This window comes from Epinephelus lanceolatus, chromosome 14, assembly GCF_041903045.1.
Source record: "Epinephelus lanceolatus isolate andai-2023 chromosome 14, ASM4190304v1, whole genome shotgun sequence".
Taxonomy (NCBI): domain Eukaryota; kingdom Metazoa; phylum Chordata; class Actinopteri; order Perciformes; family Serranidae; genus Epinephelus; species Epinephelus lanceolatus.
Genome location: NC_135747.1, coordinates 38,906,956 through 39,014,769, shown reverse-complemented (window position 1 = coordinate 39,014,769; position 107,814 = coordinate 38,906,956). Strand labels below are relative to the sequence as shown.

General features: G+C 40.1%; 11 protein-coding genes across 12 annotated transcripts; 7 read left to right on the top strand and 4 right to left on the bottom strand.

Moving 5' to 3' along the window:
* Positions 1-1,176: 1,176 nt before the first annotated feature.
* Positions 1,177-9,546, bottom strand: LOC117251112 (transmembrane protein 237A). Its single transcript, XM_033617100.2, has 11 exons — positions 9,244-9,546; positions 6,867-6,948; positions 6,657-6,782; positions 5,558-5,663; positions 5,244-5,398; positions 4,983-5,106; positions 4,671-4,862; positions 3,168-3,241; positions 2,997-3,084; positions 2,772-2,893; positions 1,177-1,387 (listed from the first exon to the last, which is right to left on the bottom strand). The coding sequence occupies exons 2-11, from the start codon at positions 6,934-6,936 to the stop codon at positions 1,320-1,322; spliced, it is 1,125 nt and encodes a 374-aa protein (XP_033472991.1). The 5' UTR covers positions 6,937-6,948; positions 9,244-9,546; the 3' UTR covers positions 1,177-1,319.
* Positions 9,547-14,134: 4,588 nt separating this feature from the next.
* On the bottom strand, positions 14,135-36,558 carry mpp4a (MAGUK p55 scaffold protein 4a). Of its 2 annotated transcripts, XM_033614677.2 has the most exons (21): positions 36,233-36,558; positions 31,852-31,916; positions 30,224-30,345; positions 30,056-30,133; positions 29,844-29,927; positions 29,631-29,762; positions 25,484-25,565; positions 25,295-25,380; positions 23,957-24,028; positions 23,066-23,262; positions 22,867-22,925; positions 22,368-22,385; positions 21,565-21,606; positions 21,462-21,482; positions 21,338-21,376; positions 20,240-20,407; positions 20,047-20,127; positions 19,609-19,702; positions 19,398-19,506; positions 16,939-17,073; positions 14,135-16,811 (listed from the first exon to the last, which is right to left on the bottom strand). In XM_033614677.2, exons 2-21 carry the CDS (start codon positions 31,871-31,873, stop codon positions 16,626-16,628), a joined length of 1,827 nt encoding a protein of 608 aa, XP_033470568.1. In that variant the 5' UTR covers positions 31,874-31,916; positions 36,233-36,558; the 3' UTR covers positions 14,135-16,625. The 2 variants fall into 2 exon arrangements, 1 of the variants encoding a protein (XP_033470568.1); XR_004500970.2 differs by lacking the exons at positions 14,135-16,811; positions 16,939-17,073; positions 19,398-19,506; ... (9 more) ...; positions 23,957-24,028; positions 25,295-25,380 and adding exons at positions 26,175-27,463; positions 28,514-28,820 and having other exon boundaries at positions 25,486-25,565.
* A 9,864-nt stretch (positions 36,559-46,422) lies between these two features.
* LOC117250083 (olfactory receptor 6N2-like) lies at positions 46,423-47,358 on the top strand. The gene has a single exon (XM_033616078.2). It carries the CDS (start codon positions 46,432-46,434, stop codon positions 47,356-47,358), a length of 927 nt encoding a protein of 308 aa, XP_033471969.2. The 5' UTR covers positions 46,423-46,431.
* A 4,322-nt stretch (positions 47,359-51,680) lies between these two features.
* Positions 51,681-52,610, top strand: LOC117250076 (olfactory receptor 6N2-like). The gene has a single exon (XM_033616065.2). It carries the CDS (start codon positions 51,684-51,686, stop codon positions 52,608-52,610), a length of 927 nt encoding a protein of 308 aa, XP_033471956.2. The 5' UTR covers positions 51,681-51,683.
* Positions 52,611-54,327: 1,717 nt separating this feature from the next.
* On the top strand, positions 54,328-60,805 carry LOC144466759 (olfactory receptor 2AG2-like). The gene is made up of 3 exons (XM_078174176.1): positions 54,328-54,385; positions 58,302-58,489; positions 59,966-60,805. The coding sequence occupies exons 1-3, from the start codon at positions 54,328-54,330 to the stop codon at positions 60,803-60,805; spliced, it is 1,086 nt and encodes a 361-aa protein (XP_078030302.1).
* A 2,331-nt stretch (positions 60,806-63,136) lies between these two features.
* Positions 63,137-64,066, top strand: LOC144466818 (olfactory receptor 2AG2-like). The gene has a single exon (XM_078174224.1). It carries the CDS (start codon positions 63,140-63,142, stop codon positions 64,064-64,066), a length of 927 nt encoding a protein of 308 aa, XP_078030350.1. The 5' UTR covers positions 63,137-63,139.
* Positions 64,067-68,707: 4,641 nt separating this feature from the next.
* LOC144466817 (olfactory receptor 6N2-like) lies at positions 68,708-69,637 on the top strand. Its single transcript, XM_078174223.1, has one exon. The coding sequence runs from the start codon at positions 68,711-68,713 to the stop codon at positions 69,635-69,637; it is 927 nt and encodes a 308-aa protein (XP_078030349.1). The 5' UTR covers positions 68,708-68,710.
* Positions 69,638-74,801: 5,164 nt separating this feature from the next.
* On the top strand, positions 74,802-75,731 carry LOC144466816 (olfactory receptor 6N2-like). The gene has a single exon (XM_078174222.1). It carries the CDS (start codon positions 74,805-74,807, stop codon positions 75,729-75,731), a length of 927 nt encoding a protein of 308 aa, XP_078030348.1. The 5' UTR covers positions 74,802-74,804.
* A 6,180-nt stretch (positions 75,732-81,911) lies between these two features.
* LOC117250070 (olfactory receptor 6N2-like) lies at positions 81,912-82,838 on the bottom strand. Its single transcript, XM_033616051.2, has one exon. It carries the CDS (start codon positions 82,836-82,838, stop codon positions 81,912-81,914), a length of 927 nt encoding a protein of 308 aa, XP_033471942.2.
* A 4,571-nt stretch (positions 82,839-87,409) lies between these two features.
* Positions 87,410-91,198, top strand: LOC117250328 (olfactory receptor 1500-like). The gene is made up of 3 exons (XM_078174175.1): positions 87,410-88,329; positions 90,623-90,780; positions 90,864-91,198. The coding sequence occupies exons 1-3, from the start codon at positions 87,410-87,412 to the stop codon at positions 91,196-91,198; spliced, it is 1,413 nt and encodes a 470-aa protein (XP_078030301.1).
* Positions 91,199-98,810: 7,612 nt separating this feature from the next.
* On the bottom strand, positions 98,811-99,737 carry LOC117250023 (olfactory receptor-like protein OLF4). Its single transcript, XM_033615974.2, has one exon. The coding sequence runs from the start codon at positions 99,735-99,737 to the stop codon at positions 98,811-98,813; it is 927 nt and encodes a 308-aa protein (XP_033471865.2).
* Between the last annotated feature and the right edge of the window lie 8,077 nt (positions 99,738-107,814).

Genomic DNA, 107,814 nt, shown 5'->3' with positions numbered 1-107,814 from the left:
ATAAAAGTATATAAAGGCTTACAAAAATATTTTGCATTAAAGTTTAAAAATAAATGTAGTGCAGTAAAAAGTACAATATTCCCCAGGTACTTCAAAACTGTAATTAAGTACAGCTTAAGTAAATGTACCCCACCACTGACAGTATTCATTATTTTAGTTTTTTTATTTACTGAAAAATAAAATAAACAAAATTGTCTAAATGAATTTTATCATTTTAATAAAAAACATATGTATTATTATTATTATTATTATTATTATATTACTATTACCATAGTTAGATAAAATAAAATAAACTACATTTTCAAATTTCATTTTATTTCATTTTATTGAAATAAAAATTAAATTATCAAAAGTGGCAAAATTAGTTTTTTTAATGCAAAAAAATAACCAAATTGGGACTTTTTTTAATTTTGTATTTCAATGAGAAATAAAATGAACAAAATTGTAAAAAAAAAAAAAAAGGGTTCTTTTTAATTTAAATGAAAAAAAAAATTTAAATGAAAAATATATTTTTTTTATTTAAATGCATTCATTGAATTTATTTTATTGTTTTTATTTAAATAAAAAATAATATTACCAAAATTGTCGCAATTTATTTTATATTTAGATTAAAAAAATCACATCAACTAAATCGCCAATTTATTTGATTTTTATTTTAAAAAAATGTTTTTAAATATTTGTTTAAATAAAAAAGGAAAATAAACAGAATTGGTTGATGTGATATTTTTCATTAGATAAAATTTAAAATAAACAAAAGTGTCAAAATTTGTTTATTTTAAAGTACTGTATAAATCATCTGCTGTAATATGCAGACTCACTAAAAGGTGTTTGAGATAAATCCTCCTCTTGAAACTCTTCCAACACCTGAATTTATCTCAAACAGGTGTCCTGCAGCAGGTCTGTCTCCCTGCAGAGTCACGAGTCCTCTGAGCCAAACTGAACATATGTTACATGACTGCAGGGTTTCTGGGTTTAACAGATTCCTGCCGACAACACGCCTCCACTCCTCATTTTATATTTCATTAAATATGGGAAATAAATTCTGCCTCTTTCTCCAGTCTAACTTCAAACCGTGGGAGCTCATGATGCTGCATAAGTTCTGTATCCATGTGATGTGTTTGTTGGAGCAGCAGCGCCACCCTGTGGTGAGAAACACCACACAACACACAGCTGATACTGTACATAATATTGTTTATCTTTATTTACAAAATCACACTTAGGAATACAAAGTGCTAAATAACATGTACAAAATATACATTGAAGGGGCAGGATAGCTGGTTTGAGTCAGATAAACAGACAGACAGACAGGAAGTGGTTTTTCAGGCAGGTATGTCCAGATTCTCGTCTCCTCTCGGGAATCCCTCCACCTCCATTGTCATCAAAAACTCTGCAGAGACAAAACCAACACATTTCACTAAAAGCACAAAACCTTCAGTGTCTTCTCAGTTTCACAAAACACCCTCAGACCATAAGTAACTTTGATTCCTCCTTTTTATGAATATTATTATATAATTATTTTTGATTTTGTTTGTGAAAGTTATTTACCCACTTTTGTTTGTAGTTTTATTTCTCTGTAAATCCATTTTGTCGACCTGTTTAAAATCAGCTCTGTACATTTGACTTGACTTGAGAGATGTTATACTCACATCATCATCAGAAGTATTCCAGAGCGCCGTTTACTCTGCTGATATTACTTTATATATTTACAGCACCTCGTGTTTAAGCTCCTATCCAAATCTTAAATTTGCTTTGAGTGAGTTAAACACGTCCTGGGTAGTTTCACCAGCCACCTCCCATCAGTAACCAGAGATTTAATACAATTAGCATAATGAAGAAGAAACACATACGGAAATGTTTAAAAGAAAACAACTCAGAAATAAATACATTTAGGGGAATAAATAGAGGAGGAAAAACAAAGGGGATATAATCACTGAATGATGATGTAAATACACTTAAAAATGTATCAATACATTTCAAGATAAATTTAAAATAAATAAGTAAATGCAAAAATAATAAATACATTTAAAAACATTTAAATTAAATTAAAAAAATTAATTTAAATATAAAAAATAGAATTACAATTAAATTTAAATTACAAAATAGAATTGAAATTAAAGTTAAATAAATAAACTTTAGAAATTTAAATTAAATTAAAAAAAATTCAAGAAAATTAAAAATAAAATTAGAATAAAAAATACATTTAAATCTAAAAAATGTATACATAAAAATAGAATTACAATTAAATTTATATAAAAAAAATAAAAATACAAATAATAAAAAGGGAAAATGAATTGGGCAAGTAAAAAAATAGAATTAAAATTAGATTTACATAAAAAAATAAAAAAAATAAAAGGGAAAATTAATTAGGCATGTAAATAAATAGGGGAATTAACATAAACACACATAATAGGAATAAACTGATACCAACAAATCAATTTATATCACATTACAGGGGACATGTGCCCCTCAATATTTAGAACAAATGCATCCCCCTCAAGTACGTACAATAAAGGACAGAGGACTTTCATTTCAACAAAATTAAAGCTATCTCCACTGTAAACTGATACAGAAAAGGCAAAACTGATGTAAAATGAATCACAAGAATACAAAAACTTAAGTGTTTGACCATCAAAATTTAATGTTGAGGACCCCAAACCCCAGTTACATATGTGTTCCTCCTCATCAAACCTACGCCCTTGATTTTTAACATTTAATGGTATTAATTAATTTTAGAGTCATTTCTTCCTTTAGTTTTGATTTTCTCCACCCACCTTCTGTGTAGTCGATGTCGGGTCGGGTGGAGACAACGGCCCAGGCCAGGCCCACCAGCAGCGCCACCACCAGGTTCACTACGATCCACGGCCGCAGGATCTGCTGCTCCGACCCTGGAGGCCTGAAGGAGGTGAAGGTGAGTACGACACAGTAGAACACAGTCAAACACAGTTGAACACAGTCGAACACAGTCGAACACAGTAGAATAAAACCTCAGCTCTCACCACAGCGTCTCATTGGCTGTTGGGTAGAGGTGGATACGATCGCTGGTCATTTGCTGACTGAGGGACAGGATCAGGGCTATGAAGTATACTGAAGACAGAGAGACCACAACCATAATCATCATCGTCATTATCATCATCATCATCATCATCATCATCTTTGTCCTGACTCACAGAAAGAAGCGAGAGCAGCAGGATCCAGAGTGAGGAATCCTCTCAGAGCCATGGAGGCTTTGGCCAGGTTCACCCTGCAGGGGGCACCAAACACAAGACTGTCAATAAACAGGCCCGTTTCCACCGCAGGAACCACCCCTGAAGGACAGAGTTCCGGAACTTTTACGGGGGCTAAACAAGTCCCTGCTTCGGGGTAGGTACTCAGAACGGCCCCGAGAAACTCCTGGCTGGGGCTTGGGGATTACTTGGTGCTGATTGGATATACTCAAGGCGGGATGTGACGTTTTGTAAATAACAACATGGTTATCGTAGATTAGCTGGGCTAACTGTTAGTTGTTAGTGGTGTCTGTAATAACTCCGGTCATGGTCCGTGAAAAAAATATCTTTTCCAGCGGATATCTTAGTTACAACATGATTGAGCTAGCAAAGCAGTTTTGTGTTGCTATGTGTGGTATTTATTCAGTTTTGGGAAATCACGATGTCTAGAAAGCATCAGCTGACAGGGACAGCTAACAGCAGCAGCAAAGCTAACATCAGGACGTCATCTGTTAAAAGCCTCCCGTTGTCGGAAACGACATGAAACTACTCCAGTTAGCTCAATCATGTTGTAACTAAGACATCCACTGGAAAAAATATTTTTTTCACGGGCCACTTTGTGAGTTATTACAGACACCGCTATCAGCTAACGGCGTCCCTACGTCACCCTGGTCAAAATGGTCACGCAACGATTATGTCACACCCAGAGGCAGCCCATAACTTTACAGGAACCTTCCTCGTACTCCGCTCTCAGTGGAGACACGGTGGTTGAGAGGGCCGAACGAGGGGATGTTCCTGTAGTAGTTCCTGCCCCCCAAATAGTACCAGGAACTTCTTCAGTGGAAACGGGCCTACTGATGAATGAATGAATGAATAATTTGTTAATTTTAAGAAAAAAAAAAAACATGAAATTTAAGAGGCCTTTACATTGAGTCCAGCCCTCCACTGACTCAGTGAGCTTTAATGTTGTAGTTCAAAGCTCTGTCCATTTAGAGGTGGTGAAATTTTAATGTTTTGCCTTTTATTTTATTTCCTGTTGGCTTTGCAGACAGACAGCAGGGTAGCTGCTTTAGCATCTGGAAACACAGCGCCCACTGTCCAAACTCTGTCTCCACTAGTTCCTTTGCTGCGGAACTGAGTCCTCTTTCATATGAACTGACAGAAGAACACAAAAAGAACTGAGTCCCTTTTCTGTCGGTCCACTTTTTGGTGCACTTTGAGAGTTTGGTTTGTTTAAAAATAACTATATGTGAAAACACCAGGCCCAAAACTGAGGCACTTACTCAAGGGGGTGAGCTGGGGATAGACTGGAGGGTGGACACAATGTCTCCACAGCAACACTATTGGGTTGGGACGGCATTAGTAACGTTTTTTGCCAAATGAGCAAACTTCTTGCACGTGATTGTTGTTACAGAGTTATATTTGTTGTGATTTATGAGCCTTGGTTTCATGTTTTTATCCACAGACCTGTCGAACGCAGACACGGTGCTGATGGCCAGCAGCAGGTAGAGCAGAGACTGAGCTGGGTAGGCCAGAGGGTGGTACTGCTGCAGCAGGTTGGGCAGCGTGGTCATCTGCTCACCCGCCAGTATGTACACAACAATGATGTTCCACACGGCGTAACCAGCCAGGAACCCGTGAGAGAAGAGACCGATCACCCTGCACACACCACAGGACAACATGGAGGGGAGGAGTTATCGTATGAGAGGGGTCCTCACAACGTGGTACAGGGTCATGGTCCTCATATATGCAGTAAAACATGTATGTGTTTGTGCAGACCTGAAGCCACTGTGAACCTTCATAGCCACGTCTCTGGTGGTCCAGAGCTGTCGGGGGTCCATGTAGTCCTCCATCAGCTCTGAGTGTCGGAGCTGCTCAACTCGCTCTGCCTGGTGGAAACGCCCTGCACGCACACACACACACACACACACACACACACACACACACACACACACGCACACATACACAGAAGAAAGGCAAATGTACTTGTGTGTGTGTTTTGTGTGTGTTTTCAGTGTCAGCCTCGTCTTTCACACTCACTGTTCCTCTCCACGAAGACTTTGCCAACTGGCTGGCTGTGTCCGTGTGGAGCAGAGAACAGGGAATGCTGGGGGATTGGCGATGGAGCGTCGGTGATGATATCATCGTCTTCAGCTCCGAGATCATTGCTGTGGTGTTCTGCCGTCCTCGCCTTCCTGACGTGATATAAGAGAGACGGTTCTCACTGTGTAGGTGAAGACTGAAACATCTCAATAACTGTTGGAGTGTGATTAACTGTGGTTCATCGTTCATGTTCAGGTCGACATTTTAATGTGTCTGTACTTTGGTTTTTAAAATCTTTACTTTGTTCTCACCTCTTCCTTTTTGTCTTTCTGGTTACAGCAACATTCGTTTCCTCTCCGCCTGCATCCGGCTCGGCCATGTTACCGTTTGGCACATCTGCGTGCTCTGTTTCCTGATCTGAACGAAACAAACCATTGGGTTATTATAAATATACAACGCAGTGTCAACACTTTGATAAAACACTGTCTCTTGGACATTGGTGATTAAAAGCTGCTGGAGAAACTTTTTTTTTTTTTACATTTTTATTGTAATTATTGTTTTTATTTAAAACAAATTGTAAGTATTTTTATTTTATTTTATTCTATTTATTTGTCTTGTGTATGCATTTTGGAAAAACTTTTTTAAATTGTTTTTAAATATTTTTATTTATACATATATGTTTATTCATTTATTCTTTTTGCATTTTAAATATATTTTTTTTTACTTTACTTTTAATTTGTCTTGTTAATGTGTGGGAGAAACATTTTTATTTTTTTATACAGTTATATTATACATTTATTTATCTATTCATTCTCTCTTTAATGTATATTCGTTTTATAGTTTATTTGTCTTGTCTTATATGTGTGTATTGATGTAATTATTTATTGTTTATTTTTCTTGAAAATCTAATAAATAAAGTGTAAAAAATAAAAAATAAAACACTAATGGACAGTCAGTGCTACACATAAGAAAGTGTAAAAAAAACTATCTCTTGGACATTGGTGATTACTATCTGAAGGAGATGTTTTTATTATTTTTACATATTTTATTTGTTTATATATTCATCAAAATTTTTATTTAAGTTTTATTAAAACATTTTTAATGTATTTTGACCTTATTTTTTATTTGTCTTGTGCCTTTCTGGGAATTTAATTTTGAATAAAGTGTCAAAAAATACCACCACTCTCACCCAATGTCTCTTGGACGTTTGTGAATATTATTTTTATTACATACATACATTTATTATTATTTATTTACATAATTATTTGTATGTATTTTAGATCATTTTATTATTTGTCTTGTCTAATGTTTGTGTTTTGATATTGTTTCTTGAAAATCTGATAAATTAAGTCTAAAAAATAAAAATAAACACTGCCTCTAGTGGACAGTTGGTGCTACACATGTTGTTACCAATTGTAGGCGTCCTCTTCTTTTTCTTCTTCTTGAGTGGTGCTGGATCCTGCGGCTCTGGAGTCAGAGGCTCTTTACTGTCAGAGTGGCTCCTGTTGGCCACTTCCTCCATCTCCACCTCCACCCCTGCAGAGGAGCATCACAGAAACAGAATAATAGAAGAGAGCAGAGATGTGTGGAGCTGCAGGAGTAGACTCTGCCTCCTCTCACCTTCTCCCTGCTCCTCTCCATCAGTCACCTCCTTCTTCGGTTTCTTCTTCTTGCTCTTGACGGTTGGCATGGTGTCGTTTCTCTGTGAATGAATCAATTAAGAGGATCTTTCAGGATTTTTTTTTTTTTTAAATGTAGGTCAGTTAATTAACGTTTAACGAGGATCGTCAGTGGCCGGATGGTGAAGTCTGTTAGAGATAATTGGATTATCCTGAGCTCTGAGGACAGCAGGTGGGACAAAGCTTCAGGAAACACACCACAAAGAACAGACCAAAGACTTTTTTAAAGGTTATTTAAACAGAGTTCTGCAGCATGTCAGCGTGCAGCAGTTTGAAATGATGATTTCCGTGTTCCTGTTTTGATGTGTGATACAGACGGTTGGTGTGTCAAGCTGAATTTTAGTTTTCTTCGGTCTTGTGCGCAATCATCTGAAATGTTCATATGACACTTCAGACACTTTTATCCAAAGCTTACTTATATTGGAGTAATTTGGGGTTCAGGGTCTCACTCATGGACATTTTAACACTTGCAGAAGTGAAGCTGAGGAGTACATTCACATGGCCACAAGACATGTCACTAACAAGGTCTCTGTCAGTCCATGTGATGTTTGTTTACAGGCCACAGCTGGTTGATCATGAGGTGGTGGTGGACCTTTACCTTCCTCCCCACATAAAGTCAGAGATAAGCAGTCAACATTACATCAGTGGACACCAGACCAGAAAAAAAGAGGTGGTTACAAGTACATTCTGTAGACATTCATCCTTTTACAAAACAGATAAGCAACCTGAGATGTCTTCTTAAGAGAAATAAGTGCAGCTTCAACAATATGTCTCAGTTTTTCCACATTCAGTCAGTCGACTTCTCACTGTCATTATATGTGCTATTATCCAAACATTTCCTGATACAGATTCTTTTGAACTGAAGCTGCTGACTGACAATATTTTGCACAATGTTCAGTATCTTTAAACATGGTCACAGTAAGTATTCATTGTTATATCAGAGAACTGTATTCTGGTCAGGGTGGAAAAGCCTCTGAGGCAGAATTTTACATGAAGTAGGCATTTTTCAACTTGCTCCTTTAATTGTGATCCAATTAAAATACGTCTGTAGACTCTCACAATGTATTCAGACACAAAGTTGTTTAAAATTTAAGACACTGTTGGAACGCTTCGAAAAATGGTTTCTAGTCGCCTCACAGATGTTAGTCAACGGAACCTTTAACTTCATTTTCGAGACCCTAAAAAAGAGGCTGGATCATGGGGAGTACCACCAGTTGGTCCAGGAGCTTCTCCTCCATCGTGGATGTTTCCAGACATATTTTAGGATGACTCAGGGGCAGTGTGGCGCACAGCAACACAAAAACAGTGAAAAAAAAAGCTTCATTCTCATTAAAAACAACTAGAAAAAGCCGCCTCCAGCTGCTGAAACACACAGTTTCACATTAATCGTACAGAAGGCAAAATTACCGTACAAATATGATAATCATCACACACGTGGCCCCACTGAAATCACTCCTCTGAACAGTCATCACCTCAAACACGCCTCTCAATAGATAAACGGTTGTGATCGGTCTGTTAAACCTCAAGTAACTGGACATCTGTCCAAAGCAGAGGGGTAAATGGATGGACCTGCACTTGTATAGCGCCTTTCAAATCACTTTCCACCCATTCACACACACATTCATATACTGCTGGCCGAGGTTACCATACAAGGTGCCACCTGCTACTTAGTTTTCAACACACTCACACACTGATGGAAGCAGAGTCCATCAGGAGCAATATGCAGTTCAGTATCTTGCTCAAGGAGCCAGGGATTGAGCCACTGATCGTCCAATTGGTGAATGACCCCGTCTACCTCTAGGCCGCAGCCGCCCCAGATGTGTTTGAGGGACCAGACACATCTGAGGCAGAGCGAATACAACATGAGCTGAAGATTTGTCAGGTTCCCAGGCAACATTTTACCTGGATTATTTTTGCATTTAGGCACGTATTTAATGACAGGATGTTCCTTTTGTAAATGATCACAACGACTGAAACGTGAGTTAAAGCTATCTAGTACAGCAAGTGTTCATATTCATGGTACTTTTAGTGCTGGCAGTGCATGACAGCTCTACATAATGCCAGCAGCATCCAAAACCAAAACACAGAACATGAATGAGACAAAGCCGCACCATGAAAAACTGAATATTTATAATAAAATATAAATCAGGATAAGGATTGCTTAAACTGGCTAAATTCTAACTTCCCTTTGGCTCGGTGCTTTTTAAAGGATAACCTGAGGTCTTATTACTCGTGCACCTTGTTTCTACACTGAGCACATTTAAACCAAAAGCATATTTCCAGCAGGTGTGTGTGAGTGAATAAGAGTCGGTGCTCACCTGCGCAGCAGCCGAGTCGCTCTGTGAAGAAACACTCCAGACGATCACAGCCTCCTCCGTCTGTCTCTGATCTGATCCAGCTGAGGGAGAGTGTCTTAGGGTGAACCTCAGAATAAAACCTCACCCTCCTTTACTTTATTTTTCTCTCTTCTTCCTCCTGTTTAATCTCAAAACCTGGATTCAGAACGATTCTTTCCCTTTAAATGATTTGAAACCTGAAGCCTGAGTCCAGAGTGAGGAGATGAAGTGAGATAAAGCAGAAACAGATGGATGGCTGAGGAGGCTCATGTGCAGGTTTGAGATTCATCCCGGGGCTTTGGAGTGACAGGTGGATCATGTGCTGAGCCCTGACGGCCTCTGGGAGCTTTGTGGTTGGTTGATCAGCTGTGAGGTCACCTGATGGTAGTGTGGCTAAGTAGCCATGGATGCTAATAATCCTTCACCTGCTCCGCTGCCAATATACAGCTCATCCAAACACTGTTGACTGTTTACTCACACACACACACACACACTGATGATTTTGGTTCAGCTGCAACACCAGGAACAAACCCTGAAGACTGCACATGTTCATATTTGCTGAATAGGTTTTGGTTTTGGCATAGAAATGTAATCAGTGGTTCAAGAAGTGCTCAGATCCTTTAACCCTTTAAGTCCTACCGTAGCGCCGGCGCTATGTTTTCTATGTCCGGAGTATTATTACCGTAACTCCGTCAAACTTTGTCCGATCAGAAAAATTCCAACGGTGCTGGAAAGCAGAGAATTGTGGGCATGCGCACATATAAGGTTCATTACGGTAGTCCCAACCATACGACGTAGGCATTTATAACAAAACACCGGAAGTACCGGAAGACCGCTACACGGCTTCTCAGTACCATAACTCTGCGAAAGTTTGCTCAATCTGAAAAATTCCAACGCTGACAGAGACCTGAGAATCTGTGCTTTCTGTCAATATATGATGTGTGGTATATGTTATGGTAATATGGAACGGTACCGCCAAAACTGCAATTTTGACAGAAGACGAGGGAAAAAACAGAGCGAGCGAAAGAGTGGTGTTTTTCAAAAAATAGCGTTATATGGTATTATTTGTTTGTGTCTGCGTGTGTCTGTGTTTTATTACACACATTTCCAATGTCGGGAAGACCATCAAGAACGGTAAAACGGCCGCTACGGTTCATAGAGGAGGACAGCGATTTGGAGGATGCTTCTTCTGAACTGAGGTAAGTTATGTGAATAGCATGTGTTGTTTTTAGCATACCTTGTTTGCAATACTTGCAACAAGTTTCCTGTGTTTAGCTCAACTTTATTATAATTATTTGTCAGAGAGTGTGTGTGTGTGTCATAATGTCAGACACACATATTATTTGTACATATTACGATGATGAAAATCATTTGCTGCTATGATAAAAGGGAGAGATTTTCATTTGTTATCATCCATTTTACTTTGCTTACTCCTCTGATGAAGAGTCCTCCAGTGACAGGTATTGACATTGTGCCGTCTGTAAAATTATTTATTTTGTATTATGTGGATTTTTCTGTGGAAAATTGAAAGCACTTGTAATTGAAAAACCTTTATTTGTTGGTTAGGGGAAATTCAAGTTACACTGCACATATGCACCTGGATGATTTTGGATTAGGTGTGTTTGAGTGTGGGACTTGACAATTTTTCCCATTTTTTCCATCACTATCAGTGTTCTCTCTAGTGATGAGCAGCCATCCTGCAGTGGTCCCTGCCATGGTGACATCCCACCACGAGGGAGAGGGAGATGCAGAGGCAGAGGCCCTCAAGGCTCTGCTCACCACTCACCACCACACCAGCGTTGGAAAACAATGGACGACTCTGATGAGGCGGCTCCTACTCCCCCTAGATTTTTCCCCAAACGCCCCCCTGGTGTTCAACTCCCTTTCAACCTGGGTAACCCCAGCCCAGGTGAGATCTTTTGCAGGTTTGTCGATGTAGAGGTTCTCCAACACCTGGTTGAATGCACCAACAAAAAAGCAGCGACTAACCAGGAGAAGGGGAAAACATTTGTCTGGACACCGGTTTCAACTGATGAGCTGAAGAAGTTCATTGGGCTGCTGCTCTATATGTCTGTAGTCCAGATGCCACAGTTGAGTGACTATTGGCGCCAAGGTACAATTTTTCACCAGCCTTACCCTGCAACTGTCATGTCCCGTGACCGTTTCTGGCTCATTCTGAGTAACCTTCACATGAGTGACCCAAAGGCAGATGCAGAGAATGATGCGATGAAAGGTACGGAAAATTAGGCCCCCTTCCATCGGGTCAGATCGCTCCTAAACATGGTCCGCATGCGTTGCCTGTCCTTCTACCATCCCAAACAACACCTGGCAGTGGATGAGAGGATGGTTGCCACCAAGGCCAGACTTGGCATAAAACAGTACATGAAGGCAAAGCCAACGAAATGGGGGCTGAAGCTGTTTGTGTTGGCCGACGTGAATGGATACACGGTGAACTACATCCTGTACACGGGAAAGGGCACCACACCTGTGTCAGGGAATGGGCTTTCCTTTGATGTAGTTGTAGAGCTGGTGAAGAAGGAGCATTTGGGGACTGGCTACATCATATACACAGACAACTTTTACACCAGCCCCCTGCTCTTCCGTCACATCATCCAGGAGGGATTTGGTGTTTGTGGCACATACCGAGAGGGGAGAATCGGCGTGCCAAAAACAAAAGAGAATGCGCTGGACAAAAGGGCATCAAGGGGCAGCATCCGATGGATCAGAGATGGTGACCTTCTGTTCATCAAGTGGAAGGACACCCGCGAGGTCTCCCTCTGCTCCAGTGTCCACCCGGTCTACAGCGGAGACATGGTGGAGCGCTGGCAAAAGACGGGTGAGCAACACCGGAGAGTCTCCATCCCCAGACCCACAGCGGTGACAGAATATAATAAGTATATGGGAGGAGTTGACACCTCTGATCAAATGCTTGGAACCAGATCCGTCCACCGCAAAACTAAGAGGTGGACCACCACAGTGTTCCAGCATCCTGTGGACATCTGTGTGACCAACAGCTTCATAATCCACAAGGAGGTGTGTGCCAACCAGCAGCAGGCACACATGACCCGGCAGCAATTCCAAGAAGAGCTGACTGCACACCTACTTGGAACACCACTGAAAGTCTGTCCTCCTCCTCCACCAGCTACCCACCACTACCCTGACCCCACAAGCAGTGGGAATCCAGCTTTCCAGCGGTCGACCAAAGGGCGGCGAATTTGCAAACTTTGCAAAAGGTGCACAAGCTGGATGTGCAAACTTTGCAATGCACCACTATGTCTGCAACCAGACAGGAACTGCTTCAAGCAGTTCCATACTGAGCAATAAGCTAATGTGGAGATATTGTTATGTTTTATTGTGATAGTATAAAGTTATATTGTTAAGATTATAGTATTGTTGTTATGTTGTTATAGTTTTTATATTTGACTTGAGAATGTTGAGAATGCACTTTTTCTGAGTATGTATATAGTTATCTTTTGCACTGTTTTTTGCACACACATGTTTAGGTTCACATTTCAAGTGTTCAATCAAAAGTTCATGTGCAATAACAATATGTGACTTGAGAATGCTGAGAATGCATTTTTTCCACATTTACACTGTTTTTTGCACTAATTTTCGCCTATGTATATTGTTATTTTTTGCACTGTTTTTTGCACATCCAGAGTCCCAGACTCAAAAAATGACTGGTGATTATTCTGAACATGTGTAGGTTCCCATTTCAAATGGCAAAACAAAACTTCATGAGCAATAACAAAATTTGTTCTCATAAAAGCCATGAAAAAACAAATCCGTTTTTGTATTTTTCTTCTTTGAAACTGCTGACAACTCCATATAATGTGCAATAATCATTAACCAGATGTTGAAAAGTCAAGTTCAAGTACCCCTGGAAAAAGGGACCAAAGCTCTAAGACTTAGGGCATTTCCTAACCATTTTACAGGCATAATAACAAAATATATCCAAATCGCCATTTTTAGCCTCAGTAGATAAATAAACCAACTGCAGGTCTTCTGCAGACCTTGGTTGTAACCAGTGGTTATTTGAGTTACTGTTGCCTTTCTATCATCTTGAACCCGTCTGGCCATTCTCTTCTGACCTCTGGCATCAGCAAGGCATTTTGGCTCACTGGGACAATCCTCTGTAAACCCTAGAGATGGTTGTGTGTGAAAATCCCAGTAGATCAGCAGTTTCTGAAATACTCAGACCAGCACGCACTTTGTTCAACTAGTGGTGTTCCTCAGGGCTCTGTCATAGGTCCCTTTAATTTATTATCTACTTTCTACTTCTTGTCATATCTTCAGAAAATCTGACAATCAATTCCACTGCTACGCTGATGACACCCAGCTCTTTCTATCCACCAAGCCTACATCCACTCTTCCACCCAGTTCCCTTTCTGACTGATTATTGGATATTAAATCTTGGCTCTTGTACAACTTCCTCTAACTTAACAATGATAAAACTGAGGTTCTCCTGAGAGTCATCCTGGACAGTGCATTGTCCTTTGAAGCCCACATCACTAGTGTTACTCAGTCTGCATACTTTCACCTATGTAATATTAATCGTCTTTGCCCATCACTGATACCTTACAGCGCCACTATCCCTGTTCTCTCTTTGGTTACAGTCTTTGGTCTCCCTCTTGTCTTCAAATACATTGCTTTTACTATTATAATATACCAACAGTCTGATCTGATCCGCTCCCTGTGTCATGTTATCTGTTGTGTTACACTGACCCCCACACACTGCTGTTTGTATAGATGACAGTAAAGCTGAATGATGCAGTGAGAAGACACTAATCTGGCTGTTAAATCGGCTGAGTCGCAGCTGTCCTGCAGAGGATTAACCTGACAGACAGAGAGAGGGAGGACACACACAGCCACATGATTTAATCTTGATCTTTAATTAGCACAGATACTGCATGTATATGTTCACCCTCATTCAATATGTTGTGCTTTTATTAAAGCTGCAGTACGTGAGGATCAGTGGAGAGAGTCTTCAGACTTTAGCTGAGTTCAGCTGAACTGCGTCAGCAGTCAGGTGTCGTCATGCAGCTTGTCTGAGCTTTGAGGAGCTTTATATTGAGTTTCAGCATATTGTTTATCTGTCAGGCCACAACTTCACTGCTCTGGTTCACTCTCACTGCTCTAATAGGGTCATTTTCAGAGACAAAGCTGTGAAACAGTGAAGCATTTAGCAGCTACAGAGACAGATATTTGCCTCAGGAGTTGGTGGAGACCAAAAACACAGCAAACAGAGAGAATATTGGACTGATGTTCATCAGGTGACACAAACACAAAGACCCTTAATGAATCATGTTGATCTCTAACTGGATGTGGAAACTGCTCACATGTTCAACACATTGAGCCCCAGAGAGGTCAAATGATCCAATATTTACAAAAACAGCACAGATTAGAGAAAAGTCAAAAAACTAAACACAGTTTTTCTAAACTAATTAATGATCTCACAAACCTGCCTGTAACAAGGAACCAGCCACCAGCTTTGAATGTTTGCAGTCAGTCTTATTGGAGTTACCAGTGGTTATCAGCCTCATAGATACATTGGTTATAAGGGCCTGCTACTGGGTTCAGAGGGCCATTATCAGCCCACTTACTGGTCAATATTGGTTGGCAGGCAGCGATCTATAGTGGCCATGGTAATCATGATGGGTATAAAGGAGGAAGTCAGGTAACGTAGTATAAAGAGCAACAAAGTCAACGTATGGAGGAGGTCTGGGTGGACAGGACTTTCACCCTGACAGCTGTTCATGTCCTGTGTGACACCAAAAGTCAACACTGACCTTAATGTACGACATGTTACGCTGCATAACAGAAGTACTTATTTTAAACCAAACCACAATCATCTTCTCAGCATGTCATTACAAATGAAGCATTGTGGTGCTACAGGCCCACAATCCTGTTCCAGACATAAGGGAACATGCATCATCATCATCTCTATGTTTATGTCAGTGAAAATAAAATGCAAAAATTACCACACAGCACAACTCATATCACTCTACCACTAACCTATGTGTATGAGGCTGATGACCACTGATACCTCATCGTGCACCAGTCCAGATCCTCTGAACAGATCTCTCTACAGAGAGGTCATTAAAGAACATAATACACTGAAAAGCTATTCCTGTGAAACAGTGATCATGAATAATGTAAAAAACAAAGTGCATCTTTTAATAGAAGACATGAGGTAACGTGAGACAACAGAGCACCTTTATGGTGCTAAATCTTTTTGCTTTTCAGTGGTGGAAAGTAACTATCTAAGTCTTGTGTGTGATTTATCCTGGCTATTCATGAGCAGAGGAAATCTCTGCTAGCCGCTAAGCTAATTTATACAGTGTAAAATGCCCTAGGCTTGTGCTAATAACATTAGCATGTTGTATTTGTGGGGAAAATGTGTCCAGATAAAGACAAGTGTTTGTCTGTGAATGCTGCGAGTTATAGTGAAGCTGATTTGTGTACTTGTGTTTGAAATGGTCTCTATTAATTTGAATCAACTAAACTTTACAGCACTAAACAGAAACTCCATCACCGACTAGTGTTTTGGAGGTGTAACTGCAGAGTGACACAGACACACCACCGCACAAGTATAAATGCTCACAACGGCGTGCGTAGGCTCTGCATAGAGCTGACGCACAAGTATCAATCTATCTTGAGCATTTGTGTAAAAACGGCTGCTGTTGGCTCTTTCAGCACTGTTGCCATTGTTAGCGCTGCACTAATAGCCCCCAGCATTTCAGCTCTGTGTTTGCTTGTAACGTCCGAAATAAGAGCCCAGTCCAGACTCTGAATGTCAAAGGTCAAAAATAATTTGTGCGGTTGCTTCAAGATTAGGATCTGCTTCAAAATCAGATGGGTTCTTCCTCAGCCCATATTCCACCCCTCTGCTGAGTGGAATGAAAATCAGGCTGCACAAACTGACCAAATACATGACCTCCTTGGTGGAGGTAATAAATACAGAGAGAATATCTCTGACTCCTCTTTGGAGTTAAACTCAACCAGCGAGGTGAAATTCTTCCTCCACACTTGTCTCGCCTCTGAGGTTTTATCTGTTCAAACTAAAAGTCATTTTATTTGACAGTTTTGGTGACAATTTTAAAAGACGACAGGTAATATTTTCTTTGAATAACCCCCTCAGTCTCTCACTTTTCCATCTCCATCATGTCGTAACATCTTCTCCTCTGTCTCCAGTTATTTTCTATGACTCCCAAATTCTTTTTCCATCTCCCCCCTCGTCTTTATATCTCACTCAGTATTGTTTTCTTTTATCCAACACGTCTCCGTCTTTTCTCTCTTTGTATTCTCTCTCGTAGTTTTTCTTGTCTGTCCTAATCATCCTCTCCTCCTCCTCCTCCCCCTCCTCACTCCTCTTTCCGGGTCCAGCTGATGGGTATCCACTGTGGTTCATCCTGCGCCTCCTGGATGATGGAGAAGAGCTGTATGCAGGAGTCCTGCAGGTCCTCGTTCACCAGCACGCTGTCGAAAAACTGTTTGTACTTTGCCTCCATCAGCCGGGACACCTCCTCCAGCTCCACAAAGTCTTCCTCCTGCAGGAGGAGGAACATGACGACTCAGTTTCCTGCACTTCAAACTCTCTTTCTAGTTATTTCATGTGATAACAGTGTTGTCATGCTTTGAGAAATCGGAGCTGTAATATGTATGTGGAGCTCTTACTGTGAACACTCTGCTGACAGAGCAGTTGGTGATGATTCGGGCGTCTCTCCGGGTTTCTCTCAGTCTGTCTGGACTCGGAGCTTTGATGAAGATCACGTACGGCTTCAGTTTCCTCGTCCTCAGTGGCAAGATGCTCTGACAACAAAACCAACATCACGGTGTTAATCCACCACTGAAAACAGCCCCCAACTAATGAACTATTTCCTCTGAAGGAAACAAGTCAATTCAATCAATCAATCAATCAATTTTATTTATAAAGCCCAATATCACAAATCACAATTTGCCTCACAGGGCTTTACAGCATACGACATCCCTCTGTCCTTAAGACCCTCACAGCGGATAAGGAAAAACTCCCCCAAAAAAACCCCTTTAACGGGGGAAAAAAAAAAACGGTAGAAACCTCAGGAAGAGCAACTGAGGAGGGATCCCTCTTCCAGGACGGACAGACGTGCAATAGATGTCGTACAGAACAGATCAGCATAATAAATTAACAGTAATCCATATGACACAATGAGACAGAGAGAGAGAGAGAGAGAGAGAGAGAGAGAGAGATGCAGGTAATGACAGTAGCTTACAACAACATTAATGAAAGTAATAATATTATAGTTATAGTTCTGGCTACTGTGGTACAATATGTTGAAAGTATGTATTAATATCAGACAGCATACTTGTGTGACAATAGTCATATGTGTATAATAACAGTAGAAGTATGACTAATGACTAATGATGGCAGCAGCAGCAGGAGGCATCTGGCAGGACCACGGCAGCAGCACAACCACACACGTCACACTGTCCAGGCACCGCTGCGGTATGAGTTATTCTGAGAGACAGTGGAGCACAAAGGCTCCGGAGAAGAAGCCGAGTTAGTGACATCCAGAATGGCCGAGTTAGCAAGATGCAGTAATAGAATACGAGAGAGAGAGAGAGAGAGAGAGAGAGAGGGAGAGAGAGGGAGAGAGAGGGAGCCCGGTGTATTATAGGGGGTCCTCCGGCAGACTAGGCCTAAGTCAGCCTAACTAGGGGCTGGTACAGGGCAAGCCTGAGCCAGCCCTAACTATAAGCTTTATCAAAGAGGAAAGTCTTAAGTCTAGTCTTAAATGTGGAGATGGTGTCTGCCTCCCGGACCGTAACAGGAAGATGATTCCACAGGAGAGGAGCCTGATAGCTGAAGGCTCTGGCTCCTGATCTGCTTTTGGAGACTTTAGGGACCACGAGTAACCCTGCGTTCTCAGAGCGCAGTGTTCTGGTGGGATAATATGGCACTATGAGCTCTCTAAGATATGACGGAGCTTGACCATTTAGAGCTTTATAAGTTAACAGTAGGATTTTAAATTCAATTCTGGATTTTACAGGGAGCCAGTGCAGAGAAGCTAAAACAGGAGAAATATGATCTTGTTTCTTAGTTCCTGTTAGTACACGAGCTGCTGCATTCTGAATTAGCTGGAGAGTTTTTAAGGACTTACTAGAGCTACCTGATAATAGAGAGTTACAGTAATCCAGCCTTGAGGTAACAAAAGCGTGGACCAATTTTTCTGCATCTTTTCGGGTCAGGATAGGCCTAATTTTCGCAATATTACGCAGATGAAAAAATGCAGTCCGTGAGGTTTGCTTTAAATGAGAATTAAAAGACAAATCTTGATCAAATATTACTCCGAGGTTTCTTACGGTAGTGCTAGAGGCCAGAGCAATGCCATCTGGAGAAACTATGTCATCAGATAAAGAGTCTCTGAGTTGTTTGGGGCCAAGAACAATAACTTCAGTTTTGTCTGAATTTAACATCAGGAAATTGGTGCTCATCCAATTTTTTATGTCTTTAAGGCAGTTATGGAGTTTAGTTAATTGATTACTTTCTTCTGGCTTCATCGATAAATACAACTGTGTATCATCCGCATAACAATGGAAATTTATAGAGTGATTTCTAATGATGTTACCTAAAGGAAGCATATATAGAGTAAATAGGATTGGTCCGAGCACAGAACCTTGCGGAACTCCAAAACAAACTTTGGTACGTAAGGATGATTCATTACGAACGTCAACAAATTGAAAACGATCAGATAAATAAGATTTAAACCAGCTTAGTGCTGAACCTTTTAGGCCAATTAAGTGATCCAGTCTCTGCAGTAGAATTTGATGGTCAATTGTGTCAAACGCCGCACTAAGATCTAATAAAACAAGAACAGAGACGAGTCCTTTGTCTGAAGCAATCAGAAGGTCATTTGTAATTTTAACTAGAGCTGTCTCAGTGCTATGATGCACTCTAAATCCTGACTGAAATTCCTCAAATAAATTATTATCCTGGAGAAAATCACACAGCTGGTCTGCGACTACTTTCTCAAGGATCTTTGACATAAAGGGAAGATTAGATATTGGTCTATAGTTGGCTAACACCTCTGGATCCAGGGTGGGCTTTTTTAGGAGAGGTGTCTCCATTAATCAACAATCTTCTTAATGAGACTCACATGTGGTTCGACATCGATGATGCACATCCGTCCTCGTTTCAGCACCTCTTCTATGGCCTCAGCGCTGGTCCCATACAGGTGACCCTTATACTCCCCGTACTCCACAAACCTGACACACATTAACAAATAATCTAAATAATAACAATAAAATCATACCAAAAATAAACCCTAAACAAACAAAAACAGAACAAGTAAACAATCAAAAGATTACCTGTGGTTACAGACCATGTACTCAAACAGCTCTTTGGTGACAAAGTGGTACTCCTTTCCTGACTGCTCCCCTGCTCTGATTGGACGAGTGGTGTCTGGAGGAACAAGGCAACAGCCAGTCAAAACTGGTATGTAATTACCGGGCTCATACAGAATCAGTGCCAATTATGACAATACTCCACAAGGCTGTCACCTCTTGATATCAATAATGTGTAAACTAAAAAATAAATTTTGTCTTAATTTTTTTTCTATGCATCACATAATAATCCATGAGAACATTGAAAACTGTGGTTTAAGTTTGATATGAAAACACGCTTCAACAATATCACTATATTTTGTCTATTTTGTCCTTTCTATCAGTAAAGTTATTAGTATATAAGATCTTTATTATATTATTTTAACTTTAAATGACTGTGTTAGATTTGTGGAGGTCACTTACGAGGTACGGGTCCCTGGAAGGTTGAAGGGTTCAGTTTGATGAGTCGTTTCCTCAGTTCGTTCACTCCGACTCTCGTAGCTCCTGGACAGAGAGAAATATTGGTGGCATCATACACAGAAAAGGAGAATTAACAAACACTGAGAGAAAACAGAATGCTACAGGAACAGTGACAAAAAGGTTCTTATGGTCTCACCAATGAGGATGATGAGGCGATGGTTCTCCTGCGGGGTGCGCTGGTACAGAGCCACCTCCTCATATGGAGTGTACAGGGCGCTGCTGTTGGGTGAGCAGGAGGTGCAGGACTGTCGTCTCCTTCTGTAGGACGTCCTCCTCCATAGACGGAAACTCCGCCGGAAACCGGCTGGTGAGGGACACACCATTCATTCAGTCATTCAATTATTCATCCATTCACTGTATCATTGTCCAAATAATCCAGTGTTTTTTTATCTGTTAAACTGCTGACACTCTCTCAGAGATTAAGTGGAGAAATTGACTTTTGTCTTGACAGTATTTATCCAGTACCACAGTCATTACCTAGAATTAACCAGCATTCTTTAATTCACTGTAGTAAAATAAATAAAATATATTGTCAGTGAACAGAGTTACTAACCAAACTGATGGACATACACAATTAACTGACCAACCAACCGAATAACTGACAGACTAAATGACTGACCGACTGAGCAACAGACTAACTTACTGACTGACCAAATAAGTAATCGACTGACTAAATAAAATAAATGACCAAACAATTACCTGACTGACTAACTGACTAGCTGACAGACTGACTTACTAACTGATTGACCAACCAACAAACTAACTGAGTGACTGACTGACTTACGGACGGACGGACCGACCAATTTACCATCCAACTAAACTAAACTAAACTAATCTAAACTAACTAAACTGAACTAAACTAAACTATAATATACTAACAACTAAACTAAACTATACTAAACTAACTAAACCATGTTATACTATACTAAACTAACTAAACTAACTAAACTAACTATACTATACTATACAAACTAAACTAACTAAACTAAACTATACTATAATATACTAACTAAACTAAACTAACTAAACTATACTATACTAATTAAACTAACGAAACTAACTAAACTAAACTGACTAAACTATACTGTACTAAACTAAACTATACTAACTAAACTAAACTAAATTAAACTAACTAAACTATACTATACTAATTAAACTAACTAAACTATACTAAACTAAACTAAACTAACTAAACTAAACTAAACTAAACTAAACAACTAACTGTTAGTCTTACCCAGGTAGATTCCATCAGTAACATCAGACTCAGTCTCGTCTGAAAGAAGAAACATAATCACAGGAATAAATTTACTGTGAAATATAAACTTCTAAAATATAAACTAAACTAAACTCTCACATACCAAAGTGTATCTCTTCCAGCTCTGTGGAGGAAAACAGAAGATGATTAACTTCAGTCTGTTAAAGCTGTTTTATATATTCATGATTTTGTCCGACATGTTTTACCTGGTACTGAGTGTTTGTCATCAGCCTGAGGTCGATCGTCATCTGGAACAGATGAAAGAAAGCAAGAAGACATTATTTAAACGTACAGTTTGTTTCCACACATTCAGAGTTCAGAATGGTAACCACACATTACACTGTGTTTTGTTTGATGGACACGTGTTCTCTGAGTCTGATTCATGTTGTTGGAAAAACCCTATGAGTTAATGTTCGTTTACTGTGAGAGGAAGTGACAGCAAGATGTTTTGACATTTGTTATTATCAGCCAAAGCAGACTGGTTTGAGTTATACTGTGAAGTATCTGATTATTATTAACAGCTTAAATAACATGCATGACATTACTTATCAGCTTCACCAGTAACATCTCTAGTTTACCCTCCATGCTGATGTAGAAAGTTGCGTCTGATTAGAAAAGGCTTATATGTGACGTACTGTGTGTATATTTGTTTTGCTTTAATACTTGCTATAATATTTTCCGGTAGATGCAAATTAACCATGCAGCTAAGTCTGACTCAACACTTGTGATGTGCATGGCCCATGTTAAAGAAACTAATAAACTACTATATAAACTACTGTGCATGACATGAATGGACACTGAGGTGTGTAACAGTAACACTAATGAAAATAAAACCTCTAGATACCGTGGTCACATGCACATTCAGCTTTAACACCTGTGCACGTACAGTAACACCGCTCCTTGACTCATTATTCACAGCGCATGAAGATACTTTGATACAGTCACATGAAAAGACACAAACCAAATAACATCAGATACAGTAATAAGATCTGTGAGCTGTGTCACTCACCATTATCAGTCAGAATCACTGGGGACAGACAGCAGGTCGACACACAGAGAAGAGACATGTTAAAGTTTAAAGTCACATTCACAACATTTATAAACAGAAACAGTCACATGTTGCTATCATGATGCTGTCAGTTTGTGCTGTATCTGATCTTTATGTCATTTCAGTTAATGTTTAATAATATTTTTTTTCTTTCTTCTTTTTTTTAAGATTATTTTTAGGCTTTATGGCCTTTATTTGATGGGTCAGTGTTGGCAGGAAGGACAGAGAGAGAGAGAGGGGATGAAATGCAGCAGAGGGCTGCAGGTCGGAATCGAGCCTGTGGCTGCTGCTGCAGTAAGGACATAGCCTGCTCTACCAGATGAGCTACTTGTCACCCTACAATATCCTGTTATATAAATAAACAAACCATATTTGAGTTCCGTGTCCACTGAACCAGCTTCACATTGGCAACTTTATATGCTTATCATTTAAGTTAGTGATAGTGATGCTGAGTGCTCACAGGGTTTGATGCAGGTATGAACCTGTGACGGCTGACACCACCAGTGTTCCCTCTGTTTACTGCAGACAGACAGACAGAATTGGAGGATAAATCATAATTAAAACATGCAGCTACAAACTCCATGTTTCCACAAAAGATCTACAGTTGAGTCGTAATAATTGAGGATGTGTTTAGGTGATATTATCAAGTATCATGTCACCTCTTCAGCATGCTGGCAGAGGGGATGAGACCAGCACAGGACGCGGCGGAGCGCAGCTTCCTGGCCTGCCACCACCGTCCGTCCGACTGGTCGACCACCTCCAGCAGGTCTCCTCTGCTGAACGGCATCCCTGCATCAGGACACGGGATGGAGGAGTCCTGCAGGGGGCAGTAGTCCACCATCGCCCTCATGAACACCTGACAGACACACAGAAAACTGACTGTGATATACTAGGAATGACTTGTAAAGTGCTGTATTCCAATAGCTGTAGATGCTTTATTGTTGAGGAGACCAGTCTCCAGTATAAATGAGTATCTGTTGTTTTCACAGACTTATCATAAAGACACAGAGGCAGTCTGTGATGTCGACAACGTGTGATTTTTATATTCACATTTACAGTGAGTTTAATGTGATTCTACATATGTTTAGTTGTGACTTCTCCCATCGTCACTAGAGGGCAGCAGAGACACAGAATTATCATCTGAGCATGTTTGGTGGGTGCAGTACTCACACCCTTCACTACTGTATAATTATTAATATCACAACATGAAAATACTCCACTACAAGTTACAGCCCTGCATTCACAATCTTCCTGCAGTAAAAGTATTTACGTTTTATCAGCAAAATTAACTTAAAGTATGAAACTGTGAAGTAAAATGTGTTTTTGGATTAAATCACTGCTGCATTAATGTGTATGTTGTATTTTACTGCTGTAGATGTTTAATGTTGTGCTGATTGAAACTGTCAGATAAATGTAGTGCAGTAAAAAGTGCAATATTTACTGCTAAGATGTAATTGAGGAGAGGTTTAGTGTTGCATAAAAAGTACAAGTACCTCAGATTTGTGCTGATGTACAGTACTTAGTTCCAACACTGGATGGATATTTCTTACCGACTTCTGGCTGCTGCTGCTCTGAGCTGCGTCAGGAATTACTTTAAACAGGATTGTTCCCTGAGAATTAATCTGCAAACACAACAAACAGTCAATAACTGATAAGTTATCGATAATCAGATGAACGTCACAAGTAGAAACATCTGCAGTCACCACACAGGAGATGTTCCTCATTCTGTTTTTTGAATTTACTTGTTTGCTTAAAATTGTGTACCAATAGTTTTCTTGTCATCACAAGAAATTAAAATTTACTGTATCTTTACCTATGTGGAGAAGCTTCAGAGGAAAAAGCAGATCAATATCAGGTAATAAGGTAAAAGTTTATTGTTATAATGAGGTTTTTCACTTTTTAATATGATGAAACTTAGATTGTTAAAACAATAAACTACTGATCTTGTTTCAATGTGAAAAGTTTTATGCAAAAACGTGATAATTTATTGTTATAACATAAAATGTTTTACATGATAACATGATGACATGATAAACTCGTGTTTAAGTAAGGAAATGATGTGATGACAAGGATAAATAAAGTGATGTGGTTCATTTACATGATTTGATTAAAGGTTCAGTGTGTCAGGTTTAGGGGGCTTTGGCAGCGTCTGGTGGTGATGATTACAGATTGTAACTGTTGTAGCCAACATGAAGATGGGAATGTCCCTATCTAGAGCCAGTGTGTGGTTTGTCCGTTCTGGGCTACTGTAGAAACATGGCAGTGCAACATGGTGAAAGGCAAGGACCTGCTCCCTATGTAGATATAAACGTCTCATTCTAAGGTAACGAAAACACAACTTTTCTTATTTTCAGGTGATTATACACTGAAGAAAACAGACTTATTATATTATATTCCATTTCTGTCAATTTATGCCCCTAAATTCTACACACTGGAGTTTACGTCATTTTTACGTCATGACTGGATTGAGACATGGTGAGATTTTGCTGGTACTGAGTGGGGTGTACCATACCGTGAAAATATGTGCACTTCATTAAGAAGAATTTTTACAGTTCTCAGGTCAAAATCAGCAGGAGGAGGCGTGTAGGAACAGCTGTTTCTAAGAATAAGCTCGCATAGAAACGCGAGCTGTAGCAACGCAAAAACCACAACCATAAAGCTTCATTCTCATTAAAAACAATTACAAGACGGTGCCTGCAGTTGCTGAAACACTTTCTGTTTGATCAGAGCCTTATTCTGCTGCGTACTGATAAATTCATGGCGCTGTCCTGTGGTGCTGACGAAGCAGGTGATTCATAGTTGTGACTTTTTCTCTGTTGTACTTTCTGCCTTCTTCGGTCTTTATTCAGTGAAATTCATGTACTGATTTTTCTCTTCAGTTGACCTACCAGAATCTGGATGACCTGTTCCGGCTCCAGACCCACCACAGGGTTTCCATTCACCTCCACCAACAGATCACCAGGATGGAGGAGTCCTGAAACACATGAACACACGTTATTACACATTTCAACCACATTTGATTCATCATCATGTCTGTGGTATTGTACTTAATACTTAAAATTACGGTTTTATCTCACCGCTGCGGTCAGCCAGTCCTCCATGAATCACCCTGGCGATGTAGATCTCTCCTGTCTCCTCGTCCCTCCTTATTGTCGCCCCCTGACAGACAGTTAGTCCAAATTTATCACCTTCAGTGACTACATAAACAGACACTGCAAGCTTTTAGTACAGAAGCTCTGTATAAACAACAGAAGGGAATGTAAAATGGGAGGGATACAAATGGAGGAAGAGATGAAAGCAACTGATGACTGCAGAGACCTGGTAAGCTCACTTCTTTCTAACTCCACACCTCCAGATGTTTTTACTTTTAACTATGGTAGCCTTCAGCTGACGCGGACATTTATCAGGCTTCACAAACATCACTCTGGAGACAATAAAGATTCATACTACTTTAAAACATGTGCAGAAGAAATCCACAACACCTGGAAACACACACTAAAGTGGAAAATCCCTGGAGTTCAAATTTGCATCATAATTATGCAGACGACATCCAAATTTACCTTCATCTGTCACTTAGCAACCACTGACCCAAATGACTGAATGATTTGATGAGTCTGCATTTCCTTTAGTTAATCATGGACAAATTAAGATAAGAAAGGTGCAGACTAACACATGTTTGATTGTCTGACAGGAGAAACTGTAAAGAATAAGAGACAGACAATGATGAGAAGTTTTAGGGATAGACGGATGAAATGGGAGATGCTGTACCTTGAAGGATTTTACTCTTCCCTGTCGAGTGATAAATCCATAGTCTCTCAAAAGTGTTTGTTATCCAAGAGATGATATCAGCCTGCGTCTGTTTCATGGTTAAACTTTTATAAAAATGGTTAGGATGTAGATCTATATTAAAAAAAGGTATTTGAGTCAGTTTCAGAGTCTGTTTTCCGCCACAGCAGGCAAGGAGAGGAGATGCTTGTTTTTGATCTACTTATTCTTTTTCTTCTTCTTGGTTGTCAAGCAGCCAGTGCTGTTACAGTCTTGGTCCTCCAGAGGAGCTCCGGAAACTGTTCCGTTGTTGAGCCTCACTTGTCCATTACTACCTCCGCCACCTGTCCTGTGGGTGGCACCAAACGTCACCACCGTCTTCTTGGATCCTCCATTCATTCGATTTTGACTCCTTGATGTTGTGAAGCCGTTTGCACACGAACTAACCGACGTAGATGAAGATGAAGAGGAGCAAGACGAGGAAGAGGAGGATGTGACATGACGTGGGTAAGGTGTGGGAGGTTTGCGCACCACTTTTGGAGACATTGAGGACACCCTCGGTGGAGGTGGTGGAGGAGTGCGTTGTTTGGGCCGGCGTGGAGGCGACACCTCGGGGTGTTTGCTGGCTACAATGAGCCCCTGCAGTTTGTCCACCACCTCCACCAGCAGGTTGAGCGCCTGGGCATTCTCCTCTGCACTGTCTACAATCATCTCGGTCGCCGCCACCATCTTCTGGCCAAGATGGCGGACATCCTGAGTTCCGTGCTCCATGCTGCTGGCAACTGTCTGAACAGTGGACCTGAGCTCCTCCACGCTGCACTGTTTGGTGAGCTCAGGATGAGGAAGCCGTTTTGGCTGCTGCTGGTTTCGTGTCTGTTTTGGCTGCTTCTGGCGTCCGTTGTGACGAGGAGAAGTAGAGTACTTGGTCATTGAGGGATGACTCAGAGGCTCTTCTTGGCATTCATTATGAGATCCAGTTTGACCCCCAGGTTGCCTGGCAGGGGAGGGGAGGGTGCTAACGCCCTGCTGCCGTGTAGAGCGATGATGCGCAGGACTGGAGGGTGCTGTGTGGGCTCCAAGTGGACTAATCCCAGTACAAGAGGGGCTCCTGCCAGGTGTAGGGATGTTTCTCGACTGTCCCCCTGCAGCCGCCTTTTTGTACAAGACAGGGGAGTTGGGGAGGCTGAGACTGTACGCTGGGACTGGAGGAGGAGGGTAAGCGTAGTCATCACTGCTCCCTCCAGTCGAGCCGCCTTCTCTGCCGGCATGATGGGGTTTCTCTGAAAATGAACCTCCATGTTGGGAGGAAGATGAAGACGAGAAAGAAAGAGCCCAAAGAAAAGTGAAAAACACGTCACTGACAGAGAACAGCAGTTCAGGAAAAAGCAAAAAAGGAGGCGAATGATGGTGGGATGAAAAAGAAAGATGACGACTTGGGGACGACTGAAGGGAGGTGAGGATAATAACTACATTTGAAAGATACATGATGGATGAACTAATGTCTTCCAACACATTTGCTGGACAAACCAAAAGACGGAGTTCATGACAAATGCAAAGATCGCTGAATAAATAAATGGATGGACGGATGGAAAGATGTTGGGGCCCATATTTATCAGGCGTCTCAGAGCAGGAAATCAGTCCTATTCATTAATTTCCGGAACTGCTTATCCTGCTGGGGGATATGCATTCTCACTCCTAACTCATCAGCCCTCAGCATCTGATACCAGTGCACTGAGGCACCCTTTAGCATCTGTACGAGACGCAAAGGGCAGGTCATTATTAGACACTCAGAGAAACTGACATAATATAAAGACCACTTTCAAAAAGACACTATGCATGTAAGGGGTGGAAACTGACACGCTGTCCCTGAGTGTCCAAAACTGATGCTAAAGAGGTCACTAGAGTGTAACATTTTGAAGCGTTGGGGCCACTGACCAAGTGCCGAAGTATGAATGTGTTGGAATATTTGGGAGATCTCCAGATCTTCAGTCCTCACCTGCTGGGCGCAGCCAGGAGTTGTTGTTCAGGTAGAGATGAAGCGCACGATGACAACGAGCCTTGTGCAGGATGCGAAAGAGAGCTCCTCATAACAACACAGTGATTTATTTCCCATAATAAAACCTAAAAAGCATCATCACCTGAAATATTTTCCTGCTGTTTCCTGTGTTTTGATTAATGGTCCTCTGATAACTCTAACACCTGATAAATACGCCCCCCTGCTGGATGGACTGATGATCCTTGTGATTGGACGTCTTGATGACAGATCAAACAAAGGATGACTGAATGAATTCAATGGACGGATGAATGATGATTGCATTGATTGACAGTTCTCCTCCTCTTACCAGTGCAGGGGGCGGAACTAAAGACAGAGGGAGCTGATTGGTTAAGCCCTTTCTTCCAAAGCTCTGCAGGCTGCGGACACAAACAGCAGCTTCCTGTTGACTGGTAACGGGGAAGAAAGGGATGTGACTGTCCTCCTCGGGGGAGGGGCAGAGGCCTGGCTTCACTCTCAGTCACTCTGAGCTCCTCCCCCGACCATGCCCTCCTTGCAGGGACAAGCCGGTCTAATGTGAGGCGACGGATGCTGCTCCAATGACTGCAAATCACTCCCACTCTGTCTCCAGCACTTCCTCTGCGCTCTCCTCCGTTCTTAGTGAACAAAAGATAAAAGAAAGATCTCCTCTCATAGTTTAAATTTAAATAACCATCTGTAATGCAGCAAAAAGTCAGCGCTTGACTGATGACTGAATAGATTCTATCTGATCAGTGCAATCAACTATTCAAATGTATGTCTCTGTCACAACAAATGACAAAACAGAGAGAGGACTTCAGGAATTTGCTTTAAATGTGCAAGTTTTACCTGTTCTTTTAGAAAAGCTACTCAAGTCAGTTTTAATGCAATAACTCTCTGAGTACATTTCGGCTGGGCTTTTATTGTGAAGGGTAAAAGGGTAATTTGCTGCTGATGACAAGGTGGAAATTAAAGAGTGTTGTGTTCTTGGTTCACACTGGTTCAGAGTACAGAGTCTCCCTGTTCTCATTTTAATATCTGCATAAGCGTAGGCGCAACTTTATATAAACCTCTGCTACAATGCGAATTCACAGGAAGAGGCTGACAGAGGAAACGTTACATGTTCTGTATGTCAAAAGTTACTCTGTAAAGGTGTTTCCATATCCGATTCAAATCACGTCAACTCTTCCTCCACAAAGTGAGTGTAAAAAGGATTTTGCACAGTTGAGGAAGTTTTTATCAGATTTTGCTGATTCCATAAAAGTTTTCTAACATGATGTTTTCTAACCACTGATGCTGACAATGAAGGGTTGAAAGCAACACACTGACTGCACAACTTACACCAGTATAATCTCACTTCTCTACTAACACGGGCTTATATCATTAGAGCAATTAACCACTACCATCACACACACATTCTACTTAAATAAGTAGATCCTCTTTCTCACCAGCGGCTGGTTGTTCTTCACCAGACAAACGATCCTCATGGCCTCCTCATCCTCAGGCATCTCATCAGGCAGAGGAGGTAAGACAGGTCCATAGTCTGACTGGGCCACACTGTCGTGGGACGACAGGAGGGCCTGATAGACGGAGACAGCTGTTACAACAGAGCATCAGACATGAGTTCCTCAAAAGCTCCTGAACGAGTGACTGACACACACCTGGATGTGAGGTGAGCTGAGGAGGCTGTAGAGCTCTCTGGCTTCAGCGGAGGGACGGTGGACCCTCTGTAAAGTGGTTATAATCTGATGGACAGTAAGGCAGACAGACAGACCGTCAGACAGTCAGACAGACAGACAGACAGACAGACAGATGCTCTGACAGTCAAAACAAAAGCAACCAGATCAGATTGTGTTTGTTTGTGTGTATAAACCTCATGTGAGAGTCCTGAGGCGTAAGGCAGGATAGGTGTGGGCGTCGACCTCTCAAACTGCAACAGGCAGTCATAAACCTGGAGGAATAAAACAGGAAATTATGTCACGGCTCGACATCTTCATGGTGCGTCTATTTTTAGTGGCGAGTCTGATGAGTAAGGTCATACCTTCAGTAGAGCGCGAAGCCACGGTGAATTGAGCAGTTCATGCAGGAGCTCAGCTCCACCGATGTTTCTGCTGATGGCGTGACTGACGTCCTCCACCACACAGGATAGCACCTCACTGACGCCTGCACAAACACAGGAGGCACAGGGAACACGCCGCCCTCAATATTAGAGGACTTTTATCTTTTATCAGGACCCCCACCTCCTGTTTCATATGTGTCCTCCCCAATGATGAAACAAAACTTACACCCTTGCGACTAGAACATGTTCTACAGGCTTTGATGTTCAAAAAACACTTTATTTTCCTGATCCTGTCTGTGCTGTAACTCCTGTATTCAGCCTCTGACACTGTTCTAGCAACTGTCTCTTTAAAGCCCAAACTGACCAAACGTTAGTCGACCAGAAAGGTCATTTGTCGGCAAGAAAAAAAAAAAAAAAAGTGAAACTCTCAGGAGCTGCGCCTTGTCAAAATAAATCCAAACCTATGTGACTGGACCGTGTAGGACTTTAATTAGAAAGGACAGACACAGGAAGTGTCCACGCTCAGCAGTCAGACAGGAGTCAGATTAATTTCCAGGGCTGGTACCTGCGGTTATTCCACAGGCTAGTTAACAACATGTCGGGCAGGAAATCCAAAGTGTGGGATCATTTTGAGAAGGTGAAGGACGAACCCAAGGTGATATGTAAACTCATCTTCATTGGTCGACTACAAACATGACGTATCATCTGAAACATGGAAGTAGCTACATGCCCATTAGCCCACAGCGTCATTAACAGGCGGCTCGCTCAGTGTGTGACGTGCACTTGGAGATAAAATATAGGCCTATATTAATGAAGGTTCATTAGTACAGTTTGTATTTCTCTGTAATGTAGCACAGTGTTAACAATGTTACTGATACTATTCTTTCTCACACCTTCAACTCAAACCACCAAAATAACAGAAATAACAGAAACATGCAGTCAAGACTAGTCCATTGATGGACCTCAATGATGACTATTGGTCGACCAGGCAAACTCTTAGTTGGAGGCAGCCCTACACCAAACCAACTTCAAACCAACTTCAAAGAACTAGTGAAACAAAACTAACGAAAGCCCCTGCTGCAATGCCACACATAGCCTTCTCTCAAAATGCATCTGAACACACACAGAGACTACAGGTCTGGCCATGTTTCATGTGAACATCTGAGACTGTAACTTTATATATACGACAGAAAATTAGGAAAAGCATAAGAGGTGCCCTTAATAAAGACACTGGAGTGTCACCGTGTTAAATAAGAAGTCAGCAGCTGACTTTAACATGCAGCAGACTGAATATTGTTCGGACAGTGTGTAATATGACAGCAGATGTTTTAGCCTGATCGTTTCTCCTGAGTAGAGGGTGAAAAACAGACATGTTTGGTTCAGACAGGATTAACGACACTGAGGAGCCGTGACCCCGCAGAGACACACTAATACCTTCTGAATTAGGTTTCAGATTAGATTAGATGGAAATTAAAACCAAATCTGGATTTAGACTCGAGTTCAGGGTGAAAACTGAACTCGCGTCAGACAATAAACAATGAAGGAAGTCAATGAAGGTCAGATATACAGCTGTGTGTGTGTGTGTGTGTGTGTGTGTGTTTGTTTCTCACCGTCCTCCATGGCTTGTTTCATGGTGATCGTCCAGACTCACCGCAGAGGACAAAGGCTTCTTCCACTGAAAATAAATATAAAACAAATGTTAGTGTGAATCAGTCTGATCTGATCTGAGGTGACGGGGTCGTAACTTAAAACACTGAATGATCAACATCATTTAAAAACACAGTAGTAAGTGAGCCCATTGCCATGTTTTCACAGTGGCCCAGAACGGACAAACCAAATACTGACTCTGGAACACTGACAAAATTCTAACCAGGAGAAGTTTCAGCTGGTTGCAGTCTGTAATCATCACCATTAAGTAAAGTTAATAGTATTAAAATGTAGTAAATATAGTACAAAATGTGTAGCAATTACAATTGTAAAGTAGCATTAAAAGGAAAAACCCACATACAAGTACCTCAAATCTGTACTTAAAAGCAGTACTCGACTAAATGTACTTAGTTACTTTGCACCACTGCTGGTATTGATCTACAACCTTCAATTCATGGTGGATTAACTTTCATTCTTTTGGTTGGTAAAGTCTGAATTATCAGCCCTTGAATGTAACTCAAGAGGAGCTGATGAGATGTGAGATATTCTTCTGTCAGTGTTAATGATGTACAACTCTGTCACACTCAGCTGAAAGGCAGCACAGAGACAGAAGGTGAATGAAGTGAATGATTTAAACACAGCTCGTGTTATTTTGGTACTTCCTCTGACAGCAGCAGGTAACTAAATGTGGCCGATGTTAGCGCTCCTCTTTAGCTTCTTATCTTGGCTCAGCTTCCATTTCCACTTACGCTCTCCAGGAAGACCTTCAATTAACCAGATCTAAAAGTCATGAAAAGCCAACTGAGAGCATCACGCAGCCCCACAGAGCCTCGAAGGCACAAGAACCTAAAGCTCAGGACTGTTCCCACGGGTTATACAACACTACAAACTAAAACTCAGTGAAATAAAGGAGTGTCTTAATCTATGTTTGAGGTTTTAACAGTAAAATGATCGAAATAAAGACTGATTTTTGTCTGAGGTGGAAGGAATAAGTTTAACCAAAATGTTTTTGTAAAAGTCGTGGCTTATTAGGAGGCACTGAAAACCAATACAGACATTTATGAATGTGTTAGCTTCAAGAACAACTCAATAACTGCCAAGACAAGTTTTTAATTTTACCTACAGGATTTAACTAAAGCCTTCTTTTGAGTTATCTCATCAACGCAGCAGTTAAGTTTATGAAATGGGAGTAAACGCTACAATATTCATCAGCATCTGTGCTTGTTCCTACACAGAGGACATTAGTCAAATCAGCACTGTGAGATCAAACTAAACAAACGCAGCAACTCCAAAACTTCAATTTTAAGTTCAATCTTGAATTCCTGCAAACTCCCAAAGTTCTCCATTTTCCTCAACAAAGCTCCATCAGAGACAAAAAATGTTTTAAATGTGTCAAAGTAGCTACATTTTAAAAGTGATGCAATCAGACACAAAGTCAATGGAAAAACTGTCACTAGCTGAAACTTCTCCTGATTAGAATTCCTTCACTGTTCATTGTTCAGGAGCTGAATTATCCACAGAGGTCTCTTTCTCTACAAAGCAAACAGACCAGCTGATTTAAACCAGTAAAAACACTGAATGTGTCTGGTTTTGAGGCTCATGTAACCACTGTTCATACTGTGGAGAGTTTTATTAGTAAACTGTAACTATAAAATGAAAGGATGTGTTGCTGCCTCTCACAGCAGCTGGAGTCTGACAAAAAATAATTTCATTCACTGGGCCGACTGCCGGTGACTTTTAAGGTGGAACGTTAACTTGTAATGTTACTCAATGCATGAGGTGACGACGTGAATCCATCAGCACACCTTAAATTTCACTGTGACAACTTTAACTGTTCCATCAGTTTTTATTGTCTCTCTTGGATGACACGTTTAGTAATGAGTGGATCTTCAAGTGTTTATATAAATATTTATTTGGACCCAGTTGTGTGAACTGCATATATTCTAATCCTACAGCAACACTAAACCCCTGAGCTTGCCTGAGAAGGACTAAATGCACAAAGCTGCTATTTTTAAATATCCCATGGAGAGAGACTCTCACTGCAGCCTGTTCTATTTTGTTCTGAAAATGTGGGCGTGCAGCCTCGTTCTGTGGACGATAAACCAGGTGCAGACTGATAAAGGAGGAAATACAGTGAGTGCTGGACGGAGCAGTGAGTGACAACAAACCCACCCACATTTAAGGGCACTGGGTCTAGGTACCATGTCTGAAGGGTTACTGGATCCAAAGGTACTGTACTGGAAGTGTTGGGTGGAAACAGGACTTTAGGTAACAAAACAGGATTCTTATTTTCAGGTGATTATACACTCAAGAAAACATACTTATCAGATTATATTGTATTTAAAGCCTACACTGGAGCTTTCAGTGGGTTGAAATATTATTTTTATTCTTAAGGGTATAATGTTGAATTCAGGGTAGGATTTTTTTGCAGCGCACAAGACTAAAAGCTGTTCAGACAGGAAGAGCAACAAACTCTCTGCTGGTTGTAACTCAATAATCACTGTGCTGCACAGCCACATAGCTGTGAACAAAAGCTGTGCAGCTTTCTTTGAACTGTGTGTTTTTCGCTGCAGCTGCAGTCATGTTTCCAGTCACACTTGGGAATTGTCAGAAATCAGAGCCTGGGCAGTAACTTCTGGTGTCAGACACCAAGGAAAAAAGCTGTCCTTTCACGTCGGCACGATACCCGGCCAGTCGTCGTTATTGTTTAAAGGTAATGAAGCTTGTGGCTGGATATGCTGTGGATGAAGTGTTGCTCCACGAGTGACTCTCTGTCTTTCGCTCGGATCCTTGGGAAAATACCGGTCACAGGCAACTTAACACCTCCAGGTAAAAAAAATCAAATAAATAAAAAAAATAGCTATCTAGCCTCAGCTACACTTACCTGGGATCACCCTGACACTCACACAGAGGCACACGTCAGATTTTTGGGGATATACGCACTTACCAGTCTCATGGGGTGTAACAGAATAGTAATGTAATGAGTAGTGTAACAAATTACGGTCGACAGGGAGTAATAAGCAAAGTAATATTATTACTTTTAAAAGAGTAATGTGTAATATATTATATTTTTAGAGTAACAAGCCCAACACTGTTTATAACTGATGCAAAGTCCTCGTCTACAGGAAGTGAATTTATTGTTGCATGGGCTGACCAAACGTCCTCTTTTGCCCAGACATGTCCACTTTTGACATCCTGTCTGGGGTTGATGATAATGTCCGGTTTTCCTTGTGTGTGTGTGTGTGTGTGTGTGTGTGTGTTAGAGTGCGGCACGGGCCGAATATTTCTGTCCGAACCCGACAGTCATTCTGTTTTGTTATGTCCGAAACCGAACCGAGCCCGACATTATTTAATGACCAAAGCACTGAGTTTGTGTCACACAGTTGTTACGGTTACAGGCTATTTAACAGGCTGGATGTGCAGCGTGGGTGCTCTGCGGAGAGGGAGACCTCCGTGTTTGAGACGGGAGCGGGTGGCGGGAGGTCCGAGGCTTCCATCGAGGGGAGCGGGAGAAACAAACAGCCAGTGTGTGTGTGTGTTGTGTTCAGGTGTTGTCACATAAATAACAGTCCCTAAGCAACAAACAGGACAGACAATAGGATTTTATTTATTTTTACACTACATTTTCACTGAAAGCTGACCGAATCCGACCCGAGCCCGAATACAATTTATACATTTTTGACCGAACCCGTCCCGACCCGTCGGGTACCGTCGGGCTCAGATCGCCACACTCTAGTGTGTGTAGCCTATGTGTCCCCTATTGGGGCCTATCTGAATTTCTGTCTTTGAGAGATATTATTTTGTAATATAACTGAATTTTCTATCCATACATATAAATTTTAAATATATTAAAATTATAAGGCATCTTTGAGTAAACTGCGAGTATCATTTAAGTAGGCTATGTCATGGCCGGGCCGAGTGTCCTCTTTTTTGGAAATCAAAATATGGTCACCCTATGTTGCACCACAAAGAACTTTGCAGTGTGACGTCACTCTGGTGTTCTGCTCCACAAGTTCAACTGTTGCATAGATGCTAAAAAAATTGTTTCCCAGAGCATGATTCTTGTTGTCCTTCATGTCGCTCCATCATCAGATCAACATGTTTATGTGTCCAACACTTTGGTTTATGACCAACTACCTACAGAACTGAAGATGTTCAGCCTCAGCTGGACTAGTTAGCTAATGTTAGCATGCTAACACATGATAAGAGTGACGTGGTGAATATTGCACCTGCTAAATGTTTCCATGTTAGCATGCTGATGTTAGCATTTAGCTCAGAGTGCAGCCTCACAGAGCTCAGTCCTTGTACACAACACAGACAGACTGTCAAATAAAACCTACTCACCACCTCTTCGTCCTCGTCTTCCTCTTCTGGTCCAGTTTGTTTCAGTGTGTGAACTCTGAGCTGAAGTGAATCAGCAGAGTGAGCGTGTCAGCAGCGGCCAGTGGTCACTGACATGGATGTGATTTTACTACCAAACCAAAACAGACACTAATCCTCTTTAACCCGCCTTAATCCACCAACCACCAACCTCTCTCCTCCTCTCCTTCGCTTTGCTTTCTTCTGCTGTTTTTAAAATCTTTGTCTGTCCCCTCCCGTCCTCCGCTCACTCACTCCATCTGTTTCTAAATCTACAACCTCTCGTCACCTCCTCACTCGTTCATCATGGAGCTTCCTCATTCTGTCATATTCTCGCTCTCTCGCTCACTTTAAGTACTTCAACAGATCACAAAGCTTCTTAACTCTTTACTGCTTTTAGCACACACACACACACACACACACACACACACACGGCAGGTCAGACATGCAGCAGCAGCAGGCACCACAGTGTTAAGAGGCCAACACACAGAAACTGTAGTTGCGATTCATTAAATCCTACTGCAACATCTGTGTGTGTGGGTGTGTGTGTTTGTGTGTGTGTGTATGTGTGTGTGTGTGTGTGTAGGGGGTTACGACAGAGTAATGGTCACTGGGTCACCTCCATACAGATTAATGCTGATCCTTCAGAAACAGAGAGATGCCACACATCCAGGCAGATGTAAGAAAACATGGCCGCCAACAGAGGAGACGTGTTTTGTGCAGCTTTTTTCCCACAACATCAAACATTTGCTGTGAAAATTCACAAATAACTGTTAAGAGAATCTCATGTAGCCAGACTTATCTCCAATTGGCGTTTCAGTGCTAAAGAAAGGTCTGGGAACAGCGATTATCTTCCTGCTACAGGGGAAAAAACACTCTGGCTTTGCCCACCAAACATATGAAAATGTCCAAGTACAGCTGGGACTATGAGTCAGTTAATGAAGTGACAGATAATTGAATACATTTCCCGCTATACTGATGATCATCAAAGTCATTTTGTTATGCAGATTTTTTTTATCATGGCCAGCATGCTGTCTGACATCACACACTGGAGCGACATGATGCTACGGTCATTTGGTTCTGTGTCAAATGCAAAGGAGGCATAAAGACGGGACTTCATGGCGGCTCTGTCTTGCCCCTTGGTGTAATTATCTTCGGTCTGTGGCTTCATGTCTACTACCGAATCCCAGCCGTGATGATATTGAATGTGATGATATTTCTTAATTCATTAAACTTTTTATTTGTAGGAGAAATAGTAACTGTTATGTTACATCTTATTTCAAAGTTACAAAGTGTTTCTTAAATGTTTCTTTTTGCAGAATAAAGCCTCCTACAGACTTCAAATAAACTTGGGTACAACAGACTGCACGATGACAGCGCCTACTGAATCACAGGACAGAGTTCCGGAACTTTTACAGGGGCTCAACAAGTCCCTGCCTCGGAGTAGGTACTCAGAACGGCCCCGACTTGGGGTTTACTTGGGTTTACTTGGTGCTGATTGGATATACTCAAGGCGGAATGTGACGTCAACAGAAAGCAACAAAATAGCCGGCATTTTTAAAACTCAGCAGACGAGGGTTAGCTCGTTCATATAGCTTCCACCGCCATGTAAACAAACTCAATAACCGGTCCGTGAAAAACATATTTTTTCCAGCAGATATCTTAGTTACAACATGATTGAGCTAGCAAAGCAGTTTTGTGTTGCTATGTGTGGTATTTATTCAGTTTTGGGAAATCATGATGTCTAGAAAGCATCAGCTGACAGGGACAGCTAACAGCAGCAGCAAAGCTAACATCAGGACGTCATCTGTTAAAAGCCTCCCGTTGTCGGATACGACATGAAACTACTCCAGTTAGCTCAATCATGTTGTAACTAAGACATCCGCTGGAAAAAATATTTTTTTCACGGGCCACTTTGTGAGTTTAGTGAGTTATTACAGACACCGCTATCGGCTAACAGCTAACAGTGTCCCTAAGCCACTACGTCGCCCCGGTCAAAATGGTCGCGCAACGATTACGTCACATCTAGAGCCCGGTAACTTTGCAGGAACCTTCCTCCTACTCCGCTCTCTCAGTGGAGACACGGTGGTTGAGAGGGCCGAGCGAGAGGACGTTCCTGTAGTAGTTCCTGCCCCCCAAATAGTACCAGGAACTTCTTCAGTGGAAACGAGCCTTTTATGTGTGAAAAAGTCTGAAGAGGAGGAGGAGAACGTGGATGCGGTCATGGTCGGGGGAAAGAGGCCAACTTGACATCACAGTTTTTCAACAAGAACTCGAAGTGTATTTATTAGCATCTACTAGCATTGAGCATTGTCATGCTGATCAGTGTGTCATTTCATGCTTCATTTCTATTAGTTGGTTAGTAGACATAGATGGTATCAGCAGTCGCACAGTGAGATGGTCATCCCAAAACATCCGTCCTTGAACCTCTCTCACTGTGTGATGTAGGACCACCGTTTTAGAGCCGCAACCGAAGATATCACCATGTTTCTATAATGCTGGTTCTCTTTCATCTGGGACAACCCAAAATCACACAGTGTATACCAGGCTTAAAGGAGCAGTGCGTAGCATTATGAGGGATATGGCGTCTAGTGGCGAGGATTGCACATTGAAACCAGCTGACACTTCTCCTGGTTAGAATTCCTTTAATGTTCATTGTTCAGGAGCTGAATTATCCACAGAGGTCTCTTCCTCTCCAAAACAAACAGACCAGCTGATTTAAACCGGTAAAAAAAAACAACCCACAGTTAAATCAGTTTCATGTTAAAAATCAGTGTTTTTCTGACACTGCTCAGCACAGAGGGGCTGCTAACTACAGTGGTCAATGTGAAAACATGAATGTCCCTATCTAGAACTGGTGTTTGGTTTGTCCGTTCTGGGCTTCTGTTGAAACGGTTCAACATGGTGACGTTCGTAGATGAGGACTTTCACCCTATGTAGATATAAACAGGTCATTTTACAACACATTCTCACTCTGACCTCGTCACATATCAACGTTTGGTCATGGACTTTACACGATGACATATGACGTCCAAGGTACCCTGGGTGTGTTGGTTGTTGACATTCTGGGACGGCGTGTCAACTTCAGCCTGTTACATGCATTGTCTTCTGTGAAAATTCACTTCTGTTTTTTCACAGGAAATGTACAGTTTGCATACAGTCTCTTTCAAAATAAAAGCACTATGTTGAGTTATTTTCCTTCAACAACATATGCACAAGGTTAGGTTTAGGTTTAGACAAAAACAAACAAACAGGGATTGGCTTTATAATCATGCAGGAAGTGAACATCAGCCTCCTGAGTGAAAGTCAGTGGTTGTTGGACCTATTCACCATCTCTCCGGCATGCCCTACTTGGACTTTTGCCCCTTTTACTTTCGTTGTTGTCCGGCTGCGTTTCCCCCTGACGCCGGTGGGGGCTGTTAAACAATAATGGCAACTGGCCCCGTATCATGCCGACATGAAAGACTTTTTTCTTTTGTGTTTGATGCCAGAAGTCATTGCCAAAGGGCCAGTATTCGACAACTTCGGAGTGAGACTGGGTTTCACTCTAAGATAACAATATATCCCCCTAAAAGTGTTCGTCTACCAACAATGATAACTACAACAATAAATAATAACCAAAATAAAAGGCATTCACATTCACTTTATTCATTTAACTTTGTAGATTGTTTAAAAAAACAAAACAAACAGTTAATGCTTTCCAAGTGTTATATTTTATCAAATTATTTATATCATATTATCTTGCTGTTGAACAGTGTTTGTAAACAGGCTGAAGTTGTGTTGAAGTGTTTAATTGCTCTCAGAGGACAAACAGATAATGACCTGTTGACCATCTGACATAATGACTGTGATACTAACTTTATTACTTGTTACTGTCAAAGTGTTTTGGTGTGTTTGTGATGTGTGATATGTGTTTCTGATGGCAGAGGTCCTGTGAGGCCGCCACACTGTGACCACTGGGTCATAATTAGCTGTTTGTATTAGCTGGCTGCAGTCAGGCCACTCCCCTGAGGCCGCCACCGCAGATGAGGCTGCACACTAATGACCCTCATTACAGTGTCCTTACATCAGCTGTGGCCTTCTGCAGACAGCATATTGTTTTTATCTAAATAGTTGCATCATTACTAATTGGAGGCACACACACACACACACACACACACACACACACACACACACAGTCCCTGACATCACCTTTAAGATGCATTTTCTTTTGTTTTTGTCACCATATTTTGACCTCTTTGATCTCCTGTAAGAGTAAAATTTGTGGTGTAGGTCATTTCACATTTCACAATGTCATTCTGTACCCTACAAAATAAAAGTCTCTGCTTAATCCACATTGGATTTTACAGGAATGGATAATGCAATGTTCTTTATATTGTGAAATAAAGTAAAAACAGAAACAGTACATACATACATGGAACACGAGAGGAGGTGTGAATCACAAATGATCGTGCAACCTATGAACTGTATTAATGACATGCTGTTATATTGCGGTATGTTTTAGATTTTAAGCAGTGAAAAACAGATGGCCGCATCATTGTTACTGAGTAACAAATTAGATGAAATATGAAGTATGAATGGAAAATAAGTACATAAGGAGCATAAAGAGAAACTTCATCAGAGGACTGTGTTGGTGGACTTGTATTACTGGGACATTAAATCCAGGAAGTCCTGTTTTAGTGAAATATCTGTGCGTCAGAGGGCTTAACAGAAACATAAACACTGCACAGTGGTTTATAATAACTAGCAGACAGGATTTTAAAACTCACTGCTGTGACTAGGTTACGTTAGTTTTTTCACGCAGAGCGGAAATCGGTCTGAACCAGGCCTCATTTCATGACAGGTGCAAATATGATGTCATCCAGGGCTGAGCAACCTCTGACGACCTGTGACGTGTGCTAGCGTGGGCACGTTGAGCAATTTTCCACAACACTGAAATATGTCACTACATTTGTTAAAATTCATAACAGTGCAGTCCCATTATCACAAGTTGTTAAATTAGGTTATTGATAAAACAGATGAAAGCATTATGATAAATTCATGCTGACATGATGATTGATTGATTTGGCTCAAGTGTGTTTGAGCCGCTGTAACCAGGAGACCACACAGCACCCGCCTGCATACAAAACAGATATTGCAGGTTTAAAGTGGGTCAGTCTGTGACACCTGGGGTCTGCATGCCTGGGTCCCTGCCCCTGCCTGCTGCCTGGCACACAATGCACCCAGTCCCAATGCCAGTCCCTGCAGGCGTTGGGCCCACAGGTCAGTGACTCCATGTCATTCATGGCCCAAGGCCTGGCTGCCAGACGAGGATCCCCCCCACGTCTGGCTCCAGAGGGGGGGCCCCTTTGTCCCCATATCGGGTGATGTACTCTTTTCCTGAATGTGCTGTGTCATCGAGGTCTTCTTGAATCGGTCTGGCCCCTCCCCTGGGAGCACTTTGCCTTGGAAGACCCTACCTGGAGCCCCAGACAACACAGCTCCCAGGATCACAGGGACACACAACATTACAGTGTTACAAAGTAACCAGTGTCATTTTCACTACCAAACTTCTCTTGCAGTTGATGTGTCAGCTGGCTAGTTTGCCAAATTACTTCATCATATGACATGATCAATGATATTAACTTATGTACAATGACAAATATTGTTGATTTTCCCAACAATATAAGATGTACTGATACAGAAAACTTTCTACTAGCAAAAGGTATGTAGGGGGTGCCAATGCGCAAACCATAGACTGAGTTAAGGTTAGCCAGCTAGATGTAACTTAGCTCATTAGTCTTCATGGATCTCCCATTGGTTGTTGCGTAACATCAGCTGGTTAAGTCACTTTCAGATGGCAAGGTATATAGTATGGAGTCAATGGTCAAAATTAAACAAAGGAACAGATAGTAGTGTAATTCTAAATATGATTGTAATACTGGTGCAGTCTGTGCACCCATATCAAATGTAAAAGCACTATGTGACACGGTATGAGGGAGGGACCACTCAGTTAAGGAAATATAGCCACTTTCAAAAACTATAATTCAGTCAGGACCACTTCGTCAAAAATAATCTCTATTTACTTGCACAAGTTATATTACATTTGGCGGTAGGGTTCTGTTCTGGGACCCCCTGCTTTTCCACACGCTTGCGTGGAAAGCCTGAGGCAGGAAGAGCACACCTTCCTGCCCTTCATGAGCCATCATGAACGGCTGAAGCAGGGAGCGCAGCAGCAAAAGAAAACCCAGACTGAGCAGAGTAGGCAAATGGATACAATAAAGTTCAGACCAGCATGACAAGAGGATCTGGGACCCCCTGCTCTTCCACGTGCTTACATGGAAAGCCTGAGGCAGGAAGAGCACACCTTCCTGCCCTTCATGAGCCATCATGAAGGGCTATAGCAGGGAGCGAAGCAGCAAAAGAAACCCAGATAGAGCAGAGAAAACAGCATGACGTCGTGACCTGCCAGAACTAATGCTACGCTTGATATGTTGAAAATAATTAAAATGCTGTACGGTTGTTGTTTAAAGAGGCAACAGATAGCATCTTTTCCTAAATATATCATTATGAAAATAATGTGGGTTGCACAGGGTAGTGGCCACAGTAAAATCAGACTATCAGCATTAGAGCCTCTGCAATCTGTGTAATAAGCTTCTGCCACTGGTGCCGTAATTTTGCGAAAAATCTGCTTTACGGCAGGAAACACGCCATGTATTGTGAAACTGGTCGGTCAGCAAATCAGGGACTAGAGCTGGTCCTTATGAGGAGTTGGGCATGAGATAGTTGAGTCATGAGCACAATGGCAGACAGACAAAGTTTGGAGACAAGTGAAAAACGGCCTAGCAAAAGAAAAGGAGCTCCTCTGTGTGAGGAGGCAAAGAAGAGCAAAAAGGAGAGTGATAAAAGAAGAGGAAAAACAAGAGTAAACCTCAGTCAGGCGTTCAAGAGATGGAGGGAGCTCCGTGACCAAAGAGGCTTCAACACCGATGTCCAGCTAGCTTTCTTTCTAATGGATCAGTAAGTAACACGGCTAAATGTTAGCTAGACCAGAGAGAACTGTACTGTACTGGCTGCTAGTTCATTCCTAGCTGGCCAGCATCGCAAATCACCGCATCCAGGGAGCGAGTAGCGAGTGTTGGTCGGCTGACATCCTGGTTGCCATTCTACGGCAGCCCTCGGACAGTGATTACCCCCCTCCCTTCCTTCTGTCCAGTGAACACTGGACTTTGTTTCTCATTCAATTTGAGCTCCAACCGGCCACATCGTTTCCATACGGTACCGTTTATTCTAGAATGGGGACTGTTTACATGTGCATATTGGTATAATTCCACTGTGTCTACTGTTGTTTGTACTGGTACTGTACATATTGGTATCATTTACTGTGAGTTGTTTGTACTGGTACTGTGCATTCTGCTATAATTATTTGCATTACTATTTGTTTTTTCTTCAGATAAATCTGATAATTGTTGCTCGGTCTCTTTACTCATTTATTTAGTAGAGTGTCCAAACATTTTGTATGAAAACATTATGAAAGCTAAGACTAATCATTTCATCAAACTCATTGAAGAGGCCAATGGCAGCAGTTTTAAACTGTGGCAACATATAAATAGACTAACCAACTCAAGTAAGCAAAAGCACCCTAAAATAAACTGCCTCAAAGTCTGTGATAAAATTATTGATAGTAATGAGTCTATTGCAAATGGTTTTAATAGTTTTTTTATTGAGTCTGTACAAGAATTAGCAAGTAATTTTAAATCTACTGAGTCATCTCCTGAAGAATTTGAGCATGATCACACAGACTCCTTTTACATAAAAGAGGTATCCCATGATAAAGTTAAAAAAGTGATTGCAAACATGAGTAACTCCATGTCTAAGCATATCCATAACTTAAATACTGCATTTATCAAGAAATATCTGAGCTGTCGTTTGAAGCCAATTACCTACTTAGTAAACCTGTCAATACAAACAAAAATCTTCCCAGAGAGCTGGAAAACTGCAATAATTACCCCAGTTTATAAATCAGGAGACAAAGACTTAGCAAGTAATTACAGGCCTATTGCCATCCTCCCTGTAGTCTAAAAAGTTCTGGAGAAGATTGTAGCTGAACAGTTAATGAAACACTTAAGGCTTAGATGTGTGTTGTTTGCGTCTCCGCTCCGGCACGGCAGTGGAGACGATAGGATTCAATACTAGTCAATGTGTGTGTTTCCACCGGCTGCGGCTGTGCTGCGTTCCAGCTCTGTCACAGCTGCGGCGCTCCGTAGCCCTCCGCAACAGATACGCAGGACTTCTATTTTTGCCGGACGCCGGAGCACAACGTAGCAATTTAGCACAGAGCAAATCGTGCAGGGCAGGAAGTCGTGCACAGAAACGAAATAAAATATCCGGTTAATTTTCAAAATAAAATACAGTGTTCACGGCGGATCATATTTCCCTGCACTATACCTTGAAAACTACATAATGGGCAGAGGCAGGCCTGAAGTCAACAGGTCAGAGGTTTTCAGACGTCATTTCACCCCGTTGACACCATGGACGAGGAGATACTAATCATGGAGGTGCACCAAGATGTCTTCCGGCGGAGCTGCACCGCTCTGCACAGCAAATGCAGCTGGTGGGTATTGACGGACGGCGGAGCATGCAGCAGATAACCAGCGCTGCCGTTCCACAACGGACACGCATCCAGTGGAAATCTGACGTTAGACTCTAACCAACTGCTTCATCCACAGCAGTTTGGATTTAGACAAAAATATTCCACAGAAACAGCAAACTGTCATCTGCTTGAGAAAATCAAAGCCTCTCTGGATAAAAAAAATGTTGTAGGAGCAGTGTTCTTGGATCTAAAAAAGGCCTTTGACACTGTTAACCACAGTATCCTACTTAATAAACTAAATCAATTCAAAATGTCACCTGAAGCTCTGAAGTGGCTCAAATCATATCTGGGGGGGAGACAGCAATGTGTCAGGGTCAATGGGGTGAAGTCACATATGAATGCAAACAGCATGGGAGTACCGCAAGGGTCTGTTCTTGGTCCATTGTTGTTCACAGTGTATATGACCTACCAAGCTGCTGTCCAGATGTCAACTGCCAGATGTACGCTGATGACATGGTCATCCATGTGTCCACTAAAACACCCAGCCTGGCAGGTGAGCATCTGACGCAGGCTTTATTGAACATCTCTGAATGGCTCGAGTTATCCCATCTAACTCTTAATGTTAAAAAACTGTATCCATGTGCTTCTCCATGCATAACAGACCCGCATGTGATGTATTTGAGGTCAGGATTAAGAAGGAAATCATTGATGAAGTGAATGAAGTCAAGTACCTAGGCATCATCTTGGACAAGAACTTAAAGTTTGATAGTCAGGTTAAGTACATCTGTAACAAGGTTAGACCAAATCTTAACTGCTTTTGTTTTATTAGAAGGAACCTGTCACATCAAGCTGCAAAACTGTACATGCATGCAATGATTTTTTCTCATTTGTCATATTGCCTCACATCATGGTCACAAGCTTCTTCAACCACATTAAAACCTATAATCTCAATATACAATATATACAATATACATCTTGTCCCAAGATACAAGACTTCATTCTGTCAGTCTGCTCTTTCTGTAAAGGGGGCAAAACTTTGGAACTCTCTACCCACTAATCTAAAATTAGAGACCAACAGTAATACTTTTAACAAAAGACTCAAACAATGGCCAAAATCAAAAGTGCTCACATGAATAGTTTTAAGTGGTTGATTGCTTGATCATGTTGCCTTTGCTTTGTAGCTAATGTATGTATTTAATCTGAACAATTGCTTCTCTTTTACTGTTTTAATGTTACTGTACACTGCAATTTTTTCTCTTTCTTTTCTCTTTTATTATTATTATCATTTCAAAAGTCTCCTGTGGACAAGTGTTGCGAATTAGCACGTGTGCTAAAACACTCAGAGAATATGGCCTCTGACATAAAGCCTCTGAATTCTGGGATCCAGACTTTGACAAAGTTTGTCACATGTTGCTATTTCCTTGATGAAGAGTTTAATGAGATCCATGGAGGATGAAGCAGTGTGATATAAACATGTTACAAATTCAACCTGGGGAGTATAGAGGTGAACACAGTTAAATCAGAGCTATGAATGAATAACACATTCAAATACAGGTTGACTGTTAAATCGTTTTATCTGCCTGTTTAAGTGGGTTGATTTTTGACAATCTTTATGGATGAAGAAATAAATGTAACATATATAACTCTAGGTGGACATGTGGAAGTTCACAAATACAGATTCCTTTATTTTATGATCATGTTTATAGTATATATTTTAATAATCTGCAGTAATTCTACTATTGTGTATCTTATTGTGATTCACCGAAACCTCCATGAGCCTATGTACGTTTTCATTGCAGCTTTGTTAATCAACTCTGTTCTTTTCAGCACTGCTATTTACCCAAAGATTCTGATTGACTTTTTATCTGAAAAACAGATCATATCTTATTCAGCCTGTCTCCTCCAGTATTTTCTGTTTTATACTTTAGGCGGTGCAGAGTTCTTACTGTTGTCAGCCATGGCCTATGACAGGTATGTGTCTATATGTAAACCTCTGCAATATCCAACTATAATGAGAAAAACAACTGTCTGTATCTTTCTAGCTTTAGCTTGGTTTGTTCCTGCTTATCAGCTTGTGGCACTGACAATAATGTCCTTTAACGAAAAGCTCTGTAGGTTTACTTTAAAAGCAATTTTTTGCAGTAACTCAATTTACAAACTTCAGTGTAGCACATCAAGAGCACTGACAATATTGGGTTTGGTCATTTTGCTAGATGTGTCATTTTTTCCGATGCTCTTTATACTTTCCACATATGCACAAATATTCAGAATAACCTATCGAAGTTGCAGAAAAGTCAGGAAAAAAGCTGCAGAGACCTGTTTACCTCACCTGTTGGTTTTGATCAACTTCTCCTTGCTGTGCACATATAATGTAATTATAGCTCGACTGGAATCTGATATTACAAAACTTGCAAATTTAATAATGACTTTACAGCTGGTTTTATATCATCCGCTTGTTAATCCAATCATATATGGACTAAAAATGAAAGAAATTTCAAAACACCTCAAGCAGTTGTTATGTCATAGGAAGATGAACTAATGTTATCAACACTGATTTCTTCTTCTGTTTAACAGTGCAGAGATGTGATTTCTCTGATCCTTGGAAAGTGTTTAACTTTAGGACTTGTTTTACTTAATAATGCACAGTAATGAGCACTGTCAGCTTCAACAATGAGATGACTGATGACATTTTCTGCAGTTACTCTGTTGCAGTAGTTTCATTCTCAATGTTTCATTACTGTCTTATTGCTTTGAATTTACTGTACAAATGCAGAACCCTATTTATTATATCCATTATTAGTATTCTGGGTCTATTGCTGAAGTATATAAATACTAGAACTAAAACTGCTTTTGTCTTTTTACACTGTTTATAGATTGTGTTTAAAGGGATTTTTTTTTAGAATTATATTGCTGACTTTTGATGCACTGCATGGGTTTTTATTTGTGTCACAACTGAACGTCAGAGTCCCTATGAGCTGTGAGAGCCTCTGGAACAATCTCTCAGAGGACATCCACTCAACTGACTGTATTTTATTTTAAATAATTTCTGAAATCATACATTTATACCACAGTAGTTCCTGATTATATTTAACTCTGCTCCCTTACTCCATTAGTTTTTATCTTGTCAGTTTTCACTGTTTTGTTCATCTCGTTGTTGATGTGTCTTATAACTTCATGACCATTTTATTAACATGGCAATAAAGGATTTCAAACGTCGATAACATTGTGGCGTTATTCTATATATTTTACTAGTGATGTAAGAAAATATTGATACGTTGAAATATCGCGATATTTCATTTTGCAATACTGTATCAATTCACAAAAGTACTATATCAATTTTTAATCAGTAGTTTTAATGCATTTCTGGCAGTGGTTATTTTGTGTGTTGTATTTAACCCTCCTACCACTAGCTACCAGCAGACACACAGCTGTTTGACTATTCCACTCCACCGAAACAATAAGATCTCATGAGTGTAAAAGCCTCTGCAAACTCTGGAGTCTCGTGTTAGCAAACACAGGTGACCGATGGCTGAATCTGAGCGCTTAAGACCGGCTACAAAGCTGATGTGTGGAATCATTTCGGTTTTCGAAATAAGGAAGGCTATAAAGACAGCGACAAGAGTCATGCGGTTTTGTAAAATGTGTCATGCCAGAGTTAAATACTCTGGCAACATGACAAATCTGCGAACACACATGGCCAGACTCCATGCCGATGTACATGGCTAACGTGAAACAAATGGACCCCTCTCAACAAACTCTGGAACAAGTCCACACATCGAAGTTATCACCGACCTCAACTCGTGCAACCAAGATAACGCAATCACTACTTTATTTCATTTGCAAAGACATGCACCCCCTTAGTGTTGTAGAGAATGAGGGGTTCCATAATATGATCCAAACATTGCAGCCCTGTTACACCATACCTTCCCGGCAACACTTCACTGACATCGCTTTGCCTAAGTTGTACACGGTAGTAATAGCCAGGGTGCTGGACTCTCTCAGTTCAGCAGAGAGAGTTGCTTTGACATACGATGCTTGGACATTGAGGGCCACTGAATCGTATGTAACCATAACAGCGCATCACATAACTGACAGGTGGAAGCTAGAGTCCCATGTACTGCAAACACGAGCTATGCAAGACAGTCATACAGGAGAAAACATTGCAGCGTTACTGGGTGAGGCTATAACTGAATGGGGACTGGATGCAAAAGATCCTGTCACTGTTACAGACAATGCGTCCAACATGACCGTCACAGCGGTCTTGCAGGCATGACTCACATACAGTGTTTTGCACACAGTCTTAATCTCGCCTCGCAGAGAGCATTAAAATTGCCAACAGTGGTGCGACGACTCAGCAGGAGGCATGTGACAACCTTTTTCAGATGCAGCACCATAGCTAGCCACCAGCTAAAGTGCAAACAAGAACTGCTCCAGCTACCAAAACACAGACTGATAACAGACGTTGTCACTAGATGGAACAGCTCATACGAAATGATTTTTAGAACAGCAGCCAGCTATTTATGCAGCACTGCTTTTAACAGAAGTCAGAAAGAGTGAAAAAGAAATCTTCACATTGAACAAGGCTGACATCACCTGGCCAGAGGGTGTGCTCAAGGCACTCAAGCCAATGAAGGATGCCACATTGGTGATGTCAGAGGAGAGCATGTCAACACTGTCCATCATTGTTCCACTTCATGCCAAGCTTGTCAAGGGTACAGAAGAAAGCCCAGATGATGACACACAGATAATGAAGGCTGCTATAACACAAGATCTGGGAAAAAGATATACCAGTGAGAGGAAGATGCTGTACATGGTATCAGATTTTGATCCTAGGTTCAAGGATCTACCCTTTCTCTCAGAGAAAGAGACCAGTGAGATCTACTCCAGACTGACCGATGCTCTCGTGGCTACCATAAAGAAGCAACAGAATGTACGTAATTAATTAGACTGCTTTTTTATTAGATTACAGTTATAACTGTAAGTGTAAATCTGATTAAATGAATATACAAAATGAAAAATATTTTCATTTAGTTTTTAATTGTTGCACTTGGGTAAACTACAAAATACAAATGTGCAATATGATGAATTTTGGATGTTAAAATTTGGCTTGCTGTAACACTAGTTTTATCTGATGCTTTAATGTTTTTCAGCAGCAAGTGGAGCAAGTCCAGTGGAGGAGAAGGAATTCCCCAACTTCAAGGGTGGTCCTGCTCCTGTCCCTCAGCCTCCTCTTAAGAGACCACGGAGTGCATTGGTTAATTTGCTTGGACCTACATTTACCTCTGCCAATGACAATGCTGGTCCAAAATCTGCACATGATGCTACTGCAGCTGAGATCAAGAGGTTCAAAGAAGAAACCCCTTTACCTCTCACAGGGGATCCCCTCAGTTGGTGGAGGGAACACGAACAAGAATACCCTCAGCTAAGCAGAACAGCAAAGTGTTTCCTGTACATTCCTGGAACAAGTGTTTCTGAAGAGAGAGTTTTTTCCACTGCTTCCAACTTATTAGTTGCAGCTGTGTTAATCAGATCAGGTTGGGTTTCCATTATGCGTGCCAAACCGTGCCAATACCCTTTGATCTGACATCAGATGTGACGGGACAGTCAATACAGAGATACATTTATGTGCTGACTGCAGATAGTTGCATTGAATAGTGGTTTTTGTGAGGTATTTATTGCATTGTTAATGTACCTGACATTCTGGAAACCTGCCTGTGAGATTTTGGTGAGGTGTGCGCACTGTCCGCCGGTCAGCCAAACTTCCGCTACACCGGCTACGCTCCGCCTGCGCTGACAGTAGACCTGGTTTCAGCTGGCAAGCTTTTAGTGCACCTTTTGGCGAAGCCTTTTGGCACGAAACTGTCACTGCGCCAAGCTGGATCTGTCAACACCTCCCCCTGCTACGCCGCCACACCCATCTCAGCGCACCTCGGTCTGCCAAACTACCAAACTGAGTGCACCTTGGGTTGCGCTGCTCGAAACTAGCTCGACGTGGGGTTCGCCACCCTGCGCCGTGCCGGGAAACTAGAGGCCAAGGTCTCAGGAATCAGAGCATTTACAAAGCTTTAAAATTTGCATCACCTGGTCTTTCCTAACGATGACTGTGAACAAGCCAGAGCCCTAACAAGACCCTGGTAAAAGTTGTCTGAGAGCTCAAATGTTTTGGGGTGTCCAAACCCTTTGCATGGTGTTCCTTTACTTGTTTCACTCTAAAAATTGTACGAAATCAAAATAATACACTGATCTTGCTTAAAATGTTGAAAAGCATGTTTCATCTTTAACTTCATGTCTTTTGGAAATCACTTCATCTTCTACTTACTTAACAATTTACAGTAAAAGAAATTTTGACCAGGGGTGCCCAAACAAATAAAAAAGCACTCTGTGACACAATATGAGGAGACACCACTTGGTGAAGGAAATAAAGTCACTTTCCAAAACAATAAATGTTGAAAATAATTAAAATGCTCTACTTTTTTTTTCTTTATAGTGACACAGAAAACATTACATATGCACATTCTACAGTAAAAAAAGGTCAACTATGGCTTCTGATTTCTGGGCTACAGCGTTTGACAAAGTTTGTCACGTGTTACTGTTTCCTTTGGTGAATGGTGTAATGAGATCTATGGAGGATGAAGCAGTCTGATAAAAACATGTCACAAACTCAGCCTGTGGAGTTTGGAGGTGAACACATACCACCTGCATTTTTTAATGAAGTCAGGTAACTGTGAATGAATAACACATTCAAATACAGGTTGATTGTTAAATGGATGTTCAGAGAGTGAATTCTTTACTTGTAGTTGTAGGTTCAGTATGTCTGTTATATTATCTGCATGTTTAAGTGATTGTTAATTTTTGACTATCTTAATGGATGAAGGATTAAATGTAACATATATAACTTTAGGTGGACATGTGGAAGTTCACAAATACAGATTCCTTTATTTTATGATCATGTTTATAGTATATATTTTAATAATCTGCAGTAATTCTACTATTGTGTATCTTATTGTGATTCACCGAAACCTCCATGAGCCTATGTACATTTTCATTGCAGCTTTGTTAATCAACTCTGTTCTTTTCAGCACTGCTATTTACCCAAAGCTTCTGACTGACTTTTTATCTGAAAAACAGATCATATCTTATTCAGCCTGTCTCCTCCAGTATTTTCTGTTTTATACTTTAGGCGGCGCAGAGTTCTTTCTGTTGTCAGCCATGGCCTATGACAGGTATGTGTCTATATGTAAACCTCTGCAATATCCAACTATAATGAGAAAAACAACTGTCTGTATCTTTCTGGCTTTAGCTTGGTTTGTTCCTGCTTGTCAGCTTGTGGCACACACAACAATGTCCTTCGATGAAAAGCTCTGTAGGTTTACTTTAAAAGCAGTTTTTTGTAATAACTCAATTTACAAACTTCATTGCAGCACATCAAGAGCACTGACAATATTGGGTTTGGTAATTTTGCTCAATGTTTCATTTTTTCCAATGCTCTTTATACTTTCCACATATGCACAAATATTCAGAATAACCTATCAAAGCTGCAGAAAAGTCAGGAAAAAAGCTGCAGAGACCTGTTTACCTCACCTGTTGGTTTTGATCAACTTCTCCTTGCTGTGCACATATAATGTAATTATAGCTCGACTGGAATCTGATATTACAAAACTTGCAAATTTAATAATGACTTTACAGCTGGTTTTGTATCACCCACTTGTTAATCCAATCATATATGGACTAAAAATGAAAGAAATTTCAAAACACCTCAAGCAGTTGTTATGTCATAGGAAGATGAACTAATGTTATCAACACTGATTTCTTCTTCTGTTTAACAGTGCAGAGATGTGATTTCTCTGATCCTTGGAAAGTGTTTAACTTTAGGACTTGTTTTACTTAATAATGCACAGTAATGAGCACTGTCAGCTTTAACAATGAGATAACTGATGACATTTTCTGCAGTTACTCTGTTGCAGTAGTTTCATTCTTTATGTTTCATTACTGTCTTACTGCTTTGAATTTACTGTACAAATGCAGAACCCTATTTATTATATCCATTATTAATGTTCTGTGTCTATTTATGAAGTTTATAGAACTAGAACTAAGAGAAAGAATCACATTACAGCTGCTTTTGCCTCTTTACAGTGTTTATATTGTGTTTAAAAATGATTTTATTTGAAATTAGATTGCTGAGTCTTGATGCACTGCATGGGTTTTTACTTGTGTCATCCATGAACGTTAGAGTCCCTATGAGCTGTGAGAGCCTCTGGAACAATCTGCCACAGGACATCCACTCAGCTGACTCTGTATTTTATAAATCATTTCTGAAATCATACATTTATCCCACAGTAGACCCTGGTTGTATTTAACTCTGCTCCCTTACTCCATTAGTTTTTATCTTGTCAGTTTTCACTGTTTTGTTCATCTCATTTTTGTTGATGTGTCTTATAACTTCATGACCATTTTATTAACATGGCAATAAAGGATTTCAAATGTCGAAAACACTGTGGTGTTATTCTATGTATTTTACAATGTAGTGCTCATAATGAACACTGTATACTGTAACGCCTGGTACACGGTCTGAACTTTACTGTAGAGGCATAAAAATATATTTTTCCCAGCAGTTATCTTGGCTATGTACTACGTTTAAGATTGACATAACCTCCACAATAATAATGGTGCTCTGTCAGAGCTAGGACACCAGTAAGCACAAATGATTTAATATGTTGGTTGTAAGATTTTTTTTTATTTTTAGGATGACATAACGTAGAGCAGTGGTTTTAACCTATTTTTGGGCCAGTGTCCCCCTATTCATGATCCAGGTCCCTCACCTCCTCCCATCAACTAAAATGTAGGCTAAATGTCTTCCCTGATTATTAATGTTGATTGTTATTCTGTACTATATCATTATAAGACCATGTAATTGAATGCTAATGTTGGGAACACATAGTTGAAAGTATTAAAATGGCTATAAGAAATAATTATGATAACTATTAATTATATAGAAAAATATGATTCAATTTACATGAACTCACCTTGTGGGGCACCATAAAAAAGGAAAAATGATAGCCGTTTAATTAACTCACTTTCATAAAGTACATTAAACTATCAGTTTGAAGGATTTTGGAGTTTTTGACACAGCAGGGCTCAGTGATTCACTTACACTTGTGCCATATTAAACAGACAGCAAGCATGATTCCAAAGGTTTTTATCACAATATGTCAAAAATAAACACACAAAACTACAAACTAAATAAACCTAACTACAGACTAAGACACTTAAAAGTGTTTGTGTGTGTGTGTGTGTGTGTGTGTGTCTGTGTGTGTAGATCACCATTTACTCACTTAATGACAACAAATCAACACACGTACATCAACAACATTTAAATAGTCTTTCCTAGCCTGTACAATTGTACCAATGTTGTACACAGTTGTTACGTTACCAATCCATGAATGCTGGGAAAAGGTTTTTGTTATGCTGCTTGTTAGTCTGCGATTCTGTCTATTGTGGATGAGCAAAGATGGAAAGGATTGTGATTCCTGATGCAGTCTCTGCAGTGCTGTATTCCAGTGTTACAGGTCAGAGGAATCTGTTAATTCTTTATCTTTACAAAGTTAGCAGTTAGGTGCGAACTTGGTGTTGTTCTCTGTTGCTTGAAAAATTACCTCACCAACTTTGTGTCTGTTGCACGTGTTAACTTGTCTGGTCTCTTCTCCCATTTAGAAAATGTTCTGTGTTTGCTTGAGCAGACCACATGTAGATCAGAGTCTTTTTTATGTCTCCGCACCAACGATAGCTGCAGTCAGAAGCATTATGTTTTCAGGTTGTCCATCCGTCCGCATATATGTCAGTCCCATCTTTGTGAACACGATATCTCAGAACAGCTTGAGGGAATTTCTTCAAATTTGGCACAGATGTCCATATGGTATCGACAACAATGAACTGAGTCATTTTTTTGGTGGTCAAAAGTCAAAGTCACTGTGACCTTGTCTGTCTCATTTTCATGAATGCAGTATCTCAAGAACACATTGAGGAAATTTCTTCAGACATGGAATTTTGGGGTGAGGATGCAGGAAAGGTTTTCTTCTGATGACTCTTCAATCAATCAATCAATCAATCAATTAATTTTATTTATAAAGCCCAATATCACAAATCACAATTTGCCTCACAGGACTTTACAGCATACTACATCCCTCTGTCCTTTGGACCCTCGCAGCAGATAAGGAAAAACTCCCCAAAAAAACCCTTTAACGGGGCAAAAAACACGGCAGAAATCTCAGGAAGAGCAACTGAGGAGTGATCCCTCTTCCAGGACGGACAGACGTGCAATAGATGTCATACAGAACAGATCAACATAATAAATTACCAGTAATCCGTATGACACAATGAGACAGAAAGACAGAGAGAGAGAGAGAGAGAGACAGAGACAGAGGCAGAGAAAGATGCAGGACAGATGGTAATGAGAGTATCTTACAACAACATTAATGAAAGTAATGATATTATAATAATATTATAATTACAATTCTGGTTATTGTGGTACAATATGTTGAAAGTATATAAAAATGTGTGATAGTATACATATGTGACAATAATCATATGTGTATAATAACAGTAGAAGTATGACTAATGATAACAGCAGCAGCAGGAGGCATCTGGCAGGACCACGGCAGCAGCACAACCACACACGTCACACTATTTAGGCACCGCTGCGATATGAGTTAACCTGCGAGACAGTTGAGCACAAAGGCTCCAGAGAAGAAGCCGAGTTAGTGACATGCAGCACGGCCGAGTTAGTGAGATGTATTAACAGGACATGAGAGAGAGAGAGAGAGAGAGAGAGAGAGAGAGAGAGAGAGAAAGAGAGAGAGAGAGAGAAGGAGAGAAGGTGCCCCGTGTATAATAGGGGGGTCCTCTGGCAGACTAGGCCTAAGTCAGCCTAACTAGGGGCTGGTACAGGGCAAGCCTGAGCCAGCCCTAACTATAAGTTTTATCAAAGAGGAAAGTCTTAAGTCTAGTTTTAAATGTGGAGACGGTGTCTGCCTCCCGGACCGCAACAGGAAGATGATTCCACAGGAGAGGAGCCTGATAGCTGAAGGCTCTGGCTCCTGATCTACTTTTGGAGACTTTAGGGACCACGAGTAACCCTGCGTTCTCAGAGCGCAGTGTTCTGGTGGGATAATATGGCACTATGAGCTCTCTAAGATATGACGGAGCCTGACCATTTAGAGCTTTATAAGTTAACAGTAGGATTTTAAATTCAATTCTGGATTTTACGGGGAGCCAGTGCAGAGAAGTTAAAACAGGAGAAATATGATCTTGTTTCTAAGTTCCTGTAAGTACCTTTGCTGCTGCATTCTGAATTAGCTGGAGAGTTTTTAAGGACTTACTAGAGCTACCTGATAATAGGGAGTTACAGTAAACCAGCCCAGAGGTAACAAAAGCGTGGACCAATTTTTCTGCATCTTTTCGGGTCAGGATAGGCCTAATTTTCGCAATATTACACAGATGAAAAAATGCAGTCTGTGAGGTTTGTTTTAAATGAGAATTAAAAGACAAATCTTGATCAAATGTTACTCCGAGGTTTCTTACGGTAGTGCTAGAGGTCAGAGCAATGCCATCTGGAGAAACTATGTCATCAGATAAAGAGTCTCTGAGTTGTTTGGGGCCAAGAACAATAACTTCAGTTGTCTGAATTTAACATAAGGAAATTGGTGCTCATCCAGGTTTTAAAGACAGTTATGAAGTTTAGTTAATTGATTACTTTCTTCTGGCTTCATAGATAAATACAACTGTGTATCATCCGCATAACAATGGAAATTTACAGAGTGATTTCTAATGATGTTACCTAAGGGAAGCATATATAGAGTAAATAGGATTGGTCCCAGCACAGAACCTTGCAGAACTCCAAAACAAACTTTAGTACGTAAGGATGATTCATCATGAACGTGAACAAACTGAAAATGATCGGATAAATAAGATTTAAACCAGCTTAATGCAGAGCCTTATAGGCCAATTAAGTGTTCCAGTCTCTGTAGCAGAATTTGATGGTCAATTGTGTCAAACGCTGGACAAAGATCTAATAAAACAAGTACAGAGACGAGTCCTTTGTCTGAAGCAATCAGAAGATCATTTGTAATTTTAACTAGTACTGTCTCAGTGCTATGATGCACTCTAAATCCTGACTGAAATTCCTCAAATAAATTATTATCATGGAGAAAATCACACAGCTGGTCTGTGACTACTTTCTCAAGGATCTTTGACATAAAGGGAAGATTAGATATTGGTCTATAGTTGGCTAACACCTCTGGATTCAGATTGGACTTTTTTAGGAGAGGCTTAATTACAGCTACCTTAAAAGACTGTGGTACATAGCCTGTTAACCCTTACACCCAGCAAGGACTCAATGAGTTCTCGCCCGTTCCTCTATTGAGCAGCATTTTGGCTGCAATCATGCTTTAGCAAAATGCTTTGGGGAAGTTTTGCCTTTATCTGTTAATGTTGAAATTAAAAAAAAAAAAAAAAAAGATAAAAGTTTTTTTTTTCAATGTGTAATTAAATTTATAGCTCTCACCCAGTAAGGACTCATTGCGTCCTTGTGATGGTTGAAGTCATAACTTTTTAATGGCTTTATCTTTTAAGATTATTATTTTTTTGTTATGTTATTTAACTTCTCTCCCATAATGACTGTTATAATTCAAACAATAAAATTAGTTAATTAACCCTTTACAGGCCGGTTTCTGTGATGTACTACTCATTTTTATACAAAAAACAGCCCAAAAATGAAATATTCTCTAGTTAGAGAGGGATTTTTAAAAATGATTACAACTGTCTGAGGTCAGGCAGTGTTTATGGGGAATATCAGTTTTAATGCATTTTTACTTTTTTTGTAGTGTTGTACAATCAGGTGTGTTCGCTTTCAGCCAATCGTATGGTGTGGAGAAAATGTAAGGAGCCATACGATTGGCTGAAAGCGAACACACCTGATTGACTGATGAATCTGTCAGTCAGAATCATAAATTTGATTGACAGATTTATCAGCCAATGGTGACGTACGTTGACCTGCGACCTCAGGGGAGTCTCAAAATTCACCACACAGATTTCTCTCACAAATGTGGAGAGGTTCACAAATGAGAAGCGGTTTGTAAATGCACATTCAGCGATTTGCATGATCTGTGAATTTATATTACAAGTGTGCCTCAAAATAATATTTGTGAAGCAGATCGGGTGCATTTCCGAATTTATATTACAATTTTGCATAAACATTATATTTGTGAACCAGAGCATGTGTATTTGCAAAACAGAGCGTGTGCATTTGCGAATTTATATTACAAGTTTGCATAAACATTATATTTGTGAACCAGAGTGTGTGCATTTGTGAAACAGATCGTGTGCATTAGTGAGTCCGAAATACAACTGTGAACCAGAACATATGCATTCGTGAAAAACCCTGCATGAGTTCATTCATTATGAGACTGATCTGACCCCATATTATAGTAGCCTCCAACACAGCCAGCCAGAGAAACGGCAGCAACCTGCCACCAGCCAACGGCCGACCCAGCGAGCCGAAGAGGAGGCAGCCTGGTCGGCGCTTGTGTGTTCTGTGCACGGGCACAAAGAGAGGAAAAGTGCACACTGTCTGCTTCAAATGCAAACGTACCGCCTGTAAGGAGCATCACGTCAGGGTACTGTACTGCCAGCCCTGCAGTGAGAGCGTTGAAAACTAACTTTTTCAGTAACTGTTTCAGCCAAGGGTTCACCCATTGTTCTCAAAAAAATTACATGGAATTGAATAGGGGACTCAATGAGTCTTTTACTTTAGTCTTACACTGTACAAAAAGTAAAAAAGTTATACCTTCAGCCATCATTAGGACGCAATGAGTCCTTAACTGGGTGAAAGCTATATTTTGTTTTCAATCTAACACTACAAAAAAAGTAAAAATGCATAAAAGCTGATATTCCCCATAAACACTGCCTGACCTCAGACAGTTGTAATCATTTTAAAAAATCAATCTCTAACTAGAGAATATTTCATTTTTGGGCTGTTTTTTGTATAAAAATGAACGGTACATCACAGAAACCGGCCTGTAAAGGGTTAATTAACTAATTTTATTGTTTGAATTATAACAGTCATGGTGGGACAGAAGTTAAATAACATAACAAAAAAATAATAATCTTAAAAGATAAAGCCATTAAAAAGTTATGACTTCAACCATCACAAGGACGCAATGAGTCCTTACTGGGTGAATGGATGGAATTTAAAACCATCTGTAAGGGTTAATAAAGATATTTTGATCATGTCTAATAAGTGAGTGTTAAAAGTCCATGAAGGTCATATTTATGGTAGGTATGGCTGCACAGTAAATCAGTGCACCACCACTCCAGAGTCTGGTAACCTTCCTGCAGGTCTTTCGCAGTCCAACAGTGGTTTTGATTTGCCTTTCTAAGAATCCTACGAGCAACTCTTTCAGAAAGCTGTCTTGGTATTCCAGACTTCAACTTGACCTCCACTTTTTAATGACATTACAAAATGAGGACACAGCTCCCTGAAAACACTTTGCTATCTTCTTATAGTCTTCTCCTGCTTTGTGGGCATCAGCTATCTTAGTGCTAGGCAGCTGTTTAGAGGAGCCCATGGCTGCTGATTACTGGGACAAGGTCTCAGGAATCAGAGTATTTACAAAGCTTTGAAATTTGCATTACCTGGCCTTTCCTAACGATGACTGTGAGCAAGCCAGAGCCCTAACAAGACCCTGGTAAAAGTTGTCTGAGAGCTCAAATGTCTTGGGGTGTCCAAACCCTTGCATGATGTTCCTTTCGTTTTTTTCCACTCCAAAATTATACAAAGCAAAATAACACACTGATCTTGCTTAAAATACTGAAAAAAATGCTGTTTCATTTTTACATTCATGTCTTTTGGAGATCACTTCATCTTCTACTTAACTATTTACAGTAAAATAAATTTTGACCAGGGGTGCCCAAACAAATAAAAAAGCACCATGTGACACAATATGAGGGAGACACCACTTGGTGAAGGAAATATAGTCACTCTCCTGCTGTACTGTCTTTTTTTTCTTTCTTTATAGTGGCACAGAGAACATTACATATGTACATTACTCAGTAAAAAAGGAGAAATATGGCTTCTGATTTATGGGCTCCAGAGTTTGACAAAGTTTGTCACGTGTTATTGTTATATTTCAATAATCTGCAGTAATTCTACTATTGTGTATCTTATTGTGATTCACCGAAACCTCCATGAGCCTATGTACATTTTCATTGCAGCTTTGTTAATCAACTCTGTTCTTTTCAGCACTGCTATTTACCCAAAGCTTCTGATTGACTTTTTATCTGAAAAACAGATCATATCTTATTCAGCCTGTCTCCTCCAGTATTTTCTGTTTTATACTTTAGGCGGTGCAGAGTTCTTACTGTTGTCAGCCATGGCCTATGACAGGTATGTGTCTATATGTAAACCTCTGCAATATCCAACTATAATGAGAAAAACAACTGTCTGTATCTTTCTGGCTTTAGCTTGGTTTGTTCCTGCTTGTCAGCTTGTGGCACACACAACAATGTGCTTTCATGAAAAGCTCTGTAGGTTTACATTCAAAGCAATTTTTTGTAATAACTCAATTTACAAACTTCAGTGTAGCACTTCAAGAGCACTGACTATATATGGTTTGTTCATGTTTCTAAATGGGTCATTTTTTCCGATGCTCTTTATACTTTCCACATATGCACAAATATTCAGAATAACCTATCGAAGTTGCAGAAAAGTCAGGAAAAAAGCTGCAGAGACCTGTTTACCTCACCTGTTGGTTTTGATCAACTTCTCCTTTCTGTGCACATATAATTTAATTACAGCTCGACTGGAATCTGAAATTCCAAAACTTGCAAATTCAATAATGACTTTACAGCTGGTTTTGTATCACCCACGTCTCTTCCAGGACGGACAGACGTGCAATAGATGCCATACAGAACAGATCAACATAATAAATTAACAGTAATCCGTATGACACAATGAGACAGAAAGAGAGACAGAGACAGAGAAAGATGCAGGACAGATGGTAATCTCCGCTGCTACTCCTCTTTCCCACCTCCGTCCCTCCTACCTGCGCAAGTCGGAAAGAGGGAGGAGAGAAGGCGTGGAGTGGTTTTTACACAGCCGATTCACATCAAACCAATCAAATGAGCCCCTCTCCTCGCCCTTAAATGCACCGCGTGAAGGCATAATGAGCGCATACTCAATTCGCCATGGCAGAAGAGAGCAGCAGTGTCAGACGGCCAAACTTCTCCCACGAGGAAACTGATGTTTTGGTCCGGGAGGTCCAAGCTCGCAGTGTCCGAATATAGGGAACTGCGAGCAGACCTGCATGGGCTGATAAGATAAGATAAGATAAGATACGCCTTTATTGATCCCATAATTGAGAAATTCCAGTGTTACAGCAGTCAAGGAGAAAGAGTCAGATTAAAGATTTCAAAATTAAACGTAAAAAACTTAAATAACTAGGCATGCAAATAAGTACAAAAATACAAGAGACGGCAATAAATAACAACAATAATAATAATAATAATAATGAAAATAATAGGATGTGGATAATAATGAGCAGCAGTGAATGAAAATGAGCAGTGGATAAAGGGAGCACATCTAGTGCAAGTGATTGTATGTGCAAAACAGCAGACAGCTGTGGTGTCAATAAAGTGTCCATAGTGTCAATAAAGTGTCCATGGTGCAGTCTACTGTGAGCAGTGCTGGTTATGTAGCCTGACAGCAGCAGGCAGGTAGCCTGGGAGGAGGTCACCACAATTGTAAATCAATGTTGCGTTTCTCTCGTGCGCGTGCGCGCTCTCTCTTTCTCTCTCGCAGTCTCACTCTGTTTCTTTTCTTTTGACTTTTCTAAGATGACAGGTGCTGGATATATACTCCCTATCTGATGCTGTGGCTGTTTGTGGTTGGCTGAGAGGGATGTGAACTTATTAGTTGCAGCTGTGTTAATCAGATCAGGTTAGGTTTCCATTATGCGTGCCAAACCGTGCCAGTGCCCTTTGATCTGACATCAGATGTGACGGGACAGTCGATACAGAGATACATTTATGTGCTGACTGCAGATAGTTGCATTGAATAGTGGTTTTTGTGAGGTATTTATTGCATTGTTAATGTACCTGACATTCTGGAAACCTGCCTGTGAGATTTTGGTGAGGTGTGCGCACTGTCCACCGGTCAGCCAAACTTCCGCTACACCGGCTACGCTCCGCCTGCGCTGACAGTAGACCTGGTTTCAGCTGGCGAGCTTTTAGTGCACCTTTTGGCGAAGCCTTTTGGCACGAAACTGTCACTGCGCCAAGCTGGATCTGTCAACACCTCCCCCTGCTACGCCGCCACACCCATCTCAGCGCACCTCGGTCTGCCAAACTACCAAACTGAGTGCACCTTGGGTTGCGCTGCTCGAAACTAGCTCAACGTGGGGTTCGCCACCCTGCGCCGTGCCGGGAAACTAGAGGCCAAGGTCTCAGGAATCAGAGCATTTACAAAGCTTTAAAATTTGCATTACCTGGTCTTTCCTAACGATGACTGTGAACAAGCCAGAGCCCTAACAAGACCCTGGTAAAAGTTGTCTGAGAGCTCAAATGTTTTGGGGTGTCCAAACCCTTTGCATGGTGTTCCTTTACTTGTTTCACTCTAAAAATTGTACGAAATCAAAATAATACACTGATCTTGCTTAAAATGTTGAAAAGCATGTTTCATCTTTAACTTCATGTCTTTTGGAAATCACTTCATCTTCTACTTACTTAACAATTTACAGTAAAAGAAATTTTGACCAGGGGTGCCCAAACAAATAAAAAAGCACTCTGTGACACAATATGAGGAGACACCACTTGGTGAAGGAAATAAAGTCACTTTCCAAAACAATAAATGTTGAAAATAATTAAAATGCTCTACTTTTTTTTTCTTTATAGTGACACAGAAAACATTACATATGCACATTCTACAGTAAAAAAAGGTGAACTATGGCTTCTGATTTCTGGGCTACAGCGTTTGACAAAGTTTGTCACGTGTTACTGTTTCCTTTGGTGAATGGTGTAATGCGATCTATGGAGGATGAAGCAGTCTGATAAAAACATGTCACAAACTCAGCCTGTGGAGTTTGGAGGTGAACACATACCACCTGCATTTTTTAATGAAGTCAGGTAACTGTGAATGAATAACACATTCAAATACAGGTTGATTGTTAAATGGATGTTCAGAGAGTGAATTCTTTACTTGTAGTTGTAGGTTCAGTATGTCTGTTATATTATCTGCCTGTTTAAGTGATTGTTAATTTTTGACTATCTTAATGGATGAAGGATTAAATGTAACATATATAACTTTAGGTGGACATGTGGAAGTCCACAAATACAGATTCCTTTATTTTATGATCATGTTTATAGTATATATTTTAATAATCTGCAGTAATTCTACTATTGTGTATCTTATTGTGATTCACCGAAACCTCCATGAGCCTATGTATATTTTCATTGCAGCTTTGTTAATCAACTCTGTTCTTTTCAGCACTGCTATTTACCCAAAGCTTCTGACTGACTTTTTATCTGAAAAACAGATCATATCTTATTCAGCCTGTCTCCTCCAGTATTTTCTGTTTTATACTTTAGGCGGCGCAGAGTTCTTTCTGTTGTCAGCCATGGCCTATGACAGGTATGTGTCTATATGTAAACCTCTGCAATATCCAACTATAATGAGAAAAACAACTGTCTGTATCTTTCTGGCTTTAGCTTGGTTTGTTCCTGCTTGTCAGCTCGTGACACACACAACAATGTGCTTTCATGAAAAGCTCTGTAGGTTTACATTCAAAGCAATTTTTTGTAATAACTCAATTTACAAACTTCAGTGTAGCACTTCAAGAGCACTGACTATATATGGTTTGTTCATGTTTCTAAATGGGTCATTTTTTCCGATGCTCTTTATACTTTCCACATATGCACAAATATTCAGAATAACCTATCGAAGTTGCAGAAAAGTCAGGAAAAAAGCTGCAGAGACCTGTTTACCTCACCTGTTGGTTTTGATCAACTTCTCCTTGCTGTGCACATATAATTTAATTACAGCTCGACTGGAATCTGAAATTCCAAAACTTGCAAATTTAATAATGACTTTACAGCTGGTTTTGTATCATCCACTTGTTAATCCAATCATATATGGACTAAAAATGAAAGAAATTTCAAAGCACCTCAAGCAGTTGTTATGTCATAGGAAGATGAACTAATGTTATCAACACTGATTTCTTCTTCTGTTTAACAGTGCAGAGATGTGATTTCTCTGATCCTTGGAAAGTGTTTAACTTTAGGACTTGTTTTACTTAATAATGCACAGTAATGAGCACTGTCAGTTTCAACAATGAGATGACTGATGACATTTTCTGCAGTTACTCTGTTGCAGTAGTTTCATTCTTTATGTTTCATTACTGTCTTACTGCTTTGAATTTACTGTACAAATGCAGAACCCTATTTATTATATCCAGTATTAGTATTCTGGGTCTATTGCTGAAGTATTTGATAAGTAGAACTAAGAGAATGAATCACATTACACCTGCTTTTGCCTCTTTACATTGTTTATAGATTGTTTTTAAAGAGGTCGCTTTCAACTTATATTGCTAACTTTTGATGCACTGCATGGGTTTTTACTTGTGTCATCCATGAACGTTAGAGTCCCTATGAGCTGTGAGAGCCTCTGGATCAATCTGCCACAGGACATCCACTCAGCTGACTCTGTATTTTATAAATCATTTCTGAAATCATACATTTATCCCACAGTAGACCCTGATTATATTTAACTCTGCTCCCTTACTCCATTAGTTTTTATCTTGTCAGTTTTCACTGTTTTGTTCATCTAATTGTTGTTGATGTGTCTTATAACTTCATGACCATTTGATTAACATGGCAATAAAGGATTTCAAATGTCGAAAACACTGTGGCGTTATTCTATATATTTTACAATGTAGTGCTCATAATGAACACTGTATACTGTAACGCCTGGTACACGGTCTGAACTTTACTGTAGAGGCATAAAAATATATTTTTCCCAGCAGTTATCTTGGCTATGTACTACGTTTAAGATTGACATAACCTCCACAATAATAATGGTGCTCTGTCAGAGCTAGGACACCAGTAAGCACAAATGATTTAATATGTTGGTTTTAAGATTTTTTTTTTATTTTTAGGATGACATAACATAGAGCAGTGGTTTTAACCTATTTTTGGGCCAGTGTCCCCCTATTCATGATCCAGGTCCCTCACCTCCTCCCATCAACTAAAATGTAGGCTAAATGTCTTCCCTGATTATTAATGTTGATTGTTATTCTGTACTATATCATTATAAGAGCATGTCTTTGAATGCTAATGTTGGGAACACATAGTTGAAAGTATTAAAATGGCTATAAGAAATAATTATGATAACTATTAATTATATAGAAAAATATGATTCAATTTACATGAACTCACCTTGTGGGGAACCATAAAAAAGGAAAAATGATAGCCGTTTAATTAACTCACTTTCATAAAGTACATTAAACTATCAGTTTGAAGGATTTTGGAGTTTTTGACACAGCAGGGCTCAGTGATTCACTTACACTTGTGTCATATTAAACAGACAGCAAGCATGATTCCAAAGGTTTTTATCACAATGTGTCAAAAATAAACACACAAAACTACAAACTAAATAAACCTAACTACAGACTAAGACACTTAAAAGTGTTTTGTGTGTTTGTGTGTGTGTGTGTGTGTGTGTGTGTGTGTGTGTCTCTGTGTGTAGATCACCATTTACTCACTTAATGACAGCAAATCAACACACGTGCATCAACAACATTTAAATAGTCTTTCCTAGCCTGTACAATTGTACCAATGTTGTACACAGTTGTTACGTTACCAATCCATGAATGCTGGGAAAAGGTTTTTTGTTATGCTGCTTGTTAGTCTGCGATTCTGTCTATTGTGGATGAGCAAAGATGGAAAGGATTGTGATTCCTGATGCAGTCTCTGCAGTGCTGTATTCCAGTGTTACAGGTCAGAGGAATCTGTTAATTCTTTATCTTTACAAAGTTAGCAGTTAGGTGCGAACTTGATGTTGTTCTCTGTTGCTTGAAAAATTACCTCACCAACTTTGTGTCTGTTGCACGTGTTAACTTGTCTGGTCTCTTCTCCCATTTAGAAAATGTTCTGTGTTTGCTTGAGCAGACCACATGTAGATCAGAGTCTTTTTTATGTCTCCGCACCAACGATAGCTGCAGTCAGAAGCATTATGTTTTCAGGTTGTCCATCCGTCCGCATATATGTCAGTCCCATCTTTGTGAACACGATATTTCAGAACAGCTTGAGGGAATTTCTTCAAATTTGGCACAGATGTCCATATGGTATCAACAACAATGAACTGAGTCATTTTTTTGGTGGTCAAAAGTCAAGGTCATTGTGACCTTGTCTGTCTCATTTTCATGAATGCAATATCTCAAGAACACATTGAGGAAATTTCTTCAGACATGGAATTTTGGGGTGAGGATGCAGGAAAGGTTTTCTTCTGATGACTCTTCAATCAATCAATCAATCAATCAATCAATCAATTTTATTTATAAAGCCCAATATCACAAATCACAATTTGCCTCACAGGACTTTACAGCATACTACATCCCTCTGTCCTTTGGACCCTCGCAGCAGATAAGGAAAAACTCCCCAAAAAAACTCTTTAACGGGGCAAAAAACAAGGCAGAAATCTCAGTAAGAGCAACTGAGGAGTGATCCCTCTTCCAGGATGGACAGACGTGCAATAGATGTCATACAGAACAGATCAACATAATAAATTAACAGGAATCCATATGACACAATGAGACAGAAAGAGAGAGAGAGAGAGAGAGAGACAGAGAGACAGAGACAGATAAAGATGCAGGACAGATGGTAATGAGAGTAGCTTACAACAACATTAATGAAAGTAATGATATTATAATAATATTATAATTACAATTCTGGTTATTGTGGTACAATATGTTGAAAGTATATAAAAATGTGTGATAGTATACATATGTGACAATAATCATATGTGTATAATAACAGTAGAAGTATGACTAATGATAACAGCAGCAGCAGGAGGCATCTGGCAGGACCACGGCAGCAGCACAACCACACACGTCACACTATCCAGGCACCGCTGCGATATGAGTTAACCTGCGAGACAGTTGAGCACAAAGGCTCCAGAGAAGAAGCCGAGTTAGTGACATGCAGCATGGCCGAGTTAGCGAGATGTATTAAGAGGACATGAGAGAGAGAGAGAGAGAGAGAGAGAGAGAGAGAGAGAGAGAGAGAAGGAGAGAAGGTGCCTGGTGTATTATAGGAGGTCCTCTGGCAGACTAGGCCTAAGTCAGCCTAACTAGGGGCTGGTACAAGGCAAGCCTGAGCCAGCCCTAACTATAAGCTTTATCAAAGAGGAAAGTCTTAAGTCTAGTCTTAAATGTGGAGACGGTGTCTGCCTCCCGGACCGTAACAGGAAGATGATGACACAGGAGAGGAGCCTGATAGCTGAAGGCTCTAGCTCCTGATCTACTTTTGGAGAATTTAGGGACCACAACTAACCCTGCGTTCTCAGAGCGCAGTGTTCTGGTAGGATAATATGGCACTATGAGCTCTCTAAGATATGACGGAGCTTGACCATTTAGAGCTTTATAAGGTAACAGTAGGATTTTAAATTCAATTCTGGATTTTACGGGGAGCCAGTGCAGAGAAGTTAAAACAGGAGAAATATGATCTTGTTTCTAAGTTCCTGTTAGTACACGTGCTGCTGCATTCTGAATTAGCTGGAGAGTTTTTAAGGACTTACTAGAGCTACCTGATAATAGGGAGTTACAGTAAACCAGCCCAGAGGTAACAAAAGCGTGGACCAATTTTTCTGCATCTTTTCGGGTCAGGATAGGCCTAATTTTCGCAATATTACACAGATGAAAAAATGCAATCCGTGAGGTTTGTTTTAAATGAGAATTACAAGACAAATCTTGATCAAATGTTACTCCGAGGTTTCTTACGGTAGTGCTAGAGGCCAGAGCCATGCCATCTAGTGAAACTGTCATCAGATATAGAGTCTCTGAGTTGTTTGCAGGTCTGCAGGTCTTTTGCAGTCAAACAGTGGTTTTGATTTGCTTTTCTAACAATCCTACAAGCAACTCTTTCAGAAAGATGTCTTGGTATTCCAGACTTCAACTTGACCTCCACAGTTCCTGTTTAATGCCATTTTTTAATGACATTACAAAATGAGGATACAGCTCCCTGAAAACACTGATCTTGCTTAAAATGTTGAAAAGCATGTTTCATTTTTACATTCATGTCTTTTGGAGATCACTTCATCTTCTACTTAACTGTTTACAGTAAAATAAATTTTGACCAGGGGTGCCCAAACAAATAAAAAAGCACCATGTGACACAATATGAGGGAGACATCACTTGGTGAAGGAAATATAGTCACTCTCCTGCTGTACTGTCTTTTTTTTCTTTCTTTATAGTGGCACAGAGAACATTACATATGCACATTACTCAGTAAAAAAGGAGAAATATGGCTTCTGATTTATGGGCTCCAGAGTTTGACAAAGTTTGTCACGTGTTATTGTTTCCTTTGGTGAATGGTGTAATGAGATCTATGGAGGATGAAGCAGTCTGATAAAAACATGTCACAAACTCAGCCTGTGGAGTTTGGAGGTGAACACATCCCACCTGCATTTTTTAATGAAGTCAGGTAACTGTGAATGAATAACACATTCAAATACAGATTGATTGTTAAATGGATGTTCAGAGAGTGAATTCTTTACTTGTAGTTGTAGGTTCAGTATGTCTGTTATATTATCTGCATGTTTAAGTGATTGTTAATTTTTGACTATCTTAATGGATGAAGGATTAAATGTAACATATATAACTTTAGGTGGACATGTGGAAGTCCACAAATACAGATTCCTTTATTTTATGATCATGTTTATAGTATATATTTTAATAATCTGCAGTAATTCTACTATTGTGTATCTTATTGTGATTCACCGAAACCTCCATGAGCCTATGTACGTTTTCATTGCAGCTTTGTTAATCAACTCTGTTCTTTTCAGCACTGCTATTTACCCAAAGCTTCTGATTGACTTTTTATCTGAAAAACAGATCATATCTTATTCAGTCTGTCTCCTCCAGTATTTTCTGTTTTATACTTTAGGCGGTGCAGAGTTCTTTCTGTTGTCAGCCATGGCCTATGACAGGTATGTGTCTATATGTAAACCTCTGCAATATCCAACTATAATAAGAAAAACAACTGTCTGTATCTTTCTAGCTTTAGCTTGGTTTGTTCCTGCTTGTCAGCTTGTGGCACTGACAATAATGTCCTTTGATGAAAAGCTCTGTAGGTTTACTTTAAAAGCAGTTTTTTGCAATAACTCAATTTACAAACTTCATTGCAGCACTTCAAGAGCACTGCAAATATATGGTTTGGTAATTTTGCTCAATGTTTCATTTTTTCCGATGCTCTTTATACTTTCCACATATGTACAAATATTCAGAATAACCTATGAAAGCTGCAGAAAAGTCAGGAAAAAAGCTGCAGAGACCTGTTTACCTCACCTGTTGGTTTTGATCAGCTTTTCCTTGCTGTGCACATATAATATAATTATAGCTCGACTGGAATCTGATATTACAAAACTTGCAAATTTAATGATGACTTTACAGCTGGTTTTGTATCATCCACTTGTTAATCCAATCATATATGGACTAAAAATGAAAGAAATTTCAAAGCACCTCAAGCAGTTGTTATGTCATAGGAAGATGAACTAATGTTATCAACACTGATTTCTTCTTCTGTTTAACAGTGCAGAGATGTGATTTCTCTGATCCTTGGAAAGTGTTTAACTTTAGGACTTGTTTTACTTAATAATGCACAGTAATGAGCACTGTCAGCTTCAACAATGAGATGACTGATGACATTTTCTGCAGTTACTCTGTTGCAGTAGTTTCATTCTTTATGTTTCATTACTGTCTTACTGCTTTGAATTTACTGTACAAATGCAGAACCCTATTTATTATATCCATTATTAATATTCTGTGTCTATTTATGAAGTTTATAGAACTAGAACTAAGAGAAAGAATCACATCACAGCTGCTTTTGCCTCTTTACACTGTTTATATTGTGTTTAAAAGTAATTTTATTTGAAATTAGATTGCTGAGTCTTGATGCACTGCACGGGTTTTTACTTGTGTCATCCATGAACGTTAGAGTCCCTATGAGCTGTGAGAGCCTCTGGATCAATCTGCCACAGGACATCCACTCAGCTGACTCTGTATTTTATAAATCATTTCTGAAATCATACATTTATCCCACAGTAGACCCTGATTATATTTAACTCTGCTCCCTCACTCCATTAGTTTTTATCTTGTCAGTTTTCACTGTTTTGTTCATCTAATTGTTGTTGATGTGTCTTATAACTTCATGACCATTTGATTAACATGGCAATAAAGGATTTCAAATGTCGAAAACACTGTGGCGTTATTCTATATATTTTACAATGTAGTGCTCATAATGAACACTGTATACTGTAACGCCTGGTACACGGTCTGAACTTTACTGTAGAGGCATAAAAATATATTTTTCCCAGCAGTTATCTTGGCTATGTACTACGTTTAAGATTGACATAACCTCCACAATAATAATGGTGCTCTGTCAGAGCTAGGACACCAGTAAGCACAAATGATTTAATATGTTGGTTGTAAGATTTTTTTTTATTTTTAGGATGACATAACGTAGAGCAGTGGTTTTAACCTATTTTTGGGCCAGTGTCCCCCTATTCATGATCCAGGTCCCTCACCTCCTCCCATCAACTAAAATGTAGGCTAAATGTCTTCCCTGATTATTAATGTTGATTGTTATTCTGTATTATATCATTATAAGAGCATGTCTTTGAATGCTAATGTTGGGAACACATAGTTGAAAGTATTAAAATGGCTATAAGAAATAATTATGATAACTATTAATTATATAGAAAAATATGATTCAATTTACATGAACTCACCTTGTGGGGCACCATAAAAAGGGAAAAATGATAGCCGTTTAATTAACTCACTTTCATAAAGTACATTAAACTATCAGTTTGAAGGATTTGGGAGTTTTTGACACAGCAGGGCTCAGTGATTCACTTACACTTGTGCCATATTAAACAGACAGCAAGCATGATTCCAAAGGTTTTTATCACATGTCAAAAATTATGAAGTTTAGGTAACTGATTACTTTCTTCTGGCTTCATAGATAAATACAACTGTGTATCATCCGCATAACAATGGAAATTTACAGAGTGATTTCTAATGATGTTACCTAAGGGAAGCATATATAGAGTAAATAGGATTGGTCCCAGCACAGAACCTTGCGGAACTCCAAAACAAACTTTAGTACGTAAGGATGATTCATCATGAACGTGAACAAACTGAAAATGATCGGATAAATAAGATTTAAACCAGCTTAATGCAGAGCCTTATAGGCCAATTAAGTGTTCCAGTCTCTGTAGCAGAATTTGATGGTCAATTGTGTCAAACACTGGACAAAGATCTAATAAAACAAGTACAGAGACGAGTCCTTTGTCTGAAGCAATCAGAAGATCATTTGTAATTTTAACTAGTACTGTCTCAGTGCTATGATGCACTCTAAATCCTGACTGAAATTCCTCAAATAAATTATTATCATGGAGAAAATCACACAGCTGGTCTGTGACTACTTTCTCAAGGATCTTTGAAAGAAAGGGAAGATTAGATATTGGTCTATAGTTGGATAACACCTCTGGATTCAGATTGGGCTTTTTTAGGAGAGGCTTAATTACAGCTACCTTAAAAGACTGTGGTACATAGCCTGTTAACCCTTACACCCAGCAAGGACTCAATGAGTTCTCGCCCGTTCCTCTATTGAGCAGCATTTTGGCTGCAATCATGCTTTAGCAAAATGCTTTGGGGAAGTTTTGCCTTTATCTGTTAATGTTGAAATTAAAAAAAAAAAAAAAAAAGATAAAAGTTTTTTTTTTCAATGTGTAATTAAATTTATAGCTCTCACCCAGTAAGGACTCATTGCGTCCTTGTGATGGTTGAAGTCATAACTTTTTAATGGCTTTATCTTTTAAGATTATTATTGTTTTGTTATGTTATTTAGCTTCTCTCCCATAATGACTGTTATAATTCAAACAATAAAATTAGTTAATTAACCCTTTACAGGCCGGTTTCTGTGATGTACTACTCATTTTTATACAAAAAACAGCCCAAAAATGAAATATTCTCTAGTTAGAGAGGGATTTTTAAAAATGATTACAACTGTCTGAGGTCAGGCAGTGTTTATGGGGAATATCAGTTTTAATGCATTTTTACTTTTTTTGTAGTGTTGTACAATCAGGTGTGTTCACTTTCAGCCAATCGTATGGTGTGGAGAAAATGTAAGGAGCCATACGATTGGCTGAAAGCGAACACACCTGATTGACTGATGAATCTGTCAGTCAGAATCATAAATTTGATTGACAGATTTATCAGCCAATGGTGACGTTCGTTGACCTGCGACCTCAGGGGAGTCTCAAAATTCACCACACAGATTTCTCTCACAAATGTGGAGAGGTTCACAAATGAGAAGCGGTTTGTAAATGCACATTCAGCGATTTGCATGATCTGTGAATTTATAACATATGCATTCGTGAAAAACCCTGCGTGAGTTCATTCATTATGAGACTGATCTGACCCCATATTATAGTAGCCTCCAACACAGCCAGCCAGAGGAACGGCAGCAACCTGCCACCAGCCAACGGCCGACCCAGCGAGCTGAAGAGGAGGCAGCCTGGTCAGCGCTTGTGTGTTCTGTGCACGGGCACAAAGAGAGGAAAAGTGCACACTGTCTGCTTCAAATGCAAACGTACCGCCTGTAAGGAGCATCGCGTCAGGGTACTGTACTGCCAGCCCTGCAGTGAGAGCGTTGAAAACTAACTTTTTCAGTAACTGTTTCAGCCAAGGGTTCACCCATTGTTCTCAAAAAAATTACATGGAATTGAATAGGGGACTCAATGAGTCTTTTACTTTAGTCTTACACTGTACAAAAAGTAAAACTGCATATGAACTAATATTCTGCATGAAAACTGACTGACCTCAGGCAAATATAAGTATTAAAAAAATATCCCTCCAGCCTCTTGTAAAGTGAAATTATTTCACTCTTGGGGTGGTTTTTTTTTTTTGTATTAAAATGAGTGGTACATAACAGAAACCGGCCTAGGGTTAATTAACTAATTTTATTTTTTTAATTTAACAGTCATGGTGGGAGAGAAGTTAAATAACATAACAAAAAAAGAAAAATCTTAAAATATAAAACCATTAAAAAGTTATACCTTCAGCCATCATTAGGACGCAATGAGTCCTTAACTGGGTGAAAGCTATATTTTGTTTTCAATCTAACACTACAAAAAAAGTAAAAATGCATAAAAGCTGATATTCCCCATAAACACTGCCTGACCTCAGACAGTTGTAATCATTTTAAAAAATCAATGTCTAACTAGAGAATATTTCATTTTTGGGCTGTTTTTTGTATAAAAATGAACGGTACATCACAGAAACCGGCCTGTAAAGGGTTAATTAACTAATTTTATTGTTTGAATTATAATAGTCATGGTGGGACAGAAGTTAAATAACATAACAAAAAAATAATAATCTTAAAAGATAAAGCCATTAAAAAGTTATGACTTCAACCATCACAAGGACGCAATGAGTCCTTACTGGGTGAATGGATGGAATTTAAAACCGTCTGTAAGGGTTAATAAAGATATTTTGATCATGTCTAATAAGTGAGTGTTAAAAGTCCATGAAGGTCATATTTATAGTAGGTATGGCTGCACAGTAAATCAGTGCACCACCACTCCAGAGTCTGGTAACCTTCCTGCAGGTCTTTCGCAGTCCAACAGTGGTTTTGATTTGCCTTTCTAAGAATCCTACGAGCAACTCTTTCAGAAAGCTGTCTTGGTATTCCAGACTTCAACTTGACCTCCACTTTTTAATGACATTACAAAATGAGGACACAGCTCCCTGAAAACACTTTGCTATCTTCTTATAGTCTTCTCCTGCTTTGTGGGCATCAGCTATCTTAGTGCTAGGCAGCTGTTTAGAGGAGCCCATGGCTGCTGATTACTGGGACAAGGTCTCAGGAATCAGAGTATTTACAAAGCTTTGAAATTTGCATTACCTGGCCTTTCCTAACGATGACTGTGAACAAGCCAGAGCCCTAACAAGACCCTGGTAAAAGTTGTCTGAGAACTCAAATGTCTTGGGGTGTCCAAACCCTTGCATGATGTTCCTTTCGTTTTTTTCCACTCCAAAATTATACAAAGCAAAATAACACACTGATCTTGCTTAAAATGCTGAAAAGCATGTTTCATTTTTACATTCATGTCTTTTGGAGATCACTTCATCTTCTACTTAACTATTTACAGTAAAATAAATTTTGACCAGGGGTGCCCAAACAAATAAAAAAGCACCATGTGACACAATATGAGGGAGACACCACTTGGTGAAGGAAATATAGTCACTCTCCTGCTGTACTGTCTTTTTTTTCTTTCTTTATAGTGGCACAGAGAACATTACATATGTACATTACTCAGTAAAAAAGGAGAAATATGGCTTCTGATTTATGGGCTCCAGAGTTTGACAAAGTTTGTCACGTGTTATTGTTTCCTTTGGTGAATGGTGTAATGAGATCTATGGAGGATGAAGCAGTCTGATAAAAACATGTCACAAACTCAGCCTGTGGAGTTTGGAGGTGAACACATCCCACCTGCATTTTTTAATGAAGTCAGGTAACTGTGAATGAATAACACATTCAAATACAGATTGATTGTTAAATGGATGTTCAGAGAGTGAATTCTTTACTTGTAGTTGTAGGTTCAGTATGTCTGTTATATTATCTGCATGTTTAAGTGATTGTTAATTTTTGACTATCTTAATGGATGAAGGATTAAATGTAACATATATAACTTTAGGTGGACATGTGGAAGTTCACAAATACAGATTCCTTTATTTTATGATCATGTTTATAGTATATATTTTAATAATCTGCAGTAATTCTACTATTGTGTATCTTATTGTGATTCACCGAAACCTCCATGAGCCTATGTACGTTTTCATTGCAGCTTTGTTAATCAACTCTGTTCTTTTCAGCACTGCTATTTACCCAAAGCTTCTGATTGACTTTTTATCTGAAAAACAGATCATATCTTATTCAGCCTGTCTCGTTCAGTATTTTTTGTTTTATACTTTAGGCGGTTCAGAGTTTTCACTGTTGTCAGCCATGGCCTATGACAGGTATGTGTCTATATGTAAACCTCTGCAATATACAACTATAATGAGAAAAACAACTGTCTGTATCTTTCTGGCTTTAGCTTGGTTTGTTCCTGCTTGTCAGATTATGGCACTGACAATAATGTCCTTTAACGAAAAGCTCTGTAGATTTACTTTAAAAGCAATTTTTTGCAGTAACTCAATTTACAAACTTCAGTGTAGCACATCAAGAGCACTGACTATATTGGGTTTGGTCATGTTTCTAAATGTTTCATTTTTTCCGATGCTCTTTATACTTTCCACATATGCACAAATATTCAGAATAACCTATCGAAGTTGCAGAAAAGTCAGGAAAAAAGCTGCAGAGACCTGTTTACCTCACCTGTTGGTTTTGATCAACTTCTCCTTGCTGTGCACATATAATATAATTATAGCTCGACTGGAATCTGAAATTACAAAACTTGCAAATTTAATAATGACTTTACAGCTGGTTTTGTATCATCCACTTGTTAATCCAATCATATATGGACTAAAAATGAAAGAAATTTCAAAGCACCTCAAGCAGTTGTTATGTCATAGGAAGATGAACTAATGTTATCAACACTGATTTCTTCTTCTGTTTAACAGTGCAGAGATGTGATTTCTCTGATCCTTGGAAAGTGTTTAACTTTAGGACTTGTTTTACTTAATAATGCACAGTAATGAGCACTGTCAGCTTCAACAATGAGATGACTGATGACATTTTCTGCAGTTACTCTGTTGCAGTAGTTTCATTCTGAATGTTTTATTACTGTCTTATTGCTTTGAATTTACTGTACAAATGCAGAACCCTATTTATTATATCCAGTATTAGTATTCTGGGTCTATTGCTGAAGTTGATAGAACTAGAACTAAGAGAAAGATTCACATTACACCTGCTTTTGCCTCTTTACACTGTTTATATTGTGTTTAAAAGTAATTTTTTTAAAATTAGATTGCTGAGTCTTGATGCACTGCATGGGTTTTTACTTGTGTCATCCATGAACGTTAGAGTCCCTATGAGCTGTGAGAGCCTCTGGAACAATCTGCAAGAGGACATCCACTCAGCTGACTCTGTATTTTATTTTAAATCATTTCTGAAATCATAAATTTATCCCACAGTAGACCCTGATTGTATTTAACTCTGCTCCCTTACTCCATTAGTTTTTATCTTGTCAGTTTTCACTGTTTTGTTCATCTAATTGTTGTTGATGTGTTTTATAACTTCATGACCATTTTATTAACATGGCAATAAAGGATTTCAAATGTTGAAAACATTGTGGTGTTATTTTATATATTACAGTGTAGTCCTCATAGTGAACACTGTATACTGTTATCTTGGCTATGTGCTACATTTAAGATTGATATAACCTCCTAATCTGGTGCTCTGTCAGAGCGAGGACACCAGAAAGCACAAATTATTTAATATGTTGGTTGTAGCATTTTATTGTTTTTGTTAGGATTAAATATTGTAGTGTAGTGGTTTTAACATATTTTTGGGCCAGCGCAAGTACTTACAAAAATAAACACACAAATCTACAAACTAAATAAACCTAACTACAGACTAATCATCATCATCATCATCATCGGCATCGCAGTCTCGTAAGACCATAGATTTCTTGTGCCTGGGAGTTAGGTTTGGACACAGCGTCTTCTGTGGCTGTGAAGGCCAATCCGGGAGTGGCAGACCCGGCCACAGATGTCACAAGTGTAGGCCGGATTCTGTGATGTTGAGGACGTGATGATGACTTGCTGCTTTCTCAAATTTCTTTTTGTTTCTTTTTGTTGAGACAAGGTTGTTTCATGGGTCTGCAGTCCGGTGCGGAGTGCCTGCTGCCATAGACGACGGTCTGTAGCGGCATCTTCCCCTGGTGGCAGGATTGATGTTGAAGGATTTGAGGTCCTTTTTGCAGACAACCTTATACTGAAGCAGAGGGCGGCCAATTGGCCTTTTGCCAGATGTTAGCTCTGCGTACAGTATGTCTTTTGGCATGTGACCAACGTGCATCTGGCGGACATGGCCCAGCCAGCAGAGACGTCGTTGCCTCAGAAGAGAGAACATTGTTGGGAGCTGTGCCCTCTCTTGGACCGCTGTATCTGTGATCCTGTCCTGCCACGTGATGCCCAGTATGTGTCTCAGGCAGTGCAGATGGAAAGAATTTAACCTCCGCTCTTGGCGCGAGTATGTGGTCCACGCTTCGCTACCATACAGGAGTGTGCTGCTGACACAGGCACTGTACACCTGTATCTTTGTATGGATGGAGAGTTTGTTATTGTCCCATACTCTAGATGTAAGTTTCCCAAAAGTAGAGGCTGCTTTTCCGATCCGGCTGCTGACTTCTGCATCAAGAGACAGGTTGTTGGTAATGGTAGACCCAAGGTAGATAAAGCTGCTCACAGCTTCCAGTGTCTAACTGTTAATGGTGATGGAAGGGGGGGTTTCAGTACCCTGTCCCATGGTCTTGGTTTTCTTCAAGCTAATGGTTACTTTGAAGTTCTGACATGCGTGACTGAACTGGTCAGTGAGGACCTGCAGGTGTTTCTGGGAGTGTGCTGCCACTGTTGCATCATCAGCAAACAGCATTTCCCGAATGATGAGTGATCTGACCTTCGTTTTTGCTTTCAGTCGGGAGAGGTTGAAAAGTTTGCTGTCTGTCCTAGTGTGTAGGTAGACTCCTTCAGTTGACGTTCCAAAGGCTTGGTACAGGAGAAGGGAAAAGAATATCCCAAACAGAGTGGGCACCAGCATGCAGGAAGGACCGAAGAGTGCTGAGGAGTTTTGGAGGGCAGCTTATCCGTTTGACCAGTTGGAAGAGGCCGCTCCTGCTCACAAGATCAAATGCCTTGGTCAACTCAATGAAGGCCATGTAGAGTGGTTTTCGCTGCTCTCTGCACTTCTCCTGCAGCTGTCTCAGGGAGAAGATCATGTCCAAGGTAGAGCTTCCGGCCCTGAATCCTGCCTGTGATTCAGAGTAGATTCTCTCCGCCAGGACTTGAAGTCTACCCAGTAAAACTCTAGCAAAGAGTTTGCCAGTGATGCTGAGTAGGGAGATGCCACGATAGTTGTACAATTGCCCCTGTCTCCTTTATTTTTGTACAGGGTAATGATGTTTGCATCTCTCATGTCCTGTGGGACAGAGCCTTCCTACCAGCACAGGCAGAGGAGCCTGTGGAGTCTGTGCAGTAGAGCAGGCTTTCCGCACTTGAGGACTTATTCCATCACTGTCTGGTGCTTTTCTGCTGGCCAAGCTGTCAATTGCTTTACCTAACTCCTCAGTAGTTGGTTCCATGTTGAGCTCTTCCATTACAGGGAAACGCCCTACATGCCTGAGTGCTGCATCAGAGACAATGTTATCCCTGGTGTAAAGCACCGAGTAGTGTTCCACCCAGCGGTCAAGTTGTTTAGAGCGGTCAGAGATGGTTTCTCCCGAGGCTGTTTTCAGTGGGGCAGTTGAGGATTGGAGCCAATTCTGTTAAACTGGCATCAAACCAGTCATTTGGCCTTCCCAGCTTCTTGCCAAAAACTGACAGGGCTGTGCTGTGGATGGTGTAGTAGTGTCTATATACAGACTCTACATTCAGTGAACGTAGTCTGTAGGCAAACCTCAGAGATCTTGCCTCCGGAAGAAGAGCAGAAGAGCCCTGGTTTCCGGTGCTAGGCTGTTTGTAGTCCGCGTGATATTGATCAATCACGTTTGAGCCGGCTGCAGTTGTTGCCAGGTTAAACGCTCCATGCGGTGAACTAACGAGGCGGAACATAATTGGCGTCACTGCAAACTCTGAATCCATTGCAATGGTTCAGCATATTTACTTATATATTAAAGGAAGTCGGAAACGGAAATTCGTCTCCTCAAACTGGAATGCCAAAAAATCGGGGGTCTGCCCCCAGAGGCTTTATCGCCGTCTGCCGGAAGTCAGACGCCGAATACAGCCGATGGGTTCCGAGAATGCAGACTAAGACACTTAACAGTGTGTTGCTCTCACTGAATGACAGCAAATCAACATGTACATTGACAACAGTTAAACAATCTTGTTTAGCCTGTACAGTTGTACCAATTCTGTACCCAGTTGTTACGTTACCAGTCCATGAATGTTGGGAAGAGGTTTTTTGTTATGCTACTTGTTAGTCGGCACTCCTGTCTGATGTGGATGAGCAAAGATGGAAAGACTTGTGGTTCCTGATGCAGTCTCTGCAGTGCTGCATTCCACTGTTGCAGGTCAGAGGAATCTGTTCAATCTTTGTCCTAACAGCATTAGCAGTTCATCTTCACATGTAATATTCTTAACATTGGCGTGACTGTCACAAACCATAATTTCCCCTCTGGAACAATAAAGTATTTTTGATTCTGATTTTGATTCTGATAGATCTCGGCTACTCTTACATAACATCCATCCATCAATCTTTCTTGGTGAAAACATCACGTACAACTTTTTTATTCAAATACATGCAACTACTACATTTCTCATAGCAACGTCTAAACTATTGAACCAATACAGAAATGAAAGAGAAATCACAAGAATAAACAATAATATTACAAATGAAAGTTTATGTCACTGCTGAGAGTGCGTAAAAGCGGTAACTTTAGATGGTCCTGAGTAACAAATTAATATCCAACCAGGATTTTGATTCTGACAGACAGAAAATCTTCGCTGTTTAATATATGCTTTGATACGACTGAAATAATTTTGGAAACGAAACAGCATGTCTTGCTCTGTCAGAGGGGGGAGATGGAGAGAAACTCAGGGTTTGTTGAAGATAACCTGTTGGCGGGCGGGTTGGGTTATCAGTTACCGCAGTAATTTACCCAGAGTTTCAATTACATCTCTTTCTGAAACACAAAACCCAGAGTTTTTCAGGGTAGGAGTTTTCACCAAACACTGATCCTGAAACAGGGTTCACATGTTTCTGCCGTCTTCTTGTAGTTTCTGATGTAAGCTATTTTGAAGGTCAATCGTCCATGGACTGGTAACATAACACTTAGGCACAGCATTGGCAACATGTGAAGATGAACTGCTAACGCTGTTAGGACAAAGCATGAACAGATTCCTCTAACCTGCAAAGCTGGAATACAGCACTGCTGAGACTGCATCAGGAATCACAATCCTTTCCATCTTTGCTCATCCACAATAGACAGAATCGCCGACTAACAAGCATAACAAAAAACCTCTTCCCAACATTCATGGACTGGTAACGTAACAACTGGGCACAGCAATGGTACAGTTGTGCAAGCTAAGCAAGATTATTCAACTGTTGTCAATGTACGTGTTTGCTGTCATTGAATGAGTTATTGATGCTCTACACACACTCTCTCTATCTCACACACTCACACACACACACACACACACACACACAAACTGTTAAGTGTCTTAGTCTGTAGTTAGGTTGTAGTTTTGTGTGTTTATTTTTTTCATATTGTGAATAAATACTTTTGGAATCATACTTGCTGTCTGTTTAACATTGCAGAGGTGTGAGTGAATCCCTGCTGTGTCAAGAACTCCAAAATCCTTCAAATTGATAGTTTTTTTGTACTTTATGAAACTTAATTAATTAAATGGCTATCATTTTTCCTGGACATAGTGCCACAGAAGGTGAGTTAATGTAAATTAAATCATATTGTCAGACATAATTAATAGTTTTTATTTATTATTATTTATTTTTTTTAGCCATTGTAATACTTTCAACTATGTGTTCCCAACATAAGCATTCAATTACATGCTCTTATAATGATATAGTACAGAATAATAATCAACATTAATAATCAGGAAAGACATTTAGCCTACATTTTAGTTGATGGGAGGAGGTGAGGGACCTGGATCATGAATAGGGGGACACTGGCCCAAAAATAGGTTAAAACTACTGTTCTACATTATGTCATCCTAAAAAAAAATGAAAGAAAAGAAAATCCTACAGCCAGCATATTAAATAATTTGTGCTCTCTGGTGTCCTAGCTCTGACAGAGCACCATTATTATTGTGGAGGTTATGTCAATCTTAAACGTAACACATAGCCAAGATAACTGCTGGGAAAAATATATTCTATTCCTCCACAGTAAAGTTCAGACCGTGTACCGGGCGTTACAATATACAGTGTTCATTATGAGCACTACATTGTAAAATATATAAAATAATGCCTCAATGTTTTTGACATTTGAAATCCTTTATTGCCATGTTAATCAAATGGTCATGAAGTTATAAGACACATCAACAACAATGAGATGAACAAAACAGTGAAAACTGACAAGATAAAAACTAATGGAGTAAGGGAGCAGAGTTAAATACAATCAGGGTCTACTGTGGGATAAATGTATGATTTCAGAAATGATTTAAAATAAAATACAGAGTCAGCTGAGTGGATGTCCTCTGAGAGAGTGTTCCTAGAAACCCATGCAGTGCATCAAAAGTTAGCAATATAAATTTAAAGTAACCTCTTTAAAAACAATCTATAAACAAAAAGTAGGTTTTTAGTTCTAGTATTTATATACTTCAGCAATAGACCCAGAATACTAATAGTGGATGTGGTAAATAGGGTTCTGCATTTGTACAGTAAATTCAGAGCAATAAGACAGTAATGAAACATTCAGAATGAAACTGCTACAACAGAAAAATGTCATCAGTCATCTCATTGTTGAAGCTGACAGTGCTCATTACTGTGCATTATTAAATAAAACAAGTCCTAATGTTAAACACTTTCCAAGGATCAGAGAAATCACATCTCTGCACTGTTAAACAGAAGAAGAAATCAGTGTTGATAACATTAGTTCATCTTCCTATGACATAACAACTGCTTGAGGTGCTTTGAAATTTCTTTCATTTTTAGTCCATATATGATTGGATTAACAAGCGGATGATACAAAACCAGCTGTAAAGTCATTATCAAATTTGCAAGTTTTGAAATATCAGATTCCAGTCGAGCTATTATAACATTAAATGCGCACAGCAAGGAAAAGTTGATCAAAACCAACAGGTGAGGTAAACAGGTCTCTGCAGCTTTTTTCCTGACTTTTCTGCAACTTCGATAGGTTATTCTGAATATTTGTGCATATGTGGAAAGTATAAAGAGCATCGGAAAAAATGAAACGTTGAGTAAAATTACCAAACCCAATACAGTCAGTGCTCTTGAAGTGCTGCAATGAAGATGGTAAATTGAGTTACTGCAAAAAATTGCTTTTAAAGTAAACCTACAGAGCTTTTCGTTAAAGGACAATATTGTCGTTGCCACAAGCTGACAAGCAGGAACAAACCAAGCTAAAGCCAGAAAGATACAGACAGTTGTTTTTCTCATTATAGTTGTATATTGCAGAGGTTTACATATAGACACATACCTGTCATAGGCCATGGCTGACAACAGTAAGAACTCTGCACCGCCTAAAGTATAAAACAGAAAATACTGGAGGAGACAGGCTGAATAAGATATGATCTGTTTTTCAGATAAAAAGTCAATCAGAAACTTTGGGTAAAGAGCAGTGCTGAAAAGAACAGAGTTGATTAACAAAGCTGCAATGAAAACGTACATAGGCTCATGGAGGTTTCGGTGAATCACAATAAGATACACAATAGTAGAATTACTGCAGATTACTAAAATATATACTATAAACATGATCATAAAATAAAGGAATCTGTATTTGTGAACTTCCACATGTCCACCTAAAGTTATATATGTTACATTTAATCCTTCATCCATTAAGATAATCAAAAATTAACAATCACTTAAACTGGCAGATAATATAACAGACATACTGAACTTACAACTGAACATCCATTTAACAATCAACCTGTATTTGAATGTGTTATTCATTCAGTTATCTGACTTAACTGTGTTCACCTCTATACTCCACAGGTTGAGTTTGTGACATGTATTTATCACACTGCTTCATCCTCCATAGATCTAATTAAACTATTCACCATAGCACCAAAACACCAAAACAATAACACGTGAGCGTTCATCATTCTTAGCAAGCAAGCTAACAATAGTTAACATTTGCAAAATATTTTATGTAAGTATTTCCTGCTGAGATAGGATTATTTTTTCATCAGCTGGGGGCACTCAAACTATGATATTGGGCACTGAATTTGATGGTAGCAGTCTAGGGCCTCTAGTTTCGCAGACCACAATGGAAATAAGCCTTTGGGCTTTATTGTGTATTTTAATCCTCAACGATTTTTAATTAATGTATATCAAACTGATCTGCAGTTACTCATGTATGTTTTTTTTAATTGTTGTCAAATAAACCTACCTAACTACCTACCTACCTACCTACCGGGTGAGGCGGAGGCGCAGCGCACCTGCACTTCGCCAACTGGGTGTGGCCAGGTGGCTTTTGGCACACCATGCGCGCTGGCGCAGCTACTCCTCTTTCCCACTTCCGTCCCTCCTACCTGCGCAAGTCGGAAAGAGGGAGGAGAGAAGGCGTGGAGTGGGTTGTACACAGCCGATTCACATGACACCAATCAAATGAGCCCCTCTCCTTGCCCTTAAATGCGCCGTGCAAAGGCGTAATGAGAGTCCCAGGTCCAGGGGTTAGAGGCCCAGCTCCAAGGAGTGGAAGACCGGCTCCGGGGCGTGAGTGACAGGCTGTTCCCGCTGGCCTCAATAGATGCCAGCCTGCGTCGGCTGGCGGATACAGCCGAGCGCCTGCTGTACCCAGCACCCAGGTGGCCATTAAGGCCACGCACACGTGGAGGTGTCGCTAAGCAGAGGAGAGGAAGAAGAGGAAGGGGGGGGGGGGGATCATTAAATAAAATAAATTGAACACTGAAATAATTTGTTTTGGGTGATTTGTTGTCGCCTATATTTAATGTGCTTGAGTAAATTTACACCATAAATGTGTGAATGGATGTACTCCCTTACGGTTCACATAAGTGATGGCTTGGGTATCTGGGGCGCGCAACTGTACATGTGTGCAGTCGATTGCTCCCAGTACCCCAGGGAATCCACATTTCAACAACAAACCTCGCTTCGTTTCCAGCTGGCTCTCAGGTGTGAATGGAAAAATTATGTGCTCATTTGCATGTCGGACTAGACTAGACGTCACTGCATGTATAGCCGAACTGACAGCTCTCTGACTGATCCCCGCCACCGCGGCCATGGTGTGCTGGAAAGACCCAGTGGCGAAGAAGGTCAGAGCCACTGTCACCTTTACAGCAACAGGGAGAGCACAAGTGCCACCGGGGCGCGCATCAGAGGCCACGATGCACGTCACCACTTGGACCACCTCGTGGGGTAGATGTAATTTGTTCCTGTGTAATGAAAAAGAGTACGACATGAAATGACAATTACATTGGACACGGCGATATTCCAGTCATTATTCGTGTGGCCCACCTGCATTCCAGCTCTGTCATGCCCAAATAGGATGTCCTTTGATGGTACACCCTCTCTGCGTAAGTCCTCCTCCTCCTCGCAATAATGTACTCTATCTTTGTAGATCACATTAAGCAAGAACATTTTAACATTTGTATAGGCAATCACATGAAGCACGTAAACCCTTAAGACACCGAACATAACTTACAATTTGTTGACAGCGTTTCTCTCGTGCACGCGCTCTCTCTCTTTCTCTCTCGCAGTCTCACTCTGTTTCTTTTCTTTTGACTTTTCTAAAATGACAGATGCTGAATATATACTCCCTATCTGATGCTGTGGCTGTTTGTGGTTGGCTGAGAGGGATGTAAACCCACTAGTTTGCAGCTGTGTTAATCAAATCAGGTTGGGTTTCCATTACGCGTGCCAAACGGTGCCAAACGGTGCCAAACGGTGCCAATCCCCTTTGATCTGACATCAGATGTGACGGGACAGTCGATACAGAGATACATTTATGTGCTGATTGCAGATAGTTGCATTGAATAGTGGTTTTTGTGGGTATTTATTGCATCGTTAATGTGCCTGACATTCTGGAAACCTGTCTGTGAGATTCTGGTGATGTGTGCGCACTGTCTGCCGGTCAGCCAAACTTCCACTACACTGGCTGCGCTCCATCTGCGCTGACAGTAGACCTAGTTTCAGCTGGTGAGCTTTTAGCGCACCTTCGGCGAAGCCTTTTGGCACGAAACTGTCACTGCGCCAAGCTGCATCTGTCGACACCTCCCCCTGCTGCGCCGCCACACCCATCTCAGCGCACCTCGGTCTGCCAAATTATCAAACTGAGCGCACCTCGGGTTGCCCTGCTCGAAACTAGCTCTGCGTGGGGTTCGCCACCCTGTGCCACCCTGCGCCGCCCCGGGAAACTAGAGGCCTAGATCTTTCCTCCTGGGCCCAGACAGGCTTTTTTTTCTGTGGGGCTGCTGACCACCTCAGACACTTGCTCCTTGCCCCCAAACCATCAAAGGGGGGGCCCTTGCTCACAGCAGGAGCAAAACCTGGAACCAGAGAAGTGAGTGTGCGAACACAAAGTTTGCAACAAACTTTCCAGCAACAAGGAGAACCAAGTTGAGTTAGCATCACGACATCTAGCTCTGCAAGGACCCCGAGCAACTGGCTTCCTCAGATCTGCACCTTTGGAACAAAGGACACAACAAAGACTGCACCTGGAACCACAGCTCTTTCCAGCCCTCCTCTGCCGGCTAACAAAAGCAACATGTTTCAAACCAACTCTTCCCTCCATCCATTCAAGGATTGGTAACGTGACAACTGGGCATAGCTTTATCACAGCTGTACAGGCTAAGCAAGACTGTTTTAATTTGTTGTATGTGATTTAATGCTGTTTATTATTGTTGTGATTGTTTGCAGTTAGGTTATTGGTTAGTTGGCTTTACCAAAGCTAAGTGATGTTAGTTTGCTAATGCTGTTCACAGGCAACGTCTTGCACGCAACTAAACATCCTCTGCACTAATCCAGACCCTTTGCAATACATTTCACATAGACTAATTTACAAATAGGCTTTCAACATAGCTACACCCAAAGAGGCAACTCAAAGTTCCCGCTTCTTTTCCTTTGTCTTTGTCCTGACCACATGGTCAGACAAAACCTGCCCCCATCTGAAGCCAGCTTTGATTCTGCCATCTTGTAACGTTCCAAAGTGATAATTTAGTTAGTTTAGTTAGTTTACTGAATTTTATGAGACTGATATCTTTAACTGGCTATCATTTTTCCCTTTTTGGGAATGGTGCCCCACGAGGTGATTTAATGTAAATTAAGTCACATTATTTAACAGAATTAATAATTATTATGAATAATTATTAAATATTTCAGATAGCCAATTTGATACTTTAATTGGATGACTATTAACAGCTCAGGCCCGTGTTAAGGCTTAAGTTCCAACAAATGGTGCCGCCGTGTAAAACATAGCACTGGTGTCAAGATCACAACAAATAGTATCCTCTCTTTTACAGTATCACCAGTACATTCCCTACATTTTTGGTGTTCCCCCTTGAGGCCTTATATAATTAATTTACAATACACCAATCGATCTCCACGGCGAAATTAAATTTTTTCACTCTGTTGTCATTAACACACAAACAGGACCTATACATGCATAATGGAAAGATGTCAGAGTGAGGGGGCTGCATTGGACAGGCACCCTGGACAGTTGTGGGTCCAGTGTCTTACTCAAGGGCACCTCAGCAGTTCAACTGTTCAAAGGAAAACCTTGTCAACATCTATTTTATCTTATTAGATGAAGTTTGCTGGTCTGGTCATCTCACCTTAGCCATTTCTTTTTGAAACAGCAAAGTGTATCAAGTGAACTGAAAAAGCAACTGATTATACTATTCTGGTAGGCTACCTAAAGTTTAATTTGTACTTGCAGTTTAATAGTAATATATATGCAATATAATATCATAAAAATATCTATACTTGGCAGTGTGTGACGATATGATATTGCCACACAAAAATATTGGGATACTACCCTGTAATGATTTTTTCCCGCATCCCTACCTACTACTGCTGATATTTTGAGTCTAAAAAACTGTAATGGGGCTCAAAAACAAGGTCAAACTATGCTGTAGCTTCAGGCCTCCAGAGTTTCATGAAGTTTGTTTGTTAATATCTGCTTTGGTGGAAAGTTTAATGAGATCCTTGGAGGATGAAGCGATTTGATAAAAAATTTCCACAGACTCAAACAGTTCACTTCTGAATTTTAGAGATGAACACACACCAGGTGCATGTCAGGGTCAGCTATCTGTGAACTGGTAAGACACTTAGTACTGTTCTGAGCGGGTTAGTATTTTCATGTAAGTGAAAGTTTAAAAAATGTAATTCATGTTTGCTTGTTATAAAATCTGCCTGTTTTATTACTCAGCATTTAGTTTTAGATAACATTAATGGAGGATGAGTTAAATGTAACATATATAACTTTTGATGGGTATGTGGATTTACAGAAATACAGATATCTTTATTTTCTGATTATGTTCGCAGTATATATGCTGATATTATGCTGTAATTCTTCTATTGTGTATCTCATATGGACAAAAAAAACCCTGCATGAGCCTATGTATGTTTTCATTGCAGCTTTGTTACTGAACTCAGTTATTGTTTGCTCTGCAATGTACCCAAAGCTGTTGGTTGACTTTTTATCTGAAAAACAGATCATATCTTATTCAGCCTGCCTCCTTCAGTTTTACATTTATTATGCTATTGGCAGTTCAGAGTTCTTACTGTTGTCAGGCATGGCCTATGACAGGTATGTCTCTATATGTAAACCTCTGCAATATCCAACTATCATGACAAAAACCGCAGTGAGTATTATCCTGTTTTTTGCTTGGCTTATACCTGCCAGTCATATCGCACTCCCAACAATACTGAGTGCTCAAGCAAAACTGTGTCACTTTACTTTACCAGGAATATTTTGCAACAATGCAATTTACAGACTTCAGTGTGTACAGTCAAAAGTCATTTCTATATATGGTGTCATTGGTTTGATTGATCTTGCAATTCTGCCTTTCCTTTTCATAATTTTTACATACACAAAGATATTTGTTATAGCCTATCGAAGTTGTAAAGAAGTCAGGAAAAAAGCTGCAGATACCTGTTTACCTCATCTGCTGGTCTTAATTAGTTTCTCCTCTTTGAGTGCGTATGACATCAGTATAGCTCGACTGGAATCTAATTTTCCAAAAACTGCACGCTTCATAATGATGTTACAAATAGTTTTGTATCATCCTTTGCTTAATCCGCTCATATACGGGCTCAAAATGAAGGAAATTTCTAAACATCTCAAAAGGTTGTTCTGTCCAGCCAAAAAGTTTTGATGTATTATCACTGATTATTGATGTACAGTCATTTCTTCTGAAATAATGATGCAGAGATGTGAGTTCTTGAAAGGTATTTCATGCACACACTTATTTCCATCACAAACAGTAAAGAGTCCCTTTTATGAAAATGGAAAAGAATGACCTCAGCTTGAACAATTTAACTCCAAATTTCTGTAGTTATTCAAATTAATATTAATAAACAAATTGTATTCTACATTATCAAGTCATCACAACTTGCATTTAGACAGTTCTCTGTATTTTATTTTACTGTCATGAATTTAAGAAGCAAACCTGAACCCTGTTTACATGTAATAACATTCATATTTGTATCATCGGCTCGGAGTGTATTGGTCAAGTTAAACATTGAGATTCAGCATATTATATATATATATATATATATATATATATATATATATATATATATATATAGATATATATATTGTATTAATGCAGACAGCTAATGTGTTAATCACAACACTGTGGGCGGGGTTGTGCTTAAAAGCTGACTCAGAGGAAAATAATTATTTTTCACTTCAAGATGTGACTTTCAACCATGTGTGCCTGAACAAATGGGCAAAGAAAAATTGTGTGCGTGTGTGTGTGTGTGTGTGTGTGTGTGTGTGTGTGTGTGTGTGTGTGTGGTGGTCATTGCTCTGGCATGTTTTTTTGTTGTTTTCATGTCACAAGTGTTTTGATGAGGCTGAAATGGCAGGTCTGTTTACAGCAAAGCATTTTTTAAATGTATGATGAGAAACATAAAAAACAACAACCTTAAAGTAAATGATAATGTGGCTGTTGTTATTTCCTTACTATGCATGTATTGTCAGTTATCATTAAGTTGTCTGCAACACACACATACCCCTTGAATTTGAATTTATTAGCATACAAGATGTGATAAAAACCAGTATATAAAAAAGACCAAGCAGGGATTGTGCAGGAGAGGTAGGAAACCTGAGGGGGCTCATGGTGAAAACCTCCCCTCTAGAATTTCAAATCTATTCTATAACGAATAATATTTCTCTCCTAAACATGACAGAATAACAGACAAAACAAGAAGATATAATAATTATAAATAAAACAGACACATACACATGACACATAAACATTAACTATGGCACCAGTGTTTTTTCATATCAGATTTAAACAAGAGTAATAATGGACAGGTTTTGGTAAGGACTGTTGTTCCAGGGTATTGGTCCTCTGTATTTCAAAAAATAATCTCCAAGTATTGTGCAGTAATACTGAAGATAAATATCCTATGCTCGTCTTGTTGGATATGAATGGACATCAGAGTTCATTAGGAGAAAGTTGTGAAATACGAGCACGGTCTCACTCTGAAGTCGTCGAAATCTAGCGCTTGGGCACTGATTTGTGGCATCAGAAACCAACGAAAAAAGGCGTCCTTCAACGTCAACAAAAAATAAGTGGCCGGCTGCCAGTGTAGTTTAACGGTGCCCGAACATTGACTTTCACCTGAGAGAGCAATGTTCGTGTCCTGTAAGATTATAAAGCCAAAGCCTGTTCTTTTTTCCTAAACCTAACCAAGTGTTTTTGTTGCCTAAACCCAACCATGTAAAAGGATGTTGTACATAGTTGTTGTGATGAATTAATGAATGCAGTTGAAGGGATTATTGGCAAGTTTCTAAAAAAGCCTAGGAACTCAAACAGAAAATCCTCTTTAGCTTGGATAAATGAGTCCATTCGAAATTCAATGAAACAGCGGGATGTGCCTCTGCAAACTGCAATGAGAAGCTGTTTAAATAATGACAGGGCTATATAAAAAGGACTAAGAATTAAGAAATGCAAAAGCTGAATATTATATCTATGTAATCACAGAAGCCAGAGGAAATTGTTCTGCAACGTGAAAACAAATAAATAGTTTGATAAAGCCGTTCTAAAGCTGCAAATCAACAACAAGTCAGAGTGAGAATGTGTTGCATATACACACAGGCCCAAAGTACACACACATGCACAAACAGGACATATACATGCATTAAATGGAGGGGTGTCAGGGTGCGGGGGCTGCCAACTGACCGGTGCCCTGGGCAGTTGGAGGTTCAGGTTAGCTGACACCTCTCCAGTGACCAGTCCACGCTCCATATTTGGTCTAGACTCGAACTGCTGAACCTCCAGTTGCCAAACCAAGTCCCTATAGACTGAGCTGCCGCCTCCAAAATCGAGATTGGGTCACTGCACTGCCTGTTTCTTGCCTAAAACGTTTTCAAAACATGTTTTAGTGCCCTTTTTAGTGCCCTTTCCAGCACGTCCTGTCATCATGTGAAGTGGCACAGGATGGCAGCACAACCAGGTCCTGTGGAAGCTGGTGGAGCTCCTGGAGAAATGTAGAGTAGCCGCAAACACCTCTTCTGGCAACGGGACACCAGGCGTTCCCTTTGTCCAGCCAGGAGAGAGCCAACAGAGGCCGATGGCAGGCCATGCAAGTTCACTGCTGAACCCTGGAAAGGAACGGGAAATGCATGTAGACCTTGGCAAGCAACTGGTCTTCCCTAACAAGATTGTGCAGACGAACCTGAGACCAGACGTGATGTGGTCCTCATCATCGAGTTGAATGTCCCCTGGGAGGAGGGAATACCAGCAGCACATGAGCTAAAGTGGCTCAAGTACTCTGAGCTGGCTGCAGAGTGCAGAGAGGCAGGCTGGGAAGCATCCATCCACCCAGTGGAAGTTGGGTGCAGGGGCTTCGTGGGCAGGTCGGTTAGCCAGCTTCTCCAGGTTGCAGGAACAACAGGCACAAGTCTGCAGAGGGCCATCAAGGAGCTGGCAGTGGAGGTAGAGAGAGCTAGCTACTGGCTGTGGCTACGGAGGAGAGACAGCCAATGGGGCCAGACACCCCAGTAGGGTCAGCTGCAGGGAGTGGCAAGGAGACATCTCTCTACAGCCACTGCCCCCCCCCACCCAGAGATGTACTGGCTCGGGGGTGAAACATCAGTGAAAGGTGGCACCAGCTGAAGACCCTGCAGCTGACCCCAAGTGCACCGGAGGAGGTGTGACAGGCAAGATGCTGGGCAGGTTAATACCAGGGACAACCCGTACATTCCCTTGTACCAGTTTTTGTATGTTCCAGTGGCCTTTCCTGCCCAGCTGAGGACTTTTGCAGTGTGTGCTTGGCCACTTACACAATCTGTGTGTAACTACCTGCCCAGCTTTCAGCCTAAGGCCCTCACCGGTTGTACGTGAATGTGTCTGTGCGGCGTCAGATTGGCCATAATTACCCCCTTGTGTTGTGTGTGAGGGGGCTCAGTGTTGTCTTTAGCATCAGGAGATTCATCATTTGTGGGTGTGAGTGTGGGTGTCTCTTCCTCACTTTAATTTTCACTGTCATAGTATCATTTAGTTCAGATTCTGGTACAGTGGTATGATTTTCAGTCTCCTCCAGCTGATCGTCCAGTGCACTCTGGACTGCATGTGGGCCATCTACCTTGCAAAGCCTAGAGATATGCACACAGACAGGTGCCCCCATGCCTCACAAATATCACCACACCATCTTGGCCAATGACCACACCTGGACCTTTCCATTCTGTACAATCCCCCCCTTTGTAGTAGACTTTGTTTCCTGTCTCGTATCGGTCATCAGTGGGCCACAGTTGTTTACAAAGGGCTCTACAGATCCTCTCAGAGGATTCAGGTTCTGTAAATGCTCTCCTTGCATTGTGTAGTCCTGTGTTGTGCTAAGCTACCCAAATACCCATGTTCGCAACCTCTAGAGCTGGGGGCTGATCAGTGAGATCAGTGAGAGGGTTCTGTCCGAATACCAGCTGGTAGGGACTGTAACCATGCACATTGTGTATAGAGTTTTTTGCCATTAGGGCCCAGTCTAGGGCTGTCTTCCAGTCACATCCACTTTTTTTTTTGTTTTGTTTTGTTTTTTTTTACTTTATCAGGATTTCAGTGAGGGTTTGATTATGTCTTTCCAAAAAACCCTTGCTCCATGGGCTGTAAGCTGCAGTTGTTGTCACTTCAATATTAAAGCTTTCAGCCATGTTTCTCATTTCTTCGCTGCTGAATTCACCCCCGTTGTCACTGAACAGTCTGCATGGAGGACCGTGAACACTTATCCAGCAATGAATAAAGTGTTTCAGTGTTTTTGGTGGTGATAATGCTCCCTGCACTGAAGCATGTGAAGTGGTCAATGGCATGCAGATACCAAACTCGGCTCTAGCTCATGTAAGTCCACTGCTACAGTTTCAATCAATCAATCAATCAATCAATCAATTTTATTTATAAAGCCCAATATCACAAATCACAATTTGCCTCACAGGGCTTTACAGCATACAACATCCCTCTGTCCTTTGGACCCTCACAGCGGATAAGGAAAAACTCCCCAAAAAAACCCTTTAACAGGGAAAAAAAAAGGTAGAAAGCTCAGGAAGAGCAACTGAGCAGGGATCCCTCTTCCAGGACGGACAGACGTGCAATAGATGTCGTACAGAACAGATCAGCATAATAAATTAACAGTAATCCGTAGGCTATGACACAATGAGACAGAAATAGAGAGAGAGAGAGAGATGCAGACTTACTAGAGCTACCAGATAATAGAGAGTTACAGTAATCCAGCCTAGAGGTAACAAAAGCGTGGACCAATTTTTCTGCGTCTTTTCGGGTCAGGATAGGCCTAATTTTCGCAATATTACGCAGATGAAAAAATGCAGTCCGTGAGGTTTGTTTTAAATGAGAATTAAAGGACAAATCTTGATCAAATTTTACTCCGAGGTTTCTTACGGTAGTGCTGGAGGCCAGAGCAATGCCATCTAGAGAAACTATGTCATCAGATAAAGAGTCTCTGAGTTGTTTGGGGCCAAGAACAATAACTTCAGTTTTGTCTGAATTTAACATCAGGAAATTGGTGCTCATCCAAGTTTTTATGTCTTTAAGGCAGTTATGGAGTTTAGTTAATTGATTACTTTCTTCTGGCTTCATAGATAAATACAACTGTGTATCATCCGCATAACAATGGAAATTTACAGAGTGATTTCTAATGATGTTACCTAAAGGAAGCATATATAGAGTAAATAGGATTGGTCTGAATACACAGAACCTTGCGGAACTCCAAAACAAACTTTAGTACGTAAGGATGACTCATCACGAACGTGAACAAACTGAAAACGATCAGATAAATAAGATTTAAACCAGCTTAGTGCAGAACCTTTTAGGCCAATTAAGTGTTCCAGTCTCTGTAGCAGAATTTGATGGTCAGTTGTGTCAAACGCCGCACTAAGATCTAATAAAACAAGAACAGAGACGAGTCCTTTGTCTGAAGCAATCAGAAGGTCATTTCTAGTGCTGTCTCAGTGCTAAGATGCACTCTAAATCCTGACTGAAATTCCTCAAATAAATTATTATCATGGAGAAAATCACACAGCTGGTCTGTGACTACTTTCTCAAGGATCTTTGAAAGAAAGGGAAGATTAGATATTGGTCTATAGTTGGCTAACACCTCTGGACCCAGGGTGGGCTTTTTTAGGAGAGGTTTAATTACAGCTACCTTAAAAGACTGTGGTACATAGCCTGTTAATAAGGATATATTGATCATATCTAATATATGAGTGTTAACTAAAGGAAAGACCTCCTTAAGTAGCCTAGTTGGGATGGGGTCTAAGAGACACGTTGATGATTTAGATGAAGAAATCACTGCGGTCAATTCTTGAAGAGAAATTGGTGAGAAGCAATCTAAATATATATTAGATTCTACAGCTGTGTTTGAGGTTAGATAGGAACTATCTGAGGACAGGAGGTCATGAATTTTGCCTCTAATAGTTAGAATTTTGTCATTAAAAAAGCTCATAAAATCATTACTGCTAAGGGCTAAAGGAATACAAGGCTCAATAGAGCTGTGACTCTCAATCAGCCTGGCTACAGTGCTGAAAAGAAACCTGGGGTTGTTCTTATTGTCTTCTATTAATGCTGAGTAATAGTTTGCTCTGGCATTGCGGAGGCCCCTCTTATAAGTTTTGAGACTGTCTGCCCAGATTAAACGAGATTCTTCCAGTTTGGTTAATCGCCAATTCCTTTCAAATTTTCGCGATATTTGTTTTAACTTACAGGTTTGAGAGTTATACCAAGGAGCAAACTTTCTTTGCTTTTTTAACTTCTTTTTAAGAGGAGCTACAGAGTGTTGTTCGCAGCGAGCCTACGGAGCTATCGACAAAATGATCGATTCGGGAGAGGTTAAAGTCGGTACGGGAAACCTCTGTTACTGAGGGACTTGGTATTGAATTTAACGACAGAGTAATCTTTTCCTTAAATTTTGCGACAGCACTATCTGATAAACATCTAGTATAGTAACTGTTGCTGAGTGGCATGTAATCAAGTAAAAAGAAATCAAAAGTAATCAAATAATGATCCGATAGCGAGGAATTCTGTGGAAAGACTGTTAACAATTTCAATTCCATATGTTTCATTGCAGATTGAGGCCATGGGCAAACCCACCACTGGCTTTTGTTTGGTAATGAGTTTGCAGTATTCTTTGTAATGTTTGCAGTATTCTTTTGCGACAAGGTTCAGACCATTAAAAATGCCATCAATTCCACAACACCAATAACAACGCTGCAGCCACCTAGACACTTAGAGCTGACTCATTTTGCACCTGTAACTGACAAAACTGTCCAAGAGATCATCACCAGTCTGAGTTCATCTACATGCTGCCTCGATGTGTTACCCACTAGATTTCTAAAGTCTGTGCTGAGCAGTTTGTTAACACCACTCGCTCACATAGTTAACATGTCACTACAATCTGGAACATTCCCAAAGGCCTTGAAAACTGCGGTCATAAAGCCTCTCCTAAAGAAGAGCAGTCTTGATGCCACAGTACTGAACAACTACCAGCCCATTTCAAATCTGCCGTTTTTAGGCAAAGTCCTTGAGAAAGTTGTTTACCACCAGCTTACTGACTTTCTCCTAATGAACAACTCCTTTGATGTTTTCCAGTCAGGTTTTAGACCCCATCACAGCACTGAGACCGCTCTTATTAAGGTGACAAATGACATCCGCCTGAACACTGACGCAGGCAAAGTCTCAGTTTTAGTCCTGCTAGATCTGAGTGCTGCTTTTGACACTGTCGATCATGAGATCCTTTCACAGAGACTAGAGGACTGGGTGGGCATCTCTGGCACTGCCCTAAATTGGCTGAAGTCCTATCTAGAAGACAGGAAGTACTTTGTTGAAATTGGTAACTGTGTCTCAGACCACATGGCCTTGACCTGTGGGGTGCCCCAAGGGTCAATCCTGGGACCCCTTCTGTTCAATCTCTACATGCTGCCTTTAGTGCCAGTTAATACAAAGTAATAATGTGTCCTACCACAATTATGCAGACGACACTCAGATCTATGTCTCACTGACAGAAGGTGAATATGGACCAGTGGATTCACTCTGTCACTGCATCCAACAGGTCAGTGTGTGGATGCCAAACAACTTTGTCCAGCTAAATTCAGACAAGACTGAAGTCATCGTATTTGGTCCACAGAAACAAAGAGAAAGTGTCAGCAGTCACCTCCAGTCTCTCTCTCTAAAACCTACAAATCAGGTTAGAAATCTCGGGGTAATAATGGACTCAGACTTGAACTTTAACAGCCACATCAAATCAATAACATCAGCAGCTTTTTACCATCTAAAAAACATTGCCAAAATCAAAGGTGTAGTGTCTAAACCTGACTTGGAGAGACTTATCCATGCATTTGCCTCTAGTAGGTTAGACTACTGTAACGGCCCGCTCACTGGCCTCTCCAAACGGGCCGTAAGACAGCTGCAGTACATCCAGAATGCTGCTGCTCGGGTCCTGACCAGAACCAGGAAGTACGAGCACATTAGTCCTGTGCTCAGGTCTCTACACTGGCTTCCTGTGGCTCAGAGAATAGACTTTAAAGCAGCTCTGCTTGTGTACAAGTCTCTCCACGGCCTAGCACCAAAGTACATCTCTGACATGTTAGTGCCATATGAACCATCTCGGACTCTGAGGACCTCAGGGACCGGCCTCGTGCTGGTGCCCAGAGTCAGGACTAAAAATGGGGAATCAGGATTCCAGTTTTATGCAGCTAAAATCTGGAACAGTCTTTCTGAAGATGTGAGACAGGCCTCTACTCTGACAATGTTCAAATCTAGGCTCAAAACAGCTCTATTTCACTGTGCATATGACTGAAAGGATCTTACCTGCACTCTTCTCTTTTAAAGTTCATTTTATAATGATTATTTATGTTTTTATTTTGTACTGTGATTTTAATGCATTTTCTTGCTCTGTAAAGCACTTTGAATTACTTTGTGTACGAATTGTGCTCTACAAATAAACTTGCCTTGCCTTGCTATATCTGATGTATTTTTCACAGTTTTTTTGTGCTTGCCCTTGAAAATGGTGGTGCATTCATCATCGTTATTACCTGAACAGGCCAGTAGTTTTTTCAGTCTGTCCAAACTGCTTGTGTAGTTTCAACAGAACTTTCTGTTTTTCACGCTAACACACAAATCTACCTCCCCTCAGAGCCAAACAACATCAGCAAACAAACTGACCTTAATAACTGTCTTTACGACATCAAATCCTGGATGGTTGCAAACTTTCTCCAGCTCAATGACAGTAAAACTGAAGTTATTTTAATTGGACCACAGCACTTAACCAGCCTTATTTCTCATCATCTGGGCCCTTGGGCCTCCTCTCTTAAATCTTACGTTAAAAATCCTGAAGTCATATTTTATTCAGAATTAAAGTTTGACAAACAAATCAATCAGGTAGTAAAATTAAATTTCATGCAGTTGCACACAATATCCAAACTCAGATCAATTCTCTGTAGTTCTGACCTGGAGAAAGTCATCCACACCTTCATTTCCTCCTGCCTCTACTATTGCAATTGGTTATATTTTGGTATTACTCAGTCTTGTTTATGTCGTCCAATCTAGTCCATCTAGTCCAAAATTCAGCAGCAAGAGTTTTAACAAGGTCAAAAAAGAGGGAGCACATTACTCCCATTCTTGCCTCCCTACACTGGCTGCCTGTTAGCTACAGAATACATTTTAAGATTCTGATCTGATCAAAGACTTCTGTTTGTCCCCAGATGCAGGACCAAGGGTTATGGGCACAGGGCTTTCTCAATCACTGCCCCTGGAATTCTCTGCTCCCACCGTCTGATTCTCCCCCACCACTGAGATTTTCAAGAATCATCTTAAAATACACTTTTACTCTATAGCCTTTAATTGTGAATAATGTGACTGTCATTGTTGGTGTTACTGTCACACTGTATAAAAAAATATTGTACTGTCGGTGCCATAATAACAAAAATTATATATCATCATTACCGTTCTTACTATATTATAATTATTATTTCACTGCTATTATCACTCAAACTTTTGTGTTTCTCTTTTTGTTTTTGTTTGTTTCTTTTTCTGTGTGCTGTAAGAGCACTTTAGATCAACTATGTTTGTGTTTAAAGCGCTATATAAATAAAGTTGACTTGACTTCACTTGACTATTAATAAGACCGCTGCACACTATTTGACAACATGTCACTTGACTTCTCCACTGTTGACTTCTCCATCATCTCTTTCCAACCTGTAGAATGTGACACACTCACAGATGTCATCATGGTTTGCACTTCAGGTTGAGAGAAACCTGCTATTTTTTGGTTTCAGATGAGAGCCAACTTTTTGAATTCTGAACCAAATTGTTTTTGTTTCAAAATTAGGTGTGGGAACCAGAACGGAAACAGCTCTATACTGGTGGAAAAGGGGTTCATGTGTGTTGCAGACAAACTCATGATTATTGACTGTGCATGCATAGTAAGGAAATAACAGCCACATTATCTTTTATTTTAAGGTTTATTTTTTTTTATGTTTCTCATCGTATGTTTACAAAATGTTTTGCTGCACACACACAATCTTGATTTCCCCATTGTTCAGGCACAGATGGTCAAAAGTCACAGCTTGAAGTGAAAAATAATTATTTTCCTCTGAGTCAGCAAATATAAACTTGAACTTATGAAGCAAATTTCAATCTGTGATGTGCAATAAAACAAGAGAACCATTTCTGAAACACATGCATGTACACACTCTCAGTGTTGTGTTAACACATTAGCTGTCTGCATTTATGCAATATATATAATATGCTGAATTTCAATATTTAACTTGACCAATACACCCTGAGCCAATGATACAAATATGAATGTTATTACATGTAAACAGGGTTCAGGTTTGCTTCTTAAATTCATGACAGTAAAATAAAATACAGAGAACTGTCTAAATGCAAGTTGTGATGATCTGATAGTGTAGAATTCATTTTTTTTTTTAAAATTAACCACAGAAATTTGGAGTTACATTGTTCAAGCTGAGGTCATTCTTTGCCATTTTCATAAAAGGGACTCTTTACTGTTTGTGATGGAAATAAGTGTGTATATAGAAATACCTTTCAAAAACTCACATCTCTGCATCATTATTTCAGAAGAAATGACTGTACATCAATAACCAGTGATAATACATCAAAATTTTTTGGCTGGACAGAACAACCTTTTGAGGTGTTTAGAAATTTCCTTCATTTTGAGCCCATATATGAGCGGATTAAACAAAGGATGATACAAAACTATTTGTAACATCATTATGAAGCGTGCAGTTTTTGGAAAATTAGATTCCAGTCGAGCTATACTGATGTCATACGCACTCAAACAGGAGAAACTGATTAAAACCAGCAGATGAGGTAAACAGGTATCTGCTGCTTTTTTTCTGACTTCTTTACAACTTCGATAGGCTATAACAAATATCTTTGTGTATGTAAAAACTATGAAAAGCAAAGGCAGAATTGCGAGATCGATCAAAGCAATGACACCATATATAGAAATGACTTTTGACTGTACACACTGAAGTCTGTAAATTGCATTGTTACAAAATATTCCTGGTAAAGTAAAGTGACACAGTTTTGCTTGAGCACTCAGTATTGTTGGGAGTGCGATATGACTGGCAGGTATAAGCCAAGCAAAAAACAGGATAATACTCACTGCGGTTTTTGTCATGATAGTTGGATATTGCAGAGGTTTACATATAGAGACATACCTGTCATAGGCCATGCCTGACAACAGTAAGAACTCTGAACTGCCTAGAGAGTAAAATGCATGAAACTGAAGGAGGCAGGCTGAATAAGATATGATCTCTTTTTCAGATAAAAGGTCAATCAAAAGCTTTGGATAGACAACAGTGGTGAAAATGACAGAGTTTAGTAACAAAGCTGCAATGAAAACATACATAGGCTCATGCAGGGTTTTTTTTGTCCATATGAGATACACAATAGAAGAATTACAGCATAATATCAGCATATATACTGTGAACATAATCAGAAAATAAAGATATCTGTATTTCTGCACTTCCACATGTCCGTCAAGAGTTATATATGTTACATTTAACTCATCCTCCATTAATGTTATCTAAAACTAAATGCTGAGTAATAAAACAGGCAGATTTTATAACAAGCAAACATGAATTACATTTTTTAAACTTTCACTTACATGAAAATACTAACCCACTCAGAACAATACTGAGTGTCTTACCAATTCACAGATAGCTGACCCTGACATGCACCTGGTGTGTGTTCATCTACAAAATTCAGAAGTGAACTGTTTGAGTCTGTGGAAAGTTTTTATTAAATTGCTTCATCCTCCAAGGATCTCATTAAATTTTCCACCAAAGTAGATACTAAAAAACTTCATGAAACTCTGGAGGCCTGAAGCTACAGCATAGTTTGACCTTGTTTTTGAGCCCCATTACAGTTTTTCATACTCAAAATATTGGCAGTAGTAAATCAGTACAGCTTTGTATCCCAATATTTCTGTTTGGTTATATTGTATCGTCACACAGTGCCAGGTATTATTTTTTTGTTATATTCAAATATTTTCAAGGCAATACTTTTAATATTTTCAAAACATTATCGATTGCTTTTTCAGTCCACGGATACATTTTGCTGCTTCGAAAAAATGTCTGCAAGATTTCATTGATTGCTTAGTTGAAGAAAAAAAAGAAAAAAAGAAAAACAAAACAAAACAACAACAAACAAACAAATGTGAAACTCTATTAGGACCCTTATTTCCAGGGCTGGTACCTGTGGTTATTCTACAGGCTAGTTAATAACATGCCGCGCAGGAAATCCAAAGTGTGGGATCATTTTGAGAAGGTGAAGGACGAACCCAAGGTGATATGTAAACTCATCTTCATTGGTCGACTACAAACATGACATATCATCTGAAACATGGAAGTCGCTACATGCCCATTAGCCCACAGCGTCAATAACAGGCGGCTCGCTCAGTGTGTGACGTGCTCTTGTAGATAAAATATAGGCCTATATTAATGAAGGTTCATTGGCTCATCTGTTTTACTAATGCGGCACCTTCATACAACGTAGATCACACACACATACTATAATTTGGCTTTCAACATAACTACACTCAGAGAGAGACCTCATAGTTCCTGCTTCACAAGTTTCTGTTGTTATTCTAACCAACCACATGTGCTCAGAGGATTTCCCTTCGAGGCTATCTTTGATTTGGCTTTCTTCTTTGCAGTTATCTCTGTTGTCAGCCATTATGTTTTGTGTGTTCTTACACACAAAGACAAAAGCCCAGGTCGGACCAAAGATTTGCGATAATAATAATAATAAGTTTATTTGTATAGCACCTTTCAAAACCAAAGTTACAAAGTGATTTACAATAAAAACAAAAACAATTAAACAAATAAAAACAAATAAAAGATCCCCAACATCAAGACACATATTAAAATAGTTTAAAATAACAATAACAAGGAATTAAGAAAAAGCCATATGATAAAATTGTTAAAATTGTAAAAATTGTTATTCACGTCAGCGGTAATGACACCCGGTTACGCCAATCGGAGGTCACTAAAATTAATATTGCCTCGGCGTGTGAATATGCAAAAACGATGTCGGACTCTGTAGTTTTCTCTGGACCCCTCCCAAATCTGACCAGTGATGACATGTTTAGCCGCATGTCATCATTTAATCGCTGGCTGTCCAGGTGGTGTCCAGCAAACAATGTGGGTTTCATTAATAATTGGCTGCTCTCATTTCTAGGAACCTGGCAAACTTTATTAGTAATTGAAATCCCTGACAACCCAGAGTTGAGATCAGGACTCAGAGTCGCAGTCCTATATGCCTCTCTGAGCTTCTAGTTCAGTTACCCAGCCATAGTTTTCATAGTTTTATACAAACGGTGTCTGTCCCCCGACCACCTACATTATTTAAATCCAAAATTAAACAAAGAGGAGTTGTGCATAACAACCTCATAAAAATTAAAACCTCTTCTGTGACAGAAAGACAAAACAGGAGAATTAAATGCGGACTGTTGAATATCAGGTCTCTATCGTCTAAAGCAGTGTTAGTAAACGAATTAATATCAGATAATCATATTGATTTACTCAGTCTCACTGAAACCTGGCTGTGTCAAGATGAATATGTTAGTCTTAATGAGTCCACTCCTCCCAGTCATAATAATACCCACATTCCTCGAGGCAGTGGCCGAGGAGGGGGAGTTGCAGCCAGTTTTAACTCTAGTCTGTTAATCAGCCCTAAACCTAAACTAGATTATAATTCATTTGAAAGCCTCGTTCTTAGTCTTTTACATCCGACCTGGAAAACCTCGCAGCCACTTTTATTTGTTATAGTGTACCATGCTCCTGGCCTGTATTCTGAATTTGTATCTGAATTCTCAGAGTTTTTATCCAGTTTAGTTCTTAAATCAGATAAAGTTATTATTGTAGGCGATTTTAACATTCATGTCAACGTTGATAATGACTCCCTGGCTACCGTGTTTATCTCATTATTAGACTCCATTGGCTTCAATCAGGGTGTACATGAACCCACTCATTGTTTTAACCATACCCTCGATCTAGTTCTGACGTATGGAATTGAAATTGATAACCTAACAGTCTTTCCACAGAATCCCTCGCTATCAGATCATTATCTGATTACTTTTGATTTCTTTTTACTCGATAACATGCCACTCAGCAACAGTTACTATACTAGATGTTTATCAGATAGTGCTGTCGCAAAATTTAAGGAAAAGATTACTCCGTTGTTAAATTCAATACCAAGTCCCTCAGTAACAGAGGTTTCCCGTACCGACTTTAACCTCTCCCGAATTGATCATGTTGTCGATAGCGCCGTAGGCTCGCTGCGAACAACACTTGACTCTGTAGCTCCTCTTAAAAAGAAGTTAAAAAAGCAAAGAAAGTTCGCTCCTTGGTATAACTCTCAAACCCATAAGTTAAAACAAATATCGCGAAAATCTGAAAGGAATTGGCGATTAACCAAACTGGAAGAATCTCGTTTAATCTGGACAGACAGTCTCAAAACTTATAAGAGGGGCCTCCGCAATGCCAGAGCAAACTATTACTCAGCATTAATAGAAGACAATAAGAACAACCCCAGGTTTCTTTTCAGCACTGTAGCCAGGCTGACTGAGAGTCAAAGCTCTATTGAGCCTTGTATTCCTTTAGCCCTTAGCAGTAATGATTTTATGAGCTTTTTTAATGACAAAATTCTAACTATTAGAGGCAAAATTCATGACCTCCTGTCCTCAGATAGTACCTATCTAACCTCAAACACAGCTGTAAAACCTAATATACAGTACAGGCCAAAAGTTTGGACACACCTTCTCATTCAATGCATTTTCTTTATTTTCATGACTATTTACATTGTAGATTCTCACTGAAGGCATCAAAACTATGAATGAACACATGTGGAGTTATGTACTTAACAAAAAAAGGTGAAATAACTGAAAACATGTTTTATATTCTAGTTTCTTCAAAATAGCCACCCTTTGCTCTGATTACTGCTTTGCACACTCTTGGCATTCTCTCCATGAGCTTCAAGAGGTAGTCACCTGAAATGGTTTCCACTTCACAGGTGTGCCTTATCAGGGTTAATTAGTGGAATTTCTTGCTTTATCAATGGGGTTGGGACCATCAGTTGTGTTGTGCAGAAGTCAGGTTAATACACAGCCGACAGCCCTATTGGACAACTGTTAAAATTCATATTATGGCAAGAACCAATCAGCTAACTAAAGAAAAACCAGTGGCCATCATTACTTTAAGAAATGAAGGTCAGTCAGTCCGGAAAATTGCAAAAACTTTAAATGTGTCCCCAAGTGGAGTCGCAAAAACCATCAAGCGCTACAACGAAACTGGCACACATGAGGACCGACCCAGGAAAGGAAGACCAAGAGTCACCTCTGCTTCTGAGGATAAGTTCATCCGAGTCACCAGCATCAGAAATCGCAAGTTAACAGCAGCTCAGATCAGAGACCAGATGAATGCCACACAGAGTTCTAGCAGCAGACCCATCTCTAGAACAACTGTTAAGAGGAGACTGCGTGAATCAGGCCTTCATGGTCAAATAGCTGCTAGGAAACCACTGCTAAGGAGAGGCAACAAGCAAAAGAGATTTGTTTGGGCCAAGAAACACAAGGAATGGACATTAGACCAGTGGAAATCTGTGCTTTGGTCTGATGAGTCCAAATTTGAGATCTTTGGTTCCAACCGCCGTGTCTTTGTGAGACGCAGAAAAGGTGAACGGATGGATTCCACATGCCTGGTTCCCACTGTGAAGCATGGAGGAGGAGGTGTGATGGTGTGGGGGTGTTTTGCTGGTGACACTGTTGGAGATTTATTCAAAATTGAAGGCACACTGAACCAGCATGGCTACCACAGCATCCTGCAGCGACATGCCATCCCATCCGGTTTGCGTTTAGTTGGACGATCATTTATTTTTCAACAGGACAATGACCCCAAACACACCTCCAGGCTGTGTAAGGGCTATTTGACCAAGAAGGAGAGTGATGGAGCGCTGCGGCAGATGACCTGGCCTCCACAGTCACCGGACCTGAACCCAATCGAGATGGTTTGGGGTGAGCTGGACCGCAGAGTGAAGGCAAAGGGGCCAACAAGTGCTAAACACCTCTGGGAACTCCTTCAAGACTGTTGGAAAACCATTTCAGGTGACTACCTCTTGAAGCTCATGGAGAGAATGCCAAGAGTGTGCAAAGCAGTAATCAGAGCAAAGGGTGGCTATTTTGAAGAAACTAGAATATAAAACATGTTTTCAGTTATTTCACCTTTTTTTGTTAAGTACATAACTCCACATGTGTTCATTCATAGTTTTGATGCCTTCAGTGAGAATCTACAATGTAAATAGTCATGGAAATAAAGAAAACGCATTGAATGAGAAGGTGTGTCCAAACTTTTGGCCTGTACTGTATATTTAGATTGCTTCTCACCAATTTCTCTTCAAGAATTGACCGCAGTGATTTCTTCATCTAAATCATCAACGTGTCTCTTAGACCCCATCCCAACTAGGCTACTTAAGGAGGTCTTTCCTTTAGTTAACACTCATATATTAGATATGATCAATATATCCTTATTAACAGGCTATGTACCACAGTCTTTTAAGGTAGCTGTAATTAAACCTCTCCTAAAAAAGCCCACCCTGGATCCAGAGGTGTTACCCAACTATAGACCAATATCTAATCTTCCCTTTATGTCAAAGATCCTTAAGAAAGTAGTCGCAGACCAGCTGTGTGATTTTCTCCATGATAATAATTTATTTGCAGAGACTGGATCACTTAATTGGCCTAAAAGGTTCTGCACTAAGCTGGTTTAAATCTTATTTATCTGATCGTTTTCAGTTTGTTGACGTTCATAATGAATCATCCTTACGTACCAAAGTTTGTTTTGGAGTTCCGCAAGGTTCTGTGCTCGGACCAATCCTATTTACTCTATATATGCTTCCTTTAGGTGACATCATTAGAAATCACTCTGTAAATTTCCATTGTTATGCGGATGATACACAGTTGTATTTATCAATGAAGCCAGAAGAAAGTAATCAGTTAACTAAACTCCATAACTGCCTTACAGACATAAAAACTTGGATGAGCACCAATTTCCTTATGTCAAATTCAGACAAAACTGAAGTTATTGTTCTTGGCCCCAAACAACTCGGAGACTCTTTATCTGATGACATAGTTTCTCTAGATGGCATTGCTCTGGCCTCTAGCACTACTAACTCGGAGTAATATTTGATCAAAGTTTTGTCTTTTAATTCTCATTTAAAACAAACCTCATGGACTGCATTTTTTCATCTGCATAATATTGCGAAAATTAGGCCTAGGAGAGCTTATATACACCAGCAGTGTTAGAATCAGCAGGAGTAATTATGATCACTTCTGATTTGGAGTCATTCAGCTGTAGAAAAGTTTTGGACATCCAATTTTTGATTTCAGTCAGGCAGGATAAAATGATTGAAACATCTTTGGTACCAGATGTCAGAGGGACATACAGTTGGGTGTCATCCACGTAGCAGTGAAAATCAGTGTCAAATCTACAAAGGATTTGCCCCAGGGGTAGCATATAGTAAACAAGAGGGGACCCAAGATAGACCTCTGGGGCACACCACAAAAGAGAGGAGCACAGGAAGAGGAAGCATCTCCCAGTATTACTGAAAATGACCTATTAGACAGATATGAAATAAACCAGTCCAGCGCCACATCACTGATGCCCACACTGTTTCTCAGATGGCTGATAAAAACATTGTGATCCACAGTATCAAAGGCTGAGCTGAGGTCAAGAAGAATTAAAATGGAGTACAGTCCAGAGTCTGCTGCAAGCAACAAATCATTTGAAATTTTTCAAAAATCTGATTGTCATTCATAAAAGAAATCAGCTGAGTGGACACAATTTTTTCTAAAACCTTAGATAAAAGTGGTAGCTTGGAAATAGGCCTAAAATTGCTTAAAAGGGAGGGATCAAGAGAGGGTTTCTTTAAAAGAGGGTAAACAATGGCATGTTTAAAATAGGAGGGAAAAGTCCCAGAAGACAGAGAGCAGTTGATAATTGCTAAAATATCTGGACCAACCGTCTGAAACACAACTTTTAAAAACCAAGTGGGGATGCAATCTGAAAGGCAGGTGGATGATTTAGAAAGTTCAACTGTGCGTTCCAGGGTAGACAGAGAGACTTTGTTAAAATGGTTTAGCATTGACGGGGGGCAGGAATCAACGTCAGGCTCTCTGAGTTCAGTGGTAAAATGTTGACAGATCTCCTTAATTTTATTGGTGAAATGATTTAGAAATTGTTCGCATAACTCAGGGGAGGGTTCAACAGGCTGGCAAGGCAGGGGACCAATTGCCGATTTTATTGTTTTAAAAGAGGATTCTGGGATTATAACCTTGATTTGCAATGATTTCAGAAAAATAAGTGTTTCTTGCTTCTTTGACGTTATGCTGATAAAAGAACATTAAATCCTTGAGAGAAGCAAGGGAAGCACTGAGTTTGTCTTTTTTCCCACTTCATCTCTGCCTTCCTGCATTGCCTCTTTTAAATCCTTATATCCTCATTTAGCCAAGGCAGAGAGGAAGGTTTCATCTTCTTGTATCTGACCAGAGCTATGGAGTCCAAGATATTAGTGCAGCAGCTGTTAAAAGCACTGACCAGCCTGTCTACCGTGAGGTCATGTCCACTACTGTTGAAAAGTGTGTTTGTGGTAGTGAAGGCTTGACAGAAGGTTGAAACAGAAAGTGAGTATAGGGGACGGGAGCGAATAAGAGTGGTCGGTTTGGAGTCGGGACAGAAGAGAGGAATCCCGAAAAGCACAGCACAATGGTCAGAAGCAGCAAAATCAATCAAGTTCACATCATCCACACAGAAACAATGGTAGATCACAAGATCCAGTGTATGCCCTTTGACATGGCTGGGATGCTTTACATGTTGGGTCATTTTAAAAGAATCTAAAAGTTCAGAAGCAAACGAAGAGGAAGAACAACAACAAACATGGTATTAAAATCACAGAGGAAGAGGACTCTGTCATATTTTATCATAATGACTGATAAAAGATCTGAAAATTCCTGTATAAAACCAGAAGTAAATTTTAACGGTCTGTAGATTAAAATACATAAAAAGACTTTCAAATGTAGAAAAACGGCCAAGCGATACTGGAGAACAGCTAAAATCCTTTCTGTTTATGAACCAGGATTCTGTGATGATAAAAAAGTCAATATTATTAGTCATGATAAAATCCTGGCAGATAAAAGACTTATTTGTGAGGGATCTTACAATAGGTAAACAGAATTTAGCTGATTCAACAGTAGGGCTTGAAGAGGTAGTTTTAACTGTAAGGAGGTTATTTCTGTGTGGAGTCTGAGAAGCTTTTGGAATTACACACTGCCTTTCAGTGATCCTAACAGAAATAGATAAATAAGTGAAAGAAACATGACTAGCAAAAGCAGGACCTGCGTTGTCAGTGACAGGGCTGTGACATACAGAGTCAGGGAACTGGGCAGGGTCTTGCTGTTGAAAATATCAGTCAAGGCTAAGAGCAATAAAATTAATAAAACTGATGAGGAGTTGAGACTTGCAATTACTCGAAACATGGTGGTCGGCAATGTTCAGAAAATCTGCCACTTCACACCAGTCTGACTAGACTAGATGAAATGA

Excerpts from the sequence above, each read along its gene's own strand:
- LOC117251112 (XM_033617100.2), bottom strand. The coding sequence starts at position 6,936 with ATGCCAACCGTCAAGAGCAAGAAGAAGAAACCGAAGAAGGAGGTGACT. Across the intron at positions 5,399-5,557 it reads AGAAAGACAAAAAGGAAGAG|GAAGGCGAGGACGGCAGAAC; the intron begins GTGAGAACAAAG and ends ATATCACGTCAG. Across the intron at positions 1,388-2,771 it reads CGACATCGACTACACAGAAG|AGTTTTTGATGACAATGGAG; the intron begins GTGGGTGGAGAA and ends TTGTCTCTGCAG.
- mpp4a (XM_033614677.2), bottom strand. The coding sequence starts at position 31,873 with ATGAAACAAGCCATGGAGGACG. Across the intron at positions 29,928-30,055 it reads CCTCAGGACTCTCACATGAG|ATTATAACCACTTTACAGAG; the intron begins GTTTATACACAC and ends ACTGTCCATCAG. Across the intron at positions 22,926-23,065 it reads TCTGCCAGCATGCTGAAGAG|TAAACAGAGGGAACACTGGT; the intron begins GTGACATGATAC and ends GTCTGTCTGCAG.
- LOC117250083 (XM_033616078.2), top strand. The coding sequence starts at position 46,432 with ATGGATGAAGAAATAAATGTAACATATATAACTCTAGGTGGACATGTG.
- LOC117250076 (XM_033616065.2), top strand. The coding sequence starts at position 51,684 with ATGGATGAAGGATTAAATGTAACATATATAACTTTAGGTGGACATGTG.
- LOC144466759 (XM_078174176.1), top strand. The coding sequence starts at position 54,328 with ATGGAAAGGATTGTGATTCCTGATGCAGTCTCTGCAGTGCTGTATTCC. Across the intron at positions 54,386-58,301 it reads GCTGTATTCCAGTGTTACAG|TAGCCTCCAACACAGCCAGC; the intron begins GTCAGAGGAATC and ends CCCATATTATAG. Across the intron at positions 58,490-59,965 it reads GTAAGGAGCATCACGTCAGG|AGTTTGACAAAGTTTGTCAC; the intron begins GTACTGTACTGC and ends TATGGGCTCCAG.
- LOC144466818 (XM_078174224.1), top strand. The coding sequence starts at position 63,140 with ATGGATGAAGGATTAAATGTAACATATATAACTTTAGGTGGACATGTG.
- LOC144466817 (XM_078174223.1), top strand. The coding sequence starts at position 68,711 with ATGGATGAAGGATTAAATGTAACATATATAACTTTAGGTGGACATGTG.
- LOC144466816 (XM_078174222.1), top strand. The coding sequence starts at position 74,805 with ATGGATGAAGGATTAAATGTAACATATATAACTTTAGGTGGACATGTG.
- LOC117250070 (XM_033616051.2), bottom strand. The coding sequence starts at position 82,838 with ATGGATGAAGGATTAAATGTAACATATATAACTTTAGGTGGACATGTG.
- LOC117250328 (XM_078174175.1), top strand. The coding sequence starts at position 87,410 with ATGGAGGATGAGTTAAATGTAACATATATAACTTTTGATGGGTATGTG. Across the intron at positions 88,330-90,622 it reads TTGTTCTGTCCAGCCAAAAA|TGGCACAGGATGGCAGCACA; the intron begins GTTTTGATGTAT and ends CATCATGTGAAG. Across the intron at positions 90,781-90,863 it reads GCCGATGGCAGGCCATGCAA|ACGAACCTGAGACCAGACGT; the intron begins GTTCACTGCTGA and ends AAGATTGTGCAG.
- LOC117250023 (XM_033615974.2), bottom strand. The coding sequence starts at position 99,737 with ATGGAGGATGAGTTAAATGTAACATATATAACTCTTGACGGACATGTG.